We start from the raw sequence: 127,932 nt of genomic DNA, 5'->3' as shown, positions 1-127,932 counted from the left end.
ATAAGTTATTACTACCTATATTTTATGGTAATGCAGGTTTGAATGGAACAGGTCGGAAGCTAAAGTAGTCCTCCGTTATATATAAAGCCCATTAGGCAGAGGAACTTTTATAGGTCCACATAGACAATCCCAGACATGATCAGATGTAATTATTCCCTGTATCCCGCTGCTTGTATTTATTGTTTGTAGGGATTTTATGATGGACATTCAGGAGCCATGAGTTAGGTGCCAGTCTTTGCATGGCTCATCTCCGAGCCGGCCATACAGACTACTGATCCAGTGGCATAGAGCAGGGATGTGTATGGGCGCAGTATTTACTATCCCTTTATGATGGAGTCAGAGGCGCAGGATATGAAGCTAGGAGTGGATTCCTGTGATCTGGAAAGCTCTGGAGTTATGTATAATAAAGTATGTGAATGTAAATGAGAGCCACGTGCATCTTGGACTGTAATAAAAGCCGCCTGTGAATATAAAAATGCGTCGGCAGTGTTGTTACTGATCTTATTTTTTCTTCCACAACTTTCCTCAATATCGGTCATAAAATTCCATTGTATACAAGTCTTTATGGTGCAGATACAATTGGTTAGGAGGGTGTGTTTTTCCTGTTGTGATGATATTGTCACACTGCATCCATAATTTTCTGGTAGCGGAAAGAAACCAAGGCAGTCAAAGCTGAGAGGTAAGTGCATTTCTGAGTGATCCGCCACTGTTTTATTATGTATTTTCTTTATAAAAATAAATTTTATAGTTGCCTTCGTACTTACTCCCGGACCAACACGGCTCCTCCAATCATTGCTCCTATAAGATGATAAGCCTGATCACCTCTCTGTGCCATCTGCTGGCTATTGGTGGTAATTACAGCTGTATAATATCTGTTTGGGAAGGAATGTTATTAATTCTGACCAATAAGAGAATGTTTTATTTGTTAATTGTTACAAAGGTCCTGGTTGGATAACCCCTGAACTGACCATTCCCATGGTAAGTTTATATAAACCCTTGGGGTGGAAAGTTCTAGGGCCCTTTCTGTGATTGCTGAGGAACAGCGCACATCTCGGCACACGGCTTGCAGACTCCAGGCCTGTAGCTGCAGAACCCTGAGCTCTTCCAGGTCTTGCCTAAAACCCTACTGCAGAAGCAGCCACTTATCTCCATTCTGGAATAACAGTAAGTTTATGGATGACATCCCTTGTCTTTGTGTGATCCCTGCCGCAAGCTGCTAACATCAAGGGCGCCCCATTTACCATCTAGCCAGGGATCCTTACACCTACATCAGGAGTGCCCCATGGAGAACTACTATTTATCTGAAGCATCTCCCTCTCTTTTCTTGCAATCTACCTGCCGGATACCTGCCCGATGTGGATGAGGCCTGTTCACCGGGAACCAGTGACCATGGCCCCCGTCGAGTGCTAGGCCACGCTCAACCAGCCACTCGGGTACCAAACTGAATCCAGCTGCCCCCGAGCCTGAAAATGCCAGACCCCGGTCGGGGGTGTTGCATAAATATATAGGTTGGGACTTTTCCTGGCATATATGGTTGGAATATACATAAAACACATCACCACCACCCCCTTGGTCGTGTCCATGGGGCCAAAGGATACCAGGGACACAAATTTGGGGCTGGCTACCGGACAATAGGGAGTAGCTTGGTGAGAAGGCAACAACATTTGTCTTGTTAAGAAACACATGAAGACTGTTGAGCAGTCTGGGGCTCCAAGCAAGATCTCGCCTTGTGAGGATCATGCTGAGAAAGGTCTGGAATCAGCCCAGAACTACACAGAAGGACCTTGTCAATGCAGGTAACGCCAGCATACATCCAGGCCTGTTTGAAGTTCACAATTGACCATCTGGATGATCCAGAGAAGCTCATCCGGTCAGATAAGACCAAAATAGAATGCTTTAGTATCAACTCCACGTGTATGAAGAAGGATGATTACAACCCCAAAAATACAGTCTCAAAATACACTGTATCTAAAATCCATGTGTCATTTATCTATAATAGTAGAAGAGCAGCACTCCATATTCCTTCAAAATCCAGGGAGAAAAATTTATCTCAAAAGTGGCTACATTTTGGTGACCTTCACCTTTCTCAAGATCACTGAAACGTCACCTCTTTTGAAACAAATTTTCACCCTGGATTTTGACAGAATTTGGATAATTCCTGCTTTGTTACTATGATACTTGAAGAGGTTGATGTGCCAGAACCTGCAGACTCAACACCCTCCTCTATAGGAGAGAATACTGTGCAGCCTTGGACTTCCCATTTAATCTATCTGTCCATCATCTTCTCTCTCTATCTTTATATCTATCCCAAAGAGGAAAATTTAACAGCATAAACCAAAGAATCACAAGTGCAAGAAGCGATCATTAAGTGCAAGAAATAAATGTAGGGAAAAGGTGTTTCAGATTCTAAGCAGCCCTTGTCCAGCTAGGAAGTGGTGTATCATCTGTATACAACATCTATTAACAACTTTTTACAACTTTAAGGCCCCTTCCACACTTGCGCTGCAGATCACATCAGAGTCTGATCAGGGTGCGATCAGGGTTTGGTCAGTGAAAAACGCACATTTTGCATCAGAGTGCAATCAGTTTTCAGTCAGTTTGTTCAGTGTCTCAGTTTTTCACGCACGTTTTTGATGCATTTGCAAGTTCAATGGACTCAGGGCTGAGCTCTATCTTTTCTATGGCAATTGATGCGTGAAAAACGCATTGCACTTGCATGTGTCTCAGAGTGCAATGCGTTTTTGATGCGTCTCCATAGACTTGTATGGTGCGTTTTTCACGCGCGTGACTTGCAAAAGTAGAGCATGTCAAGATTTAAACGCATGTTAAAAAAACGCACGTGTGTGTGTGAAAAAAAATGCAAGTCTGAAAAGACCCATTGATTACAATGGGTCAGAGTGCAATGCATACCATATAATTTGAGAAAATCCTATCTATCTATTCCATCCATCCTCTCTCTGTATCTCATATCTATCTATCTTCTATCTATCTTTCTATCTATCTATCTCATATCTATCTATCTATCTATCTATCTATCTTCTATCTATCTATCTATCTATCTATCTATCTATCTATCTATCTATCTTCTATCTATCTTCTATCTATCTATCTCCTATCTATCTATCTATCTATCTATCTTCTATCTATCTATCTATCTATCTATCTATCTATCTATCTATCTTCTATCTATCTTCTATCTATCTATCTCCTATCTATCTATCTATCTATCTATCTTCTATCTATCTTTCTATCTATCTATCTCATATCTATGTATGTATCTATATACAGTAGGTTTCCAATCTCTTAATGTGTTTCCCCTTTATGAAGAATTCCAGGAAAACTAAAAAAAAAAGGTTACTTTTTTTATTTCTGTGGTATCAGGTGATGCTTTCGCAGAATGTGCTGGTCAAGAGACCACTATTGGTGCCATGGTACATGGTGAGTGAGGATGTGGTTGGCCACTTGTTTTTGTAAGAATTCTGAGAACATCTCATATGGGAAACAGATCTTTTCAGAAACTTCTCATAATATAACACAGGTGTAAGGCTACATTCACACGTTGTGTGCTCTACTGAGCAGTAGTAAGATTGGTTCTGGTACCATATCTATGCAGTAATCTTGATAACATTGCTGTATTTATATTAAAATATTGGTTTTGGTACTGTCCTCATGTAACACATTTAGCTAAGTTATAGTTTGTATGCAACAACTTTTAATGTTGCCTATTACTCCAGAATTCTGGTGAATTTTGCTTAATTTAGGTCCCCCCTGTTCTAAGAGGTCTGATAGGGAATGTATGATGTGACCTGTGAAATAATATGCTATACTGGAGAGCTGGTGAGTGCAGCAATTCTTGTACTCTCACCTGGCTGTATCTAATCGCCTGCCTACACCTGGTTGTATCTAATCGCATGCCTACACCTGGCTGTATCTAATCGCCTGCCTACACCTGGTTGTATCTAATCGCATGCCTACACCTGGCTGTATCTAATCGCCTGCCTACACCTGGTTGTATCTAATCGCATGCCTACACCTGGCTGTATCTAATCGCCTTCCTACACCTGGCTGTATCTAATCGCCTTCCTACACCTGGCTGTATCTAGTCTCATGCTTACACCTGGCTGTATCTAGTCTCATGCTTACACCTGGCTGTATCTAGTCTTGTGCCTACACCTGGTTGTATCTAGTCTTCTGTCTACACCTGGCTGTATCTAGTCTTCTGTCTACACCTGGCTGTATCTAGTCTTGTGCCTGCACCTGGCTGTATCTAATCTTGTGCTTACACCTGGTTGTTTCTAGTCTTGTGCCTACACCTGGTTGTATCTAGTCTTGTACCTACACCTGGCTGCATCTAGTCTTGTACCTACACCTGGCTGTATCTAGTCTTGTACCTACACCTGGCTGCATCTAGTCTTGTGCCTACACCTGGTTGTATCTAGTCTTCTACCTACACCTGGCTGTATCTAGTCTTGTGCCTGCACCTGGCTGTATCTAGTCTTGTGCCTACACCTGGTTGTATCTAGTCTTGTGCCTGCACCTGGATGTATCTAGTCTTGTAGCTACACCTGGTTGTATCTAGTCTTGTTCCTACACCTGGCTGTATCTAGTCTTGTGCCTACACCTGGTTGTATCTAGTCTTGTGCCTGCACCTGGTTGTATCTAGTCTTGTGCTTACACCTGGTTGTATCTAGTCTTGTGCCTACACCTGGTTGTATCTAGTCTTGTTCCTACACCTGGTTGTATCTAGTCTTGTGCCTACACCTGGTTGTATCTAGTCTTGTGCCTGCACCTGGTTGTATCTAGTCTTGTGCTTACACCTGGTTGTATCTAGTCTTGTGCCTACACCTGGCTGCATCTAGTCTTGTGCTTACACCTGGATGTATCTAGTCTTGTGCTTACACCTGGTTGTATCTAGTCTTGTGCCTACACCTGGTTGTATCTAGTCTTGTTCCTACACCTGGTTGTATCTAGTCTTGTGCCTACACCTGGCTGTAGCTAGTCTTGTGCCTGCACCTGGCTGTATCTAGTCTTGTGCTTACACCTGGTTGTATCTAGTCTTGTGCTTACACCTGGTTGTATCTAGTCTTGTGCCTACACCTGGCTGTATCTAGTCTTGTGCTTACACCTGGTTGTATCTAGTCTTGTGCTTACACCTGGTTGTATCTAGACTTGTGCTTACACCTGGTTGTATCTAGTCTTGTGCTTACACCTGGTTGTATCTAGTCTTGTGCCTACACCTGGCTGTATCTAGTCTTGTGCCTACACCTGGCTGTATCTAGTCTTGTGCCTACACCTGGCTGTATCTAGTCTTGTGCCTACACCTGGCTGCATCTAGTCTTGTGCTTACACCTGGTTGTATCTAGTCTTGTGCCTGCACCTGTTTGTATCTAGTCTTGTGCCTGCACCTGTTTGTATCTAGTCTTGTGCCTGCACCTGGTTGTTTCTAGTCTTGTGCCTACACCTGGTTGCATCTAGTCTTGTGCTTACACCTGGTTGTTTCTAGTCTTGTGCTTACACCTGGCTGTATCTAGTCTTGTGCCTGCACCTGGCTGTATCTAGTCTTGTGCCTACACCTGGTTGTATCTAGTCTTGTGCCTACACCTGGTTGCATCTAGTCTTGTGCCCACACCTGGCTGTATCTAGTCTTGTGCCTACACCTGGCTGTATCTAGTCTTGTGCCTGCACCTGGTTGTATCTAGTCTTGTACCTACACCTGGCTGTATCTAGTCTTGTGCCTGCACCTGGCTGTATCTAGTCTTGTGCCTACACCTGGTTGTATCTAGTCTTGTGCCTACACCTGGTTGTATCTAGTCTTGTGCCTGCACCTGTTTGTATCTAGTCTTGTGCTTACACCTGGCTGTATCTAGTCTTGTGCCTACACCTGGCTGTATCTAGTCTTGTGCCTACACCTGGCTGTATCTAGTCTTGTGCCTACACCTGGCTGTATCTAGTCTTGTGCCTACACCTGGCTGTATCTAGTCTTGTGCCTACACCTGGTTGTATCTAGTCTTGTGCTTACACCTGGTTGTATCTAGTCTTGTGCCTGCACCTGGTTGTATCTAGTCTTGTGCCTACACCTGGTTGTATCTCATTATTATTTATTAGATATATATTTGCTGGTCTCTATTGTGTTTTATCCTTTTCTTTTACAGCAGGAGGTGCTGGAAAGCCACAGTGAGTGTGAGTGAGCGTGCCAGAGCTGCGGTGCTGTATCTCCTCCCACCGGTTACATTACGTTCCTGACAATCTAACTTTCGCTATGAATGAAGTGATGGTGAAATACCCGCCACTACCTGGAGGATGAGGGAGGACATGGCGGGGCGGCTGGTTGCTCGGCTTCTGCTGCCTGTGATGCTCATTGTGGCAACCGAGACAAACGGTCAGTGAACGAATGGGAAGAGTCTTCTGCCCTGTGCCCTCTATATACTACTGACAGTCTCTTTAGCGCCCCCTGTGTCATATTTAGCATCCCCTTTAGCACATATCTCCCAACTTTTCTGATGGAGAAAGAGGGATAATGATATTTTTTTCCGTACTTAGTGGCATCCACGCGGTATAAAGTCCCCATCGCGACCATGGACCTCCTATAAAATACCCACTAATGTGACCCACCATCATATAATACTCCCTTCCACAAATCCGGCTACAGCTCCAAAACCAAATAGAGTTTTTGACTCACCAAGTCCCACCCCTGGCAATCCGCCCGCTGTCCCCAAACAATCTGCTTTTGTACATCATGGCGACAAGTCGTTTTTTTAGATTTAGGGTGGTGGGACACGTGCCTTTTTTAATCTGTTTTTTAGGGTAGTCCGGCATGCGTTTTTTAACTGACTGCTTAAAAACGGCCTAAAAACGGGTTCAAAACGCCACGTGTGCCACCACCCTGTTAGAGGTGGAGACCATAAGCTCCTCAGTCGAGAGACTTATTGGACCTTCTCTCTTAATAGTAGACAACCATTGGGTCCGAATCTACGCCATAATTTTATTTATCATTATTGTATTGAAATATGTAATTGGTTATTCTTGGTAATAATATTATTGTTACAGTAATGTTGAGATTTTGTATAAGATTTACATTGTATCTGCAAATTGTATTGTTGATGAGCAATATTCCTACCATGTAGTGTCTGTATTTAGACTTCATACAATTGCGTTTCTGGTTTTGGGTTTTAATCTCCTTTGCTTATTTGCATTGTGATGGTATTTCCGCACTTTGGTTTTATGTAATATTTATTGGTTTTAAGCATTTTATTTTATTCGGACTATAATAATAATTCCTTTATTTATATAGCGCACACAGATTCCGCAGCGCTGCACAGAACTTTCCAAATCAGTCCTTGTCCCCAATGGACTATGAGTAAGAGCTAGACATAAACAGACCCCTTTTATTTATTCCTGCTCCCCAATTATGCTCCCCTTTTATTATGCTACAGTGCCTACAAGTAGTATTCAACCCCCTGCAGATTTAGCAGGTTTGATTAGAAGCAAATAAGTTAGAGCCTTCAAACTTCAAACAAGAGCAGGATTTATTAACAGATGCATAAATCTTACAAACCAAAAAGTTATGTTGCTTAGTTATATTTTAATAAATTTTAAACATAAAAGTGTGGGTCAATTATTATTCAACCCCTAGGTTTAATATTTTGTGGAATAACCCTTTTTTTGCAATTACAGCTAATAATCGTCTTTTATAAGACCTGATCAGGCCGGCACAGGTCTCTGGAGTTATCTTGGCCCACTCCTCTATGCAGATCTTCTCCAAGTCTCATGTGGACTTTAATCTTGAGCTCCTTCCACAAGTTTTCAATTGGGTTAAGGTCAGGAGACTGACTAGGCCACTGCAACACCTTGATTTTTTCCCTCTTGAACCAGGCCTTGGTTTTCTTGGCTGTGTGCTTTGGGTCGTTGTCTTGTTGCCAGATGAAATGACGACACATCTTAAGATCCTTGATGGAGGAGCGGAGGTTCTTGGCCAAAATCTCCAAGTAGGCCGTGTTATCCATTTTCCATGGATGCGTACCAGATGGCCAGGCCCCTTGGCTGAGAAGCAGCCCCACAGCATGATGCTGTCACCACCATGCTTGACTGTAGGGATGGTATTCTTGGGGTCTTATATTGGTTGGCACCAAAGATCTCGATCTTGGTCTCATCAGACCAGAGAACCTTGAACCAGTCTGTTTCAGAGTCCTCCAAGTGATCATGAGCAAACTGTAAACGAGCCTTGACATGATGCATTGAAAGTAAAGGTACCTTATATGCTCGTCTGGAACGGAGACCATTGCGGTGGAGTACGTTACTTATGGTATTGACTGAAACCAATGTCCCCACTGCCATGAGATCTTCCCGGAGCTCCTTCCTTGTTGTCCTTGGGTTAGCCTTGACTCTTCGGACAAGCCTGGCCTCGGCACGAGAGGAAACTTTCAAAGGCTGTCCAGGCCGTGGAAGGCTAACAGTAGTTCCATAAGCCTTCCACTTCCAGGTGATGCTCCCAACAGTGGAGACAGGTAGGCCCAACTCCTTGGAAAGGGTTTTGTACCCCTTGCCAGCCTTCTGACCCTCCTCGATCTTGTCTCTAATGGCCTTGGAATGCTCCTTTGTCTTTCCCATGTTGACCATGTATGAGTGCTGTTCACAAGTTTGGAGAGGGTCTTAAATAGTCAGAAAAGGCTGGAAAAACAGATAATTAATCCAAACATGTGAAGCTCATTGTTCTTTGTGCCTGAACTACTTCTTAATACTTGAGGGGAACCAAACAGAATTCTGGTGGTTTGAGGGGTTGAATAATAAGTGACCCACACTTTTATGTTTAAAATTTATTAAAATTTAACTGAGCAACACAACTTTTTGGTTGTAAGATTTATGCATCTGTTAATAAATCCTGCTCTTGTTTGAAGTTTGAAGGCTCTAACTTTTTTGCTTCTTATCAAACCTGCTAAATCTGCAGGGGGTTGCATACTACTTGTAGGCACTGAACCTATGTGTACCCACCCCTCCCGCTCATAGTGTGCCCCCCCCCCCCCCCCCCCGCTCACATTGATCTCTATTCCCTTTATGTTGGGTCTCTGGTGCTTAAATAGTAACTAAACTTTGGAACAAATTTTTATTTTTTTAAAGTAGGAGCCGTGCTCTGATATCAGGGGAGATCCCATAGTAGCTTTGCCCAGGGAAATCATCTCTGAGGAGACGTCAGGCAGAGGAGCGGGAGGGAACCCTTTTAGTAAATGTGTAGGGCTGTCTGTCTGCAGGAACCACGTCATGGGGAAATACCTTTTATCTGTCCATATATGGTGTTTCTACACCTCTGAGGGCTTCCCCCTGACCCAAGATCTCTAAATTATATAATGTTATCCAAATAATAGATTTAGGGTTAGACGGGGCTTGAATTCACAATCTCCACTCTCTACCATACCATAGAGCTACAGTACAGTGCTCTTACCCGCTAGACTGTGGACTTAAAGGGGGTTTTCCCACCAAACAAGTTGGGCCCTATCCACAGGATATGACAGTGATGACTAGAGGTCACAAGAACGAGGGGTCCGAGGTGCCTCCATCAGACCCCTCGTTACTCCCTGAGATTAATGGAGCAGATGTCCACGCATGACCGTTCTTCTGCATTCATCACTATGGAGCTGACGGAGATCGCCGAGCGTGTTTGGTGGGAAAACCCCTGTAATGGCTGTCAAAGAGAGGATTTTATCTAAGAATTTTCCAAGATCTTCCATAGAGTTACACGGTTCCACAAGCTCAATGTACTGGTATTATAGGGAGGTATCTTCTCAGAGATCTATATATATATATATATATATATATATATATATATATAACACTTCATTATCTTTTTTAATTAATTAAAGATATTTATTTATTTAAAGATAATTCATTTTTTTCAATTAAAAAAAGCTAATGTAGTTCTATAGAGAGAAATCTGTGAGAAGATACATCTCTATATATCGGTGCATTGATCGTGTGGAACAGAGTAACTGTATGGAAGGTCAGTTAGTCAATAGTCTGGTGGATAAGTGACCTGGACTTTATCTCTATGGCATGGTAGTGAGAGGAGATTGTGAATTTAAGTCCCATCTGACCTCAAATGTATTATTTGGATAAAAGTATAAGCCTCTTGATGTATCCGGCTGTGCCGAAGGGGTGTAGGGCTATCATACGCCAGCACACGAGTAATAACATGAGTTGTGTTAGAGGAAGCCCTCAGAGATGTAGAAACACCATATATGGACAGATGGTGGTCTTTCCCCATCACGTGGTTCCTGCTTTGTAGACAGCTCAACAAATCTAATAAAAGGATTCCCTCCCTCTCCTCTGCCTGACGTCTCCTCAGAGAGGATAACCCTGCATACAGCTACTATGGGGTCCATCCTCGGCAGGGGAGAGAATGTCCTGCTTGATGTCAGAGCAGGCCTGGTCCTTAGCAGAACCCCTACTCTGTGACTAAGTAGTCGAACCAGTCAAGTAAGTCAACTTTCATTATACATACAGCAGAAATACTACAAAATAAAGTAATAAAGTATATTACATTTTTTTTTACTATTAGGACTAAATACTTAAAAGGAGAATTTAAAAGGTTAGTATAGAAAAAAGTTTCCAGGACACAAAAAAAGGGGGAGGGGCAGAGGGTGTTATTCCTGTCCAGCTCCTCTCCGAATAGGAAAGTGGTGGGAGGAAAAGTCTGTCTACAACACACCAACACCTCTCCAACACTTCAAAGAAGAGAGATCTATGTCCCTCAGGCTTTGCACTGATGTGTCAAATTGTATGAAAAATATATTTTTCAAAACTCGCCTGTGACAATGGTATGTGTCAGGGTGTGAGAGAAGTGACTCATTGAGACACTGGTTGACATTTGTATCTCGGGTGAGACAAACATAATGTCAATGTGTGTAGAGGTAATGGGATGCACAAGTCTATTATTGAAGGGTAGATTTCTCTCCAGGATGAAAAGGAGAAATAATTAGCAAATACCAAATAAAATTCAGTATTGCAGAGTATTATCATGAACAAGCAATCAGATGATTGCTTGTTCATGTCCCATGGTGGAAGTAGTAAAAAAAAAAATGTTTTTCAATAAAAAATAAAGTAATAAATCACTAAAAATGCCCATAAGCCCCATAACATATAAAGAGACATATAACGCTAAAAAAAGTCTAAATCATAACACAAACCCCACATATATAGTATCACCATGTCCGTAACAACCCGTAGAATAAAATTAAATATTGAACCCGCATGATGAGCGCCGTTAAAAAAAAACTGTTAAAAACCTGCCAAAAATTATAATTCTTACCTATTGAATCTCACCAAAAATGCAATAAAAAGTGTTCAAAAAAACATATGTACTCCAGAAGGATACTGGTGCAAAGTACAACATATCCCACAAAAAACAAGCTATCAACCAGCTCTGTAGCCAAAACGTAAAAATGTTATGCCACCTGGAAGACGGCAATGCAAAAATGATAGATTTTTCACACGTTAGGGTTTTATTTGGCAAATTTAGTAAAACGTAAGAAAAAAATATTCATGTCTGGTATCCCTGTAATCGTACTGACCCATAGAATAAAGATAACAGGATTATTAGGCTAAACGGTGAACACGAAAAAAAAAAAAGTAAAAAATCCAGTACAGAATTGATGCTTTTCTACTCATGACCTCAAAAAAAAGTTCTAAATTTTCAACAATAGGAGATACCAACCCCAAAATGGTAACACTGGAAAAAGCATCTCATCCGGCAAATAAAATGCCGTCACATGACCCAAATAACGGAGAAGCGAAAATTTTATAGCCCACAAAAGGGGCCAATGAGGAAACTAAAATCCTGGCAGCTGCAGGGTGCTCCTTCCCTTCTGCGCCTCGCTGTGCACCCATAAAACAATTCACTGCCACATGTGGGGGGTCTCTGTACTTGGGAGAAGTAACGGCCACATGTGGGGGGTCTCTGTACTTGGGAGAAGTAACGGCCACATGTGGGGGGTCTCTGCACTCGGGAGAAATTGCAGAACAAATTGTATGGTGGGTTTTATCTTTTTATCTTTTGGAAATGTGTAAATTTTAGGACTAAATGAACGTATAACCGACACAATTTGACCATTCTAAATTTCACCTCCATTTTGATTCAATTACTCAAGATCTCAAGGGGTTAACAATCTTCCTAAAGGTTGTTTCTGATAGTTTGAGGGGGGCAGATTTTAAAATGAGCTGATACATAGGGAGTTTTTGATGCTAAATATGTAAAATTTCACTCAAAACGGGATTTATCCCCAAAATAGTAAATTCTGAAAATACGGAAAATCGCTATTCGATTTGTAGGCTGCCGAACATCAAAATAAATTATCCAGACATTTCGAAAATGATGAAAGTAGACAAATGGGAAATGTTATTCAGCAACTTATTTAGGTGGTAAATCGATCTGCCTGAAAACGCAATGATTTCGAATTTCGACAATGGCAAGTTTTTCAAAAAATTCATCATTTTTTCTTTTTTGTAAATAAACGCAAAACTTATCAGCCAAAATTTACCACTAAAATGAAGTACAACATGTGGGGAAAAAACAGTCTCAGAATCGTTTAGATAAGTAACAGTGTTCAATAGTTATAGCCGTATAAAGAGGCGCAAGTCAGAATCCAAAACATCTGGCTGAGCCTTAAGCTACAAAATGGCTGCGTCCTTAAGGGGTTAAAATTGCTCCATCAAATACAAAACTTTTGTTTGTTGTGATTGTTGGGGGGAAAAAAAAAATCTGTGTAAAGGAAGGAGGGGATTTTTATCTTCCGTTAATAGATAAAACAAAGGGAATGAGAGCGACGTCACAGATGTATTTTACTGCTTCTCGCTGCTTTTTCCCCTGTACCGGTGCTGAGGTGTGGGGACCACAGTGACCACGCTCGCCTTCCTCTTCTCAAGCGAGTACATCACTTTTTTCCTGTGGTTTTTCTTTCATTTCAATGTGACCATTTTGTAGAGGAAACATATAACAACCAAAAACTTGATTTTATAATTTTTTTTATTCCTTTTTGTTTACACACACGTCAGCCATAACCTGCTCTGGTGCGAGCCATTTTGGGATCCTATGAGAGTCTTGCTGATATTCTGTAGAGATATAACTCCCCGAGCACTGAGCCTATTGCTTTTTGTGCTGTTGCTCACGTCCGGAGGATTTCACATTTGAACTGGGCAGATTCTCTAATTTTTCCCCAAAGTCCTCTCTGTGGGCTCATCCCCACTTCCCTCTCTCATGGTTTTTGGGATAGCTTTGTGCGGCACACCCGGAGTGCCATCTGAGCTTGGTGACCTGTTCTGGTTCCTGGACTGCTCTCCTATTTTCAGTTAGACCTCTCCCTGCCTTCCCCACTGGAGGTCTCCAACTTGGAGGACCTCCTTGGGGCCTTGGTCATCCCCCAGCTGCTCACACAGGCTTACGCTCTTCTCCAGTTTCAATAAAGTGCATATGGGGTGGTGCAAAGATTCCTCCGTCCTGACAACGATTAGTGGTAGATGGAGCTCTCCTTTTTTTGATACGGTAGTAGTTGCCAGGGTATAATTTCCTGATATAATCCTGGTGGGGGCGTATTTCTTCATTGTGTGTGAGATCTCCATGCATTTCTAAATCCACACATTGGTTTTCCCTAAATTCCTGGTATATTTGCTAGGGGTCATCATTGCGATTTAGAGCCACTACAACAAAATGGGGCACATTTACTAAGGGTCCGTGGACCGCATTTTCGACGGGTTTCCCAACTTTTTCAGTTTTGCGTTGCATTTAACTGGGGTTTTCGGCGCCCGCGATCGGATTTTGGCGCACAACCCGACTCATTTGGACTAAGCGCAGGATTTAACATTCAAAATTGTGTCGCAAGCCATGCACTTACATGCACCTGGAAGAAGATGGTGAACTCCGGCGGACCTGAGCGGGGAAGCGTCACCTGCAGGAAATTGGACCTGCATGATCTTAGTGAATCGCGGCAGCTCCGAATCCTCGTCGGACAACGCACCTCAGGGATCGCGACGGGACGGGTAAGTAAATGTGCCCCAATGTGTGGTCCTCCACGATCTTGTTGCAGAAGTGGTTACACCGAGTTAAGTTACATCCCCATTTCCCGATTCTGAATGCCAGTTGGAGCTGTCCGCACAAGTTTAAGAAGAGTTGGTCGAGGTGGTAGCCGAAAACCTCTAAGAGTGACTGTGTGTTTGTGTTTGGTCTGGGATGGTGGTGTTAAATCCTGGTTGTTGAAGTTCGCTATGCTGGACTATACATAATTAGATGATCCCGTATGGTGCCTTGTACAATAATTTACTGTCATATGTTCCTGTTTATTAAAAAGTCACCATGAGCTGTGACTGGTGCAATAAATACCGTAACAATGATCATCTGGTGGGATATCTTTGGCTGTGGCATTGTCTTTAGAGGGTCTAAGTTCAAGGCCAAAGCCAGCCAGCTGGATACTGACAGGGCTCTCCAGGCCATACCAGCCCAAGGAAGGGTTAGAAAAAAAAGCCACTAAAATAAATTGTGTCTTAATAATTTACGAGTAACATTTGAGTCTGTAGAACTTAATTTTTTTTCAGATCTGGAAACAATTGAAATTTTAATTGAAAAATCTCCGAATAGCGTTTCAGCATTCTGGGACTGGAATTACGAGTGTCCGGATGAGGTCACCTATACAGCTACGTATAAGAAGTAAGTTCTTCTGCTTTATGATATCTGTTGTGTAAGGATCCATTAGCCTAGTCTAATCATGGTGCATTGTGGGTGGGGCTTTATGAACAATGCATTGGCTTGAAGAATATTTTTCTCAATGCACTTTCGGTAAGCGTTGTAGAGTGCTCCGCTAGCGGAACCGGCAAATTTGAGAAAGCCTTATGTAATGCAGTGATATGGTAAGACACGTAAGAGGAGATTCTATATGCTTCACTTCATGACTTTTTACATTATTCTTTAGGTTAGGAGCCCCAGACAATGAATCACAGGAGTGTGTTACTACAGAACAATGCTCCTGTGAGATCCCCTATGGATTACTCGATCACAGTCATAACTACACCCTACTGATCAATGCTACCACTCCTGGCGGAAAAATCCTATTATACTCGAAAGACTTTGACCCGAACTGCAGTGAGTAGATTATATTCCACAACTACTTCTCTGTCTTTAACATAATGAATGATGTGATTTATACTGTACTTAAGTGATAAAGCAGAAGCTTGGAGTCTGGAGTGGCACCTTCTATAAGAACTATGATGAAACGTCTTCTCTGATTTCAAAATGGCCGTCTTTTGTCACATAGTCATTGAGCTTCTATACATGTTCACCTGGCGAACTTAGCTTTCAAGGTCCCTAGGTGGTCTATCAGTGATCAGACACTTAGGGGCTCATTTACTAAGGGTTGCGTTGCTCACTTTTGTTGTCTGTTCGCCTTTTTTGGGGATTGCACGGCTACGGCAGGTATTTAACAGGTGTCTGCGCTGAGATTTTTTGCACACGCGATCCTTTTTTGGCAAAGCTGCGCTGGCTTTCATGCGACACAAATTGGGGGGCGGGCTGTCGGATGATCCGACTGATTTGGACTGAGCGCGGGATTTAACTTTCAAATTGTGCCGCAATACAATGCACTTACAAGCACCAGGAATAAGAAGGTGAACTCCGGTGGACCTGAGCGGAGAAGAGACACCAGGTCAACTCCAGCGGCCGGGTAAGTAAATGTGCCCCTTTAGAGTTTCCATTAAATGTTTTTTTTAGTAATTACATCTGATTCCCTATCAACAGGAGAGGAGATTAAAGGGGGTTTTCAGTAGAATTAGAAAACCCTATAGAAACCAGGGCCAAAAGAATTAAGAAATGATACGTCTGGTTATTTGGTTAGATCCTGGGCCCACCGGAGGATCCTCTGATGCTCTGGTGGGACAGTCTGACAATGCCGTCAGCTGATGAAAAGGGCCATCCATTTTTTGGCTTTGCCTGGTTTTACAGCTTAGTCAATAAGTTTAATCCAAGGCAAATCATTTAAATCAATCTCCATTACAAAAATTCATGTTAAAATCACATAATTTTTATCCTGCTCATTTCACCAGAGATTAAACCTCCCACTGATGTCCATGTCAATACCAGCGATGCTTTGGTTATAGTTACATTTACGACCTCAAAACTATCATACATTGAAGAATATAACATAACTTTCAGAAGAAATGATTCCAAAAATGAGGTAGGTGGCTTTAAATGGGTTTTCTATGCCCCTATACTAATAATGACCTATCCTTAGCATAACCCCCTCCCCATTGATCGGCTATTAAACCCCACAGCTCTGCCTGTATTATATCAGCCATTCGTGTTATGCAATGCAGACAGGACTGATTGGAAGTGACCACCTCCTCGCCTTTAGCCAAATGCCTATGGCTACAAGCAATTTGTATAGCGCAGCAGTTGAGCAAACACGTGTCGATGGGGAGGATTGGGGTCCCCTATACTAGTTATTACAGCAGTTCCAGCTATTGACTTTCTGTGATCTCATAGTAACCAATCATAGCTTAACTTAAAGGGGTTGCCCACACTTTTATATAAGTTTCCCTTGTGCCTTTACTGCCTTAATAATAATTCCTGATATTTACTTTTGTACTGTGTGCAGAATCTTTGTGATTCTTTGTTTACATATCTGAGATCTGCTGGATAGGTGGAGCTGCAGAGGCAGAGTTATGACACATCCTGCTCCCTCGCCCCTCCCCTTTCTCTCAGTGAGAAGAGACACAATGGGTGATGCCATGAGGAGAGGACATGGAGCGGTGAGAGAGAGAAAGCTGTGTATACTTAGAGGGCAGCACGGTTAGAGCAGGGTAAAGGCTGAAGCTCTCAAAGGAGGCAAAGACACGAGTACATATACCAGCAGAGACCTATTTAATGGAAGGGATTTATTGAAAAGTGGCCAACCCCTTTAAATCCTTTAAACTGAGCTTTTAAAAATTTAGAGCTGAACTGTGATTGGGCAAAAAGACAATTTTAATGCTTTTGATAAATATTTCTTTTTTTAATTTAGAAATCTGCACTTGCCCAAAGTGGTATCTATATTATTCCACCCAATGAGCTGCTCCCTGAGCACACATACTGCCTGAAGGTTAATGTATACAACAAGCAGACTATGGAGTTGAGTGTATTCAGCCCAGAAGAATGTTTCATGGCGCCTGCTAGAGGTAAGATACTGGTAATGCATGTGTTATATACCAACTCCAGATCCCCTGCACAATTAATTCTTTAAATATGAAAATTATCCACCAAGCTTTGATTGACATTCATGTATTCACCAGAAACAGTATTGTTACTTTACAAGACTACCGATATTGGAAAAGTTTGTTGAAATGGCAGTCCTATCTAGCGCGGCCACCCTGCCAGGTAATGGTGGGGTGAGGTTACGTTTGCTCCCTGAACAGTGACCCAATACCATCACGGTCGGCTCCAGGTCTCAGTAGGCCCCTGGGTGACGGAGCCTCAGTAGGCCCCTGGGTGACGGAGCCTCAGTAGGCCCCTGGGTAACGGAGCCTCAGTAGGCCCCTTTGCAGTGAACTCACGTGAAAGCATTAAAAATTCAGAAACTAAAACTAGTCCCCTGTTCCCTAAAATATTTCCTAATTTATCATCCGAAACATCAGGGTTATTTTATATAAAGCCCCCTCATCCCCTATGGATTCATTAGATACAGCCCCCCTCACCCCATCAATACCTTATGTGGGGCCCCTCAGCAGCTCTTGGCCCCGGAACTTGCCTAAGTATGTCAAGCCCTGGCCCTGGGTACCATAAACCTCAATTGTGGCCGGCATCTGGTGCGACCACATAAAGGCCACAATGATGGTCGTGTGCATGTAGCTTCAAGGGATTTTTTTTTGTCTTTGGGTCAGTTCACAGATTCACTCTCCATTTCAAATCGATAGAAAAAAGAAGCGGCGTGACCTAATTGTGCATAGTATCTGGGTGATTGCCGGTAGGACTACCGGACACGCTGGTAAAAAAAAATCCATTTGAGAAAACCCAACAATGAATTTTGACTCAGTATTTGATTTTCTGATGGAAAATCTGTATCACATACCTCCATGTGAACTGACGCTTGCTCTTATCTAACAGGACCACCGGATAATCTGAGGATGGAGGCTCTAGACTCAACATACCTGCTGAATTGGGACTGGGACTTTGACCGGTCTCCAAATCCAACCTTTACAGTGGAAAAGTGGTGAGTGCACAAGGAACACAAACTGCAATCGCTCCAAGCTGCAGGTCATAAACGTACATGTGATTGAATGCAATGAGTGGAGCAAAAATCGCAATCCGAAGGCAGTGGGTGTGCAGCACAGGAGTAGTACCACACAATGAGATGGAAATATTGGGGCATATTTATCATACGCTGGCGCTCGGATCGTCCGGGGCCGATGCGACAAAATCCAATCGCGTGCAACAAAAATCGTCGGATATTACCATGTGCCCTGGGCTGTATGAATATTATAGCCCCTACAAGTCTGGGATCACTTCCTACATCTGGGACTAGATTCTGCTTTTTGGGGAATGGAGGATGTGTTTCTTCTCCCGCTTTCAATCTTCCGTTTAAGGACGTTTGGAGGACCTTCAAAGGTCCTGACATGGCTCTTGTGTACATGTGTAATGAGAGCAGGTACAGATGTATGAGGATTTAATGGGTGAAGGTCCTTCTCAGTATAAAATTTGGTGGGTGGTTTGGGTGGCCATAGTCCACCTAGAAGGCTTGGGCCCCAGGCTGCTGCCCAAACCACCGATATTATCATTCTCTATTGGAGATGGTACTGAAAGAAAAAACCTATCTGTCGATGTAGAGAGAGAAGAGTACAGGGCCAAAGGGAAGAGAAGACTAAAATTTGGCAATTGATACACTACATGTTAGATAGATGGGAAATAGTCTCAAGAGAAAGCCGTATCCTTTACCATCCGCGCCTGTGCACTGCCATCGCAGGGTGCTGATTCCTGACGTAGCTGCTGGGGGTCTCACATAGACTAAAACCATCCCCAGAAGAAGGCAACACTGAAACGTGTGGTCAGGAACCATATCCAGAGCAGTCCATCCACGAGCGTCGGCACCCATTTTCTTCCACATGTACACTTGGCTTCTTGAATGCATAGACTATACGCAGGGAGATTTTATAATGTGCTGGTGAGAGATATTAGGCTGCAATTATAGGGCAGGTCAGGAAATATGGCCTTGTTTACATTCTTATTGAAGATCAGGACATCTGGTCTAAGCAGGGAGTCCAGCCTCAAAGGCTTTCACACCTCGGATAGAATAGCTGGAAGTGACACACAGCCAAATGTCAAAGCTGTTTTATTACACCAGCTGGACCGTAACTTTATAAGGTAGTTATAAAGTTATAGAGTGTCCTAGCCAGTTATCTACTGCATTTATGGGACCTGGGTCGAGCACCTACCTGGTTGTCAGTCTGTCCTAGAACTCTGTGATGTTGGAAAAGCAGTATTCCTAATGGAAGCAAAATTGGTGGCTAGAGATCCGATGGCACCAGATCCGATCTTCAGTTTAGTTCTGACCCTTCCTAGGTTTTTAAAGGTGATTCGACCCATAGGAAGGAATCTTAGGCCCCACTGCCATGTTTTTGTGACTCCCATAGAGTTGTATGGAGAGTGGAGGTACATGCGCAGCTACAGCACACTCTCCATTGAGCTCGGCCAACAGCTTCCATTCCTGGGGCATGTGCGGGTTCCAGGGGTAGGACCTACCCTATCTATAGAAAATATCTATGATATTTTCATGGCATGTGGTGCACAGCACAAAAGTTTCAATAAATCAGTTGTGGTGACACTAGAGGAACCAGTGGACCGTCCTGACCAGCAAAGGGGCAGTCCAAGACGGTGAGATGTGTGTGCTGGGGCCTTGGTGGAGGCTTCTCCTATGCTGGCATATGATCGAAGCCCCACCACTCCAGCGTTTCTGGATACCTCAAGAAGCTTAGGCCTCCTGATGTATCAGGCAGGCGGCATCGCACAGAGTTGTGCCTAAAGACCATGTAAACGTTGAAGATGAAGATTTGCATCGTCTAGGTAGTGTGCAGGCCGAGCCTCCTTCATGCCTCCTCCACCTCCACTTGGAGAAACTTTAGTAATTGCTTTTATTTCAGGACTTCTACACCAGTTTTCTGGTGGAGAAGCCTTAGTAAATCCCCCCACCCGTTTTAACCACAACAACCCCCCCTCCTTTTAAACAATTACCATATATACTCGAGTATAAGCCTAGTTTTTCAGCATAAAAAATGTGCTGAAAACCCAAACTCGGCTTATACTTGAGTAAAAAAAAATATAGGTTTTACCAGGTTTTTGTGGTAAACTTGGGGGCCTCGGCTTATACTTGGGTCGGCTTATACTCGAGTATATACAGTAATTTACATATTGGATAAAAGCTCATTACCTCCAACCTGCACACAATCATGCTGCACACCTCTGATGCCCAGTGGAACTGGTGTGGTTAGTAATAGGACACCAAGTTCCCTTTTGCAAATTTGTCCCAGTAATTTGGGCCGGGGGCCAAGAAAAATACTTCCCTATGGAGTGGTGTAAGTACGGAAATTACTGGTTATGCAATCTCCCAAGATCTTTCATTTCAGTCTTACCCTACCTTCAAAACTTTTCTAGGATAAGGAAAAGAGCAATTCGCCCCCCCCCCCCAGGAAAGAGCACCCCCCTTGTCCCGAGTCTTTGTCTGGCATTGCAGCTCAACCACCTTCATATGCAATGTAATGTTTTTTGTTGCAGATCCTTGGTACAGAATTGTAATATTTTGATAAGTATCAGATAAAATAACTTACATTCTGCTACTGCATGGTGTGAACTCGGCCTTCTATCCCTAAACTTTAGATATTGCTTAATTGTTGAAGTGATGACAAACAAGTAACAACGATCCTCTTTGTTTTCAGCCATACATTTGACAGCTGTGCTAAAATAAAGGGATGTGAAAACATAACCACCACTCAGTGTGACTGCTCAGAATTGCTTTTCATTGGAAACCACATCCTCCGGGTCTCTGTGTATGACAGCCATAGACAAGAAAAAAGTGCTAATGTTATACAGTTTCATCCATCCCAAGATAGTAAGTACAAAAAAAAACACAACAAAACTGATATAAAAATTGGGAATTGCCCATAAAAACAATCCTCGTCCTGTAATGACTTTACTTCCTCTTTGCTTGATGCCTCAGCGCAGCATCACATGGGAAACTACAGACATCGCCATCTTTCCCTGCTGTGAAGAAAAGGCACCTACCACCACGATTCTACCTATAAAGGTAGAACGGGTGGTAGGTGGATGAATGGGACGTGAGGATAGCCCTTTTTTGGGCTAATCCTCACGTCCCGACTATCTTTAAGAAAAGTTTAAATTGGGGATATGTTAATTTTTTAAAGCGGCTACGGGGGCGTGGAGTAGCCGGACATGAGGCTACACGTCGCGGTTACTCTACGCCCCAGTAGCCTCTTTTCTCCGCCTAACATTGCATCTTCAGCGCGCAGCTCTTCGCTGAGTACCCGGCATCTGCGCATGCGCAGTAGCTCCGGCCTCGGAGCTGTGGCCGCGCACCCGCAGGCCTGCGTAGCCTCATGTCCTCATAGCCTCATGTCCGGCTACTCCACACCCCAGTAGCCACTTAAATTAAATTTACATATCCCCCCATTAAAGTTTTCTTAAAGATAGCCGGGACGTGAGGATTAGCCCAAAAAAGGGCTATCCTCACGTCCCATTCATCCACCTACCACCCCATCTACCTTTATAGGTAGGTGGTAGGTGCCCTTTAACCTTTTCACTCTATTTTCCTAAAATATGTAAAAGACCATAAGTACAAAGTCAGGGAAGCAGTACCGTCGTATTTTTCATTATAAGTGTGTGACAAGAGCCTGTGTTATCATCAGCAGTGGCTCGAATAGGAGTTTGTGTTCCTGTACTTCTTACACAGTCCTTTGTATTCTTCTTTATCCCTTTCTTCCTAGCTGCCTCAGTTTATGTAGTTGTAGTTTTTTTGAATCCAGTCACCTATACCAATAGCTTCGGATGAGGAGCTGTTAACACTGGACATCTAGTTTCCACACAGAAACTAGGTTATTATCATTTATAGTGAAAGTCAAGGGGGAGGGGTCAAGCTTCCCCACAGCTGTGGCTGTGACTTTATCCATTTAATAATCACTCTAATTTTAGCAGGATGTGAAAGCCTTTCATAGTGACATTTTAATGGTGACATTTTCAAAATTAAAGTGAATAATCCGGGTTAAGTTTTTAATATCTCATTTTTTTGGCAGCTGTGATTTCACCTCCGAAAGATCTGAAGATGGGAATTAAAGGCAATAAATTGTTCATTAATGTGAGCGCACCTGAAGGGTTCAACAATTCAAATATATATCATCTCTGTGATTGGCTGACCCACCTGGAATATTGGACCAAGTCCACACAGAATTCAGAGGTGAGAATACTGTATCAAGTCCTGTGATATATATAAATCTGCATTAAAGGGGTCTGGCTAGTTTTTCTAGCGAGCATAAACAATAGAAGCGTACTAACCAATCCTTGCTTTTCCAGTCCGTTTACACCCTGCACAGCCTATCACAGGCCTCAGTGAGCTCATGGAACAAACGGTGGCGGGGCACATGGCTGCAGGGGGGCCACATAAGTCTTTACATGAGGAAACTATGGGGATGAGGGGAGCTTTATATAAAATAACCCTGAGAAGACTGTTTGGGATAATAAACTAGGGAATATTTTAGGGAACAGGAGACTGTCTTAGTTTCTGAATTTTTAATGCCGCCATGAGAGTTCAATGGAAATGATTCCGAATTATTAGGGCTCTTGTATTAATACTTTTGTAAGTGGTTGAGTCCAAGTACAACAGTCACAGAAACTTGTAAGACTCTAGAAAGCAGAGGATCCTACACATGGGCCTACTGAGGCTCTGTCACCCAGGGACCTACTGAGGCTCTGTCACCCAGGGACCTACTGAGGTTCTGTCACCCAAGGGCCTACTGTGGATCTGTCACCCAGGGACCTACTGAGGCTCTGTCACCCAGGGACCTACTGAGGTTCTGTCACCCAAGGGCCTACTGAGGCTCTGTCACCCAGGGGCCTACTGAGGCTCTGTCACCCAGGGGCCTACTGAGGCTCTGTCACCCAGGGGCCTACTGAGGCTCTGTCACCCAGGGGCCTACTGAGGCTCTGTCACCCAGGGGCTTACTGAGGCTCTGTCACCCAGGGGCCTACTGAGGCTCTGTCACCCAGGGGCCTACTGAGGCTCTGTCACCCAGGGGCCTACTGAGGCTCTGTCACCCAGGGGCCTACTGAGGCTCTGTCACCCAGGGGCCTACTGAGGCTCTGTCACCCAGGGGCCTGCTGAGGCTCTGTCACCCAAGGAGCCTACTGAGACTCTGTCAGATTTTGGCGGAGTCCATCCTGCTATTATTTGTAGTTATACATTTTGGGCCATTCAAGGGGTCTTCTACCAAAGGCACTTGTGAAGTGTAAGATTGCCTGGGGTCTGACCACTCGTGACATAAAGGGCTGGTCATGGGTGAACCTAAACTCCCTGCTGCCTGAGGTGAGTTATAGAACAGCGCCCCCTCCGCCCCATCCAATTGCAATTTATCAAGTTATTTTTCTAGTAAGTGGGTTCTCCGTGCAGCGTCTAACATCTATGCTGACATCAGGTATGAAGAGACACTATTTTTAAGGGGCTTGTCCTGCTTTGCAGCAGGATGCTGCCCCCCATCTTGAGGCAGGTGGCGCTGCCTGAGGCAAGAAGCTCAACTCATACAATACATGTGTAACCAGTGCTCAATTCACTTAAATGAGGCTGCTGAGATATATATCACACATAATCCCCATCGTGCATGCTTACTCATAATTCATTTACAGAAAAACTGATCAATTTTTATCCTAACAAAGTGTGTTAAGCAGAAGCACAGAGGTCGCAGCAGGCAGAGGGGGTCGTCGGGTGTGCTTAAAGGAAACCTACCTTTTGATTTGATGCATTATGAAGCAAACATACCTTGACACTGCTGTAGCTACACTGATGCAGGATCATATCTTGGTTAATCCCTGAGCTGAGTGGTTTTGCTGAAAAAACAATTATAACATTCAGCTGGGTCGGGCTGGCTGACATAAATACGTTACACACTGGAGCTTGTAATTACAAATGGCTGCTAAGTAAAGCATGGCTAGTCAAGCATTAATCAACCTGAGCTGGATCACTCATACACAGCAGCCGGGGGATGGTGCAGCAATTGATTACTCTGTCTGGCAGGGAGAAAACTGATTGCATCATCATCATCTCCTGCAGAGAGAAACTCTCCTGCTATGAGAAGCGGGAAAGCAAGCGATGAAGTAGCCATAGAAGTGACAGAGCTTCATTATCATAATGTTATATCTGTTTTATCAGCAAACCGCTCAGCACAGGGATTAACCAAGATATGATCCTGCATCAGTGTAGCTACAGCATTCACAAGGTATGTTTGCTTCATACTGCATCAAATCAAATGGTAGGTTTCCTTTAAGTAGGGGACCGCCTGTAATTTCAATATTAATTTTACAGGACTGTTATTTGCATCTGTAAAGGCCGTCCTCATATCTCAGTCTTGTTTGCTGTCAGGTTATAAACTATGCTGAATTATGAATTTATATTGTTTTATAGTTTACCTTGTCTTTTAGGTAACGGTTCAAGAAAGTAACAAACCATTTTTTAGTATTGAGTCTATAGAGGCCTCAACAACTTACTGTGCAAAAGCAAAGATGACGTGTAATAACAACAGTAACAGGAGCAGCCTGTACGGCGAGGAACACTGCATCACATCAGGTGTGTACAATGAAATCAAGTCTATTTATGCTAATAACCTGTTGGGGGGGAGGGGGGTGAAGCCCTTTCCTAAATTATGTGCACGGCCTTGGCAGGTCCTGTTCCCATCTACACCAGCAGTGAACTGGCTTAGATCTCAGTGATTTGGCGTGAAAGATGATACTTCAATCAGAGATAATTGACTCCGCCTTTTTCCTCATCCTAGCCACGCCTCTTTTTTAAAGTTGGGAGGGTAGTAAAAAACATCCATTTGCGCAAAAAGATTTGGTCGGTAGAAAAGACACAGACCCAAGTGATTGTCCTTATCCTTCTGAAATAACTGTTTTGATCCCTTTTCTCTTAGGTTCCAGATCATATTTGGTTGCATGGATCTTTATGGCGATAGTTGTGATTTCGGTTGTTCTTTACATTTGCTTCTGCAACGTAAAGCGTTACATAAAGCATATTTTCTTCCCATCCAGCAATCTTCCACCAACCTTTCATAAGGTAAGCGATTGAAATCTCAATTGAAGGAAACACTGAGGCGCTAGAGCAAACTCTGCCAGACTAAGTTGCATGTGTCTCCTTATACATTACTTTCAATCTTTAAGCAGACTTTATGGCAGAAATTCAAAGCGGAACTTTTACCACCTCATACGTGTAGTGCTGAAAAGGGGCTGCTTTACAGATTCAGGGGCGCTTTGAATTATATTTCTAGCCCCCACGTTTGCTGAGATATTTGTCCCAGTATCTGATCTTAGCTAATAGCTCAGTGTCAGAGAAGATTATCATAAAACACGCCTCCTCCTGTGCTCCAGCACCTCCTCTCTGACAGTGGAGAGGATTACCTATAGAATTGTATGTTCATCTCCACAGGTGTGAGTAGGGAAAGGTCCTCTTTAAACTAAACCTTTTGAAGTTTTTTTTTTCAATAAATTTTTTTTTAAAGAAATTAATTGAGCAACTAATATATATAATATAATAATATAATATAGTATATAAGCTCTAATATATAGCTTCTCTGTGCTTTTTTTCTGCTATTTCTCCTGTATTGAGCAATATATCTGAAAGCATTTAGAGCTCTTTCCTCCTAAGACAGATAATAATTAACTCTTTCCATACCTAGAGAATATTACCCTTGATAATTCATCTCTCTGTGGAGATTAGATTAATCCAGGTCTGCCTGTAAAGTCATTTGGGCACATTTATTAAGGGTTTTGGATCACACTTTTGTCGGACTGTTCATGGTTTTTGTGATTTGCGCAGCTTTGAAAGGTATTTAACAAGTGTCTGCGCTGGGATTGTGTCGCACGTGATCGGATTGTGGCGAGGCTGCGCTGTCTGTCATGCAACAGAAATTCGGGGGCGGGCGGTCGGACAATCCAACTGATTCGGACTGAGCGCATGATTTAAGTTTCAAATTGTGTCGCAAGACAATGCACTTATATGCAAAAGGAAGAAGAAGGTGAATTCCGGCGGACCTGAGCGGGAAGCGACACATGCAGGATATCGGGCGCACGATCTTATTGAATCGCGGCAGAGTGCACGATCATCGGACAATGCACTTTCATGAACTCCTCGGACCGGGTAAGTAAATGTGCCCCATTAGGTTTCTCTATTAGTGGATACAGAACAGAAAGCTGATTTACACAAACTGCTTAATTAAAGGAAGAAAGGCAGGGGAAAAAGAAAGACACAGGAACAGATTTCTTTAATAAATTGTATTATAAAGTTTACAATCATTATATGTACTACTCATTCATAAGCATTTTGCCGAAAGTTTAGTGATGCTTTAAAAACTTTAGGCAATTGTTTTATAAAAATGAATTGGGAAGCTGAAATAAAATTCTGACTGTTGTAAATCTGACGAGTCAGGTTTTCATGCCCCTGCCCGCCTTCCGCCTGACCCACTACCACCCCAAAACTTCCAAAATGGCATGCAGGTAGCAGAAGCTCAAAAACTGGCGGACTTGGGAGTGATCCATGTCAGTCAGAAAGCAGTCATAAATATCCCCCATTGTTTTGATATTTGGATAAAATCTTAATTTTTGGACCCAGGGATACCTAATGTGTTAATGATTTTTTTATGATAATAATATTATACCCATGATATATTATAACATATTCTAAAAAAAAGTATAAAAGTTTTTTTTTTAACTTTGTAAAGTTTTTTTTTTTAATGCAATATCCAAATGATGATATTTTTTTTTCTCCAGGGTTTAGGGGAAACATCTTTGAATTGTAACCAAGAACAATTTTTATTGCCTAAAGAAGAGGCCACAGATCGGTGCTGCATTGACCTGAGATCGTCTACAGAAGATTTGGTGCCTATAAATGGTAGCGATAAGTCTCAGGGCAACAGTCAGGATTCTGGAAATTATTCAAATGAGGGTCACGGCACACAGTGATCTTTATGTATTAGGGAATCTGCTGTAACTGGGTTCCATTGTAATGTCATACTGTTGTTAAACTTAAAGGGAACCTGTCATCAGATTATTCCTTTTAAACTACCAGCCCCCTTAGGTAGGGAACGGAATGTCCTTTCTAGAATTCCATCTTTTATGTAAAATCTCACCCATTATGCTCCATGTGAAAATGAGCAGAACACTGTCAGCTTTGGCCAAAGATGAGTCAGGCTCAGAGGCTGGAGGGTGAGCGTCATTTTAGAAGCCTATATATTGGGTTCTAAAGAAGCTAGAGCCGTATGGTTTTATGATCTACAGAACTGGAGAACTGGGCAGTTACATTCAGAGTTGGGAAGATATGATTCCCACATTTTTGTATCATTCCCTGTGTGTCCGATTCTATAGCTCGCAAAACCACAAGCCTGATGTGATTTGAAAGATTAGATTCTCACCATTATTCTCCCCCATATTATGGAATTGGATATTTATCTGCAGCTTGCATTCCCAACCATGACTTCCCCTGCCGATATCTCTGTAGTTCTGTAGCTCACATGATGTGGTTTGAAAGATGAAATTCTCTTCTTTAATACAATACCAGAACCATGGTTCTATCTGCTGTTGAGCCCAATGTATAGGCCTGGGCCGTAACTGAGAGAGGCTGGGCCCCAGAGCAGACTTTTGAATGGGGGCCCCCTTCCCCTTAAAAAATATACATATCTGTACTCTCTAATAGGTTTATACCATCAAACACACATTTATACACTGATATATACAGTGCATACACATGTCATGCACACATACAGTATATAGACATCAAATACACACACATAGTAAAAATACATCATATTATTACACATACAGTGTATATACACCATATAATCATATGTACACAGTATTAACATACATACAGCATATACACAAAATATACACAGTTCCATAAGCACAGTGTATAATGGTGCATCCATTCTTTAGTGTTGCAGTTCTTATGGCTGGGCCCCTTGACACTGCGGGCCCCATAGCAGCTGCTATGGCTGCTACCCCTATAGTTACGCCCCTGGTATAGGCTCTACAGCCACTTAGCCGGATTAGAGTTTTCTGAAAATTTTTAAAGGACATCTATAAAAACAAACTCTTCCAAGGTCACTTAAAGGACATCTATCAGCAGATCAAGGATTGTAAGCCAAGCACACTGACATACGGGTGTGCGTCCCCTCTGGCAGGATCTGCTCTTTTAGCTTTTTATGACCTTGTTTTTAAGAAAAAGGGATTTAAACATTATGCAAATAAACCTGAGGGGCTCCAGGCTCTATTAACTTCTATGCCTTTTTTTTTTTTTTTAAAAACCTGGGCATAAAAAGCTAAAAGAATAGCAGATCCTACCAGAGGGGGCACACACCAGTATGTCAGTGTGCTTGGTTTACAATCCTTGATCTGGTGATAGATGTCGTTTAAGTGACCTTGGAAGAGATTTTTTTTTATAGGTAAAAGGGTGAGATTTCACAAAAAGAGGGAATTTATAGAAAGGACATTTCATGCCCGACCTGAGGAAGAGGTGAAAGTTTAGTGGGGTAAAAGTAGGTGAAAGGTTCCTTTTAAATAGATTTTCGAGATCTTTGTGATTGTCATTGCTTACTTTGGTGGTGTGACCATTGTGGCAGGTTATTTTATGCATAGTTTTTAAATTTAAGTTATTTTTTTCCAAAATACAGCAGCCAGTGTTTTGTATTTGTACTGAAATGTACCAATGTCTTTATACCCTCTGTTTTCTTTTTTTCCCCCCAATAAAAATGACTAATGTGACGTATTCTGTAATTTCTTTCTTTCCCTGCTATAAGGCTTCTAATGTGATGAGTTGAAATCTTGGATATTGTGAGTCTTCAATGATTTAGTACTACACCCATCAGTCTCCTGCAGCTCTACTCCAAGTCATTAATAACCCCTACACTCACATTATTCCATTGCTGTTCTGTCTGGATATCAGAGTTCTGGTTCCAATCCCCTGCCCCCGCGCGCTGGCCGTACAGTGCCCGCCTTCACAGAGTAAATAATTGCAATTCCTAGTGTTGCTCCATAAATTGCAATTATTTTGCACATGGCTGGTGTACAAGCCCTAAGGAACCTCCTTCTCTATATGTTTTGAAGTCTGATGCAATTTATTTCTGTTCCTCATTTATGATTTCACAACCTTTCACACTTACAAAATTTCATCTGACTCTATATACAGTATGCCCTTCTTTCTGTGGCCTCTCCACTGTAAAATATATCCTATTCCCTGTATAATGCCCCCTACAGTATTCCATCCATTATACGATGCCCCCTACAGTATTCCATCCATTATATGATGCCCCCTATAGTAGTCCATCCATTATATGAGGCCCTCTATTGTATTCCATCCATTATATGATGCCCCCTATTGTATTCCATCCATTATATGAGGCCCCCTATTGTATTCCATCCATTATATGAGGCCCTCTATTGCAGTCCATCCATTATATGATGCCCCCTATTTTAGTCCATCCATTTTATGAGGCCCCCTATAGTAGTCCATCCATTATATGAGGCCCCGTATTGTATTCCATCCATTATATGAGGCCCTCTATTGCAGTCCATCCATTATATGATGCCCCCTATTTTAGTCCATCCATTTTATGAGGCCCCCTATAGTAGTCCATCCATTTTACGATGCCCCCTATAGTAGTCCATCCATTATATGATGCCCCCTATAGTAGTCCATCCATTATATGATGCCCCCTATAGTAGTCCATCCATTATATGATGCCCCCTATAGTAGTCCATCCATTATATGAGCCCCCCTATAGTAGTCCATCCATTATATGATGCCCCCTATAGTAGTCCATCCATTATATGATGCCCCCTATAGTATTCCATTCATTATATGATGCCCCCTATTGTAGTCCATCCATCTGACTCTATATGCAGTATGTCCTTCTTTCTGTGGCCTCTCCACTGTACAATGTGTCATATTCCCTGTATAATGCCCCCTACAGTATTCATTATATGATGCCCCCTATTGTAGTCATCCCTTATATGACGCCCCCTATTTTAGTCGATCCATTTTATGAGGCCCCCTATAGTAGTCCTTCCATTATATGATGCCCCCTGTAGTAGTCCATCCATTATATGATGCCCCTGATTGTAGTCCATCCATTATATGATGCCCCCTATAGTAGTCCATCCATTATATGAGCCCCCCTATTGTAGTACATCCATTATATGAGACCCCCTATTGTAGTCCATCCATTATATGATGCCCCCTGTAGTAGTCCATCCATTATATGATGCCCCTGATTGTAGTCCATCCATTATATGATGCCCCCTATAGTAGTCCATCCATTATATGAGGCCCCCTATTGTAGTCCATCCATTATATGAGGCCCCCTATAGTATTCCATTCATTATATGATGCCCCCTATTGTAGTCCATCCATTATATGATGCCCCCTATTGTAGTCCATCCATTATATGATGGCCCCTATAGTATTCCATCCATTATGATGCCCCCTATAGTAGTCCATCCATTATATGAGGCCCCCTATTGTAGCCCATCCATTATCCATCTGACTCTATACAGTATGTTCTTCTTTCTGTGGCCTCTCCAGTGTAAAATGTATCTTAATCCCTGTATAATGCCCCCTACAGTATTCCATCCATTATATGATGCCCCCTATTGTAGTCCATCCATTATATGATGCCCCCTATTGTAGTCCATCCATTATATGATGCGCCCTATAGTAGTCCATCCATTATATGATGCCCCCTATTGTAGTCCATCCATTATATGATGCCCCCTATAGTAGTCCATCCATTATATGATGCCCCCTATTGTAGTCCATCCATTATATGATGCCCCCTATTGTAGGCCATCCATTATATGATGGCCCCTATAGTAGTCCATCCATTATCCATCTGACTCTATATACAGTATGTCCTTCTTTCTGTGGCCTCTCCACTGGAAAATGTGTCATATTCCCTGTATAATGCCCCCTACAGTATTCCATCCATTATATGATGCCCTCTATTGTAGTCCATCCTTTATATGATGCCCTCTATTGTAGTCCATCCATTATATGAGGCTCCCTATAGTATTCCATCCATTATATGATGCCCCCTATTGTAGGCCATCCATTATATGAGGCCCTCTATTGTAGTCCATCCATTATATGAGGCCCCCTATTGTAGCCCATCCATTATATGAGGCCCCCTATTGTAGCCCATCCATTATATGAGGCCCCCTATTGTAGCCCATCAATTATATGAGGCCCCCTATTGTAGTCCATCCATTATATGAGGCCCCCTATTGTAGTCCATCCATTATATGAGGCCCCCTATTGTAGTCCATCCATTATATGAGGCCCCCTATTGTAGTCCATCCATTATATGAGGCCCCCTATTGTAGTCCATCCATTATATGAGGCCCCCTATTGTAGTCCATCCATTATATGAGGCCCCCTATTGTAGTCCATCCAGTATATGAGGCCCCCTATTGTAGTCCATCCACTGTATAATGTGCCATATTGCAGCCCATCAATTCTATAATTCTTCCTATTTTAGTCCATTCATTATGTAATGCCCCAATTGTCTTCTAACCGCTGTATAATGCCCCATAGTGTGGTCCGCTGACTGTATTATAGCACCAGTTTTTTCTGGTGAACTCATCAGTTTAATGGCGTGCAGCACAATTATGTTGGGACTTTCCACATAGATGTGGTGCATGGTATGGAACCGCATCGGAACGACCCTTTAGGTGCAGTGTTGCGGCACACTTCATAAATACACAAGTAGTTTGATAAATGGACCTTGATTGGACCTTGATAAATCTTTTGGAATGTCTGTGAGGCTCCCGAACATTATAGTTGAGGGGTGAGGGAGTAAATAGGGAGGACCATTGTAAGTTGGTGGGTAAGATAATGGGGGGGTGGATTTAAAGTGGTTGATTCTATATGGGTAATGGGCATTATACAGTCTGGGGGGGGGTCACAGGAAGGGGGGTATTATGTAGGGTGAGTGTGCCAGACCTAAGGGGACATCATACAAGGTGGATTTTAAATGGACTGGGGCATTATACATTATGGAGGGCACTAAGAGAAGTATTGGAAGACATTGATGGGGATAACATACTATTCATGTACACAAGGTGCTGGGGTTTGAGGCACGCAGCGGATGTGGTTTTGGCAGTAGTGGATTATAAAACAGGCGGTAGCCCAGGGCCCAAGCCTTCTAGGAGCCCATGACCACCCAAACCACCCAACAAATTTTATACTGAGAAGGACCTTCACCCATGAAATCCTCCTACTTCTGTTTTTGCTCTCAATACACGTGTACACAAGAGCCATTTTAGGTCCTTCGAGGGTCCTGAAACCACAGATTGAAAGCAGCAGAAGGGGCACATCCCCCATTCCCCAAGAAGCTGATTCTAGTCCCATATGTAGGAAGTGATTCCAGACTTGTAGGGGCTATAATATTCATACATCCCAGGGCCCATAGTAGTCCTAATTTGCCCCTGGGCTTTGGGTCTCAACATTTTCAATATTGGGAATGGTATATTGTATTATCTTGATCAGCATGTGCAATGTTACCACACTGGGACCTGACAGCAGTGTGGAGGGCAACTGGATTCCCAGGGACCGGCTGTAGTGAGGCTTAGCGCAAGAATTGTCATTTTTTTATATTTTTCAAAATGGCAAAAAAATGCCATTTTCGACTTTGGACGCTATTTTCCGTTACAGGGTTAAATGTAGTGAAAAAACATCATCATATTTTGATAGATCGGGCATTTTCGGACGCGGCGATACCTAATATGTTTATGATTTTTACTGTTTATTTATTTTTATATCAGTTCTAGGGAAAGGGGGGTGATTTGAATTTTTAGGTTTTTTTATTATAATTTTTTTTTTTTTTGTTACTTTTACTATTTTTCAGACTCCCTAGGGTACTCTAACCCTAGGTAGTCTGATCGATCCTATCATATATTGCCATACCACTGTATATGTGGATTTTACTCCCCATGCATTACAATGTGCAATTAGCACATTGTAATGCATGGGTTAAAACGAAGTAGCCTCGGGTATTCGGAACACCCGAGGTTACCATGGCGACGGATCGCCGCTCCCCGTGACGTCATCGGGGAGCAGCGATCCACGACAAGATGGCGGCGCCCATGCGGCGCCATCTCCTTGAAGCCGCCGGCAGCATTGCCGGCGGCGATCGAGGTGAAAACACCCGCGATCGGTGCTAGCACCGATCGCGGGTGTTACCGGTAAGCCTTTGCTGCAATATGCAGCAAAGACTTACCGGCTATGGAGAGGGCTCGGCCGCGAGCCCTCTCCATGCACCGGGACCCGGCGCGCGCCGTACTAGTACGGCGCGCGTCGGGAAGGGGTTAATGGCACACAGTCCAACGAAGCAGCAGGTAACAGGCTGTATACATTCCTTCCTGCAGGCACATAGAAGGCGGTGTATTGGTTGGCTGTGGATCCGGAGACTTGTCGAGTATCTCAGCCCCAGTCCAATGGTTAGAGGGCTGGATAGTAGTAGCCAGATTGGCTCTGCTGCTTGGGCGGCATGGTTAAGGGGGATGCCTTTCAAGGTCGCAAAAGGAGGCATTGTTTTCCATTTAGCACCTTGGAAAATGTATTTGCATACTTCCCAGAATTCCCTAGTGGAGCATCTATGGCTTTTAGCCTCCATACTCCTTTAAAGCAAACCTACCACTTACAAGTGGTAGGTTTAGACACATATACATGGCACCAGCTCAGGGTGAGCTGGTGCCAGAGCATATTTTTGTTAGGGGAACAAAGCCCCTATCGCCGTTTTATAAGTTATATTAACTTATAACTCGGCGCACCGCACTTGGGCGCGGCGCACCATGCGCGTGCCCGTGCGTGCGCCGGATTCTAATGTGCTGGAGAGGCGGTGACGTTTATAAACTCTCAGTTCTGGGGATTTCCAGGGCACCAACCAATGTGACCAGCCTGGATTGTGCATGGAAAAATGACAAATGTTTTATCATAACAAAATATTACATGTAAACCCTTCAATACTAGGCATTGGCAGGAGGCGGGGGCACAGGATAACTATTGCAGATGTAAAGATGTAAACTAGAGGAACTACAGAATTAAAGAGGTAGACTTCCTAAATGTATTATGGGGAAGCTGGCTAAACTCCCTCCAGACGACCAGCAGACAAGCTGGAGTCATCTCTAGTAATGACCCGTCCAGCGGGACATTACACATTTTCGGTGCCCAACAAAAGGCATATATTAAACTCTAAAAAAGTTGCATCATTGAGGTGAAGGCAGAACGGTCACCCCAAAAATGTCTCTCCTCATATTGTTCTCCCTCATGGCACTGCTAGTTGCTTCTGTGCTTGGCACGGTTATGGGCACTGACTATACTATGCCACTGGTTTGGGTTTCACTGGTTCCGCATAAGTGATACTAGTTCAGATATAGGATAAACCTTTACTCTGAATACTGGCATCATTGTTTGGTCCACAAGTCTTTTGGGCTCTGTTTTGGTGCTCATATGGGCACAAATTTGGGCATATCCGCTACACTGGCACATTTCTAGAGGCAGTCACCACAGTGACGTATAAAAACAGATGTGTGTGAATTGTACCAAAACACGTGAGTCAGAACCATTCATAACGAATCAGAAACCCAGTATAAATAGACGACGTCATGGACAGCTTAATTCGTTGTTGTCCCCGTCTCTGCGGCCATTTTCCTGAAGCCTGCTCCATACACCACAATGAGGTTTTGACTTCAACAAGATGGCCGCTGACGTAGAATTCTGGAGACACCTCTCTGATAGGCAAGTGGATGACAGTTGCGATGGGAGGTCTGAGTATTTTTTAAGGCTAGCCACAACACAGAGCGGAGGAGTATGCGGGACGACATGGCAGGGTGGCTTGTCACAGTGCTGCTGCTTCCTGGTACCTGGATGGTCGTTATGACAGACACGTCAGAAGGTCAGTCACAGTGAGAGTAAATGTGAATCTGCTGCATTGTGCCCATCCCTTACAGCGCCCCCTGTGGCAGCTATACAGTAGTATTAATAGTAAACCACTAAACCTGCAATCTGTATTAACCATTCAAGAGGCTCCTTACATTCTTCAATCGGCCGTGGACAAATGTAAGCTACGATCTGATTGGTTGCTATATGGCTTGTGTCAAGCTTCTATATCACAGGGGTTTTTAATAGGGAACTTTTGTGAGGTGAAATAACATTATAATATTTCTATGCATCTAAAAACACCTCATTGCACTAATCTTCATAGTGTTAGTATTTTTGTGGATGTATATATTGAAAAAGACTAATAAATTATATGGCTGAATGAGTCATATGGAATATTTTACCGTATACGCATTATGGGTCCTTAGGTGACCCCCTCTGAACCTGGACTCTATGTGGGGCTTGTATTGGGTCCTCTTTGGAGTAGAAAAAGGCTCAGACCCCTAGTTTGTGCCTTTCTCCTCCACCCATAAAGAAGGCTGTGTTGACAGGATCATCCGCCACCTTTCACCCCTGAAAACTAGTCATAGGATCAGGGATAACTTGCAGATCGGTAGGGGTCCCAGTGGTGGGACCCCTATGAATCATAAGTAAGGGGGTCCTTTGTACACCAAATGAATGTGAGCATATCTCAGACATGTGCGGTTCCGATCCGTTTTACTGTCTATCGCATAGACAATCTAGTGCCATAATGATGAGTATGCGACCAGTTACTCCATTCATTTGGGAATACAACGACCCCTGTTCCCGTGATCCGGGTGTGGGGTGGTTGTCCCACCACTGAAAACCCACCAAAGAGTACGTTATCCCCTATCATGCAGATGGGAAAATACTTGATGTGTCTGGACAACCCCTTTAACTGTTGTGAGGTTGTTGCATAATATATATCTTGATACATGCCTGCCCGTGTGTGTTTTATTTTCCCCTTATATTTTCTATTTTTGTATTTATGAAATTTCATGATACATTTTTCTGTAATGTTTACAAATAAAGGTGCCAAAAATTATACAAATGTATAATTGTAAACAGAGAGTCGCGTTAATGCCTGTACAAGCATCATAGACGATTGTACAGGCAGATATTCTTCAAAAGATGCGGATCTATTATCGCCTTTCCCTCTTTCGGGCCACAAGCTGCAGCCTCTTCCCTTCTTTTTGCTGCTGTCGCTTACAGGCTGATGGAAGCTCCCGTGACCCGATCACAGACCTGTGGTCACATGACCTTCTGTAGCTCTGCTGGTCCATATGGCAGTGTGCGCTTCTGTACACAGTGTATGAAGGACTGTATGCAAATGAGCCTGACGGGCTCCAGGCTACATAGGTGTTAATGGAGCCTGGAGCCCCTCAGGCTCATTTGCATACAGTCTTGGTGGTGAATGTCCTTTAAGCATAGAAAACAAGGGTGTAATGATTTCCTTGCATAAATATCTGTCTATCAACACTATATATACATCTAGGAGTTATTTGTATTACTGAAAATTTCACAATCTCAAAAATGGTGAGAGGAGGATTATTACTTTTCTTAGTGCGACCTCTGACAGTAAAGTTGGTGGTCGTGTGCAGTTTCGTCAGCACATCATCCCCTGCACTGGAGAGAGCTGTGAGAAAACACAGACGCACAGATTTTCCATAGTAAGGAGGATGTAGGCCGCCGTGTGGGCGAGGTGTGAATACTAACCAATATTTGATGACAAACATTTCCAGTTTTTAGCAGGACCTTTTCGGGGTACATGGGACTTTACATGGTTTAATTACTGAATTATTTTCATTGGGGTTGTTAAGGTCATGCATGCCATGGCCTCCTGCCTTCTAAAATCTGTAACGCTGTAGCTTTACAGACTGTTACTGTCTCTCCCCTCCCCCACCCACCTGCTGTAATCTAACACAGGGTAGCAGCCTGTGAAGCTACAGCATGAAAGGGCTTTGGTAACTTCCCCAAAGGCTCATTGGCATAATTATAAAAGTTGATTTTAGAAAGAAGGAGGCCATGGATAGCAAATATAAGAAGTTTACCACAGTGCCCCTGGTTTATCATGATGGACTTTGATGGTAGCTTTCCTTTTAAGGATTCCTGTGATATCCTTAATGTTCAATTTTGGTCATCCCTGTTTTGCATTGGTGTCGGGTGCCCAGGAATTTAATATTTCATACCAAATATGAATTGGCCGCGCCCAATGTATTTATTCTGGTCTACCGCACCGCTATCTACTATTGCAGGTTTACTAAATTTTCCTACTTCGTTATCATCCACATACAGTACAGAGACTGCGCCCAAGCCAAAAAGCCACGTCAGGAAATAAATCCAAAACTAAAGTAGAATCTTGGTTGTCGGCTACGGTAAAGTTTACGCCATGCGTTACACAATGTACACATACATGACATCGCTATGTACCAGAGGATTACACAATGTAATTTTGGGTTAAATATTATCCATTGAAGAAAACACCTTAAAGCAAAGGGGAAAAACGCAAATCCCCCCCCTCTACTTTACAGTGGACAAAACAATAAAAATATTTTAGTTTTCTAAATGAAGCAAAAAAAACCAAAACCCTGAGTTCATGAAAAGCTTAACGTTGAGTTAAATGAACCTGTCGGGGGGACACCTTATGGACTGTTGGTTTACTGTCCCAAATCACCCTGTATCATCTTTATCCAGGGGTGTAATATAAATAATCCAAACATTTTATACTTGCCTAGAGATGGGGCAGATGAGCCGCGCTTGGATGGTGCTTTTCGATGAAGCCGATGTAGTACCTCTCAGATTTTTTGCACCAGACTAGTGCAGGATGCGCGATGAAAGCCAGGATGTACTACGTTGGCTTCGCTGAATGAAACCGAGCAGTGGTGCATAAGTGTGACCACCTCTCAATCCACTTCCGCTGTACTGCCAGAGATCACCATTGTGAGGCACATATGGGCGCCCAATATTGAGTTCTCTATGGGTCCTAGCAGTTGTAAAGGACCCCTTCAAGGTATTTTTATGTAATAAATTTAAAAAAATTTGCATTGTTTTTATTTATTTTTTTTGTATTCCCCTTTATAAAGTTCCCAGAATACTTGATACATAATACATGAGGTGCCCCTTTAAGGCGTCTCTGGTCTTTGAGTCATAGCTCTGGCACAGATCTGTTTGGTGTGAGTTTCCCTCCTGTAAGTTTCCGTTTTCTTCACCACTTTTGCTGCGTAGACAGAACAGTTGTTGTATTCTTCTTCTGAAAACAAAAAAAAACTAGTTTTTGTTGTTTTCAAAGTACATTTTCCTTGGCTGCAGTGTCTGGTCATACCCTTAAAGGGGGATTCCTCCCACGAAGACTAGTTTCTTAACCCTTTCAGGACCTGGCCCTTTTTTGTTTTTTCATTTTCATTTTTCACTCCCCATGATCAAAAATCCATAACTTTTTTTATTTTTCCATGTACAGAGCTGTGTGACGGCTTATTTTCTGCGTAACAAATTGCACTTCATAGAGATGGTATTGAATATTCCATGCCGTGTACTGGGAAGCGGGAAAAAAAATTCCAAATGCAGTGAAATTGGTAAAAAAAAACGCATTTGTGCCGATTTTCCGTTCCGGGATTAAAAGCAGTGAAAAACCGTTATCATATTTTGATAGATCGGGCATTTTCGGACGCGGCGATACCTAAAAGATGGGGGCCTTTTGATGCCGCCGGAAACTTTGCCGGCAGCGATCAGCGGGAAAACACCCATGTATTACAAAGAGTGACAGGTTCTTTGGATTTCGTGTTATAGAATAAGAAAAATGACACAGTCAACAATATTTAAAAGGTTTATTGTAATACAAAAGTATATAAAGAGGTAAATATCCAAATATTATGCTCACAACACTGTCAACTTTCATTGATGAGCTCCGGCACACAAAATTTTCACGGGCTTATCAACTTACAACTCTGTCCAGCATCATTGATGACCTTCCGGCAGGTCGGGGTCTTCACGGACTATCACCAAGCAGTAGAATGACAGGTAATGACGGGTAGACTCGGGTCTTGAGGCGTCCCACAAGTACCCAAGCAGTATAGCATCAGGCAATAGCTAGCTCTCAATTCTCTCAAATCCCACCGCTAGGTGATAGTACAGAAGTTTTATACCCCAAGTCTGTGCGTCACCAAACTATATGGAAAAACATATGTATGCACATGTCTTCTCTCATTATTCTCCTAATGGTATAGTTTCCTATGAAAGTGACCAGTTTTCATTGGAAAGCATCCCAGGAGATAGGCGCATCCCGGCAGGTGTGTAATGCCTGTGCCAAATAAGGATAAGAACATGTCAAACTTAATGAGAATAAAAATGTCAAATATAATGAGGATCAAAATATGTTGATTTGGGCTCATTCACAGTTGAAATCAGGTTACATGAACTGTCTTTTATCTCAAGAGCAGACGTGTTGTATCTTCAACTCCATTTTGGTTTTCCATTACAAGACAAAAAAAAAAAAAGACACGCAATGATTGGCAGTTTGATATTCAGTCTGTGGATGGGACCTTCAGGGACTAGTTAGGTGGGGTGGGGGTGGGGGTGGGGGGCTTAGGTTACCTACGGGGTGAAAAGCCTGATCGCAGTGGGGAAGAATGACTTCTGATATCGCTCCCTCTCACATTTGGGGTGAAGCACTATCTACTATTGCAGGTTTCCAAAATTTTTGTACTTGATGATTATCGCCCACATACAGTACAGAGACTGTGCCTTAAGACAAAAAGCCGCGAAAACGTATAAATTTAAGACTAAAGTAGAATCTTTGGTAAAGCAATGTCATACGTTACACAATGCACACATACATGACATCGCTATGTACCAGGGGATTACACTGTGTTTGTTTTTAGGAAAATGGAGTAAAAACATGTTTTCTTCAATGGATAATATTTAACCCAAAAATGTACAATCAAACCAAAGAAAACCCTCAATATTCCAGAGTTCTAAATAGACCGTGTCCGGTGCCCCTTGTGAACGCAATTTACAAAACAATAAAAATATTGTAGTTTTCTAAATGTAGAAGGTGTTTACCCGTTCAATGTATATTTTATCTAACAAATTAGAATAATTAGCACTGTTTTTATTATTATTATTATTATTATTTTTTTTTTTTTTTGCATCGCCTTTATCAAGCCTCCATAAACAGGCACTTTGCATTTGAATACAGGAGGTGCCCCTTTAAGGAGTCTGTGCCAGAGCAATGACTCAATTTCATGTGAGTGGAGTTTCCCTCCTGTAAGTTTCCGTTTTTTCCTCTTTTGCTGTGTAGACAGAACAGTTGTTGTATTCTTCTTCTTCTTAAAAAAAAAAACCCCAAAACAGGTTTTTGTTGTTTTGGAAGTACATTTTCTTTGTCTGCGTTTGCGGCAGTGTCTGGCCCCACCCTTTATATGATCAGCCATAAAAATTTTTTGGGTGCACATGAACTCTTGTGTTGTGTTTGAAAGCAAAATGACAGGAAACTGGACTTCTGTACCTCGACCCGGCGACCAAGCAGTGTCCAGAACCTCCTGCTTCTTATTCCATGCTCCGTATTGTTCTGGTGCTGACGCCTGCTGGGAGCAGCTCATTGGCGGGGGTGCCGCAGGTTATGTTGATAATATGTACAGTCCCTATTTTTCTGAAGCCTTCCCAGCAATTTTGGAAAGGTTTTTCAGTTCGAAAATATAAAGTCTATTTCATGAAAAAACGCACACAAAAGTGGGCAGACGTGTCCAATTTAGGGCTGGGATATGGAAGTCGATTGGTCCAGGTGCACAGCTGCAACAAGTGTTTGGGCATCCCACATCAGCAGATAACTTGCTTGATTACATTTCATATTTAATAACAAAATATTATAATTCATACGCTACACAGAGTAAAAACCCATGGAAAAGAGGGGTTGTGCAGGGATGACGCAGGCTGGTCTGTATGGGGCTGGGCTGTGGCGTTGCAGCGGTGGGGCTGGGCTGTGGCGTTGCAGCGGTGGGGCTGGGCTGTGGCGTTGCAGCGGTGGGGCTGGGCTGTGGCGTTGCAGCGGTGGGGCTGGGCTGTGGCGTTGCAGCGGTGGGGCTGGGCTGTGGCGTTGCAGCGGTGGGGCTGGGCTGTGGCGTTGCAGCGGTGGGGCTGGGCTGTGGCGTTGCAGCGGTGGGGCTGGGCTGTGGCGTTGCAGCGGTGGGGCTGGGCTGTGGCGTTGCAGCGGTGGGGCTGGGCTGTGGCGTTGCAGCGGTGGGGCTGGGCTGTGGCGTTGCAGCGGTGGGGCTGGGCTGTGGCGTTGCAGCGGTGGGGCTGGGCTGTGGCGTTGCAGCGGTGGGGCTGGGCTGTGGCGTTGCAGCGGTGGGGCTGGGCTGTGGCGTTGCAGCGGTGGGGCTGGGCTGTGGCGTTGCAGCGGTGGGGCTGGGCTGTGGCGTTGCAGCGGTGGGGCTGGGCTGTGGCGTTGCAGCGGTGGGGCTGGGCTGTGGCGTTGCAGCGGTGGGGCTGGGCTGTGGCGGTGCTGCGGTGGGGCTGGGCTGTGGCGTTGCAGCGGTGGGGCTGGGCTGTGGCGGTGCTGCGGTGGGGCTGGGCTGTGGCGGTGCTGCGGTGGGGCTGGGCTGTGGCGTTGCTGCGGTGGGGCTGGGCTGTGGCGTTGCTGCGGTGGGGCTGGGCTGTGGCGTTGCTGCGGTGGGGCTGGGCTGTGGCGTTGCTGCGGTGGGGCTGGGCTGTGGCGTTGCTGCGGTGGGGCTGGGCTGTGGCGTTGCAGCGGTGGGGCTGGGCTGTGGCGTTGCAGCGGTGGGGCTGGGCTGTGGCGTTGCAGCGGTGGGGCTGGGCTGTGGCGTTGCAGCGGTGGGGCTGGGCTGTGGCGGTGCAGCGGTGGGGCTGGGCTGTGGCGGTGCAGCGGTGGGGCTGGGCTGTGGCGGTGCTGCGGTGGGGCTGGGCTGTCTGAGCTGGGATGTAATGGCCCGTTCAGGTAACCTCATTGGTGAGCGCTAATATTCAATGGTAGCCCAACGTATAGCGCATCTACCGGACCAGCTGGAGTGTGTGGAGTGAAATCTGTTTTGTATCCAATATATATATTTTTTTATATTTATTTTGTGGGACTTTCTTCTGACCCCTGGGACCTTCCCAGTGATGATACTAAGGTGTTGTACCGCGCTATAGCACTGGTCTGCACGTACTATAATCTGACCTCTCGTGTTGTATCTTATTCCATCAGAGACGGAGTCTCCGCCCGATGTCCGTGTCCGGTTCAGCGATGGATTGGTGATGGTGCAGATCACATCCTCCGAGCAAATGCATAAAGTCGTTCTTCGAAAAAATGGCTCCGCTGAGGAGGTAAGTGGCGCAGTGCATAACCTGTACTGAAGTATGGAATATTATTAGCACGTCCAATACTTCATTTTTAAGTTCTTAATGAAGACCTGACCCAGCGCTGACCCCCTGGGCTATTGCAGAATTCCTGAAAGATCCCTAATATTATAACTACAGGCAGCGGTGACATTTTACGTAAATGTTGTGGCTCTCGTTTTCTCTAACTCTCATTCACCTCTAGGGAAATTTTGGGAACCGCGTGGCCCAGCCCAGACCTGGCCACCCCTGACAGTCTGGATTGGACCATGTTCTATATGATGATACGATGTGTTGTTTAACTCTTTCTTTGTTCATGCAGGTATCTGAAGTGATGTGGTCGACCAATTATATAATTCCCCCCCTCGAGCTCCTTCCCGGTGAGACGTATTGTGTGAAGGTCGGTGTATACGACACTATGATGGTGAAACCATTCAGCCCAGAACAGTGCTTCACAGCGCCCCCTAAAGGTAATCCCCTGCCACACCATGTACTGGGGAAATTGTGTAACTGCACAGAGGCAAATTCTTACATACTGGATTTTTAGGTGTTAAAATATGTTAACCTGTCAAGGCACCTGAACGTCATGGATAGTCTTACATTAAACGAAATCTACCATCACAATCCATCATGATAAACATTACTCATAGACCCCGGCACTGTGACTGTGATATCTTCTTATATGTGTTATCCATGGCCTCCTTCCTTCCAAAAATCAACTTTAAATTAAGCTAATGAGCCAGAAGGGCTCCTCCACGTTGTTGCCTCACAGGCTGTTACACTGTCTACTCTCCCCCTGCTCCCTCAGCACTTCCCCTCTCCCTCTGTCTGCTATAATTTCACACAGTGGGAGGGGAAATTGCACAGTGTAACAACCTGTAAAACAAAAGCATGGAGGAGCTCTGGTAACACCACACAGAGCTATTCTGGCTCATTAGGATAATTTAATAAATTTTTTAAAATTTTATATTAATAGGCTTTTTAGAAGGAAGGAGGCCATGGATAACAGATATAAGAAGCACCACAGTCCCAGTGCCTGGATCTATGAGTAATGTCCCTGGTTTATCAGGATGGATTTTGACTGTAAATTTCTTTTTGATGCGCCCCAGCGAAAATGTGTTTTGTTTTTCTAAAAATTCTACCACGTGTCAATAATAACGGATATTAAACCCCAGCACTAGGCACAGTAGTGGATTATAATATAGGCGGTTAGGATGGACACCTGGGGCCCCAGCCTTCTAGGGGGCTCTTGACCACCTGACCCAATCACCACGTTCGATACTGCCCTGTAGAGACAAAGAGCAGGACCTCCAGGTATGGGTTTTGAAAGGACGGTAACAGAAAACTAAAACGCAAAATGAAAAGAGGTCCTTGGCGGCGAGGGGTTAATAAGTAGTTGTATACAAAGTTGTCTTTCTGATGTTTTTCAGCACCCCCGTATAATGTGCGGATGGACGCACTGGACCTGATGTACCTGCTGAGGTGGGACTGGGACTTTGAGCGCTCTCCAGATGCAACGTTTTCTGTGGATAGCTGGTAAGTGCTCGTAAGACTTATCTCATCGGCGAGGATCCGCCATGGTCACGTGTTAGGGCCCCTGCACATGACATAGAATTTTTTTATTCCACCGCTATCAGACGCTCTAATTCACTGCTGTAAGCTCATGCACATGGCCATGCGTGAGCCGACTGCCTGAGACGCCAAAGATGGAGCAGGTCCTGTTCCTGCCTCTACTTGAGTCATTGGTGCGTAAGTGGAGCTCACCTGCGGATAACACATACCTGTCCACAGGACCATTGCCTGCATCCCCTATAACTGCTCTCCTTAGAAGAACACTCCGATTTCCTAGTAATAGAGAGGTGGGCCCTGCGCTGCCTGACCTGGTCTAATCGACGCTCGCAGTGTAAGGCCGCATTCAGACGAACGTATGGGGGACATATGTACGGCTGCAAGCTTGTGGACACATCCTGTCTTTCCCCGTATGCCGTGCATTTCTATGTAGAGGGGTCACCCCTCCTTCTCTCCATGGCGCTGGACGTATGCCCGCCCGGCTATAGCCGGTAATACATAAGAGGTTATACATGTGAACCTACAACCCATATCCACCGGATCAATTAGAAGGGAAACCCAGTATAGACTGTAAACCCAAAACTGATCACTGACTAAACATTTCTGTGCATGAAAACCCTGCAAAACAGATAAATACATAAATACAGGTGGTCCCCTACTTAAGAACACCTGACTTACAGACGACCCCTAGTTACAAACGGACCTCTGGATATTGGTAATTTATTGTACTTTAGTCCTAGGCTACAATAATCAGCTGTAACAGTTATCACAGGCGTCTGTAATGAAGATTTAGTGTTACTCCTGGTTCTTATGGCAATCCAACATTTTTAAAATCCAATTGTCACAGAGACCAAAAATTTTTTGACTGGGGTTACAATGATAAAATATACAGTTCCGACTTGCATACAAACTCAATTTAAGAACAAACCTGCAGAACCTATCTTGTATGTAACCCGGGGACTGCCTGTATAGGAAGGGGAAAATCTGCCACCGGGCTTCCTACGAATATAAGACGAGGTCCTATATTTAATTTTTGCTCCTAATGAGGCGCCAGGTCAATAAACGTAAATTCTTCTCTACTTCCATGTACAACAATTTCTGGTGCATTTACCAATCCTTGGATTTATGAAAGTTTTATTTTCAGGGGAGGCCTTGGATATTTCTAAGCTTGAAAAAAAAATTGCTCTGTCTTATTTTCGGGAGGTTTCCTAATTTCAGTGGTAGTATAAAAAGGTGGGCTGTGATTCACACACAGAGCACTAGATGGCAGCACAGGGATGTTGTATGAAAATGTGTTTGCTACCAGGCTTGGCACCAGAGGGCATCAGAGAATATTTAATAGTTAACCTCTTAATGACTGGGCCCCTTTTAGTTTTTGTTTCCATTTTTCATTCTCCGACTTCAAAAATCTCTAACTTAATTTTTCCATGTAAAGAGCCGCGTTAAGTCTTGTTTTCTGTGTAACAAATGACACTTCCTGCTGACCGTATATAATATTTCATGCTGTGTACGGGGAAGTGGGCAAAAAAAATCCAAATGTTGCAAAATTGTTAAAAAAAAAAAAAAAAATGCATAAAGGCTACATGCACACTGACGTGTGCCCCCATGGCTATGGCTGGGCGGGCACACTTCGCCACGATGGAGAGGAGGAGGGGTGACCCAATCCCCTCTCCATAGCGATCCATTGCGCACGGCGCCGCAACACTGGGAGGGTAAGAGCATGTCCTATCTTTTCCCTGTGTACGGAGCGGTGCTGAAACGTATCGCTCAGTGCGCCCATTGCTGTTTACAGGGGAAATACCAAAAGTGGTTCTAGGCCATCCACAGGATAGGGCCTAAGTTGCTGATCAGAAAACCGGACCCCTCGCGGCTCCGTTAGACTAATGGAGCAGACTGCTGCTCATGACCGTTGCTCTATGGAGCTGACGGAGATCAGTGAGCGCAGCGCTCACCAATTTCCATCAGCTCCATTATTGGAGCAGAACGGTCACGCACGGCCGTCTGCTCCATTAGTCTGATGGAGCGACGAGGGTCCGTAGGACCCCTTGTTTTCGCGATCTGTGAGGGTCTCAGCACTGAGACCCCCACTGATCAGCAAGTTAGGCCCTATCCCATGGATAGGGCCTAAATTCAGTTAGTGGGAAAACCCCTTAAAAGAACAGTAGCCAAATTTTATCCCCTTAAATTACCAGCCCCCTGCTAGGGAATGAGATATCCTTTCTAGAATTCCCTGTAAAGATGAGCTGACAATAGTAATATATAATTTTTAATTTTTTTTTTTTAATCTGAGATGAGCAAATTTTAGAGGAGGAGAGTCACTTCAAACACCCTTACCTTGGGTTCTGTAGTATCTAAAAACAATGGGGCACATTTACTTACCTGGTCCTGTTGCGATCCCCGCTGTGCGTTGTCCGGCGCGATTCTCTAAGATTGTGCGCCCGATATCCTGCATGTGTGGCTTCCCCGCTGAGTTCACCTTCTTCTTCCCGGTGCATGTAAGCGCTTTGTTTCACGACACAATTTGTATATTAAATTCTGCGCTCAGTCCAAATCAGTCTGGTTGTCCGACGGCCACACCCCACGACTTCTGTGTGTTTGGTTTATCTTCTCATTATCACATAACTTTGGAGGAGATTTTATATTTTTGTTATAGGTAAACAGTTGAGATTTCACATAAGAGGGAATTTTAGAAAGTAAGACGCCTCTTTCATTCCCTCTTTGAGTAAGAGCAGCTCTGTGTGAGTAATGATGAACGGCTAATACCAGACCTGTTTGTTTTCAGCCATAATTTGCACAGCAAGACACAATGCACCAGAATACCGGGATGTGAAAATATAACAACTCCTCAGTGTGACAGCTCGGGATTGTCTTTTAGAGGAAAGCACATCCTCCGCGTCTCTGTGTATGACGGCCGAAGAGAGGAGAAGAAGAAGAGCTCCAGTGCTATACAGTTCAGCCCATTCCAAGATAGTAAGTGACCGTCCTCCCCCTTGTATACAGGACATGGATGGTGAATGTCGGGTGCCTGTGACATGCAGGGCGCAGAACGCAGCCTCTCATGAGGGTTAGACGTCCTCCTACCCACGGAATGGCGTAAATAGCGTCTGCTACATGTGATCTCGGACACTTGCAGTAACTTCCTGCAGGTTGTGATTTCTATTGAAATATTGTAATCTGCAGAGTCGGCCATCACCGGATCTAGCACGATGATAAAGTCTGACTTTACACTGTAAAAAAAACAAACAAAAAAAACCGGATGACTGATTTATGATTGGTAATAATTTAATAAAAGTGGTCGACTTGCATTATTCATATTTAATTTTTTTTGTTTATTTCTACAGCTATTATTTCTCCTCCTAAAGATGTGAAGATGCGTTTAGAAAGCAATGAATTGTTCGTCAATGTGAGCGCTCCCGAATGGTTCAAGTATCCCGATCTATATGACGGATGTGTTTGGGTGACCCATCTGGAATATTGGGTCAATTCAACGCACGATGCAGAGGTTAGTAGATGCATTTACCTTATGTACTGTATTAGAATGCGACCTGAGCATAAGCCCGAGGTACCTAATTTTACCACAAATTTACTGTGAAAAAACATTATTAAAATCTACAGTAGCAGAGCCCCCTTAATGATTGAATATCCAGCAGCAGAGGCCCCATTTCCCCCTCCTTAACGATTGTCGAGCAACAAAGTCTCCCCCCCCCCCCCCCCCCTCTTCCATGAAGCTCCTGTTCCGCTTCCGGAGACGCGCAGGCTTGACTTTCTGTTTCTCGTCCTGTAAGAGCTCAGTAACTGCATCTAATGTGCAGTACGAGGCCGGAGAAGGATTTCTTAGGTTTGTTAGGAGAAGTGGATGCAGGACATGTAAGTTCTGTACGGGGCTTGTTGAATGTCTGACCGGTGCTTTATATTTTCTCTTGTATTATAGGTAATGGTCCAAGAAGAAATTCAACCATTTTTTAGGATCGAGTCCCTGGAAGACTCAACAACTTATTGTGCAAAAGCAAAGATGAAGTGTAGGGACAGTAACAGGAGCAGCCTGTACGGCGAGGAATACTGCATCACATCAGGTGTGTACATGTAAGATTATGGTCTGTGCACATACAGATACATACATGGATGGGAAGATGGATAACAGGCAGGCGGTTAGATAATGGATTGGGCCAGAGGATTGGAAAGACACCAGGGCTTGAGGTCAGCGGTCTGGAGACCCCATAGAGAGTAGTACATACAAAATTTGCACAGGGTCCCGGATCGTCACCAGGTTGGACCGGTTTAGACAAGGTCTGACAATGCAGAGATTTTACTGATCCTTCCAACAGAGACTATCGGAAATTTGGCTGGCCGTGCATGCCCAGCTCTCCGTCACACGGGACAGAAAAAAGCCAGAGAATTGGTGGGGATTGGGTCTATTATAAATGCCTCCATTATGTCTGTCGTTCCCGGATTTCCTACCACCTCCCGCTTTTTCATTCTAGATCCCAGGTCCTATCTGGTGGCGTGGATAATAGGATTCTCCTTTTTGGCGATAGTTGTGATATCGGTCGTTCTTTACATTTGCCTCTGCCCCTTAAAGCGTTACATAAAGCATATCTTCTTCCCATCCAGCAAATTGCCTTCAAGCATTGAGAAGGTAAGTAACTGAATAAGGCGCTTTCAGAAGGTCGTGTGCTCGCCCCGACCGGATCCCAAGCGAGCACAGGGCCGGGAGGAGGTGTCCTCCACAGGGCATCACCGAACCATGACCGGGAGCCATAAAGGTCTATAAGGGCCATGGTCTGGTCTCGAATCATGCGACCAGATCACTGCAACTCCCCCACCCCCCTCGAACCACCTTGTGACTTATCCCTCAGAAGTCACTGCACCGCTGTTGTAGGAGCACGGCTTGTTACAAAAGGGACATACTGTAACAAACTGTGATTCTAGATTTAATGGTTTTAATAAGAAAATTGCTTCAAGAACAACATATGATGTGTAGCCCCAACGCAGGGGCTCGGGGGACCCCCAATCATAGATCTTTTATAGGTGAGGCCTGTTAATCTTGGTCCATGCAATGGAAAACCATAAATGTATATGGTGATTATGGTGATGTTGATGCCCCTTTAAAATGTGGTAAAAATGTTCTTTTTTTCTTTGTTGCAGGGTTTCAGAGACTCTTCCTTGGATTGTATCCAGCATTCCTTTTTGGTACGGGAAGAAGAGCCCACGGACCACTGTTACATTGTGTATGGTGAAGATTCGGGGCAAATTAGTTACAATAATGCATCTCAGGGCAACAGCCAGGATTCTGGGAACTATTCTAATGAGGGTCCAAACACAGGGGAGGTGGTTACATAAACCTAGTAATATCCTCGTATTGGGTTAGTCACAACCCTTGTGGCCTTCCCTAGGGATGGATGGCACTGGTCGGGTTCTGGCCGTGATGCATAGGATGGAGTCCCTTAGGGTTGGGCCCTCTCTGGCTGTGGACCACATACCAGCACCATGTGCTACCCCTGAGGATACAAGCATAGACTGCACGTGCCAACATGTCCGTCACGTACACGGGCACAGTGGGGCAAATGACCACAGATACGCTGACAGTGCAGATTGCCCATCAGGATACTGTGCTGCGAGAGGTCTATATGCAGCTGTCACTGACCAAGAAACAAGCCCTGGATTCATTGCCGAGCGTATCCCATGAACAATCGTCCTCTATCATGTTGTATATTGTTTCAAAATTCAATGCTGATTTAGTTTTATAATATATTTTATAACTTTTTAAAAAAAATTTTAAGCATTTTCTGTTACGCAGCTGCAACTAGTGTTAAAAGGCTTATTCCTGCCACCACTAGAGGGAGCTGTACAGTACAGATGCTTATGCCATAATCATAGGATAGGAGAGAAGTGTCTGATCTCTGGGGGTCGGTGGATATGCCGTCATTATCCAAATCTTGGACACCCTTTAAAGGATATCAAGTCATAAATCCATCCTGATAAACCGGGATCACTTACTTACTCATAGATTCAGGCACTGTTACTGTGTTATCTTCTTATATTTGTCCTCCTGCCTTCTAAAATCAACATTTAATATTCTGATAATAAGCCAGAAGGGCATGTTACCAGAGCCCCTCTGTGCTGTCTCTTCATAAGCTGTTACACTGTGCAAGAACACTTTTCTCCTCCCACTATATGAGATAACAGCATGCATAGGGGGAAGGGAAGTCAGTGTAACAGTTTGTGAAGCTACAACACAGGGGGGTTCTGGTAATAAGCCCTTCTAGCATAATTTTAAAAGTTGATATTAGAAGGAAGGAGAACATGGATAACCAATATAAGAAGATCCCACAGTCCCGGTGCCTGGATCTAGGAGTAATGTCCCGGGCTTATCAGGATGGATAGTGATGGTAGATTTCCTATAACGTTTGCTCTTGCATTGGTGTAAAAGGATGGAATTTCACTTTACCAGAGGAGTCTTCTCTGTATTACACTGTTCAGTGTCACCCGGTTACTCTTTATAAGAGTGTGTTAAATATATTTATTATACTTTTATTGATATTATGTGTTGCTTAAATTGGCTTCATGTTATTGCTGGGGGTCTAAAGCCCCCACAATGGTTTTTTAATAAAAGGAGGAAGGCAGCAATATTGCATGGTGAAAGCTGCTGACAGATTCCCTTTTAAATGGGGTTGTTGCTGTTGCACTATTGGTCCAGACTAGCAGTCTTCTGCGAAGCCATAAATGGTGGAAGTCGCCTTTCACGTAGAACAGAATATAATGTAATGTGCAGGGCTATAGGATAAATGACAATAAACCACTCAGTACATAGGAATTATTTCATTCTGTAAGTCGTGGTGGCCTAGTGGTCACTTACCTCCTGTATCAGGTGACCACTATCCAGTGATGGAGAGATAGAAAGCGCAGTCAGTGTTTTATGTAGAAAAGATCTAAACATGTTGCTGAATTTTGGCAGAGGATTGTAGCCAATCTCTGGCCTCGGCTATGTAGTAGTTTCCGGCTGCCTCCTGCTTGTAATGAGTTTCTCCCTGTCAGCTCTTAAAAGCAGGAGGCAGAAGCTTCATCTCGTAGGATGATAGTAAATGTGTCGCTGTATTGCTGTTTCTCATTAACCCCTTAATGCTGCATCTCTTTATTCCCTTCCCACTTTCAGATCGCCAATTTTTTTTTTTTTTTTGGCCTCCCAAGAGCCATTTTTTAAATACATTTTTAATTACACTTATTTATTTTCAGTTTTATAGGGCTTGTTTTCTGTGGGATACATTGTACTAAATTATTACATGGTGCCACTAGGAAAGGCAATCTATAAAGAATCCTGAAAAAAAAAAAAAATCTAAATGCAGTGGAATTTAAGGGATGATGCAGTTTGCACCATTTTGTTAAAAACTTCCTTCTTTTTTTCACAGCCGTGCGTTCCACACGACTCCTCCCTGATGTCATTTAGCGCAATAAGTTCACGGGGATACCAATTGTATACAGATATTGTTTTATTATATCATTGCCTCAAAAAAAAATCCTTTTTGAAAATAAAATTTCTTTACCATGTTTTCTGTATTTCTGAAATATTAAGGGATATATATAAAATTATATATAATATAATTTTTTTTTTTTTTTTTTTGCAGGACGAGCTTTCATCTCTAATTAGATTTCATTTTTATGGGGGGCAAAAAAAGGGCTATTCCTCAGAGTATTCTGGGGGGGGGGGGGGAGGAGTGGACAATTGCGGCATCTAACTTGTAAACGCAGTGTAAGGGCTCATGCACACAATCCGGGTGGGAGGAGGAATGAGCACTCCTCACCCCTCCCTTCTCCATAGAAATGCAAGCAGCCGCCAAAGCTATGGGGTATGTCCTATATTCGGCACGGCGGCCGCCTAGCTCGGTCATGACCACATGGTGACTGAGTACCAAAGACCTCAATGGGGGCTGTGATGTGGCAGCAAATTGTGCTGCCATATCACCGGTCCCCATACGGTCATGTGCACGTGGCCTAAGAGTAAGTAACCCAATAATGGTCAGCGTGGTAAAATACACTGGACGCTAAGCACTAGAGATGAGAGAATTGGTCTTGATGAACTGGGATTCGTTACGAGCCTTTGGAAAAGTTTGACCAAGTGGAAGATTTTACTTCTGTCCCATCATCTACCGGTCCTGATGAAGGTGATTGCTTGCACCCATCCAACAGCTCATAAGCTGAACGTGTAGCGAGTGGCCAAGTTGCTGGACCTGCAGTCCCTTCTTTTATATGGACAGTGGGGGCTCATGTTTGCCATTACTGATCCTCAAAGACTAAATGGGGGGAGCCCATGAACTCATGCACTACTGCCACGACTGCTCACGGAGGGTGGTGGTGGTGGTGGTGGGGGTGGGGGTTCTGGATCACCTCTATATCCTTTAATAGCAGCTTGAGCCTCCAGTCACTGATCAGCAGAGTGACATGGAGCACAACCTGAACCAGGTGGCCTACCTGGTGTGTACCATCTGACCCAAGATCCCATGGACTTCTGGGAAGCCACAATGGAGCTGTGCTTCCAAGTGGGTGACTTTGCCCTATGCTAGATGTCCTGCCCTGCCAGTAATGTGGCATCAAAGTGGACATTTGGGGGGGAAGGAGGGTGCGCAAGGTTACACCAAGAACAACACAACTTTACACACAAAATGTGGAATGATGTAACATTTGTCTAGATTCATCGGGCATGGATTCTGTAGGATTTTTAACATATTTGTACCTGGTGCCATCAGTAATTCTGCCAGTACAAGAGGCCCATTATTCTTCCATTCCTCCATGGCCACTGTGGTCACTCCACATGTTGTCAGCACCCTGTACACTTTTGCTATACATGTCTGTGTTACACAGGGGAATGTCGGATGACCAAAGTGTCCCAAAAATATAAACCATATCTTTCTGTGTTATAATGTGCACTTTTTTTTATTAGAATGTATATTATGTATTGTCTTCTGTGTCTGATCTTTATGAAGTACCAAAGATTTGTGAATAACTTTATACATTTTTTGCTGTACCAGTTTTTTTCAATTTTAAATAAAAATAACATCTGGATACATTGCATTTTGCTATTTGTTTTTTTTGTAGGTCACAGGGTCGGGCGAAGAGGTGAAGGGGAACCTGTAGGTAGATTCAGAGGCACCGACCATGGAATAAAGAAATCAAGATTGGCTCTTAATTATAATTTGGTGGAAACCGTATTTCATAGAAAACAAACATTTTATAGTGGCTGAACCTGTGAAGAAGAATCAGTGGTGTAGGTGGAGGAGAGTCTGCGGCCCAGCTTCTCCCGGCCAGGCCCTGCATGCTTGTTTAGTACCCCGAGCACCCCCATTGCCCCTCTAACCTACTTGGGCAAGGCATCCCCGAATGGGACCCAAGCATGGGCTGTTGTGCGAGTTGCTCTGCCTGAAGATCTGTTAGAAGGAGAGGGAGGTGCCAGGCCCAGTGCCAAAGCCTGAAGCAGCCCCTGAGGTCCAGCGGTCCCCATCCGGCAGCCGACAAGAGGAAGAGGCTAAGAAAATCCTCCAGAAGGAGGCTGGCAGCTTTTGCAACATCCCTGCAAATGTAAAGGGTTAACGGGTGTTGCGAAAGTCAAATCCTCCTCCATACAAAGGGTTCATCTGTGAGAGTGAACAACTCACTGAGGGCCTCCAGTGTGGAATCATGGTAATGCAGCTGTAAGTCTGTTAACCAATCTGTGTTTATGTTACTATTGTAATGTCAGGAGCAAGCTGGTTTGATAATCCCCTGAGCTGGACACTTCCCAAGGTTATATAAACCTTAGGCTATATTTATAGCACGCCGTACCATAGCACGGCCGCTATGGTACTATGGTAACAAGGGGCAGGGTGTCGTATTCTGGGCAAAAAGATAGGACATGTCCTATCTTTTCACGGCTACTGTGCTGCACTGTACCGCTTCATACGGTGCCAAGCTCCCATTGCCGGCCTATGGGGGACGTATATCCGACATATATACGTCCCCCAACGGCCGTGTGATTGTGGCCTTAGTTGTGGAAGGTTCTGGTCTCTTTCCCCTGAGGTCACTCCAGGGAGAGCCCAGAGAGTGCTTTTTTATTTTGCACCTATCCTCCATCATCAGGGATCCCTATCTACAAATGGGGGTAGCCCCAGGGAGAAACCTATTCTATCAGTCGCTCCCACCATTTTCTTGCACACACAACCTGCTGGATACCTGCCAGCCTCTGGAAAAGACCTCTTTTCCCGTATACCAAGCACCGTGACCATAGTGGGCCCAAGGCCCCAACAGTCAGCCACTCAAGACCCCGGGTTCATCCAGGCTGCGAGAAAAGCTAGGCCTCAGTAGGGGATGTTGCAGTTCCTCTGTGGTGAGTCCATGGTTGGGTGTTGGGCTCCGGTGAACAGAACCTACAGTGTCATGTTGATACAGGAGATGACGACCTCCCTTGAAGAGCCGAGGCCCTTTATGGTTGTTTGATCATGTTATTCTAAATCTCATTTGGGCTGAGCCCTAATCCCCACAGTTTTCGAGCCACAGATGCTTCTGGACTCCTTACTGTTCATAAGTCAAGAGACTATCCATGAACTTTTTCCCAGTGGTGCCTAAAAGCACCCCTCTCTGCTGAAAGCAGAATGCAACCAACTGGAATGTGAAGGACTGAGCGAATGTTCCAACTCTGGTAGCCCGTGGCCTGCTCCTCAGGCCATGGTGAATTGAAAGAGACTCCGCCCATTCTGCAATATATTTAAAACCGCTGGCACAGTAATAAAATATGGTCTGTGTGCTCTGTGCTGTGCCCATAGACCAAGTTAGTTAGGTTAGTTAGGTGGCTTGTGGCTGTTATCCAGCCCTTGGACCTAGGCGTAGGAAAGCTATTGATACTTCCATTGCCATTATGTGTATTACCTTCCTTTTCAGGTAAAAGGACTCTTATCGCTGTTGCGGCTACGAGTAGCACTTATATCGTAATGTTATGTAACATTTTGAGATGAGTACCCATTGGGCTGCTATATGCCAATGCGAGTTTTGCACTGAGAAAGTAATGTCAATACGTCTGTAATATGTGTTGAATCCCGACCGCAGGCTTACGCCTCCCAAGTGGAGCTTTGTGTCCAAGTAGCTCCCCCAAACCTAATGCCCAGGGGTTCATCAACCATAGAGAATCTGGGATTTAGTGATTCTAGAAGCCAGTCCCAACAGGATTTGTGGATTTGTAGGGATATTAGATCCAGGTAAAGAACCATGTGATGTGTTAATGTGCAGCAAGGATAACCTATACTACCTTACACAATTGCTAAGTTCTCTGAAAGGTTAAACCCACCAGCTTTGTAATTAGAGATTGAACAATATCTCTGGAAATTGTAATTTCTGTCAATGTATGTGACTGTGTAAAAAGTTGTACGAGGACTTGCTGCATTTTAAAGTAAGAGGGAATGTAGCAATGGCAATGTACTGTGTATGTACCTTTTAATTGTTGTATGTTTAATAAAGAAAGGGGCCGGCCTACCAAGGTGAGAGAGCAGGACAAGAGGATTATGGGAAGAAGAAAGGAGGAGTTAATCAGTAGAAGGAAGATGTAGGAGGAGCCAGGCCGAAGCGGAGGCAAAGTGCAGTTCATGTGACAAGCACTTTGAGGAGGGTAACTCACCAAGAGTTAAACATCACGCCGACCCGCAACACCTATCTCCCAGGGGCCCAAGTCGGTGATCAACCCAACTGGTGTCACAAACTATTCCCCTATAAGTCCGCTCCCCCCTCTTTAGTGTGCACTGCATGTAGTGGCCCCTAGTGCCCCATAACAGGAGAGAGCCTGGGCCTAGGGGAAGGGACGCTACAATCGCCTCCCTCCATTTCTGCCCTGCATATACACTACATTCCCCTAAAGACTTTTAACCTGTTACTAGTTTTCTATATAAAATGTACTCCCTGGGCCTCCATACACACAGTCAGGCAAGGCAGGGAAGAATTAAAAAAACAAATTTATATATTTTTTTTATTTCAAAAGCTACATTTTTGCGGATGTCTTCTCCTCCATAGGAAACCCTAGGTAGAAGACCCCCAGTGTCTAATGAAAAATACCATATATACTAGAGTATAAGCCTAGTTTTTCAGCACAAAAAAAATGTGCTGAAAACCCAAACTCTGCTTATACTCGAGTAAAAGAAAATAGGTTTTACCAGGTTTTTGTGGTAAAATTAGGGGCCTCGGCTTATACTTGGGTCGGCTTATACTCGAGTATACTTCAGGATAGAAATGAACTGAATAAAGAGACGGACCCTCATATAAGTTTCATCTGCTTTATTATATTAGGGCAGAACTAAGAATAATTAGGCATTTTGGTGTCAGGAAACATTGGAAGCTGTCACCAGGTCACGTTCCTCTTCACGTTCCTCTTCACGTTCCTCTTCTTCTCCTCTTTTCCTGTGATAGGAGACAATGGAGATTTCATGAAACATTTTCCTATGAATAATATATTGTCATTTCTCTTCTTCCTATTCTTCCTATACAGAGATCTCTGAGGTCCTGATCTGCTGCCGGTATAGATCAGTCACTGGGGGAGACGTCACCAAACACTGCAAAGAGAACTTCATGGAGGAGTCCAGGAGGAGATGGGAAGGAGCCTATAAGGCCAAAGTGATGTAATGATGGGTCAGTGTTATCTATATAGAGGTCATTGTACAGGGAGGGGGAGGGGATAAGCTGTGACATCATCTATTGCCAGTAGTGATGTAATGATGGGTCAGTGTTATCTATATAGAGGTCATTGTACAGGGAGGGGGAGGGGATAAGCTGTGACATCATCTATTGCCAGTAGTGATGTAATGATGGGTCAGTGTTATCTATATAGAGGTCATTGTACAGGGAGGAGGAGGAGATAAGCTGTGACATCATCTATTGTCAGTAGTGATGTAATGATGGGTCAGTGTTATCTATATAGAGGTCATTGTACAGGGAGGGGGAGGAGATAAGCTGTGACATCATCTATTGTCAGTAGTGATGTAATGATGGGTCAGTGTTATCTATATAGAGGTCATTGTACAGGGAGGGAAAGGAGATAAGCTGTGACATCATCTATTGTCAGTAGTGATGTAATGATGGGTCAGTGTTATTTATATAGAGGTCATTGTATAGGGAGGAGGAGATAAGCTGTGACATCATCTATTGTCAGTAGTGATGTAATGATGGGTCAGTGTTATCTATATAGAGGACATTGTACAGGGAGGGGGAGGAGATAAGCTGTGACACCATCTATTGTCAGTAGTGATGTAATGATGGGTCAGTGTTATCTATATAGAGGTCATTGTACAGGGAGGGGAAGGAGATGAGCTGTGACATCATCTATTGTCAGTAGTGATGTAATGATGGGTCAGTGTTATCTATGTAGAGGTCATTGTACAGGAGGAGGAGGAGATAAGCTGTGACATCATCTATTGTCAGTAGTGATGTAATGATGGGTAAGTGTTATCTATATCGAAGCCATTGTACAGGGAGGGAGGAGGAGATAAGCTGTGACATCATCTATTGTCAGTAGTGATGTAATGATGGGTCAGTGTTATCTATATAGAGGACATTGTACAGGGAGGGGGAGGAGATAAGCTGTGACACCATCTATTGTCAGTAGTGATGTAATGATGGGTCAGTGTTATCTATATAGAGGTCATTGTACAGGGAGGGGAAGGAGATAAGCTGTGACATCATCTATTGTCAGTAGTGATGTAATGATGGGTCAGTGTTATCTATGTAGAGGTCATTGTACAGGAGGAGGAGGAGATAAGCTGTGACATCATCTATTGTCAGTAGTGATGTAATGATGGGTCAGTGTTATCTATATCGAAGCCATTGTACAGGGAGGGAGGAGGAGATAAGCTGTGACATCATCTATTGTCAGTAGTGATGTAATGATGGGTCAGTGTTATCAATATAGAGGTCATTGTACTGGGAGGGGGAGGAGATAAGCTGTGACATCATCTATTGTCAGAAGTGATGTAATGATGGGTCAGTGATATCTCTATACAGGTCATTGTACAGGGAGGGGGAGGAGATAAGCTGTGACGTCATCTATTGTCAGTAGTGATGTAATGATGGGTCAGTGATATCTCTATACAGGTCATTGTACAGGGAGGGGGAGGAGATAAGCTGTGACATCATCTATTGTCAGTAGTGATGTAATGATGGGTCAGTGTTATCTATATAGAGGTCATTGTACAGGGAGGCGGAGGAGATAAGCTGTGACATCATCTATTGTCAGTAGTGATGTAATGATGGGTCAGAGAAGCCCTATCTTGATAGAGGAGATGGGGCCCAGTAACACTGAGAGCAGAGATACCTTCAGGTTGGCTTATACAGATTTACCAGTAACATGTTGTAGGCATCAAATACAGTTTGTTAAGAAGGCTGATTTACCGAGTACCACTACACGTTTGTTGGATCCCACCTCCGCACAGCTTCTCTAGCGGATTCCTGAAACCTGCAATTAGATTTAATGAAACATTAGGGGGCATCTGTACCATTGTACGGCAGGGGCATTTTGTGGGAATACTGAAAGGCTTTGTCCCATTCTGCGTCAGTGAGTTCAGTGGACATTTCTGCCTCTGAGGTGGCCACAAAACCTGGTCTACCCCGAGAAGACTCCTCCAGTAGAATATTATAAAGTCGAGATAATGTGTGGGCAGGAGGGGATGAGGGCCAAAGGAGAGCCTCTAATACACAGAGACATGAGCCAAATATTGGAGTCTGAGCTAATGTAGGAAGCCAATTGTTGACGTTCCAACCAGGACAAATCAGTCCAGATTAGAGGCTCACAATTCCAAGAAGACAAAAAGAAGATAAGGAAGATCCATTTACCACCTGTCTTATGCGGATGTCTGTGGACGTTTCCCAGCATAGAAATCTGTGCCTTCTCGTTCCCAGACGGAAAATGGGGTTATTAACAAAGTAAGAGGTCCCCCAGCATCACCAAGGAATCCCCAGAGACCAATCAGTCTCACTTGTGAAAAACGGGGTAGAAAATAAAAGGAAGTGTACAAACCCATGAGGTCACTGAGCCGGTTGAAGCCATGGGTTACTGTATAGTTGTGGGTGAGTCAGACACCCCCGTTGCTTAGATATGGCCTGGTATTGTCAGTCAATAAGGCGTAAGAGCCCTCCCATGAAGAAAGCCCACTTGCTCTTTGTGAATAACTGAGGGGAGGTCTACTCATAACAGTTGGTCAGGAGTTTTGAGTATAATTTAATATCCATGTTGATGAAGAATATGGAAAGGTAATTGGTGCACACAGTAAGGTCTTTTTTAGTTTTAGGTATAACAGATATGGACATTTTAAGAGACTGACGGTGAAAGGGAATGGACAGGGAGAGCCTGTTAAAGACCCTGGTAGGGAAGGGGGCCAATTCCTGTGTTTAAAGATTTCATAGAAGCTGGGCATGAACTCATCCTCCACTGTGGTCCACTTGATTACTTGTGAGAGAACTTGTTCACTGACTTGCTCCTCAAGGGTCACCCTCTCTCCTTAACTCAAGCTTGGGTAGAGCCGTCTCTATATACAGAAATTAGGGCACAGCACTGAAGCAATCATAGACAGAGGTTACTAGGACAGGGCATGATGGCTCATCCAGAACTTATCAATGGCTATGGAAGTGGTATAGGAGTAGTCACGACCTTGGGCTTTAAGGATATGACAGACGTCCACAAGTTGTGATTCATGTAAGGAGTGCTGTAAAGAGAGCATTTGTGAGGGGCCCAGATAAGCCATAGGGGATGAGCAGTCTACGGTCAGGTCCATGGGGAAATTAAAGTTGCCCTCCGCAAAGTCACATGAGCTAGCAAGGACAGAACGACCAGTTTGCCAGGTGCCCCCAAAGATTCACTTTAGGAAAGACATATTGTCCCTCTGGGTCAGTCTTAGTCTCCAGTACCTTTTGAGCCTGGATTCTTCGGACAATGGTGCAGATGCCCCCGATTCCCGTGCAGAAGCGGATCTCCTGTAGGAAGAGAACGTTGGCTTTTAATTTATGCATGCAATATCTGGAGGATATTCAAAGGAGGATTAGGAGGGGGCGGGCAAGATACGAAAGGAGAAAATGTGAAAGGGAAAGAATATGGGAAAAACCATTAAATCAAGACAAGGTGTGAATACGCATAACAGCCAGGGATAAGATACCCCGGGTTAGCAATAGCACAATGGGGAAAAAGACCAGAGAAATTTAATGGCCACAAGCTCTAATTAGCAGAGCCACAAGCACCCTGATGGGAAACAGATTTTCCATGGAGGGGCTCCCCAACGATCCCTGTCCACACGGCCATTTAAAGTTAGACATAAATTTGAACAGGTAATTGAATTGAAAGCATCGGAATAACTGCATCCCATGGATGTCATCACCTGATATATTCTCAGATACCAGTACAATGTTCAGTAGCTAAATGAACGTGTAGATAAACCCTGTATCCTGATAATCTAAGCACATTGTCAGCACATGGCATCTCACAGCACTAGAGGGATCATAAAGTGTCTGCTTAGAGTCCCCGCCCACACTCTTACACTGACCATCACTGAGATATAGGAGCTAAATCAGCAATAAAACTGAGTAAAATTAAAAGTAAGGGGTTAAAAATCAAGTTGGGCGCTATGTTTTTTTTTCATAGGGGCAGGGCTGGATCCATCAGAGCTACAATTTTCGACTTATGATCCTGCCAGATCTTCAGCTGTCGGTGGCTGAAACTGTCCCTAATGCACACAAACTACACCATATAGGCAGCTGTATTATCCCATTCACCCACTAAGCCCTTGCACCTAGTATCTACCACCTAGCCCCCAGTCACCTCCGCATCACATGATACCTTCCTCTCCGACTGCCCAATTCAGTAACTTACTGCAATACCCCTCTGCCCCTTTTCTCATGCCATTCCCCTATTCCTATGCCGCCAAAAGAGCCTGGCCATTTTATTTGACCCTTCCCACCACTAAAATCATGTGCTAATAGGGGCCCTGTGGCTATTTGCTACTGCAGGTTAGGCACTGTGACTTGGGCACTAAGGGAGGACCCATTACTATATTGGCTATGGTAGAACCATTGTTATTATATTGGCTACTATGGTGGTGGTGGTGGTGGGGGGGGGGGTTATGACTATATTGGTTTTGGCATTGTTATCATGTTGGCTAATGTGGTGTCATTGTTTATTACATGGGCTACTGTGGGGGCACTGTAACTATATTGGCTACTGTGGAGTCATAAGAGTGATATCTGGTGGTGCAAGATAACCGTATAAAGTCTCTGAAGGTGGAAGAGATAATGAAGTGAGAAACCTAAGAATTCGGTGTCATGTTTGGTGGTGGGTGGTGACCTCCACCAGATTTTTCGATCACAGGCTTCCACCAACCTTAATCTAGTGCTACATAGAAGCCATATAGTAGCAATGCAAGTCTATAACAAAAGCAATCTCATGAGAACGAATTTAAGCTCTCTAGGGCAGGTGTGAGCCGATAATAAAAAGTTTAAAAAGAAAAGTAAAAAATACTAAATTATTTGATGCTTCTGCTATTTGTAAAAAAAAAAAACCCAAACAATGTGATATATAGTTATATCCAGGCAATAGGAATAACCCTGTAATTTCTCCTATCACTATATAACAGCAGGACTTACTCGCTCTCATCTTCACAGATGGAAAGGGAAACCAATCCCAGGAAAAGGACAAGGAAAAGAGTTTTCTTCAGGAAAGCCATGTCTGCTCTGTAAAAAAAATCATAAATATATATATTTTATTGATTAATAAAAGGACATCTACCACCAGGATGAAGGATTTTAAACCAAGCACACCGACATACTGGTGTGCACCCGCACTGGCAGGATCTTGTATAGGATTTAAAGGGTTTGAGTCAAGATTAACATTTATCTCCTACTCACATGATAAGGGATGAATGTATGATCCCTTTAAGGCTTATAAAAGTGATAAAGATATTTACGATATTAATAATATAAAACATCACATATTGTAGTAGATAAGTAACACTACTTACCTGCGCCTCAGAAGATGCTGAATAGATGAAGACTGAAGCCACAGGATAGATCCCTTCATGGGCCGCACATACAGGTTCTTATACCAGAAACTTGGGGGAGGATTCATGGGGATGAAACTTTCTCCAGAACCTTCTGTTTGTTCTCCTCCTGCCTGTAGATATGTGATGGGTCTCATGCTTTCAAATGCCCTATGGATATTGGTTATATCATTATTGTATCTTCATATTGACATTTGGCAGATCATGACATTTATCATGTGTCACTTATGCGAAAATACTGAATACATCAGACAGCAAAGGTAGAAAAGGACTATATGTAACTCTCCCCTTCTGTCCATCTCTTCTCAGCTTCTCCCCATATACAGAGCAGCCGGTAACCGGACGGGTAAGAGAAGCCGCACACAATGTGGAACTTCATGCAGCAAGAAGTTGTTACAGATTTTCCATGCAGAATTCTTGAAAAACTTAATCCACATTTTCAGAATCATATTTCACTTAAAGGGGTTTCTATCAATTTTTAACAATTTTGTTTGCCCCTTGATAAGACTGTAAAGTTTCTGACTATGGTCAGATTCTTCTCATGAATAGCTTCTCATGTCTGCACACCGCAGTGCTCTCTGCATCCTGCCTCTCCCCTCTGCATTACAAGACCAGCTCAGACACGGGCACTTCCTGCCGGCAAACAGCAGCGTGCTGAGACTTACTCTACAAGCTACAGACAAGAAAAGCAGAGCTGACTGTGTATTTTATTGATTAGGTGAGGGAGCAGAGCTGAGAGTGTCATTTTCGTCTCATGGAACTCATCATCTCTCATCTCTGATCTGTATCATCTCTCTTTTTCTATGTGTCAAATGCAAGTAGAATGTTCAGAAGCAAAATGAAAGTGTAAATAAACCCTGTACTATGACAATCTAAGCACATTGTCAGCGCACAGAATCTCTTAGCACAGAGGAATAATTTAGTCCTCGCCCACATTCTGGATTCTTACACTGACCTGTCTAAGGAGTTATTTGGACCAAAAACAGCAATAACACTGACTAAAATTGCAGAAGGAACAGATTCCCAACTGTAGACAGTGCTGTTTTAACGTGGTTGCGTCTCTTCAGTACAGTGTAGGAAACTGGTTTAGCTGAGTGAGAGGCTTTTGACTTGAGGTCAGGAAGTGAAAGTTCTCCTTACAGACACTTTGCCAATTAAGACCACCTTAATTGATATTTAATCCCACATCATGTCATTAGACTTCTTGAAAGTCATGCTTGATGTTAAGGGAAGGCTGCATTTCAAGGTAGTTAAATGAGGCATTGTTTCCTTTGTTCCATCCTGGAAAATATATTTGCATATTTCCCAGAATCCCCTAGTGGAGCATCAATGGCTATAAGTCTTCACACCTTAATTGGCAATGTCTCCATAAGAGATCTCTTACTTAGTGAAAAGCCTCTCACTCAGCTAAACCAGTTCCCTACACTGTACTGAAGATACGCAACTAAGCCAAAACTGTGCTTTATAGAATTGGGAACATGTCCCTTCTGGAATGGATATACTGGTTTGGCTTTAATCCCACATGATGTCACTAGGCTTCTTGAAAGTCATGTTTGATGGTAAGGGAGCTGCCTTATGGTAAAGAACCAGATCTTACTTTTGGGACAATAAAACCATGCAAGTACCCAAGTGCTACATTTTCTGCCAGCTGTATCTTGGAAGGCCGATTGGCGCCCCCTGTGACATCATCGGAGGGCACCTATTAGTTGCCACGACAGTCTACAGCCAGTCATGAATACTGATCTCTAAATAGCTGATTGCAAGCTATTAGAGATCAACTGTAAAATCACAATTTACTGCAATATAGTAGTATTGCAGTAAACTGTATGAGCAATCAGACCCCCCAGGGTTAAAGTATAACAAATATAAAACTTGAAATCACGCCTTTTCCTAGAACACATATAAACATAAACAGTAAAAAGCATCAAAATGTTAGGTATCTCCATGTCCCAAAATGCCCTTGTCAAAATGTAAAAAAGATTATTCCTGGCCATGAACACTGCAATGGAAAATAGTGCCCAAATCTCTAACAGTAGTGACAGGCGGACAATGCTACACCGCCGTGTAACTTTGACGTCAAGTATTGACGAAAAACTTGCCGTTTGCCGTGTCACTTTGAAGACGCTACTTTATTTGTCAGTGGCCAGGACTACAGGATGAACAATGCCATTTCTCTCCTAGATGCCCTGGAGGTGGAGACGATACATCCGGCCCGGAGGACACAGGACATGGCGCCATAGTCAACTGCACTGCTACAGGAGGAAGGTAAGGACTATGTTGGAGGACTTGAAAACCTAAGGTTTTGAGGCCTAATTGGGAGTTTTATCAACTCAAGAAATTGAAGAGGAGCAGGAGTTGGAAGAGATGGAAGCGGATGACAAGGACCAGACACAAGACCCAAACCATGTCAGTATGTTAGACCATTGCTACCATGGGAGGAGAAATTAAATTTGATACCAAGACATCCTTTGTAGGTAGTTGGTGGCTGCCTATGTTCGCCGTTTGGGTTATACTGGTCCAGCAAGTCCAGGAGAGATGTTATTGTATCACATAATCAAGTTTTCCTTCATCTGCCCCACATTGTACAGCAGATACAATCAGAAGTAGATCGCCTTTACTGTTCACTACACTCTCAATCTCAGCCTTGTGCCTCAGACTCGAGGTGCGTTCACATGTGGCAGTAACACATGTGTTTACAAGCGCACCAAAACAGCTGAGAAGAGGAGATTTGCTTGAATACATAGCTGTTAACACTGTGTTTACACGTGGCAGTAACGCGTGTTTTGTTAACGCACGCTCAAGCAATTCCTGTGGAAACAATTCATTTGTCACATTGAGCAATTGTCTTTTCACAAATGATTCTCACCCTCCCCCCTATGGTGGTGACAGCAGTACAGATCAGCCGGCAGGGTCGTATTGTTGACCGACATCGGCGCCTCCATGTTCTTGCACTATGTTTTTGCATTTTTCTCCTCCTCTCTAAAAGTTTGAGAAATTTTACGTGAAATTTTGGAGTTCCTGTACAGATGTAACACCTTACCATGACTTTCTTTGCTTTCTATCATGAGATGACCTGGACCTCCTCCATGTAACTCATAGACAAGCTGTGAGGAAAGATCTCAGCAGTGCAACACCCTCGCCGATGCAAGGCAGAGCTGTGTTTGCGAATACGTCCCACCATGTAGCTTGCAGCCTGTGTAGGGTCTAGTCAGCCCCACAGCATGTCACTACATCACACAGGGGACGTTGCAGTGGTAGATCCTGCCTGGTAAGTCAGGAGTTAATTGTTTTATGTGATGTCATATGTGTCAGCCAATCACATGTATTGCATCCTGTCTCTGTGAGCTGAGAGGTAATTGGAGGAGCAGCCACCACCTGACCAAGGGGAGATAATAAAACCCCTGGCCAGGAATGTTCTAGAGAAGACTCTTAGAGGAGTTCCAGACAGACCAGAGAGTCTGAACAAGTTAGACAGAGAGAGAGAGGAAAGGGGTATCATCCTACCTTCAAGGGTGATACCTGAAGCACTCCAGGATAAAGCTGAAGCATCCTTCCAGGACACAGCTACCTCCCAGCCTGCCCTCTGCATCCAGGCTGGCGATCTACCTCCTGTGGCTTCCTCCAAATACCTCTCCAGTACTCCACCATTCTGTTAAAGGCACGTTGCTGATGTTCCTGCCGGTTCCAATAAAGAACTGTAAGTGTTTCTGTTCAACCTCTGCCTCCGTCTGGTTCCTGCTACTCCGGCTGTCACCATCACGGGCACCCTGTCCACCACACAGAGACTCATACTCTAGACACCAAAGGGTTGCCCCAGGGAGATCCGCTATAGCAGCCTCTCCCTCATCATTTCTTGCCAACACCACCCTGCTGGAGACCTGCCAGGCTGTAGGACAGCCCTCCGGTTCCCCATACCAAGCACCGTGACACAAGCGTGCTTAGGCCGCAACCGTCAGCCACTCAGGTACTGCGGGCCCAGGCTGTCTCCAGGCCCCGAGAAAAGGCTAGGCCCCGGTGGGGGATGTTGCAAGTGGCGTCACGAACAGGATATATACTTCTGTGCCTTATCCTGGCACTAAAGACTGTACTTTATTAAGAAACGATTGTACTGCCTAACCCTGCTGCCATTCGGGGATAGGCCCAAGTGACTTTGTGTGTTTCACATTGAACTGTATTACTGCTGCCACGTGCTGTCGAGCTCCGCTCCAGCACTCAAGAGGGTAAACCCTGCAAAGAACTTTGTCAGCTCTGCTACATCCGGCGCTGCCGCGCCTGAAGTATTTTACCTCAGAGACTGTGGCGCAGCAAGTAATTCCAGCCCGCCAAAACCTTCACTGGCGGGAAAACCCAGAGACATCGCTAAGCTTCGCCCCCTGCGTGTATGGCGCGAATCCTGCCTCAGCGCGCTGTGGCGCAGCAGAAAATTCAGCCCGCCACAGCTCCTGGCGGGAAAGACTCAAGCTCCGCCCTCTGGCGCGATACTCTCCCGCGCTGCAACGCCAGTGAGATCCCACGAGGTACCTCAGAGTCAGCGCAGCCGCCATCCAGCATCAGAGAGGTTAATCGGCCATCTTGGATTTCTCCACGTGCTGTCTCCAGTCCTGCCGACATGCCGCACAGCCTCCGAAATGAATAACCAAGTGTCGCATGGCCTGCCCACGAGCCTCGGGCACCTTCATCTGCTGCACCGCTTACTGCTGTCTCCCGTACGCAGTCTTCAATGGTGGATTCTCCACAGCGGCCTCCTCCTCCGATTCCGGACCTCCTGAGGACCACCGTGGATGTGAGTACCATGGCCCCCAGGGCCTATATCACAGTGACTGTTACTATATCTCCCTTAGCCCCGGCTGGGGGACAGTCCGGCCTCCCTGCAGAGGGCCAACATCTCCCCATGGGAGGCCCGACTACAAAAGGGACTCTCTTAAAGGGGCCTGACCCCTTATCTAATGCTGCTGACCGTCCTGCGGAGTATCCAGGACCACCTGCTAAGAGGCCCAGGCTGCCCGGTGAGAACGCCCTGCCAGCTACAGAGGTTATCACCGCCAGCGCAACAGCGCCCCCAAGAGCTACAGGTCAGTCCAGGAACAACAATCCTTCCGCTGTCAGCAATGGAGAAGTTACAGCTCCTGTGGTCATCATCATGCGCTCCACAGCGCCCCCAGCTACAGAAGGTCAGCCAGAGAAGTGCCTGCTTTCTTCCTTTGCTGAGATGCCTGCCACCGCAGATGACCTCCCTGCTGTTCCAGCTCCAGCTTCTGGGTGCCCCATGTCAGCAGTTCCAGTTTCTACCACCAGATGTCTTCAGGTGACAGATCTCAACACTGCTTTCTTCACCCAGGCTGATGATGTCCATGCTGCAGTTCCTGCTCTCATGTCTGCAGCCATTGCTCTTGAGCAGCAAGACTAATCCCTGAAAGGCTGTAGCCCTCTCCAGGTACTGTGTCCATTGTAAATATTTATTTCTGCCCTACCCTATAGAGCCAGAAACTGTCCTGAGACTCTCACCCTTATTTATTTCAGTCAAGAGACATACCTTGAACTGCCCACTGTCATGTGCTATGATAGCACCCCTTCCTCTGCCACAGCAGAGATTTCTTCAAAGGACTCTGTCCCTCTCCACCTAGAGGAGACCCTTTGCATCTTTATTGCACTTTTCCCACCTCAAGGGCTGTACCCAGAAGATGGACTTTGATCTTAAAGACCTTCTGTGAGACTTTTGCCAACCTCAAGGAAAAGTTGCTGCTTTATTTATTTTTATATTGCACTAACCTTTGATAGGCTTTTCAGATTGTAGTGTGGCTGTGTCGGACCGTCTCTATGTAGTATAATGTTTAATTGTGTCACATATGCTAATGTAATGCATATACACCCTATATATTTGTCGCTAGGGAAGAAGTGTTATTATAACAAATATACAGGCCCTGGTGCAAGGAGTGGATTACAGTACATGACACCACACCTTTCCTACTGTACAGTTTGGTTTAATGGCGTTAGCGACCAACTGTCATACTTAGCATTTGCATATCTGTGTCTTAGTCCGACACCAACCCAGGTGCCTGTCTCCAGGACCATGGGCGGTTTGTCCCTACATATCATGTAGCCTGCACTTCATAGAAGTGCCCCTATCTACCTCTGCGCCCCAAACCATCTGTAGTCGAGCCGAGGGCGGCTCTTTCAATTGCCCCGGGGGTATGCAACACCCTCGCCGATGCAAGGCAGAGCTGTGTTTGCGAATACGTCCCACCATGTAGCTTGCAGCCTGTGTAGGGTCTAGTCAGCCCCACAGCATGTCACTACATCACACAGGGGACGTTGCAGTGGTAGATCCTGCCTGGTAAGTCAGGAGTTAATTGTTTTATGTGATGTCATATGTGTCAGCCAATCACATGTATTGCATCCTGTCTCTGTGAGCTGAGAGGTAATTGGAGGAGCAGCCACCACCTGACCAAGGGGAGATAATAAAACCCCTGGCCAGGAATGTTCTAGAGAAGACTCTTAGAGGAGTTCCAGACAGACCAGAGAGTCTGAACAAGTTAGACAGAGAAAGAGAGGAAAGGGGTATCATCCTACCTTCAAGGGTGATACCTGAAGCACTCCAGGATAAAGCTGAAGCATCCTTCCAGGACACAGCTACCTCCCAGCCTGCCCTCTGCATCCAGGCTGGCGATCTACCTCCTGTGGCTTCCTCCAAATACCTCTCCAGTACTCCACCATTCTGTTAAAGGCACGTTGCTGATGTTCCTGCCGGTTCCAATAAAGAACTGTAAGTGTTTCTGTTCAACCTCTGCCTCCGTCTGGTTCCTGCTACTCCGGCTGTCACCATCACGGGCACCCTGTCCACCACACAGAGACTCATACTCTAGACACCAAAGGGTTGCCCCAGGGAGATCCGCTATAGCAGCCTCTCCCTCATCATTTCTTGCCAACACCACCCTGCTGGAGACCTGCCAGGCTGTAGGACAACCCTCCGGTTCCCCATACCAAGCACCGTGACACAAGCGTGCTTAGGCCGCAACCGCCAGCCACTCAGGTACTGAGGGCCCAGGCTGTCTCCAGGCCCCGAGAAAAGGCTAGGCCCCGGTGGGGGATGTTGCAGCAGCCTCCTCATAGCTGCTGGGTTTCTTCTTCTGTTGAGCGGCTGAGTACGACGAGTGCGGTCAGAGTTGTCTTGGAAAGGTCCAGGCTGCTCTTCCTCCTCAGCTGTTTGATATAAATTGTCATTGGGGGAGATTTATCATCAAGTGTCTGAGGTAAAACTGGTCTAGTTGCCCAAGGAAACCAATCACAGCTCAGCTTTCATTTTATAAACAGCTGTGGGAAAATGAAAGCTGAGCTTTGATTGGTTGCCATAGGCAACTAGAAAAGTTCTGCTCTAAGAGACCTATGATAAATGTGTTTTCAATAACGTTGCAGTTTGTGAATCAAAAAGCGGGTGTGGGGAGAACATATAATGGCGAGGCGCTACCCCTCCTCATTTTTCACTTTACTCCTGGTTTGGACATCAAAATCTGCACATGAAAAACTGAACGTGGCAACAGGGCCTTAGGATAAATGAACGACCCGTGATAAATGTCATAAGATCTGTCAGGTGTCAATACAACCCTGTATTTGTGTGTGTGCTCCAGGTATTTACATGTCTGTGACTCAGAAAACATCTCGGGGTATGAGAACAAAAAATACAGTCATCTGATGTAGATATTAACTTAGCTCATTATCCTCTTAGTGATCGCCCTGTTTTGGGCCTTGACTAAATCTAGAAATTTTTCCCTTGTTGCATGCTAAGAGAAAAAAAAAAATATATTTTTTTGTAATTTTCTGTACATACTCAAGTATAAGCCGATCTGAGTACAAGCTGAGGTACTTAATTTTAACACAAACTGGGAAAACCTATTGACTCGAGTATAAGCCTTGGGTGGGAAATACATTGGTCGCAGCCTACAGCCAGTATAAAGCTCAGCAGTCCCCTCCCCCCTAGTATATAGCCGGCCAGCCCATCCCCCCAGTATATAGCAGCCAGTGGCTGTCCCCTCAGCATACAGCCAGCCCCTGCCCCCCAGGATACAGCCAGCCCCTGCCCCCCAGTATAAAACTTTAACAAATAAGACAATAATGTAGCAGCCTAAAAAGCAGCTAAAATCTAGGGTCAGACACTGTCATTGGTGACAGTGATGATCCTATTGGGGTCAAGTTGTACCACGAGCAGACCAGCTGGTTGTGGGGGTCCAGTAAGAAGGGCGCTGTCTGTGCAGGGTGCCCTTGGGGCCAGGGACCAGCAAAGAGAAGGTAGGTATGTATCCAGGCCTAAAGAAGAAATGCAAACAGTACAGGAGTGCAACTATATCAACAATTCAACATCGTATAAATGTAATGAAGTAACCAACTATGAGCCACTGTAAAGGATACTGCAGGGATCGACTGAAATACCAGTCAGAGGAAGGACAAGTAGGGAAGAATTAAGCCCGGGTAATCCAAAAATGGAGCACAAAGTCCAAGTGGGGACATGAGGTGTTCATCTCGGGTGGGGGAGCCTGGGCGCCTTCATCTTGCCTGTTAGGTGAGCGTCTTCTGGCTTTCTGTTGAGAAAACCTCTGCGGTCTCAGCGTTTGAAAAGGAAGGTTGGTCGTGAGGAAGGACGGCCATTCTGCGATGGTCATATCTGGCAGGTTGAGAACAGCAAGGAACCCTGAGAGGTCCCCCAGATGACGGAGCACTGTCAAGTGGTCGTCACGCCTAACTTAAAGGTGAAACGGAAATCCCCAGGAGTAAGGTATTGTCCCTGCGTTTCTGTAGTGTCAAGTGGGACAAGTCGGGCAGCAGCTGGACATCCGAATCCTGGAATCACACTCTGCCAACCTCCCGCGCTTTGGGCATGATTTGCTCCTTGAGCTGGTATATGTAGATTCTGCAGATGATGTCTCTAGGCCGAGTAGGATCAGTTGTCCAGCTCTCTTGGAGATTCTCCAGGGGCCCCGAGAATATTATTTAATATGGTTCTGAGAGTACCATCAATCTGTTGGACTCTAATATTGTTTCTGCGGCCTCTGTTCTCAGCATCATCCATCTGTTTGTAAGGGCCAATAATTGCTGTGTATAGAGTGATGTCTGGATATCGTGGACCGCAAGCCTATCTGTAACAGTACGATGGGAAGACTCAGTATTAGTGATCCTTTGTTCAAGCTGAGGCACCTCGTCACGCAAAGTGGACAGCTCTGCTCTGTACGATTGTTTGAGATGGGCCACATAGCTCTCCATGTCCATCTCTGGTTGGAATAGCTCTGATATGATTACGGGCACGTAGGTCTGCCAGGATACCCGGCTTTATTGGATTTCTTTGGTAACTTGGAGTATACTGCAGAGAAACTTGAATTTCCATCTTGGGTGACTGACCAAAGGTGTGACCAGGAGTGCTATCCTGTGTATTCATAAGTATGGGCTCTGTGACTGAGAGAGCTGAGGTGGATCAGGAGACTTCCATTCTGGCATATCTTGGGGCCAGGTATTGGGAGAATCAGGATGGGCTCGGCAGGGCGAGTGCGCTGATGTAAGGGAGGGGGAATCCACCTGAGACAGGGTGGCCTTCTGGACAGGGTATACCATGGCCGACCTGGAAGAGTAACTTCGTGGGGGCCCTCTGCTACTGTGGGACCGGGACAGGGTCAAAGTCCAGAACCACTTTGGAAGAGATGCAGTCGCTTCATTAATCAGCAGCAGTGGTTCCCCGATGTGCTGCGCTCCAGCTCCGGGACCGGGAGCTGTGCTGTGTTGAATCGGAACTGGGTCTCCTCGTGACGTGGTGGCAGCTTTGGAGATGTAGGGTCCCGAGCCGGAAGAAGAAGAGGAGCCGCGCCGTCTGCCATATTTACTCCTCCATGCTCCGCATGCAGGACTGGGATCCCAGGACCCACACAGCCCAATGAACGGGAGCCGTGATCCAGTGAGCAGGGAGAGGTTCCAGAGGTGAAATCTGTGGTGGGATGGCCGGGTGTGACAGGTCAATAAAAGTCACTTGCCTCTTCTGGGGAAGGCCGCACGTCCTGGGATGCCTCAGGTTATTAGATACTGGCAAAAACCTCTTGTTGAGCACCGCATCGGGTAGGGGCAGCTGACCCAGTACCCCTCTCCTTTCTGGCAGGATGGAGGTTGATTTTGCGACGGTATTCCTGGCTGGCCCGGGAGCTGAGCAAGGTTGCCTCCTCACTCCTACATAGCCAGGCCACGCGCCCTTACTGTGCCTATTTAATGCCCATTCTTATTCTTTGTGTACAGCGCCACCTATTCAACTATTTTATACAAAATGTACTTATAAATGTATTACCATGTGCTCATTTTTGTTATACATATAATCCCCTTCAAATTATTAATATGCATATAACACTTCCTAAATTGTACATTGTGACTCCTATTTATTAATTTACACATAGTTCCCTCAAATTTTTTGATTCCATCATATTAAGCCCCCCAAATTGTCAGCAAAGACTACCCCAGTAAACCAGCAGCGTGTAATCTGCTTTCCTTATAACCACTTGCTGTTTGCTGTTCCAGCGTGCAAAAAAATGTACTTTTAATCCATGTAATAAGGAGCCTCACATAGGGAGGCAGTAGTTGCCAAAAGTCAAGGGCAGCTCGTCCCTCCATTGCGATTGACGTCTCTACCTTCAAACTGCCCTGAATTTTTGTAGTGTTTAATTCTGTCCGGATATCCTGATGTTTCATGCGTGTGACATGTGCTGAGTTCCATTGGGTGTCATACATTCTGATTGCGTCCATGCTCAGGAATCCAGTGCACACAACGCATGCGCAACACGTCAGAAAAGCAAGGCAGTTTGAAGGTAGAGAACTCAATCAGCTGAGCAGCTCCCACCTCTTTGACACACAGGGGCAGATTTACCTACCCGGCCCATTCGCAATCCAGCGGCGCGTTCTCTGCGGTGGATTCGTGTCCGGCCGGGATTCACTAAGGCAGTTCCTCCGACGTCCACCAGGTGTCGCTGCTGCGCTGAAGTTCCCCGGAACGCACTGGAATACACCGAGCCGGGCTGAGTGAAGGTAAGTGCAAGCACCGTGACACATTTTTGTTTTTTAAATGCGGCGTTTTTTCAGAATCCGTCGGGTTTTCGTTCGGCCACGCCCCCCGATTTCCGTCGCGTGCATGCCAGCGCCAATGCGCCCCAATCCGATCGCGTGCGCCAAAATCGGGGAAATCGGCGCAAATCGGAAATATTCGGGTAACACGTCGGGAAATGCGAATCGGGCCCTTAGTAAATGACCCCCACAGAGTAAAAGTAAATTTTGTGCAACAGAACTTGGATATGAGTATAGCAAATAACATGCTGCACAAGACACTGGTTTACTGGGAAACTTTCTTTCTTCTGTCAGACTCTGCATAATAAATGTGGTGCACGGTCCGACCGAGCACCGGAACGCCTCTTTATGTGCAGAAATTCGTGTTGCGTCGGTTATAGTGCAGTGGTGACACAAATCAGCCGCGTGTGACACATTTGTGGTGCTGACACTTCTTAAATACTTGTACAAGCAGTTTGCACATAAAAGAACAGGCAAAGTCCGACAGCATTTTCCAATCTAGGCCCCCCTCATTAAATATATACAATGGGCCCCCTTTATTAAATAAATAGAATGGGACCTATTAGTTCTTGATTCTGCACCCCTTATTAAACACAGAGGGACACATTTACTTACCCGGTCCGCGGAGTTCACCGAAAGTGCATTGTCCGGTGATAATGCACTGTGCCGCGATTCACTAAGATCGTGCGCCCGATATCCTGCATGTGTCGCTTCCCCGCTCAGGTCCGACAGAGTTCACCTTCTTCTTCCTGGTGCATGTAAGTGCTTGATCTTGCGACACATTTTGAAAGTTACCCCGCGCTCAGTCCGAATCAGTCTGATCGTCCGACGGCCCGCCCCCGATTTCCGTTGCATGAAAGCCGGCGCAGCTGTGCCAAAATCCAATCTTGTTCGACACAATCCCAGCGTAAACCCCTGTTAAATACCTGACAAAGCCGTGCAAAGTCTGATGAAAGTAAGCAGTGCGACTCTTAGTAAATAAGCCCAAATGAAATTTACACCCCCTGTAATTTACAAAATGTGTACTCACCTTTATCTCTATTTGTCCTCCCACGTCCGCTTCTTGCTGCTGCAGCTGACCCAGGGGTGGATGCGCGGCCGTGTCTGGGGTCAAAGTGCGTCATGAGCCAGAGATGGCTCCCGGCCGCATCACACATCAATAACATTGGCGTCTTAACCTGTTCACGACCCGTGACGTAATAGCACGTCACGGGTCGGCCGCGGGTGCATGGAGAGGGCTCACGCGCTGAGCCCTCTCCATAGCCGGTAAGTCTGTGCTGCCTATTGCAGCAAAGGCTTACCGGTAACACCCGCGATCGGTGTCAGCACCGATCGCGGGTGTTTTCCCGCTGATCGCCGCCGGCAAAGCTACCAGCGGCTTCTAAAAGATGGCGGCGCATGGGCGCCGCCATCTTTTCGAGGATCGCCGCTCCCCGTGACGTCATCGGGGAGCGGCGATCCGTCGCCATGGTAGCGTCGGGTCTCACGAAGACCCGACGCTACTTCGGGTTAACTCATGCATTACAATGTGCTATCAGCACATTGTAATGTATGAGGAGTAAAATCCCCATATACTGCCATACTGTAGTATGGCAGTATGTGATAGGATCTTACAGACAACCTAGGGTTAAAGTACCCTAGGGAGTCTGAAAAATAGTAAAAATAAAAATAAAAAAAGTGTAAAAAAAAAAATTATAATAAAAACCCCTAAAAACTCAAATCACCCCCCTTTCCGTAGAACTGATATAAATATAAATAAACAGTAAAAATCATAAACACATTAGGTATCGCTGCGTCCGAAAATGCCCGATCTATCAAAATATGATAATGTTTTTTCACTGCGTTTAATCCCGTAACGGAAAATTGCGCCCAAAGTTGAAAATGGCACTTTTTTGTCATTTAAATTTTTTTTTTAAATTCTATAAAAATTGATCACAAGGTCGTACAGTCCTAAAATTGATAACATTGTAAACGTCATCAAAATCCGCAAAAAACAACACCACCCACAGCTCCGTACACCAAAGTATAAAAAAGTTATTAGCGCAAGAAGATGGCAAAATCCCCCAAAAAAATTTTGTACAGGAGGTTTTAATTTTTTTAAATGTATGAAAACATAAAACCTATATAAATTTGGTATCCCCGTAATCGCACCGACCCAAAGAATAAAGTAGACATGTCATTTGGGGTGCACAGTGAAATCCGTAAGATCCAAGCCCACAAGAATACGGCACAAATGCGTTTTTCTTACCAATTTCACTGCATTTGGAATTTTTTTCCCGCTTCCGAGTACACGGCATGGAATAATAAATACCATCACTATGAAGTGTAATTTGTTACGCAGAAAACAAGTTGTCACACAGCTCTTGACATGGAAAAATAAAAAAGTTATGGATTTTTGATCATGGGGAGTGAAAAATGAAAATGAAAAAACAAAAAAGGTCGAGGTCCTGAAAGGGTTAAAGATACTGACATCATCTATTGTCAGTAGTGATGTAATGATGGGTCATTGTTATCTATATAGAGGTAATTGTACAGGGAGGGGGAGGAGATAAGCTGTGACATCATCTATTGTCAGTTGTGATGTAATTATTGGTCATTGTTATCTATATAGAGGTCATTGTACAGGGAGGGGGAGGAGATAAGCTGTGACAATATCTATTGTTAGTAGTGATGTAATGACGGGTCACTGTTATCTATATAGAGGTAATTGTACAGGGAGGGGGAGGAGATAAGCTGTGACATCATCTATTGTCAGCAGTGATGTAATGACGGGTCAGTGTTATCTATATAGAGGTCATTGTAAAGAAGGGGGAGGAGATAAGCTGTGACATCATCTATTGTCAGTAGTGATGTAATGATGGGTCAGTGTTATCTATATAGAGGTCATTGTACAGGGAGGGGGAGGAGATAAGCTGTGACACCATCTATTGTCAGTAGTGATGTAATGAAGGGTCAGTGTTATCTATATAGAGGTCATTGTACAGGGAGGGGGAGGAGATAAGCTGTGACACCATCTATTGTCAGTAGTTATGTAATGATGGGTCAGTGTTATCTATATAGAGGTCATTGTACAGGGAGGGGAGGAGATAAGCTGTGACATCATCTATTGTCATTAGTGATGTAATGATGGGTCAGTTTTATCTTTATAGAGGTCATTGTACAGGGAGGGGGAGGAGATAAGCTGTGACATAATCTATTGTCAGTAGTGATGTAATGATGGGTCAGTGTTATCTATATATAGGTCATTGTACAGGGAGGAGGAGGAGATAATCTGTGACATCATCTATTGTCAGTAGAGATGTAATGATGGGTCAGTGTTATCTATATAGAGGTCATTGTACGGGGAGGAGGAGGAGATAAGCTGTGACATCATCTATTGTGAGTAGTGATGTAATGATGGGTCAGTGTTATCTATATAGAGGTAATTGTACAGGGAGGGGGAGGAGATAAGCTGTGACATCATCTATTGTCAGTAGTGATGTAATGATGGGTCAGTGTTATCTATATAGAGGTCATTGTACAGGGAGGGGGAGGAGATAAGCTGTGACATCATCTATTGTCAGTAGTGATGTAATGATGGGTCATTGTTATATATATAGAGGTCAGGATTTGAGGTAGTGGATCCTCTGTACCACTGTGAGTGATGGTGTAAGCCGACACCTGGGAGCGGAGTTTAAGTGGCACCTGTTTTTCACCAGAGCCCGCTGCAGAGTGCAATGGACTCGCTGCAGCAGGGTACCACCAGGTCTCTCCACAGCGCAACTTTGCCCGCAGTGGTGGCCATGGCATGGTACAAAGTCGTGAGGCAGAATCGTGGTCGGGGACAGGCAGAAGGTCGAGACAAGCAGCACGGGATCAACGTCAGGAATAAAACTGGAGGTCAGGAAAGGCAGCATGGAGTCAAAGTCAGGAACGGAACTGGGTCACAACGGAAAATCAGCAGACAGGCACTAGGCAATGAAATAAGCTTTTTCTGAGGCGATTAGCACAAAGATCTGGCGGGGAGTGGCCCGATTTTATTAACCGGTTAAGGACCAGGCCCTTTCCTGTTTTTTCATTTCCATTTTTCACTTCCCACCTTCAAAAATCTATAACTTTTTTATTTGTACACGTAAAGAGCTGTGTGATGGTTTGTTTTCTGTGTAACAAATTACACTTCATTGTGATGGTATTGAATATCCCATGCCATGTACTGGGAAGCAGGAAAAAAAAATCGAACTGCAGTGAAAATGGTGAAAAAAACGCATTTGCTCCGATTTCTTGTGGGCTTGGATTTTAGGGCTTTCACTGTGCGCCCCAAATGACATGTCTACGGGGATAACAAATTTATATAGGTTTTATAATATTTTCATACATTTACAAAATTTAAAAGCTCCTGTACAAACTTCTGGCGCTAACATTCGTTTTACGGGGCTGTGGGTGGTGTAATTCTTTTAAATGGCAAAAAGTAGCATTTTCAACTGGGTTTTTTAATTATAATTTTTTTATTTTCTTTTTTTCTATTTTACTATTTTTCAGACTCCCTAGGGTACTTTAACCCTAGGTTGTCTGATCAATCCTATCATATGCTGCCATACTACGATATGGCAGTATATGGGGATTTTCCTCCTCATTCATTACAATGTGCTGATAGCACATTGTAATGAAAGGGTTAAAACGAGGCAGCCACGGGTCTTTGTAACACCCGAGGCTGTCATGGCGACGGATCGCCGCTCCCTGATGACGTCATGGGGAGCGACTATCCTCGGCAAGATGGCGGCACCCGTGCGCCACCATCTTTTTGAAGCCATCGGCACCTTTGCCAGCGGCGATTACAATATGCAGCAAAGACTATGGAGAGGGCTCAGCCCGTGCATACACGGCATACACGGTGGGCGGTCGTGAACCGGTTAAATTCCTGGAAATGGCCAGCACCAATCAGTGATGCACTGGCCCTTTAAATCTTCGAGCGTGCACGCCCTGCGAGGGTGGGACATCACCTGTTGTCAGTAGTTCTCAATGTCAGATCATCATTTGGACGTTTTGTGCAGTCACCCAGAGGCTCTCAGACGGCCCATATGAAGACCTGCCATGGAGAGATGTGCAGGTGCTGCTGCCCGCTCTGCTCCATGATCTGTATAAATCCCTGGCCTCCCCTCCCATCAGCTCTGTCCTTCGTCTACTACTCCCTCTTACTGATACTCCTGCAGTTGCTGAGCAGAGTACAGCTACAGCTGCAGTTGTCGGGCATTGATGCTAGAGCAGCAAAATGTGAAAGCAGCTCCGCTGGAAGGGGTAGGGGGCACAGCTGCTTCGTTTGCAGGCAGCATGTAAAACAACATAACTTTAACATAACTATAAGTGTATTACTTTGCCCAGTCCTTATAAGGATGTTGGATACTCCCCACACCCACTTGACCCTATGTTATCCCTACCAAATACAGCCCCCATATATATTACATGCTGCATTAGATGTACTTTCTAAGCTGACACGTACTTATAAAGAAGAATATGACTGTGTGTGTATGTAAGTGGCCAGGATATGAGGTAATTTACCAATGTACATCTAGTAATAGTTCTGCTCCGCTTTCTTGATATGTAAAGTGGGTGTGGGGATGGAAGTATGGAGGTGCAGGTAGATGGGGCAGATGGTTGTGGGGATGGAAGGATGAAGGTGCAGGTAGATGGGGCAGATGGTTGTGGGGATGGAAGTATGGAGGTGCAGGTTGATGGGGCAGATGGTTGTGGGGATGGAAGGATGAAGGTGCAGGTTGATGGGGCAGATGGTTGTGGGGATGGAAGTATGAAGGTGCAGGGTGAGGGGCCAGCTAGTTGGGTTACATGTAGAAGGATGAGTTGCAGGAAGTCTAGTCCTGATCTGGGGCACTGCCAGGCTGGCGGATGAGGGGGGTATCAGCTCTGGGGTAGCAATGCTGCAGCAAGACGTGGCCTCTATTAACCAGGGGACTGTCTGCTGCAGTAAGAAAGGGAAGGGGAGCACAGGCAAGGTCAGACAGGTGCTGGTAGAGGCAGATTCCATTACTAGGGGAACAGACAGGGCAATACTGTATGAAACAAAGACTGCGCACAGTGTGTTGTTTGCCGGGTGCTTGGGTTGTGGATTGGGTTTACCGGTTAATGGGAAGCGCTGGTCAGGATAGAGTGGTCATGGTCCACATTGGCAAGGACCTCAAAGGAAGTTTTCTAAATTTAACAACCCGGCTGTCTCTAGTATATACAGGAGAGGATACAAGCCATGTGAGGGGTTATATACAGGAGAGGATACAAGCCATGTGAGGGGGTTATATACAGGAGAGTACACAAAGCCTTGTGAGGGGGTTATCTACAGGAGAGGATACAAGCCATGTAAGGGGTTATATACAGGAGAGGGCACAAGCCATGTGAAGGGGTTATATACAGGAGAGGACACAAGACATGTGAGGGGGTTATATACAGGAGAGGACACAAGCCATGTGAGGGGGTTATATACAGTAGAGGATACAAGCCATGTGGGGGGGGGGGGGGGTTATATACAAGAGAGGATACAAGCCATGTAAGGGGTTATATACAGGAGAGGATACAAGCCATGTGAGGGGGTTATATACAGGAGAGGACACAAGCAATGTGAGGGCGTTATATACAGGAGAGGACACAAGCAATGTGAGGGGTTATATGCAGGAGAGGATACCAGCCCTGTGAGGGGTTATATACAGGAGAGGATACAAGCCATGTAAGGGGTTATATACAGGAGAGGATACAAGCCATGTGAGGAGGTTATATACAGGAGAGGACACAAGCAATGTGAGGGCGTTATATACAGGAGAGGACACAAGCAATGTGAGGGGTTATATGCAGGAGAGGATACAAGCCCTGTGAGGGGTTATATACAGGAGAGGACACAAGCCATGTGAGGGGGTTATATACAGGAGAGGATACAAGCCATGTGAGGGGTTATATACAGGAGAGGACACAAGCCATGTGAGGGGGTTATATACAGGAGAGGATACAAGCCATGTGAGTAGGTTATATACAGAAGAGGACACAAGCTATGTGAGGGGTTATATACAGGAGAGGATACAATCCATGTGACGGGTTATATACAAAAGAGGACACAAGCCATGTGAGGGGCTATATACAAGAGAGGACACAAGTCATGTGAGGGGTTATATACAGGAGAGGATACAAGCCATGTGAGGCGTTATATACAGGAGAGGACACAAGCCATGTGAGGGGGTTATATACAGGAGAGGGCACAAGCCATGTAAGGGGTTATATACAACAGAGGATACAGGCCATGTTAAGGGATTATATACAGGAGAAGACACAAGCCGTGTGAGGGTTTATATACAGTAGAGGACACAAGCCTTGTGAGTGGTTATATACAGGAGATGATACAAGCCACGTGAGGGGTTATATACAGGAGATGATACAAGCCACGTGAGGGGGTTATATACCGGAGATGATATAAGCCATGTGAGGGGTTATATACCGGATAGGACACAAGCCATGTGAGGGGGTTATATACCGGATAGGACACAAGCCATGTGTGGGGTTATACACAGGAGAGGCTACAAGCCATGTAAGGGGTTATATACAGGACATGATACAAGCCATGTGAGGGGTTATATACAGGAGAGGATACAAGCCATGTGAGGGGTTTTATACAGGAGAGGATACAAGCCATGTGAAGGGTTATATACAGGAGAGGATACAAACCATGTGAGGGGGTTATATACAGGAGAGGATACAAGCCATGTGAGGGGTTATATACAGGAAAGGATACAAGCCATGTAAGGGGTTATATACAGAAGAGGATACAAGGCATGTGAGGGGTTATATACAGGAGAGGATACAAGCCATGTGAGGGGTTATATACAGGAGAGGGTACAAGCCATGTGAGGGGTTATATACAGTAGAGCAGGGGTAGGGAACCTATGGCTCGGGAGCCAGATATGGCTCTCTTGTTGGCTGCATCTGGCTCTCAGACAAATCTTTAATAAATAGTGATGGCTGCTGCTGCTGTGTCTCTTAGACTAATCACTGGACACAGGCAACGATGTTACCCCGGCCCACGTCCTTTGTACGACCCAGGTGCCATCACCGCCATCGCCCCCATTAGTATGGCTACCTATATACTGGGGTGTGTGCTGTGGCTACCTATATACTGGGGGACATGTGCTATGGCTACCAGTCTAATAGCTGCCAGTCTTTATAGGAACCCGGGAAGTGGGTGGCACCAATCAGCGCACTGGCCCTTTAAATCCGCGAGTGCAGGAGCGCGTGCTGGCCAACCGGGACAGAAGCCGGAAAGTGGTGGGATGAGTGAGCACGGAAAGCGGCGCCGCCACGGAGAGGGGCACGGGTGTGCTTGCAATCCGCTAGCAATCTACTGTGGGGCATGTGCATATGCTACGGCTCTTATGGAATAACATTTTAAAATATGCGGCGTTCATGGCTCTCTCAGCCAAAAAGGTTCCTGACCCCTGCAGTAGAGGATACAAGCCATGTGAGCGTTTATATACAGGAGAGGACACAAGCCATGTGAGGGGTTATATACAGGAGAGGACACAAGCTATGTGAGGGGTTATATACAGGAGAGGATACAAGCTATGTGAGGTGTTATATACAGGAGAGGATAGAAGCCATGTGAGGGGGTTATATACAGGAGAGGATACAAGCCATGTGAGGGGTTATATACAGGAGAGGACACAAGCCATGTGAGGGGTTATATACAGGAGAGGATAGAAGCCATGTGAGGGGGTTGTATACAGGAGAGGATAGAAGCCATGTGAGGGGGTTGTATACAGGGGAGGATACAAGCCATGTGAGGGGTTATATACAGGAGGGGATACAAGCCATGTGAGGGGTTATATACAGGAGAGGATACAAGCCATGTGAGCGTTTTTATACAGGAGAGGATACAAGCCACGTGAGGTGTTATATACAGGAGAGGATACAAGCTATGTGAGGTGTTATATACAGGAAAGGATACAAGCCATGTGAGAGGTTATATACAGGAGAGGATACAAGCCATGTGAGGGGATTATATACAGGAGAGGATTCAAGCCATGTGATGGGTTATATACAGGAGAGGACACAAGCCATGTGAGCGTTTATATACAAGAGAGGATACAAGCCATGTGAGCGTTTATATACAGGAGAGGATACAAGCCATGTGATGGGTTATATACAGGAGAGGACACAAGCTATGTGAGGGGTTATATACAGGAGAGGATACAATCCATGTGACGGGTTATATACAAAAGAGGACACAAGCCATGTGAGGGGCTATATACAAGAGAGGACACAAGTCATGTGAGGGGTTATATACAGGAGAGGATACAAGCCATGTGAGGCGTTATATACAGGAGAGGACACAAGCCATGTGAGGGGGTTATATACAGGAGAAGGCACAAGCCATGTAAGGGGTTATATACAACAGAGGATACAGGCCATGTTAAGGGATTATATACAGGAGAAGACACAAGCCGTGTGAGGGTTTATATACAGGAGATGATACAAGCCATGTGAGGGGGTTATATACCGGAGATGATATAAGCCATGTGAGGGGGTTAAATACCGGAAATGATACAAGCCATGTGAGGGGTTATATACCGGATAGGACACAAGCCATGTGTGGGGTTATACACAGGAGAGGCTACAAGCCATGTAAGGGGTTATATACAGGACAAGACACAAGCTATGTGAGGGGTTTTATACAGGAGAGGATACAAGCCATGTGAAGGGTTATATACAGGAGAGGATACAAGCCATGTGAGGGGGTTATATACAGGAGAGGATACAAGCCATGTAAGGGGTTATATACAGAAGAGGATACAAGGCATGTGAGGGGTTATATACAGGAGAGGATACAAGCCATGTGAGGGGTTATATACAGGAGAGGGTACAAGCCATGTGAGGGGTTATATACAGTAGAGGATACAAGCCATGTGAGCGTTTATATACAGGAGAGGACACAAGCCATGTGAGGGGTTATATACAGGAGAGGATAGAAGCCATGTGAGGGGTTATATACAGGAGAGGATACAAGCCATGTGAGGGGTTATATACAGGAGGGGATACAAGCCATGTGAGGGGTTATATACAGGAGTGGATACAAGCCATGTGAGCGTTTTTATACAGGAGAGGATACAAGCCATGTGAGGTGTTATATACAGGAGAGGATACAAGCTATGTGAGGTGTTATATACAGGAAAGGATACAAGCCATTTAAAAGTATATATATAGGAGAGGATACAAGCCATGTGAGGGGATTATATACAGGAGAGGATTCAAGCCATGTGATGGGTTATATACAGGAGAGGACACAAGCCATGTGAGCGTTTATATACAGGAGAGGATACAAGCCATGTGAGGGGGTTATATACCGGAGATGATATAAGCCATGTGAGGGGGTTAAATACAGGAAAGGATACAAGCCATTTAAAAGTATATATATAGGAGAGGATACAAGCCATGTGAGGGGATTATATACAGGAGAGGATTCAAGCCATGTGATGGGTTATATACAGGAGAGGACACAAGCCATGTGAGCGTTTATATACAGGAGAGGATACAAGCCATGTGAGGGGGTTATATACCGGAGATGATATAAGCCATGTGAGGGGGTTAAATACCGGAAATGATACAAGCCATGTGAGGGGTTATATACCGGATAGGACACAAGCCATGTGAGGGGGTTATATACCGGATAGGACACAAGCCATGTGTGGGGTTATACACAGGAGAGGCTACAAGCCATGTAAGGGGTTATATACAGGACATGACACAAGCTATGTGAGGGGTTTTATACAGGAGAGGATACAAGCCATGTGAAGGGTTATATACAGGAGAGGATACAAGCCATGTGAGGGGGTTATATACAGGAGAGGATACAAGCCACGTGAGGGGTTATATACAGGAGAGGATACAAGCCATGTAAGGGGTTATATACAGAAGAGGATACAAGGCATGTGAGGGGTTATATACAGGAGAGGGTACAAGCCATGTGAGGGGTTATATACAGGAGAGGGTACAAGCCATGTGAGGGGTTATATACAGTAGAGGATACAAGCCATGTGAGCGTTTATATACAGGAGAGGACACAAGCCATGTGAGGGGTTATATACAGGAGAGGATAGAAGCCATGTGAGGGGGTTGTATACAGGAGAGGATACAAGCCATGTGAGGGGTTATATACAGGAGAGGATACAAGCCATGTGAGGGGTTATATACAGGAGGGGATACAAGCCATGTGAGGGGTTATATACAGGAGAGGATACAAGCCATGTGAGCGTTTTTATACAGGAGAGGATACAAGCCATGTGAGGTGTTATATACAGGAGAGGATACAAGCTATGTGAGGTGTTATGTACAGGAAAGGATACAAGCCATGTGAGAGGTTATATACAGGAGAGGATACAAGCCATGTGAGGGGATTATATACAGGAGAGGATTCAAGCCATGTGATGGGTTATATACAGGAGAGGACACAAGCCATGTGACCGTTTATATACAGGAGAGGATACAAGCCATGTGAGCGTTTATATACAGGAGAGGATACAAGCCATGTGATGGGTTATATACAGGAGAGGACACAAGCCATGTGAGGGGTTATATACAGGAGAGGATACAAGCCATGTGAGGAGGTTATATACAGGAGAGGACACAAGCCATGTGAGGTGTTATATACAGGAGAGGATACAAGCCATGTGAGGGGGTTATATACAGGCGAGGATACAAGCCATGTGAGGGGGTTATATACAGGAGAGGATACAATCCATGTGACGGGTTATATACAAAAGAGGACACAAGCCATGTGAGGGGCTATATACAAGAGAGGACACAAGTCATGTGAGGGGTTATATACAGGAGAGGATACAAGCCATGTGAGGCGTTATATACAGGAGAGGACACAAGCCATGTGAGGGGGTTATATACAGGAGAGGGCACAAGCCATGTAAGGGATTATATACAACAGAGGATACAGGCCATGTTAAGGGATTATATACAGGAGAAGACACAAGCCGTGTGAGGGTTTATATACAGTAGAGGACACAAGCCTTTTGAGTGGTTATATACAGGAGAGGATACAAGCCATGTGTGCGGTTATACACAGGAGAGGCTACAAGCCATATAAGGGGTTATATACAGGACATGACACAAGCTATGTGAGGGGTTTTATACAGGAGAGGATACAAGCCATGTGAAGGGTTATATATAGGAGAGGATACAAGCCATGTGAGGGCGTTATAAACAGGAGAGGATACAAGCCACGTGAGGGGTTATATACAGGAGAGGATACAAGCCATGTAAGGGGTTATATACAGAAGAGGATACAAGGCATGTGAGGGGTTATATACAGGAGAGGATACAAGCCATGTGAGGGGTTATATACAGGAGAGGGTACAAGCCATGTGAGGGGTTATATACAGTAGAGGATACAAGCTTTGTGAGCGTTTATATACAGGAGAGGACACAAGCCATGTGAGGGGTTATATACAGGAGAGGACACAAGCTATGTGAGGGGTTATATACAGGAGAGGATACAAGCCATGTGAGGGGTTATATACAGGAGAGGATAGAAGCCATGTGAGGGGGTTGTATACAGGAGAGGATAGAAGCCATGTGAGGGGGTTGTATACAGGGGAGGATACAAGCCATGTGAGGGGTTATATACAGGAGGGGATACAAGCCATGTAAGGGGTTATATACAGGAGAGGATACAAGCCATGTGAGCGTTTTTATACAGGAGAGGATACAAGCCATGTGAGGTGTTATATACAGGAGAGGATACAAGCTATGTGAGGTGTTATATACAGGAAAGGATACAAGCCATGTGAGAGGTTATATACAGGAGAGGATACAAGCCATGTGAGGGGATTATTTACAGGAGAGGATTCAAGCCATGTGAGCGTTTATATACAGGAGAGGATACAAGCCATGTGAGCGTTTATATACAGGAGAGGATACAAGCCATGTGATGGGCTATATACAGGAGAGGACACAAGCTATGTGAGGGGTTATATACAGGAGAGGATACAATCCATGTGACGGGTTATATACAAAAGAGGACACAAGCCATGTGAGGGGCTATATACAAGAGAGGACACAAGTCATGTGAGGGGTTATATACAGGAGAGGATACAAGCCATGTGAGGCGTTATATACAGGAGAGGACACAAGCCATGTGAGGGGGTTATATACAGGAGAGGGCACAAGCCATGTAAGGGGTTATATACAGGAGAAGACACAAGCCTTGTGAGGGGTTATAAACAGGAGATGATACAAGCCATGTGAGAGGGTTAAATACCGGAAATGATACAAGCCATGTGAGGGGTTATATACCGGATAGGACACAAGCCATGTGAGGGGGTTATATACCGGATAGGACACAAGCCATGTGTGGGGTTATACACAGGAGAGGCTACAAGCCATGTAAGGGGTTATATACAGGACATGACACAAGCTATGTGAGGGGTTTTATACAGGAGAGGATACAAACCATGTGAAGGGTTATATACAGGAGAGGATACAAGCCATGTGAGGGGGTTATATACAGGAGAGGATACAAGCCATGTAAGGGGTTATATACAGAAGAGGATACAAGGCATGTGAGGGGTTATATACAGGAGAGTATACAAGCCATGTGAGCGTTTATATACAGGAGAGGACACAAGCCATGTGAGGGGTTATATACAGGAGAGGATAGAAGCCATGTGAGGGGGTTGTATACAGGAGAGGATACAAGCCATGTGAGGGGTTATATACAGGAGAGGATACAAGCCATGTGAGGGGTTATATACAGGAGGGGATACAAGCCATGTGAGGGGTTATATACAGGGAGATACAAGCCATGTGAGCGTTTTTATACAGGAGAGGATACAAGCCATGTGAGGGGTTATATACAGGAGAGGATACAAGCTATGTGAGGTGTTATATACAGGAAAGGATACAAGCCATTTAAAAGTATATATATAAGAGAGGATACAAGCCATGTGAGGGGATTATATACAGGAGAGGATTCAAGCCATGTGATGGGTTATATACAGGAGAGGACACAAGCCATGTGAGCGTTTATATACAGGAGAGGATACAAGCCATGTGAGGGGGTTATATACCGGAGATGATATAAGCCATGTGAGGGGGTTAAATACCGGAAATGATACAAGCCATGTGAGGGGTTATATACCGGATAGGACACAAGCCATGTGAGGGGGTTATATACCGGATAGGACACAAGCCATGTGTGGGGTTATACACAGGAGAGGCTACAAGCCATGTAAGGGGTTATATACAGGAGAGGATACAAGCCATGTAAGGGGTTATATACAGGACATGACACAAGCTATGTGAGGGGTTTTATACAGGAGAGGATACAAGCCATGTGAAGGGTTATATACAGGAGAGGATACAAGCCATGTGAGGGGGTTATATACAGGAGAGGATACAAGCCACGTGAGGGGTTATATACAGGAGAGGATACAAGCCATGTAAGGGGTTATATACAGAAGAGGATACAAGGCATGTGAGGGGTTATATACAGGAGAGGATACAAGCCATGTGAGGGGTTATATACAGGAGAGGGTACAAGCCATGTGAGGGGTTATATACAGGAGAGGGTACAAGCCATGTGAGGGGTTATATACAGTAGAGGATACAAGCCATGTGAGCGTTTATATACAGGAGAGGACACAAGCCATGTGAGGGGTTATATACAGGAGAAGATAGAAGCCATGTGAGGGGTTATATACAGGAGAGGATACAAGCCATGTGAGGGGTTATATACAGGAGGGGATACAAGCCATGTGAGGGGTTATATACAGGAGAGGATACAAGCCATGTGAGCGTTTTTATACTGGAGAGGATACAAGCCATGTGAGGTGTTATATACAGGAGAGGATACAAGCTATGTGAAGTGTTATGTACAGGAAAGGATACAAGCCATGTGAGAGGTTATATACAGGAGAGGATACAAGCCATGTGAGGGGATTATATACAGGAGAGGATTCAAGCCATGTGATGGGTTATATACAGGAGAGGACACAAGCCATGTGAGCGTTTATATACAGGAGAGGATACAAGCCATGTGAGCGTTTATATACAGGAGAGGATACAAGCCATGTGATGGGTTATATACAGGAGAGGACACAAGCCATGTGAGGGGTTATATACAGGAGAGGATACAAGCCATGTGAGGAGGTTATATACAGGAGAGGACACAAGCCATGTGAGGTGTTATATACAGGAGAGGATACAAGCCATGTGAGGGGGTTATATACAGGCGAGGATACAAGCCATGTGAGGGGGTTATATACAGGAGAGGATACAATCCATGTGACGGGTTATATACAAAAGAGGACACAAGCCATGTGAGGGGCTATATACAAGAGAGGACACAAGTCATGTGAGGGGTTATATACAGGAGAGGATACAAGCCATGTGAGGCGTTATATACAGGAGAGGACACAAGCCATGTGAGGGGGTTATATACAGGAGAGGGCACAAGCCATGTAAGGGGTTATATACAACAGAGGATACAGGCCATGTTAAGGGATTATATACAGGAGAAGACACAAGCCGTGTGAGGGTTTATATACAGTAGAGGACACAAGCCTTTTGAGTGGTTATATACAGGAGAGGATACAAGCCATGTGTGCGGTTATACACAGGAGAGGCTACAAGCCATATAAGGGGTTATATACAGGACATGACACAAGCTATGTGAGGGGTTTTATACAGGAGAGGATACAAGCCATGTGAAGGGTTATATACAGGAGAGGATACAAGCCATGTGAGGGGGTTATATACAGGAGAGGATACAAGCCACGTGAGGGGTTATATACAGGAGAGGATACAAGCCATGTAAGGGGTTATATACAGAAGAGGATACAAGGCATGTGAGGGGTTATATACAGGAGAGGATACAAGCCATGTGAGGGGTTATATACAGGAGAGGGTACAAGCCATGTGAGGGGTTATATACAGTAGAGGATACAAGCTTTGTGAGCGTTTATATACAGGAGAGGACACAAGCCATGTGAGGGGTTATATACAGGAGAGGACACAAGCTATGTGAGGGGTTATATACAGGAGAGGATACAAGCCATGTGAGGGGTTATATACAGGAGAGGATAGAAGCCATGTGAGGGGGTTGTATACAGGAGAGGATAGAAGCCATGTGAGGCGGTTGTATACAGGGGAGGATACAAGCCATGTGAGGGGTTATATACAGGAGGGGATACAAGCCATGTGAGGGGTTATATACAGGAGAGGATACAAGCCATGTGAGCGTTTTTATACAGGAGAGGATACAAGCCATGTGAGGTGTTATATACAGGAGAGGATACAAGCTATGTGAGGTGTTATATACAGGAAAGGATACAAGCCATGTGAGAGGTTATATACAGGAGAGGATACAAGCCATGTGAGGGGATTATATACAGGAGAGGATTCAAGCCATGTGATGGGTTATATACAGGAGAGGACACAAGCCATGTGAGCGTTTATATACAGGAGAGGATACAAGCCATGTGAGCGTTTATATACAGGAGAGGATACAAGCCATGTGATGGGTTATATACAGGAGAGGACACAAGCTATGTGAGGGGTTATATACAGGAGAGGATACAATCCATGTGACGGGTTATATACAAAAGAGGACACAAGCCATGTGAGGGGCTATATACAAGAGAGGACACAAGTCATGTGAGGGGTTATATACAGGAGAGGATACAAGCCATGTGAGGCGTTATATACAGGAGAAGACACAAGCCTTGTGAGGGGTTATATACAGGAGATGATACAAGCCATGTGAGGGGGTTAAATACCGGAAATGATACAAGCCATGTGAGGGGTTATATACCGGATAGGACACAAGCCATGTGAGGGGTTATACACAGGAGAGGCTACAAGCCATGTAAGGGGTTATATACAGGACATGACACAAGCTATGTGAGGGGTTTTATACAGGAGAGGATACAAGCCATGTGAAGGGTTATATACAGGAGAGGATACAAGCCATGTGAGGGGGTTATATACAGGAGAGGATACAAGCCATGTAAGGGGTTATATACAGAAGAGGATACAAGGCATGTGAGTGGTTATATACAGGAGAGGATACAAGCCATGTGAGCGTTTATATACAGGAGAGGACACAAGCCATGTGAGGGGTTATATACAGGAGAGGATAGAAGCCATGTGAGGGGGTTGTATACAGGAGAGGATACAAGCCATGTGAGGGGTTATATACAGGAGAGGATACAAGCCATGTGAGGGGTTATAAACAGGAGGGGATACAAGCCATGTGAGGGGTTATATACAGGGAGATACAAGCCATGTGAGCGTTTTTATACAGGAGAGGATACAAGCCATGTGAGGGGTTATATACAGGAGAGGATACAAGCTATGTGAGGTGTTATATACAGGAAAGGATACAAGCCATTTAAAAGTATATATATAGAAGAGGATACAAGCCATGTGAGGGGATTATATACAGGAGAGGATTCAAGCCATGTGATGGGTTATATACAGGAGAGGACACAAGCCATGTGAGCGTTTATATACAGGAGAGGATACAAGCCATGTGAGGGGGTTATATACCGGAGATGATATAAGCCATGTGAGGGGGTTAAATACCGGAAATGATACAAGCCATGTGAGGGGTTATATACCGGATAGGACACAAGCCATGTGAGGGGGTTATATACCGGATAGGACACAAGCCATGTGTGGGGTTATACACAGGAGAGGCTACAAGCCATGTAAGGGGTTATATACAGGAGAGGATACAAGCCATGTAAGGGGTTATATACAGGACATGACACAAGCTATGTGAGGGGTTTTATACAGGAGAGGATACAAGCCATGTGAAGGGTTATATACAGGAGAGGATACAAGCCATGTGAGGGGGTTATATACAGGAGAGGATACAAGCCACGTGAGGGGTTATATACAGGAGAGGATACAAGCCATGTAAGGGGTTATATACAGAAGAGGATACAAGGCATGTGAGGGGTTATATACAGGAGAGGATACAAGCCATGTGAGGGGTTATATACAGGAGAGGGTACAAGCCATGTGAGGGGTTATATACAGGAGAGGGTACAAGCCATGTGAGGGGTTATATACAGTAGAGGATACAAGCCATGTGAGCGTTTATATACAGGAGAGGACACAAGCCATGTGAGGGGTTATATACAGGAGTGGATACAAGCCATGTGAGGGGTTATATACAGGAGAGGATACAAGACATGTGAGGTGTTATATACAGGAGAGGATACAAGCCATGTGAGGGGTTATATACAGGAGAAGATAGAAGCCATGTGAGGGGGTTGTATACAGGAGAGGATACAAGCCATGTGAGGGGTTATATACAGGAGAGGATACAAGCCATGTGAGGGGTTATATACAGGAGGGGATACAAGCCATGTGAGGGGTTATATACAGGAGAGGATACAAGCCATGTGAGCGTTTTTATACAGGAGAGGATACAAGCCATGTGAGGTGTTATATACAGGAGAGGATACAAGCTATGTGAGGTGTTATATACAGGAAAGGATACAAGCCATGTGAGAGGTTATATACAGGAGAGGATACAAGCCATGTGAGGGGATTATATACAGGAGAGGATTCAAGCCATGTGATGGGTTATATACAGGAGAGGACACAAGCCATGTGAGCGTTTATATACAGGAGAGGATACAAGCCATGTGAGCGTTTATATACAGGAGAGGATACAAGCCATGTGAGGGGTTATATACAGGAGAGGATACAAGCCATGTAAGGGGTTATATACAGGAGAGGATACAAGCCATGTGAGGGGTTATATACAGGAGATGATACAAGCCATGTGAGGGGTTATATACAGGAGAGGATACAAGCCATGTGATGGGTTATATACAGGAGAGGACACAAGCCATGTGAGGGGTTATATACAGGAGGGGATACAAGCCATGTGAGGGGTTATATACAGGAGAGGATACAAGCCATGTGAGCGTTTTTATACAGGAGAGGATACAAGCCATGTGAGGTGTTATATACAGGAGAGGATACAAGCTATGTGAGGTGTTATATACAGGAAAGGATACAAGCCATGTGAGAGGTTATATACAGGAGAGGATACAAGCCATGTGAGGGGATTATATACAGGAGAGGATACAAGCCATGTGATGGGTTATATACAGGAGAGGACACAAGCCATGTGAGCATTTATATACAGGAGAGGATACAAGCCATGTGAGCGTTTATATACAGGAGAGGATACAAGGCATGTGAGGGGTTATATACAGGAGAGGATACAAGCCATGTAAGGGGTTATATACAGGAGAGGATACAAGCCATGTGAGGGGTTATATACAGGAGATGATACAAGCCATGTGAGGGGTTATATACAGGAGAGTATACAAGCCATGTGATGGGTTATATACAGGAGAGGACACAAGCCATGTGAGGGGTTATATACAGGAGAGGATACAAGCCATGTGAGGGGGTTATATAGAGGAGAGGATACAAGCCATGTGAGGGGTTATATACAGGAGAGGACACCAGCCATGTGAGGGGTTATATACAGGAGAGGATACAAGCTATGTGAGGTGTTATATACAGGAAAGGAGAGTTGGTAATCCCCATGTTAACAGCAATGTAATTAGGCAAATCTGCTCTTCTCAACTCCTGTGATGTGTTTGAAAACGCATGTGTTAACGCCACATGTGACCACACCCTTAGAAGTAATCAATGAATTTAAATAAAATGTGAATGCAAAAATTTATGAATTAAAAAAAAAAAGAGCCCAAACTTTTAATGCCCAAAAGATTTATGTGCAAAATTTTAAACATTTAAAGCATGTGAAATAATTCCAATTTACATGTTAAAACAGGGTCCATGAAAGAAATCCTCCCTTTGCACCTGCCCTTGACCAGGTGCAGATTTGCGTCTACAAAAGGCGCAAAAAAGTGATACATAAGTGAAAAGTCGCACAGAAAATCTGGGAAACAATGATACATAAGGCACAAGGTGCAGACGAAGGCATAGTTGAAAGACGACAGCAAAAATCACAGTGAAAAGTCGTAAAAACGGCAAAATGAAAAATTAAACTGTCAGATAAAACTATACGTTTTCCCTTGTGTCATTTATTTGGAAAAAAAACAAACAAAAATAAACAAGGTAAAAGAAGTCCCTAATCCCCACAGATACTTTCATACCTTATTGATTCACCAACGTCAGTCATGGTAAATTTACTCCCAAATATGTAAATGCAAAACACCCCCCTACACTTTCTCCTGGCCCATTCTATACCTAAACTCCCCAGTAAGACTTCCTTAAAAACTTCCATAATAAGATGGAGGTCCTTGCTGTGTGAAGCAAGGTAGGAGACCATTACGACTCCTTTAGACCTACCTATAGCAGTGTCCGCGTACATTTATCTACACCTTCTACTAAAGAGGTCCACAGATCTAGTTATACATAATGGGGCTCATTTACTTAGGGTCCTGGTGCGCACTTTTGTCAGACTGTGCACCTTTTTCGGGGGCTAAATGTCTTGCGCAGGAATTTAATAAGTGTCTGTGCTGGGATTGTGGCACACGTGACCCTTTTGTGGCGCAGCTGCTCTGCTTCAATGTGACACAAATTAGGGGCCGTCCTGCCGCTCGATTGACTGATTCAGACTGGGCGCCGTATTTAACTTCGAAATTGTGTTGCACGCCCTTTGTTTAAAATGCACCATAAAAAAGATGGTGAACTCTGTCGGACCTGAGCGGGGAAGCGACACATTCATGATATCGGGCGCACAATTTTAGTGAATCGCCGCACGCTGCATTATGGACGGACCGGTGACCCGGTAAGTAAATGTGCCCCATGGTGTCAAAACTGGTAGACCAGAAAACCATCATGCCTATTCCATATCCCTTCTTGCCTAATCTTGTTGCCAAATGCCAAATTGATGCTAGCAAGACAAAAGAAGCCCTGGAGGCTGTCATGGCAACCAATCGCCACCCCCGGATGACGTTCGGGGGAGCGACGATCGGAATAAAGATGTCAGCGCCCAAGAGCCGCCGTCTTTTAAATGCTGCCGGCGACTTTGCCGGCGGCAACTGGCGGGTTATTAGCGGTGGGGGTTTGCTGCAATATCGTTGAATGAAGAGGACTCAGCCCGTGAGCCCTCTTCATACATTCCCTGCACCTCTGCGCCGTAGAGCTAAATTAAGGGGTTAAAGCTTTAGCCTGGGATTTTGTGGTCACGTGGTCAATCAACCTTCATATAGAAAATCTACATTAGGAAACTGCAGCAATAATCGAGCCCCAACATAAATCATTTTATAAATATAAGTTTCCATCCGCTGACCTGTGACTGCGACTACTCTGCTGCTATAATATAATATATTCTTAACTTTACCTTCTCAAAATTTTTACAGAGCAGACATGGTTTTCTCAAAGAAATCTCTTTCCCTTATATTTTTCCTGGGATTGGTTTCCATTTCCATCTGTGAAGATGAGAGAGAGTAAGTCCTGCTGTTATATAGGAAATTATGAATTATAAGGTTATTCCTACTGCTACGATTTTCCACTTTGTTGATTATTTTAAAATGTATCTACATATTTAAAAAAAAATCAGGATGTATAGATTTCTTTTTAATATTTAACATTTTTTAAACTTTTAATTGCCCATCCCCCACTACCTACCCAGCCAAAGTAATGCATCCTGCTTATTTTATTCTCTACTGACAATAGATGATGTCACAGCTTATCTCCTCCCCCTCCCTGTACAATGACCTCTATATAGATAATACTGACCCATCATTACATCACTACTGACAATAGATGATGTCACAGCTTATCTCCTCCCCCTCCCTGTACAATGTCCTCTATATAGATAACACTGACCCATCATTACATCACTACTGACAATAGATGATGTCACAGCTTATCTCCTCCCCCTCCCTGTACAATGACCTCTATATAGATAACACTGACCCATCATTACATCACTACGGACAATAGATGATGTCACAGCTCTCCTCCCCCTCCCTGTACAATGACCTCTATATAGATAACACTGACCCATCATTACATCACTACGGACAATAGATGATGTCACAGCTCTCCTCCCCCTCCCTGTACAATGATCTCTATATAGATAACACTGACCCATCATTACATCACTACTGACAATAGAAGATGTCACAGCTTATCTCCTCCCCCTCCCTGTACAATGTCCTCTATATAGATAACACTGACCCATCATTACATCACTACTGACAATAGATGATGTCACAGCGTATCTCCTCCCCCTCACTGTACAATAACCTCTATATAGATAACACTGACCTATCATTACATCACTACTGACAATAGAAGATGTCACAGCTTATCTCCTCCCCCTCCCTGTACAATGTCCTCTATATAGATAACACTGACCCATCATTACATCACTACTGACAATAGATGATGTCACAGCTTATCTCCTCCCCCTCCCTGTACAATGTCCTCTATATAGATAACACTGACCCATCATTACATCACTATTGACAATAGATGATGTCACAGCTTATCTCCTCTTCCTCTCTGTACAAGGATCTCTGTATAGATAACACTGACCCATCATTACATCACTACTGACAATAGATGATGTCACAGCTTATCTCCTCCCCCTCCCTGTACAATGACCTCTATATAGATAACACTGACGCATCATTACATCACTACTGACAATAGATGATGTCACAGCTTATCTCCTCCTCCTCCCTGTACAATGACCTCTATATAGATAACACTGACCCATAATTACATCACTACTGACAATAGATGATGTCACAGCTTATCTCCTCCTCCTCCCTGTACAATGACCTCTATATAGATAACACTGACCCATCATTACATCACTACTGACAATAGATGATGTCACAGCTTATCTCCTCCCCCTCCCTGTACAATGACCTCTATATAGATAACACTGACCCATCATTACATCACTACTGACAATAGATGATGTCACAGCTTATCTCCTCCCCCTCCCTGTACAATGACCTCTTTATAGATAACACTGACCCATCATTACATCACTACTGACAATATATGATGTCACAGCTTATCTCCTCCTGCTCCCTGTACAATGACCTCTATATAGATAACACTGACCCATCATTACATCACTACTCACAATATATGATGTCACAGCTTATCTCCTCCCCCTCCCTGTAATGACCTCTATATAGATAACACTGACCCATCATTACATCACTACTGACAATAGAAGATGTCACAGCTTATCTCCTCCCCCTCCCTGTACAATGTCCTCTATATAGATAACACTGACCCATCATTACATCACTACTGACAATAGATGATGTCACAGCTTATCTCCTCCCCCTCCCTGTACAATGTCCTCTATATAGATAACACTGACCCATCATTACATCACTATTGACAATAGATGATGATACAGCTTATCCCCTCCCCCTCCCTGTACAATGATCTCTATATAGATAACACTGACCCATCATTACATCACTACTGACAATAGATGATGTCACAGCTTATCTCCTCCTCCTCCCTGTACAATGACCTCTATATAGATAACACTGACCCATCATTACATCACTACTGACAATAGATGATGTCACAGCTTATCTCCTCCCCCTCCCTGTACAATGACCTCTATATAGATAACACTGACCCATCATTACATCACTACTGACATTAGATGATGTCACAGCTTATCTCCTCCCCCTCCCTGTACAATGGCCACTATATAGATAGCACTGACCCATCATTACATCACTACTGACAATAGATGATGTCACAGCTTATCTCCTCCTGCTCCCTGTACAATGACCTCTATATAGATAACACTGACCCATCATTACATCACTACTGACAATATATGATGTCACAGCTTATCTCCTCCCCCTCCCTGTAATGACCTCTCTATAGATAACACTGACCCATCATTACATCACTACTGACAATAGATGATGTCACAGCTTATCCCCTCCCTGTACAATGACCTCTCTATAGATAACACTGACCCATCACTACATCACTACTGACAATAGATGATGTCACAGCTTATCTCCTCCCCCTCCCTGTACAATGACCTCTATATAGATAACACTGACCCATCATTACATCACTACTGACAATAGATGATGATACAGCTTATCCCCTCCCCCTCCCTGTACAATGATCTCTATATAGATAACACTGACCCATCATTACATCACTACTAACAATAGATGATGTCACAGCTTATCTCCTCCTCCTTCCCTGTACAATGACCTCTGTATAGATAACACTGACCCATCATTACATCACTACTGACAATAGATGATATCACGGCTTATCTCCCCCTCCCTCCCTGTACAATGATCTCTATATAGATAACTGTGACCTATCATTAAATCACTACTGACAATAGATGATGTCACAGCTTATCTCCTCCCCCTCCCTGTACAATGACCTCTATATAGATAACACTGACCCATCATTACATCACTACTGACAATATATGATGTCACAGCTTATCTCCTCCCTCCCTGTACAATTACCTCTATATAGATAACACTGACCCATCATTACATCACTACTGACAATAGATGATGTCACAGCTTATCTCCTCCCCCTCCCTGTACAATGACCTCTATATAGATAACACTGACCCATCATTACATCACTACTGACATTAGATGATGTCACAGCTTATCTCCTTCCCCTCCCTGTACAATGGCCACTATATAGATAGCACTGACCCATGATTACTTCACTACTGACAATATATGATGTCACAGCTTATCTCCTCCTGCTCCCTGTACAATGACCTCTATATAGATAACACTGACCCATCATTACATCACTACTGACAATATATGATGTCACAGCTTATCTCCTCCTGCTCCCTGTACAATGACCTCTATATAGATAACACTGACCCATCATTACATCACTACTGACAATATATGATGTCACAGCTTATCTCCTCCCCCTCCCTGTAATGACCTCTATATAGATAACACTGACCCATCATTACATCACTACTGACAATAGATGATGATACAGCTTATCCCCTCCCCCTCCCTGTACAATGATCTCTATATAGATAACACTGACCCATCATTACATCACTACTGACAATAGATGATGTCACAGCTTATCTCCTCCCCTCCCTGTACAATGACCTCTATATAGATAACACTGACACATCATCACATCACTACTGACAATAGATGATGTCACAGCTTATCCCCTCCCCCTCCCTGTACAATGATCTCTATATAGATAACTGTGACCTATCATTACATCACTACTGACAATAGATGTCACAGCTTATCTCCTCCCCCTCCCTGTACAATGACCTCTATATAGATAACACTGACCCATCATTACATCACTACTGACAATAGATGATGTCACAGCTTATCTCTTCCCCCTCCCTGTACAATTACCTCTATATAGATAACACTGACGCATCATTACATCACTACTGACAATAGATGATGTCACAGCTTATCTCCTCCTCCTCCCTGTACAATGACCTCTATATAGATAACACTGACCCATCATTACATCACTACTGACAATAGATGATGTCACAGCTTATCCCCTCCCTGTACAATGACCTCTATATAGATAACACTGACCCATCATTACATCACTACTGACAATAGATGATGATACAGCTTATCCCCTCCCCCTCCCTGTACAATGATCTCTATATAGATAACACTGACCCATCATTACATCACTACTGACAATAGATGATGTCACAGCTTATCTCCTCCTCCTCCCTGTACAATGACCTCTATATAGATAACACTGACCCATCATTACATCACTACTGACAATAGATGATGTCACAGCTTATCTCCTCCCCCTCCCCGTACAATGACCTCTATATAGATAACACTGACCCATCATTACATCACTACTGACATTAGATGATGTCACAGCTTATCTCCTCCCCCTCCCTGTACAATGGCCACTATATAGATAGCACTGACCCATCATTACATCACTACTGACAATAGATGATGTCACAGCTTATCTCCTCCTGCTCCCTGTACAATGACCTCTATATAGATAACACTGACCCATCATTACATCACTACTGACAATATATGATGTCACAGCTTATCTCCTCCCCCTCCCTGTAATGACCTCTCTATAGATAACACTGACCCATCATTACATCACTACTGACAATAGATGATGTCACAGCTTATCCCCTCCCTGTACAATGACCTCTCTATAGATAACACTGACCCATCACTACATCACTACTGACAATAGATGATGTCACAGCTTATCTCCTCCCCCTCCCTGTACAATGACCTCTATATAGATAACACTGACCCATCATTACATCACTACTGACAATAGATGATGATACAGCTTATCCCCTCCCCCTCCCTGTATAATGATCTCTATATAGATAACACTGACCCATCATTACATCACTACTAACAATAGATGATGTCACAGCTTATCTCCTCCTCCTTCCCTGTACAATGACCTCTGTATAGATAACACTGACCCATCATTACATCACTACTGACAATAGATGATATCACGGCTTATCTCCCCCTCCCTCCCTGTACAATGATCTCTATATAGATAACTGTGACCTATCATTACATCACTACTGACAATAGATGATGTCACAGCTTATCTCCTCCCCCTCCCTGTACAATGACCTCTATATAGATAACACTGACCCATCATTACATCACTACTGACAATATATGATGTCACAGCTTATCTCCTCCCTCCCTGTACAATTACCTCTATATAGATAACACTGACCCATCATTACATCACTACTGACAATAGATGATGTCACAGCTTATCTCCTCCGCCTCCCTGTACAATGACCTCTATATAGATAACACTGACCCATCATTACATCACTTTGGCCTTATAGACTCCTCCATGAAGTTCTCTTTGCAGTGTTTGGTGACGTCTCCCCCAGTGACTGATCTATACCGGCAGCAGATCAGGACCTCAGAGATCTCTGTATAGGAAGAATAGGAGTGTAGATTTGTACCGTGTTAGCCATGGAGAGCAGAAGAAGAGTGAAGAAATCAGGCGATACCTTTTTGAGGCTAACTGAGTATATTTGATGGTGAGCTTTCGAGAAGACTAGTTCTCTTCGTCAGACATGATGTTATGCATGAAACAGAAAATTCACAGCATTTTATACACACTAAACAGTGATCATCAAAGGATATTAAAAAAACCTCTAAAACAACAGATTAATAAAAACAGGGACATCTTATTTACAACAGGATGGCAATAAAAACATTAAAAACAGTGATCCAACAGAGGCCTACAAGAAGCAACTTATTGATATGACCAAGAAGTTTTCAACTGAGATGCAACACAAGGTCAACCTTCTTATCCCAGAGGATCCCAGGCCAGGCTGTTTCTATATGCTCCCCAAGATACACAAAGATGGTAATCCAGGAAGGCCTATTATTTCTGGCATTGGCACCTTGACGGAAAGTATCTCAGGTTGGGTGGAAAATCTCCTTAAACCCCTGGTCAGAAGTACTCCTAGCTACATCCAGGACACTACTGACCTTTTAAACAAGCTCAAGACTGTAGGCCCACTTCCTGATGGTACAATTCTGGCCACCATGGATGTGGAATCCCTATACACTAACATCCCCCATAAAGATGGAATAGCAGCATGCCGGGCACATATGGAGAAGCACAACTTACCAACAGAACTGGTCTCAGATCTCATACAATTTGTGCTCACCCACAACTATTTTTCATTTGGAGAGGATCTGTACCTACAGTGTATGGGAACATCGATGGGTTCAAGGTGTGCACCACAGTATGCCAATCTTTTTATGGCTGAACTGGAAGGTGCTTAGTTATCCACATGCACCACAAAACCTATGATCTACCTCCGTTATATTGATGATATTCTGATCATCTGGACTGCAGGTGAGGAGGCCCTAATTCAATTCCATGAGGGCTACAACAACTTTCACCCCACCATCAATCTGAAACTAAGCTATTCAGATAAGGAGATACACTTTCTGGATACCACCATACAGATTAAAGACAGCCACTTAACCACAACCATATTCCATAAACCAACAGACAGAACGGCCTTCCTGAGAAATAACAGCTTCCACCCCAAACACACAAGACAGTCTATCATATACAGCCAAGCAATACGCTACAACCGTATCTGTTCAGACAAGAAAGACCTGGAAAAACACCTCCTGGAGCTCAGGTCTGAATTTCTCCAGTTGGGCTACATGCCAAAAGTGACTGATAACCAAATAGGTAAAGCAGCAGCCATCAACAGAGATGATTTACTCAAATATAAGGAGACCCAACAGGAGGCCAGAGTACCCCTAGTAGTCACTTATAGCCCACAACTGGAGATCCTGCGTCACATTGCCAAGGAACTCCAACAGATTCTGCATAAAGATACAAGACTAAAAGAAATATTTCCAGTCCCTCCTCTCCTGTCCTTCCGGCAACCACCAAACCTGAAACAACTGGTTGTCCGGAGTGCCCTGAGACCTCCATCAGAAAATGGTACCTCACCCTGCCTGCAAAGCAGATGAAAAACGTGCCATCACATTCGCACAGGTGACCAGGTACCTGTACCCCAATCACAGCAGGTACATCAGATCAAGGGGACCTTTTCCTGCAGGTCCTCTAATGTGGTCTACCTTATCATGTGTCAGCAGTGTCCAACCACAGGCCTTTATGTTGGGGAAACAGGTCAGAGACTCCATCAACGTATGAATTCACACAGATCTGACATTAAAAATGAAAGAAAAGATCTCCCAGTGGCTGCACATTTCTCCAGAGAGGACCACACTATGGAGGATTTGCAGATTACTATTTTAATGGGACATTTTAAGACACAGAGGGAAAGGAAAGAATGGGAGTATAAATTAATGAGGAGATTCAACACCTTGCAAAGTGGTCTTAACATTCATGCCAGCTTCATGACCTCCTACCTCTGACCTGGAGGCCACAAGCAGATAAGAGCCAGGGCTCTTGTGTCTCGCCTCATAGGTTTTTAATGTTTTTATTGCCATCCTGTTGTAAATAAGATGTCCCTGTTTTTATTAATCTGTTGTTTTAGAGGTTTTTTTAATATCCTTTGATGATCACTGTTTAGTGTGTATAAAATGCTGTGAATTTTCTGTTTCATGCATAACATCATGTCTGACGAAGAGAACTAGTCTTCTCGAAAGCTCACCATCAAATATACTCAGTTAGCCTCAAAAAGGTATCGCCTGATTTCTAGGAAGAATAGGAAGAAGAGAAATGACAATATATTATTCATAGGAAAATGTTTCATGAAATCTCCATTGTCTCCTATCACAGGAAAAGAGGAGAAGAAGAGGAACAAGAAGAGGAACATGACCTGGAAGCTGCAGATAATGGAAGGACACCATATGCCCCTATGCTTTTCTTTCCTGGTAAATAGGAGTCTTATTGACATCTGGTGAGAACATCCAATGTCTCCTGACTCCAGAAACAGAATTATTCTTAGTTCTGCCCTAAATATAATAAAGCCGATGTAACTGATATAAGGATCTGTCTCTTTTATTGAATTCTCTAGAAAACGTTTATCATTATTATTAATTTCTATCCGGAGAGTCTACATTAACCCTTTCGTGACCAGGGGTCATTGGATCCTGAATGTCCTGGTCTGTTTTGCTCTCCTTTTTGGTGACAATGGGACAGATTTACTTACCCGGTCCATTCACGATCCAGCAGTGCGTTCTCTGCGGAGGATTTGGGTCTGGCCGGGAATAAAATGTAGAAAATAGTTGCCTGGGGTTGTGAGATAAAGAAGATTGATGAAGTAATCCTGTTTGGCAAATGCAAGTGCGGATTTGTAGGTAAAGAGTGGCTGCTTGTATGATAGAAGGTCTTCCTTAGAGTGGGATTTCTTCCAATGCCGTTCAGCACCCCTGGCACTCTGCCTCAGATGTTATGTTGGTGTGCCAGGGTTGCCGGTTCGGTTGTCTAGGTGTAGTGAGAGTGAGGGGGGCTACAGAGTTTAGGGCTGAAGAAGCTGTAGCTGTGGCAGCAGTTTCCACCTCCTTGCATGAGGATATGGAAGAAAGAGGTAGGAGAGTCTCTGAGAGTTTGCAGGTATCCAGATGTTTGAGATTCCTACGTGGGTGTATAGGCCTGTGGACTGCAGGAGAGATTGAAACCAGATTGAGAAAGTGAGTTGTGATCGGATTGGACGAGAGTAGAGTTTAACAGATTGGATAGGGAACAGAGGCGGGTGAAGATGAGGTCAAGCGTTTGACCCTCTTTGTGACTGGTTGTGGAGAACCACTGTGAGAGGCTGAATGAGGTGGTAAGCGAGAGGAGTTTAGAGGCAGCAGAATGAGCTATATCAATGGGAATGTTAAAGCTCCCCATGATGATAGAAGGGATGTCAGAGGAGAGATAATGAAGAAGCCAGGTATTAAAGTGATCAATAAAAGTAGTGGCAGGACCATGGGATCGGTAGACGACAGCCACTTGGAAATTAGAGGGAGTGTAGATGTGGATGAAGTGGACTTCGAAAGACATGAGGATAGCAACTCCTCCACCAGATTTATTGCAGGATCACGGAGTGTGGGTAAAGCGGTGTCCACCATAACAGAGTGCAGCAGGGAAATCAGTCACCGAAGAATATAGCCATGTTTCTATCAGGCCCAGGAAAGACAGTTTCCGAGAAGGAAAGAGGTCATGAATATCAATGACTTTGTTGCATATGGAACGTGAGGGTGGAGGAGGTTGTGGAGAGCGGGTCAGGTGCATAGGCTGTAGATTAGAGTGGTTACAAGATTTGCATGAGAGAGGTCTGTGACGGAAGGCTGGAGGAACGGTTGGGATATATTTGAAAGTCCCTGGATTGGGGGAAATGTCACCAGCAGCAAGGAGTATCAGAGATAGTGATAGCAGGTGAAAGAAGGATAGAGAATGCGGTGGTTGCTCCTGTTTGCAAAGCCGGAGTGTAGCACTCAGGTAAGCATCAGCAGAAACCATTAGATGAGATGGCAGAAGAGATGGTGATATAGAAAATTCGTTAGTAGGTGGTGGAATATTGGGATAATGGTGGAGATGTGAAACCTAGGTCAGAAGACCTCTAGACCTAAATGTATACAACCGAGATTAATTAGTGACTACTATTAGGTATGAGATGGATGGATGAAAAAAGGAAGGAAGGAAATAGTCTCCAGAGAACAGCATAGAATTAGGTCTACATTCACACATACCAATACACATATGTGAGAAAGGTGAAGATGAAGACACTAATGCAAAAGATTCCTGGGATCAGTGGTGGCAGATAATGCAGGATGAGAGAAATGGATGGTGATGAGATCAGGTGGAAGTCATGGCAGAGGTTGAAGATGATGGTAGTGGCAGGATCATATTTTCTAATGCTACATTATAATGCTACATTCTGGAATAATTGCAATGATTTCAATGAAGACCTGATAAATGTGGCCCACAGTTTTCATGTAATTTTGTTTTTAAATAAGCATTAAAATGTTATAAACCTTTAGCAAAATAACAGATAACTATGTTCAGTGTTAATATGTCACCCTGCTCAGGGCTCAGAAGCTGAAAACTTCTGGTTTTTAATCCGTCCTGGTGGCAGATATTGCAGTGATTCCACGTCACATGTCACCAGAAAAGTGTCTTGAATGTTATACAATTTAAAAAATAAATTGGATAAATCCAAAGTATGATGGGAGTAATTCCACTAGAGGTTTCAGCTGGAAGTCAATAAACTTGCAAACACTGTCCGTCAGGTTTTCACGGCCAGAAATTATAGGCCTTGCAGTTGGATTAGACCTTTTTATGCACTTTTGGTAATGAAAGTATAAGGCCGAGATTTTAGGTTCATTAAATCCACAAGGTCTCTGCTGTGTTTTTGGAAATGAGGACAAAGGGTTGTATGTAAGTTTCCAAGTAACCAAGTAAGTTACAAAGGATAGGCAAGCATATAAAGCCAAATATCAGAAACTAAAACTACAAAGATAGCCAAAAAGAGCATGGGTGGTAGAGCAATCCAAAAATTTTTAGAGGATAGCACATAAGGTTTTATCAGAGTATGATGTAGGTGGCATGTGAGAGGCGCAGAACTCTGGGACAGGGCCGTCATCATAGGGGGGGTCTAGTGGGACAGTGTTACTAAGTGGGCACATGCTGGGGTTATGTATATATTGAGTGGGCACATGCTGGGGCTACCTATATACTGAGTGGCACATGCAGGGGCTACCTATACACTGAGTGGGCACGTGCAAGAGCTATCTTTATACTGAGTGGGTACGTGCAGGGGCTATCTATATACTGAGTGGGCATGTGCAGGGGCTATCTATAAACTGAATGAGTATGTGCTGGGGCTATCTATATACTCAGTGGGCACGTGCAGGGGCTGTCTATATACTGAGTGGGCAGGTGCAGGGGCTATCTATATACTGTGTGGGCACTGCAGGGGCTGTCTATATACTGAGTGGGCAGGTGCAGGCGCTATCTATATACTCAGTGTGCACGTGCAGGGGCTGTCTATATACTGAGTGGGCAGGTGCAGGAGCTATTTATATACTGAGTGGGCACGTGCAGGGGATGTCTATATACTGAGTGGGAACATGCAGGGGCTATCTATATACTGAGTGGGCACGTGCAGGGGCTATCTATATACTGTGTGGGCACGTGCAGGGGCTGTCTATATACTGAGTGGGCAGGTGCAGGGGCTATCTATATACTGAGTGGGCAAGTGCAGGGGCTATCTATATACTGAGTGGGCACGTGCAGGGGCTATCTATATACTGAGTGGGCACGTGCAGGCTCTATCTATATACTGAGTGGGCAAGTGCAGGGGCTATCTATATACTGAGTGGGCACGTGCAGGGGCTATCTATATACTGAGTGGGCACGTGCAGGCTCTATCTATATACTGAGTGGGCACGTGCAGGCTCTATCTATATACTTAGTGGGCAAGTGCAGGGGCTATCTATATACTGAGTGGGCACGTGCAGGGGCTGTCTATATATTACATTACAAAGAACAAACAGTCATATGGAACAATAGGAGGGAGGGCCCTGATCACAAGAGCTTACAGTCTATGAGGATGAGGGGGTGACACAAGAGCTTACAGTCTATGAGGATGAGGGGGTGACACAAGAGGTTGTATAATGGTCCAGCCATTCTTTATAAGGGAACAATATAAAATAATTTAATAAATAATTTACTAAACAACGATGTTGCTGCTTGAACCAGCCATCAGCCGCCATCTTATTTACAGGGTCATAGGTGAAAACGACTGCAGAGAATCCTGGAGCTTGGTGCATATCTGCTGTTTGCCGGATAACAGATGGGAGGAGGACATAGGATGGATTAGTAAAGGGAGAGTTGACATTTCATGCAGTTAGCGAGTGTGATAGGCTGTCTAAAGAGATGGGTTTCAAGAGCACGTTTGAAGCTTTGGAGGGTGGGGATTAGTCTGAGAGTCTGGGGAAGGGCATTCCAGAGAATTGGAGCAACTCGGGAGAAGCCCTGGATACGTGCATGGGAGGTTCGAATTAAGGGAGAGATTAATCTAATGTCTATATACTGAGTGGGCACCTGCAGGGGCTATCTATATACTGATTGGGAATGTGCAGGGGCTATCTATATACTGAGTGGGCACGTGCAGGGGCTATCTATTTACTGAGTGGGGACGTGCAGAGGCTATCTATATACTGAGTGGGCACGTGCAGGGGCTATCTATATACTTAGTGGGGACGTGCAGGGGCTATCTATATAATGAGTGGACACGTGCAGGGGCTATCTATATACTGAGTGAGCATGAGCAGGGGCTATCTATATACTGAGTGGGCACGTGCAGGGGCTATCTATATACTTAGTGGGGACGTGCAGGGGCTATCTATATAATGAGTGGACACGTGCAGGGGCTATCTATATAATGAGTGGACACGTGCTGGGGCTATCTATATAATGAGTGGACACGTGCAGGGGCTATCTATATACTGAGTGAGCATGAGCAGGGGCTATGTATATACTGAGTGGACACGTGCAGGGGCTATCTATATACTGAGTGGGCACGTGCAGGGTCTATCTATATACTGAGTGGGGACGTGCAGGGGCTATCTATATACTGAGTGGGGACGTGCAGGGGCTATCTATATACTGAGAGGGGATGTGCAGGGGCTATCTATATACTTAGTGGGGACGTGCAGGGGCTATCTACATACTGAGTGGGCATGTGCAGCGGCTATCTATATACTGAGTGGGCATGTGCAGGGGCTATCTATATACTGAGTGGGCACGTGCAGGGGCTATCTATGAACTGAGTCGGCACGTGCAGGGGCTATCTACATACTGAGTGGGTACATGCAGGGGCTATCTATATACTGAGTGGGCACGTGCAGGCTCTATCTATAAACTGAGTGAGCAGGTGCAGGGGCTATCTATATACTGAGTGGGCATGTGCAGGGGCTATCTATATACTGAGTGGGCACATGCAGGGGCTATCTATATACTGAGTGGGTACATGCAGGGGCTATCTATATACTGAGTGGGCATATGCAAGGGCTATCTATATACTGAGTGGGCACATGCAGGGGCTATCTATATACTGAGTGGGCACGTGCAGGGGCTATCTGTATACTGAGTGGGCACGTGAAGGGGCTATCTATATACTGAGTGGGCACGTGAAAGGGCTATCTATATACTGAGTGGGAATGTGCAGGGGCTATCTATATACTTAGTGGGGACGTGCAGTAGAGTAGGGTCCTGTCTAGCTTGTCATGGCTTAAAAATGTTTTGGTAAAAAATAAATGTGTACTGTGTATTCAATGTTATGTAGCCCACAAAAATCTTACAGTCAGGGGCCCCAAAAATTCCTAGTGTCGGCCCTTCTCTGAAAGTGTGAGCATATTAACCATTTTTGTTTCAAAGCATTATCAGAAAGCCCGCGAGGTAGTTTCAATCAGCAGAGCAGCCATAGAGCACTGTTCACACTGCTGACTGAAAGGCACCAGAAAAAATTCATTGTCTTCTCAACCTGACAGTAAAATCTACAGAAGACCCAGACACAGATGGGCCACTGTCACTGCCAACCAAGTATAAGAAATTACCATTTTATTTACAATTATTTAAATTTTTGAGGGATTTTGTTTAAAAAATTATTCAGTTGCTAAGAATTTGAGCAATCATTTTTGTCATCCCAACGAATTAAAGCTGAAAGTATTTTAGGCTAAGTGAACTGACACAAATGTCATAAGATCTGTCAACTGTCAGTACGAGAGACACAATATTTGTAAATGTTCCCAAAATATATTTAAAAAAATTACTATTCTAAATCATGAGACTCATAAAACATCTACGGAAAAACAAACAGAACAATGTTAGTAATGAATCCTCCCCCAAGTTTCGGGTATAAGAACCTGTATGTGCGGCCCATGAAGGGATCTATCCTGTGGCTTCAGTCTTCATCTATTCAGCATCTTCTGAGGCGCAGGTAAGTATTGTTACTTATCTACTACATTATTTATAGTTGAAAGGGTTAACAGGTTTTCATAAACAGTTTTTTATAGTTGTAGTGTGTGAAATTTATGGGGTTTTTCTTTTATATTGGCCTCATTTGGACCCACAATAGTTTTTATGGTTTATCTGAAAAAATTGTTGTAAGCTGGCTCGCAGCCTAAAAGAGAAAAAGGATGATTAAAATGATTTCAACATAAAGCAAATATATGTTAAATGATATATATGGTATATAATGGTATATACTCGAGTATAAGCTGAGTTTTTCTGCACAAAAACTGTGCTGAAAAACCCAAACATGGCTTATGCTCAAGTCAAAAATAAAAGTAAGTGAATACTCACCTGTCCAATGCCCCGGCAGTTACTCTTCTTTTACGTGCTGCAACCGGGCGCACACTCTGATGTCTTTTTTATGTGCTGGGCATACTGAGGGCAGCCTATATACTGGGGAAAAGCTGGTGGGCTGGATACTGGGGGCAGGCTGTCTCATTATTTACTGGCAGTAGGTTGGCTGGCTGTATACTGGGGGCAGGGCCTGGCTGGCTACATACTGGGGCAGGCTGGCTGGCTTTTTACTGTGGGCAGGGGGCTGGCTAGCTATATACTGGGGCAGGGGGCTGGCTTGCTATATGCTGGGGGCAGGCTGGTTGGATTTTTACTGGGGGAAGGCTGGCTGGCTATATACTGGGGGAAGGGGGCTGGCTTGCTATATACTGGGGGTAGGAAGGCTGGTTGGCTATATACTGGGGGCATACTGGCTGACTATATACTGAGGGCAGGGAGGCTGGTTGGCCATATACTGGGGGCAGGGAGGCTGGTTGGCTATATACTGGGGAAGATGGACTGGCTATATACGATGGGCCTGACTGGCTATATACTACAGGGATGGCTAACTATATACTGTGGGCTGGCTGGCTATATACTTCAATGGGGTTAGCTAGCTGTATACAGGGGGCTGGCTATATACTACTGGGGGCTGACTGCTTATATACAGGGGACTTAATGGCTATATACACGGGGCTGGCAGGCTATATACTGGGGAAGGCTGGCTGTATACTGGGGCAGGCTGGCTGGCTACATACTGGGGTCAGACTGGCTTGCTATATACAGGGGGTTGGATGCCTATATACAGGGATCTGGTTGTGTATATAAAGGAGGCCGGCTGGCTATATACAAAGGCAGGCTGGCTATATACAGTAGGCAGGCTGGCTATATACCGTGGCAGGCTGGCTATATACAGGGTCAGGCCGGCTATATACAGTGGGCAGGGTGGTTGGCAGTATACTGGGGGGCAGACTGGCTTTATACTGAGGGCTTTTTATATAATTGATGCTGTCTGGCTATATAATGGGGCAGGGACTGGCTGTATACTGGGGGCTAGCTGGCTATATACTGTGGATAAGGGGGCTGTCTAGCAATATACTAGGGGGCAAGTGGCTGGCTATATACTGGTGCATATGGGGGCTGGCTAGCCATGTGACCAATGCTTTTCTCACCCTAGGCTTGGGTCAAAAGGTTTTATCAGATTTTTGGGGTAAAATTAGGAGCCGCGGCTTATATTCGGGTGGGCTATTACTCGAGTATATATGGTAAGTAATTTGTATCGTATGGTTATCTTTCTAAATATTATACATTTTGAATTTTGTAAATGGTGTTTTTTAATAAATAAATGCAAAACATATCACCAAAAGTTCATGAAGTCTCATGTGTCATGGAAATCATTACTCATATTAAAGTGTTCCTAAGACAAAGTGACACATCAGGAGGCTGAGAAATGACACATCTTTAAAGGGTTAAGCAGGAGCGAAAGATGTATATCTGACTGTTCTGCCTCATTATGTCTTACAGAGCAGACATGGCTTTCCTGAGGAAATCTCTTCTCCTTGTCCTTTTCCTTGGATTGGTTTCCCTTTCCATCTGTGAAGATGAGAGAGAGTAAGTCCTGCTGTTATATAGTGATAAGACGGAAAAAAAACCCCTCCCCCTCCCTGTACAATGACCTCTATAGATAAAACACTGACCCATCATTACATCACTACTGACTATAGATGATGTCACAGCTTATCTCCTCCCCCTCCCTGTACAATGTCCTCTATATAGATAACACTGACCCATCATTACATCACTATTGACAATAGATGATGATACAGCTTATCCCCTCCCCCTCCCTGTACAATGATCTCTATATAGATAACACTGACCCATCATTACATCACTACTGACAATAGATGATGTCACAGCTTATCTCCTCCTCCCTCCCTGTACAATGACCTCTATATAGATAACATTGACCCATCATTACATCACTACTGACAATAGATAATGTCACAGCTTATTTCCTCCCCCTCCTGTACACTGACCTCTATATAGATAACACTAACCCATCATTACATCACTACTGACAATAGATGATGTCACAGCTCATCTCCTCCCCCTCCCTGTAAAATGACCTCTATATAGATAACACTGACCCATCATTACATCACTACTGACAATAGATGATGTCACAGCTTATCTCCTCCCCCTCCCTGTACAATGACCTCTATATAGATAACACAGACCCATCATTATATCACTACTGACAGTAGATGATGTCACAGTTTATCTCCTCCCCCTCCCTGTACAATGACCTCTATATACATAACACTGACCCATCATTACATCACTACTGACAATAGATGATGTCACAGCTTATCTCCTCCCCCTCCCTGTACAATGACCTCTATATAGATAACACTGACCCATCATTACATCACTACTGACAATAGATGATGTCACAGCTTATCTCCTCCCCCTCCCTGTACAATGACCTCTATATAGATAACACTGACCCCTCATTACATCACTACTGACAATAGATGATGTCACAGCTTATCTCCCCCCCCCTGTACAGTGACCTCTACATAGATAACACTGACCAATCATTACATCACTACTGACAATAGATGATGTCACAGCTTATCTCCTCCTCCTCATTGTACAATGACCTCTATATAGATAACACTGACCCATCATTACATCACGACTGACAATAGATGATGTCACAGCTTATCTCCTCCCCCTCCCTGTACAATGACCTCGACCTCTATATAGATAACACTGACCCATCATTACATCACTACTGACAATAGATGATGTCACAGCTCATCTCCTCCCCCTCCCTGTACAATGACCTCTATATAGATAACACTGACCCATCATTACATCAATACTGACAATAGATGATGTCACAGCTTATCTCCTCCCCCTCCCTGTACAATGACCTCTATATAGATAACACTGACCCATCATTACATCACTACTGACAATAGATGATGTCACAGCTTATCTCCTCCCCCTCCCTGTACAATGACCTCTATATAGATAACACTGACCCCTCATTACATCACTACTGACAATAGATGATGTCACAGCTTATCTCCTCCCCCTCCCTGTACAATGACCTCTATATAGATAACACTGACCCATCATTACATCACGACTAACAATAGATGATGTCACAGCTTATCTCCTCCCCCTCCCTGTACAATGACCTCTATATAGATAACACAGACCCATCATTATATCACTACTGACAGTAGATGATGTCACAGCTTATCTCCTCCCCCTCCCTGTACAATGACCTCTATATACATTACACTGACCCATCATTACATCACTACTGACAATAGATGATGTCACAGCTTATCTCCTCCTCCCTGTACAATGACCTTTATATAGATAACACTGACCCATCATTACATCACTACTGACAATAGATGATGTCACAGCTTATCTCCTCCCCCTCCCTGTACAATGACCTCTATATAGATAACACTGACCCATCATTACATTACTACTGACAATAGATGATGTCACAGCTTATATCCTCCCCCTCCCTGTACAATGACCTCTATATAGATAACACTGACCCATCATTACATCACTACGGACAATAGATGATGTCACAGCTCATCTCCTCCCCCTCCCTGTACAATGACCTCTATATAGATAACACTGACCCATCATTACATCACTACTGACAATAGATGATGTCACAGCTTATCTCCTCCCCCTCCCTGTACAATGACCTCTATATAGATAACACTGACCCTTCATTACATCACTACTGACAATAGATGATGTCACAGCTTATCTCCCCCCCCCTGTACAGTGACCTCTACATAGATAACACTGACCAATCATTACATCACTACTGACAATAGATGATGTCACAGCTTATCTCCTCCTCCTCATTGTACAATGACCTCTATATAGATAACACTGACCCATCATTACATCACGACTGACAATAGATGATGTCACAGCTTATCTCCTCCCCCTCCCTGTACAATGACCTCTATATAGATAACACTGACCCATCATTACATCACTACTGACAATAGATGATGTCACAGCTCATCTCCTCCCCCTCCCTGTACAATGACCTCTATATAGATAACACTGACCCATCATTACATCAATACTGACAATAGATGATGTCACAGCTTATCTCCTCCCCCTCCCTGTACAATGACCTCTATATAGATAACACTGACCCATCATTACATCACTACTGACAATAGTTTATGTCACAGCTTATCTCCTCCCCCTCCCTGTACAATGACCTCTATATAGATAACACTGACCCCTCATTACATCACTACTGACAATAGATGATGTCACAGCTTATCTCCCCCCCCCTGTACAGTGACCTCTACATAGATAACACTGACCAATCATTACATCACTACTGACAATAGATGATGTCACAGCTTATCTCCTCCTCCTCATTGTACAATGACCTCTATATAGATAACACTGACCCATCATTACATCACGACTAACAATAGATGATGTCACAGCTTATCTTCTCCCCCTCCCTGTACAATGACCTCTATATAGATAACACAGACCCATCATTATATCACTACTGACAGTAGATGATGTCACAGCTTATCTCCTCCCCCTCCCTGTACAATGACCTCTATATACATAACACTGACCCATCATTACATCACTACTGACAATAGATGATGTCACAGCTTATCTCCTCCCCCTCCCTGTACAATGACCTCTATATAGATAACACTGACCCATCATTACATCACTACTGACAATAGATGATGTCACAGCTTATCTCCTCCCCCTCCCTGTACAATGACCTCTATATAGATAACACTGACCCATCATTACATCACTACTAACAATAGATGATGTCACAGCTTATATCCTCCCCCTCCCTGTACAATGACCTCTATATAGATAACACTGACCCATCATTACATCACTACGGACAATAGATGATGTCACAGCTCATCTCCTCCCCCTCCCTGTACAATGACCTCTATATAGATAACACTGACCCATCATTACATCACTACTGACAATAGATGATGTCACAGCTTATCTCCTCCCCCTCCCTGTACAATGACCTCTATATAGATAACACTGACCCATCATTACATCACTACTGACAATAGATGATGTCACAGCTTATCTCCTCCCCCTCCCTGTACAATGACCTCTATATAGATAACACTGACCCCTCATTACATCACTACTGACAATAGATGATGTCACAGCTTATCTCCACCCACTCCCTGTACAATGACCTCTATATAGATAACACTGACCCATCATTACATCACTACTGACAATAGATGATGTCACAGCTTATCTCCTCCTCCCCTGTACAATAACCTCTATATAGATAACACTGACCCATCTTTACATCACTACTGACAATAGATGATGTCACAGCTTATCTCCTCCCCCTTCCTGTACAATGACCTCTATATAGATAACACCGACCCATCATTACATCACTACTGACAATAGATGATGTCACAGCTTATCTCCTCCCCCTCCCTGTACAATGACCTCTATATAGATAACACTGACCCTTCATTACATCACTACTGACAATAGATGATGTCATAACTTATCTCCCCCCTCCCTGTACAATGACCTCTATATAGATAACACTGACCCATCATTACATCACTACTGACAATAGATGATGTCACAGCTTATCCCCTCCCCCTCCCTGTACAATGACCTCTATATAGATAACACTGACCCATCATTACATCACTTTGGCCTTATAGGCTCCTTCCCATCTCCTCCTGGACTCCTCCATGAAGTTCTCTTTGCAGTGTTTGGTGACGTCTCCCCCAGTGACTGATCTATACCGGCAGCAGATCAGGACCTCAGAGATCTCTGTATAGGAAGAATAGGAAGAAGAGAAATGACAATATATTATTCATAGGAAAATGTTTCATGAAATCTCCATTGTCTCCTATCACAGGAAAAGAGGAGAAGAAGAGGAACGTAAAGAGGAACATGAAGAGGAACGTGACCTGGAAGCTGATGAGACAAGTGAAGATAATGGAAGGAGACCCTGGTACCCTTTCCCCTTCCGGCCTGGTAAATAGGAGTCTTATTAAAAATGACATCTGGTGACAACATCCAATGTCTCCTGACTCCAGAAAGCAGAATTATTCTTAGTTCTGCCCTAAATATAATAAAGCCGATGTAACTGATATAAGGGTCTGTCTCTTTTATCCAGTTCTATAGGAAACATTTATCATTATTAATAATTTCTATTCGGAGGGTCACATTAACCCTTTCGTGACCAGGGATCATGGGACCTCGAGTGTCCAGGTCAGTTTTTGCTCTTCTGTTTTGTTCTCCTTTTGGTGATGATATCTCTGGAACCACTTTTCATAGCAATTGTTCATGACAAGTTGAAGTTTAGCTTGGTAGAATCATTTTATTAATTACACAGTTTTTGGTTTATAGAGTAGCAGACAACCATTTAAAATTGTGAAAAAATAACAAAATTTTTTAATTGTTTTACAATGCATTTTTTTCAAATATAGAAAAAAAAACATGTTATGGAACTTTAGCAAAATAACAGATAATATGTAAAGTGTTAATATGTCAGAGGCAGATACAGACTTTTGTACTGTCTTCCGCAGCTACTTCTGCCTTCAGGCTCTCACTTCACTTGAAGGGTTGTATCTAGAGATGAGCGAGCACTAAAATGCTCGGGTACTCGTTATTCGAGACGAACTTTTCCCGATGCTCGAGTGCTCGTCTCGAATAACGAGCCCCATTGAAGTCAATGGGAGACTCAAGCATTTTTCAAGGGGACCAAGGCTCTGCACAGGGAAGCTTGGCCAAACACCTGGAAACCTCAGAAAAGGATGGAAACACCATGGAAATGGACAGGAAACAGCAGGGGCAGCATGCATGGATGCCTCTGAGGCTGCTTAATCGCACCATTATGCCAAAATTATGGGCAACAGCATGGCCATGACAGAGTGACCGAATAAGGCTAGATAGCATCTAAAACATCCAATAATTGACCCTGACACTATAGGGGACGGCATGCAGAGGCAGCGGCAGCAGCGGCAGGCTAGAGAGTGTCATGGCGACATACCCCAAATGGACTCAGGCTTCAAACCAATGGGTGGCAGAGAGGAACCAAAGGAGGTGAGCAAGAAGCGCTGAAATTATTTCCTCTGTGAACAAAAGGTTGACGGTATATTTAGTCGATAACACAGCATGGTGGCAACATAGTGACCAAGTTCCATAACGTATCTGGTGAAACACCCGAAAAATTAGCCTGACACAGCTCGTTTGATAAGGGGACGACATTTGGAGGCAGCCATGGAGAGGACTTCCATGATTAAGAGCGACAGTATGGGGCATCCATATTGCGCTTCTATGATTGCAACTGCAGGTCTCCAGCATGGCGGCGACAGATGCGCCGAGTTCCACTATGTATCTGGTGAAACACCTGAAAATTCTGCCTGACACAGCTCGTTTGATAAGGGGACCATGTATGGAGGCAGTGAACTAGTAGTAGATTAAAGGTGCTACAGTTAAAACTATGTTAGTTGGATCTTGGGATGGAGCTGGCGCTCCGCTGCCAGGCGAGCTTTCGCCAATCCAAGCCCCTGTCTCTAGGCTACTCCCCAAACAGCACTTCTAAGAACCTTTTGTATAAGATCAAGTGTAGTAGCGTTCTTATAAGTTTGTTATATGGCGGGTGAGGGGAATGTAAACAGATGCGCAAGAAGCGCTGAAATAATATCGGTAAATGATAAAAGTTTTCCAGTATATTTTGTGGATTACACAGCAGGGTGGCGACAAAGTTAACAAGTTTGATTTGGAATGCCCTGTAATAGCTCTTGGACGGTGTGCCTTTTATCGCCTAGGCTCAGCAGTTTGAGCACCGCCTGCTGTCGCTTAGCGACGGCACTGCTGCTGTGCCTAGAGCTACCGACTGATGGCGCCATGCCCACGGATGGTAATTCGGAGGAGGAGGAGGTGGAGGAGGGGTGGGAGGAGGAGGAGGTATAGTAGGCCTTTGAGACCTGGACCGAGGTAGGCCCCGCAATCCTCGGCGTCGGCAGTATATGACCAGCCCCAGGGTCAGACTCGGTCCCAGCCTCCACCAAGTTAAGTGTAGTAGCGTTCTTATAAGTTTGGGATATGGCGGGTGAGGGGAATGTAAACAGATGCGCAAGAAGCGCTGAAATAATATCTGTAAATGGTAAAAGTTTGGCAGTATATTTTGTGGATTACACAGCAGTGTAATCAACAGATGCGCAAGAAGCGCTGAAATAATATCGGTTAATCATAAAAGTTTGCCAGTATATTTTGTGGATAACACAGCAGGGTGGCGACAAAGTTAACAACTTTGATGTGGAATCCATGAAAACAACCCAAATTTCTACTTGACACACCTCGTTTGATAAGGGGACGATGTATGGAGGCAGCGATATGGACGACTTTTGGAGGTAGCAATGGAGACAACGTGTGGAGGCTGCTATGGAGACAATTTAATTTGGATAGTGCCTGTATGTGGCAGTCCAAAAAAGTTTTCAAACCAGAGGAGCAGGTAGGTGGCCCTCCAGAAAAATGAAATAGATTGAGTGCCTGTATGTGGCAGTCCAAAAGAGTTTTCAAACCAGAGGAGCAGGTAGGTGGCCCTCCAGAAAAATGAAATAGATTGAGTGCCTGTATGTGGCAGTCCAAAAAAGTTTTCAAACCAGAGGAGCAGGTAGGTGGCCCTCCAGAAAAATTGAATAGATTGAGTGCCTGTATGTGGCAGTCCCAAAAATTGTTTAAAACAGAGGACCGGGTAGATGGCCCTCCAGAAAAATTAAATGCATAAAGTACTATAGCTAGAGCCAGTGGGCCCTGTCAAAAAATAGCCAGTTTCCTCTGCTTTAGTGTACAAAGAGGAGGAGAAGGAGGAAAATGAGGAGGAGGAGTGCATACATTATTCAGGTTGAGCTTCCTTCACCTGGTGGAGATTGGAAATTATGAGAAATCCAGGCTTTATTCATCTTGATAAGCGTCAGCCTGTCAGCGCTGTCAGTCGACAGGCGTGTGCGCTTATCGGTGATGATGCCACCAGCTGCACTGAAAACCCGCTCGGACAACACGCTAGCGGCAGGGCAGGCAAGAACCTCCAAGGCGTACAGCGCCAGTTCATGCCACATGTCCAGCTTTGAAACCCAGTAGTTGTAGGGAGCTGTGTGATCATTTAGGACAATGGTATGGTCAGCTACGTACTCCCTCACCATCTTTCTGTAAAGATCAGCCCTACTCTGCCGAGACTGGGGACAGGTGACAGTGCCTTGCTGGGGTGACATAAAGCTGGCAAAAGCCTTGTAAAGCGTACCCTTGCCAGTGCTGGACAAGCTGCCTGCTCGCCTACTCTCCCTCGCTACTTGTCCCGCAGAACTACGCACTCTGCCGCTAGCGCTGTCAGAAGGGAAATACTGTTTCAGCTTGCGCACCAGGGCCTGCTGGTATTCATGCATTCTCACACTCCTTTCCTCTCCAGGGTGAGAGTGGAAAGATTTTGCTTGTACCGTGGGTCCAGGAGAGTGAATACCCAGTAATCGGTGCTGGAATAAATTCTTTGAACACGAGGGTCACGGGATAGGCAGCCTAGCATGAAATCTGCCATATGCGCCAGAGTACCAACGCGCAAGAATTCACTCCCCTCACTGGCCTGACTGTCCATTTCCTCCTCCTCCAACTCCTCTTCTTCTGCCCATACACGCTGAACAGTGAAGGACTGAACAATGGTCCCCTCTTGTGTCTCGCCAACATTCTCCTCCTCTTCCTCCTCATTCTCCTCCACCTCCTCCGATATGCGCTGAGAAACAGACCTGAGGGTGCTTTGGCTATCAACAAGGGAATCTTCTTCCCCCGTCTCTTGTGACGAGCGCAAAGCTTCCGACTTCATGCTCATCAGAGAGTTTTTCAACAGGCCAAGCAGCGGGATGGTGAGGCTGATGATGGCGGCATCGCCACTGACCATCTGTGTTGACTCCTCGAAGTTACTCAGCACCTGACAGATATCAGACATCCACGTCCACTCCTCATTGTAGACTTGAGGAAGCTGACTGACCTGACTACCAGTTCTGGTGGAAGTTGACATCTGGCAGTCTACAATCGCTCTGCGCTGCTGGTAAACTCTGGATAACATGGTTAATGTTGAATTCCACCTCGTGGGCACGTCGCACAACAGTCAGTGAGCGGGCAGTTGGAGGCGGCGCTGCGCTGCCCTGAGAGTGGCAGCATCTGTGCTGGACTTCCTGAAATGCGCACAGATGCGGCGCACCTTCGTGAGCAAATCAGACAGATTGGGGTATGTCTTGAGGAAACGCTGAACTATCAGATTTAACACATGGGCCAGGCATGGCACATGTGTCAGTCTGACGAGTTGCAGAGCCGCCACCAGGTTACGGCCGTTGTCACACACAACCATGCCTGGCTTCAGGTTCAGCGTTGCCAGCCACAGATCAGTCTGCGCCGTGATGCCCTGTAATAGTTCTTGGGCGGTGTGCCTTTTATCGCCTAGGCTCAGCAGTTTGAGCACCACCTGCTGTCGCTTAGCGACGGCACTGCTGCTGTGCCTAGAGCTAGCGACTGATGGCGCCATGCCCACGGATGGTAGTTCGGAGGAGGAGGTGGAGGAGGGGTGGGAGGAGGAGGAGGCATAGTAGGCCTGAAAGACCTGGACCGAGGTAGGCCCCGCAATCCTCGGCGTCGGCAGTATATGACCAGCCGCAGGGTCAGACTCGGTCCCAGCCTCCACCAAGTTAACCCAATGTGCCGTCAGCGATATATAGTGGCCCTGCCCGGCAGCACTCGTCCACGTGTCCGTGGTTAGGTGGACCTTGTCAGAAACGGCGTTGGTCAGGGCACGGATGATGTTGTCTGACACGTGCTGGTGCAGGGCTGGGATGGCACATCGGGAAAAGTAGTGTCGGCTGGGGACCGAATACCGAGGGGCGGCCGCCGCCATGAGGTTGCGAAAGGCCTCGGTCTCTACTAGCCTATAGGGCAGCATCTCCAGGCTAAGCAATCTGGAGATGTGGACATTAAGGGCTTGGGCGTGCGGGTGGGTTGCACTATATTTCCTTTTCTGCTCCAGCGTCTGGGGTATGGAGAGCTGAACGCTGGTGGATGCTGTGGAGGATCGTGGAGGCGACGATGGGGTTTTTGTGCCAGGGTCCTGGGCAGGGGGCTGACTATCAGCTGACACAGGGGAAGGAGCAGTGGTGTGCACGGCCGGAGGTGAACGGGCTTGGTGCCACTGAGTGGGGTGTTTAGCATTCATATGCCTGCGCATACTGGTGGTAGTTAAGCTAGTAGTGGTGGAACCCCTGCTGATCCTAGTTTGGCAAAGGTTGCACACCACAGTCCGTCGGTCATCCGGTGTTTCCTTAAAGAACCTCCAGACTTCTGAAAATCTAGCCCTCGCCGCGGGAGCCCTCGCCACGGGAGCTTCACTACGTGACACATTTGGCGCTGATGCACCAGCTCTGGCCCTGCCTCTCCGTCTGGCCCCACCACTGCCTCTTCCAACCTGTTCTGGTCGAGGACTCTCCTCCGTCTCAGAAGCACTGTGTTCACCCGGCCTCTCAACCCAGCTTGGGTCTGTCACCTCATCATCCTCCGATCCCTCAGTCTGCTCCCCCCTCGGACTTCCTGCCCTGACAACAACTTCACCACTGTCTGACAACCGTGTCTCCTCATCGTCAGACACCTCTTTACACACTTCTTCCACTATGTCAAGAAGGTCATCATCACCCACAGACTGCGACTGGTGGAAAACCTGGGCATTGGAAAATTGCTCAGCAGCAACCGGACAAGTGGTTTGTGACTGTGGGAAGGGTCCAGAAAACAGTTCCTCAGAGTATGCCGGTTCAAATGCCAAATTTTTCTGGGAGGGGGCAGACTGGGGGGGAGGAGGCTGAGGTGCAGGAGCTGGAGGAGTGCCGATTTCGGTGACATGGGTGGACTGCGTGGAAGACTGGTGGACAAATTGCTCGAAGCATTGTCGGCAATCCACGACATCACCTGTTCGCACTGCTCTGGCCTCAACAGTGCTCTACCACGAGTCCCAGTAACTTCAGACATGAACCTAGGGAGTGTAGCTCTGCGGCGTTCCCCTGCTCCCTCATCAGCAGGTGGTGTCTCACCCCGCCCAGGACCACGGCCTCTGACCCCTGCAGTAGTTGGACGCCCACGTCCCCGCCCTCGTCCTCTACCCCTAACCCTCGGGTTCAACATTTTGAAAATGAAAGTTATAACTTTAATTTTTTTTTTTTGTTTTTTTGTGTTTTTTAGTTTTTAAAACCAAACAATGCTATCCTATTGCTATGGCTATTTTCTAGCCAAGTATGAAAGCACACTACTATGCCAGATGAGATGACGCTGAGTTATGAAAAAATAAACGTAAAATAAAATGTAAATGGCAGACTGTGCCTAATTGAAATCAAACCCCTAATAAATTGTCCCACTTTGGTGTTTGAGGTGGATATGTGTGTCACTAAGAGCTAAACACAATGGTAGCAAGTCCCCCTGCAAATTCCTCACAATATGGTACTAGCTGCAAATAAAAAAAAAAAAAGTATAACGTTATTGTAGCCCTAAGAAGGGCTGTTGGGTTCTTGTAGAATCACTCCTGCCTAACACTATTCTAATAGAACAGCCTAACGCTTTTCCTGACCAGCAGCAGCTCTCTCCCTAGCGGCATCCAGACACAGAATGATCCGAGCAGCGCGGGCAGCGGCTAGTCTATTCCAGGGTCACCTGATCTGGCCAGCCAACCACTGCTATCGACGTGTAAGGGTACCACGTCATGCTGGGTGGAGTGCAGAGTCTCCTGGCTTGTGATTGGCTCTGTTTCTGGCCGTCAAAAAGCAAAACGGCGGGAGATGCCATTTTCTCGAGCGGGCGAAGTATTCGTCCGAGCGACGAGCAGTTTCGAGTACGCTAATGCTCGAACGAGCATCAAGCTCGGACGAGTATGTTCGCTCATCTCTAGTTGTATCTCTTGAGCTGTGTTACCTAAACACACACCTAGAATCCCCTCTTTAATGTTATATCAAGATTGTGTTTCTAGGTTACACAGAACCAGAACCACTCTTAAAATAACAGATGTAAATTAGCTTAAGGCTTAGCCCCATTTTTTGGATTCTGACTTTATATGGTTATAACTAGAGATGAGCAGGCACTAAAATGCTCGGGTGCTCGTTATTCGGGACAAACTTTTCCCGATGCTCAAGTGCTAGTCTCGAATATCGAACCCCATTGAAGTCAATGGGAGACTCGAGCATTTTTCAAGGGGACCAAGGGTCTGCACAGGGAAGCTTGGCCAAACACCTGGGAACCTCAGAAAAGGATGGAAACACCACGGAGATGGACAGGAAACAGCAGGGGCAGCATGCATGGATGCCTCTGAGGCTGCTTAATCGCACCATTATGCCAAAATTTTGGGCAACAGCATGGCCATGACAGAGTGACCGAATGAGGCTAGATAGCATCTAAAACATCCAATAATTGACCCTGACACTATAGAAGACGGCATGCAGAGGCAGCGGCAGCAGCGGCAGGCTAGAGAGTGTCATGGCGACATACCCTAAATGGACTCAGGTTTCACCAAAGGAGGTGAGCAAGAAGCGCTGAAATGATTTCCTATGTGAACAAAAGGTTGACGGTATATTTAGTCGATAACACAGCATGGTGGCGACATAGTGACCAAGTTCCATAACGTATCTGGTGAAACACCCGAAAAATGAGCCTGACACAGCTCGTTTGATAAGGGGACGACATGGGGAGGCAGCCATGGAGACGACTTCCATGATTAAGAGCGACAGTATGGGGCATCCATATTGCGCTGCTATGATTGAAACTTCAGGTCTCCAGCATGGTGGCGACAGATGCGCCGAGTTCCACTATGTATCTGGTGAAACACCTAAAAATTCTGCCTGACACAGCTCGTTTGATAAGGGGGTGATGTGCTGTATATCCTCTCACGCTCCAGCGTCTGGAGTATAGACAGTTGAAAGTTGCGCATGGAGACATTGGTGGACGCTGTGGAGGATCGTGGAGGCGAAATGGACAGGAAACAGCAGGGGCAGTATGCATGGATGCCTCTGAGGCTGCCTAATCTTGGGATGGAGCTGGTGGTCCGCTGCCAGGCGCGCTTTCACCTGTCCAAGCCTCTGTCTCTCGGGTCCTCCCCACCCAAAATGGGCCGGGGGGCCAGAAGCGTTTACTACAAACAGCGTTTGCTACAAACAGCACTTCTAAGAACCTTTTGTATAAGATCAAGTGTAGTACTGTTCTTATAAGTAATTGGCTTGGTTATTGTGGGTGAGGGGAATGTAAACAGATGCGCAAGAAGCGCTGAAATAATATAATAATATTATAATAATATAAATGATAAAAGTTTGCCAGTATATTTTGTGGATAACACAGCAGGGTGGCGACAAAGTTAACAAGTTTGATGTGGAAGCCATGAAAACAACCCAAAATTCTGCCTGACACAGCTCGTTTGCTAAGAGGACGATGTATGGAGGCAGCTATATGGACGACTTTGGGAGGCAGCTATGGAGATGATGTGTGGAGGTATCAATGGAGACAACGTGTGGAGGCAGCTATAAAGACGGTGTGTGGAGGCTGCTATGGAGACAATTAAATTTGGATAGTGCCTGTATGTGGCAGTCCAAAAAAGTTTTCAAACCAGAGGAGCAGGTAGGTGGTCCTCCAAAAAAATTAAATAGATTGAGTGCCTGTATGTGGCACTCCCAAAATTTGTTTAAAACAGAGGACCGGGTAGGTGGCTCTCCAGAAAAATTAAATACATAGAGTACTATAGCTAGAGCCAGTTGGCCCTGTCAAAAAATAGCCAGTTTCCTCTGCTTTAGTGTACAAAGAGGAGGAGAAGGAGGAAAATGAGGAGGAGGAGTGCATACATTATTCAGGTTGAGCTTCTTTCACCTGGTGGAGAATGGAAATCCTGAGAAATCCAGGCTTTATTCATTTTGATAAGCGTCAGCCCGTCAGCGCTGTCAGTCGACAGGCGTGTACGCTTATCGGTGATGATGCCACCAGCTGCACTGAAAACCCGCTCAGACAACACACAAGCGGCAGGGCAGGCAAGAACCTTAAAGGCGTACAGCGCCAGTTCGTGCCACATGTCCAGCTTTGAAACCCAGTAGTTGTAGGGAGCTGTGTGATCATTTAGGACGATGGTATGGTCAGCTACGTACTCCCTCACCATCTGTCTGTAAAGATCAGCCCTACTCTGCCGAGACTGGGGGACAGGTGACAGTGTCTTGCCGGTGTGACATAAAACTGGCAAAGTCCTTGTAAAGCGTACCCTTGCCAGTGCTGGACAAGCTGCCTGCTCGCCTACTCTCCCTCGCTACTTGTCCCGCAGAAGTACGCCCTCTGCCGCTAGCGCTGTCAGAAGGGAAATACTGTTTCAGCTTGTGCACCAGGGCCTGCTGGTATTCATGCATTCTCACACTCCTTTCCTCTCCAGGGATGAGAGTGGAAAGATTTTGCTTGTACCGTGGGTCCAGGAGAGTGAATACCCAGTAATCTGTGCTGGAATAAATTCTTTGAACGCGAGGGTCACGGGATAGGCAGCCTACCATGAAATCTGCCATATGCACCAGAGTCCGAACTCGCAAGAATTCACTCCCCTCACTGGCCTGACTGTCCATTTCCTCCTCCTCCAACTCCTCTTCTTCTGCCCATACACGCTGAACAGTGAAGGACTGAGCAATGCTCCCCTCTTCTGTCTTGCCAACATTCTCCTCCTCTTCCTCCTCATCCTCCTCCACCACCTCCGATATGCGCTGAGAAACAGACCTGAGGGTGCTTTGGCTATCAACAAGGGAATCTTCTTCCCCCGTCTCTTGTGACGAGCGCAAAGCTTCTGACTTCATGCTGACCAGAGAGTTTTTCAACAGGCCAAGCAGCGGGATGGTGAGGCTGATGATGGCGGCATCGCCACCTACCATCTGTGTTGACTCCTCAAAGTTACTCAGCACCTGAAAGATATCAGACATCCACGTCCACTCCTCATTGTAGACTTGAGGAAGCTGACTGACCTGACTACCAGTTCTGGTGGAAGTTGACATCTGGCAGTCTACAATTGCTCTGCGCTGCTGGTAAACTCTGGATAACATGGTTAATGTTGAATTCCACCTCGTGGGCACGTCACACAACAGTCAGTGAGCGGGCAGTTGGAGGCGGCGCTGCGCTGCCCTGAGAGTGGCAGCATCTGTGCTGGACTTCCTGAAATGCGCACAGATGCGGCGCACCTTCGTGAGCATATCAGACAGATTGGGGTATGTCTTGAGGAACCGCTGAACTATCAGACTTAACACATGGGCCAGGCATGGCACATGTGTCAGTCTGCCGAGTTGCAGAGCCGCCACCAGGTTACGGCCGTTGTCACACACAACCATGCCTGGCTTCAGGTTCATTCATGCCAGCCACAGATCAGTCTGCGCCGTGATGCCCTGTAATAGCTCTTGGGCGGTGTGCCTTTTATCGCCTAGGCTCAGCAGTTTGAGCACCGCCTGCTGTCGCTTAGCGATGGCACTGCTGCTGTGCCTAGAGCTACCGACTGATGGCGCCATACCCACGGATGGTAATTCGGAGGAGGAGGTGGAGGAGGGGTGGGAGGAGGAGGCATAGTAGGCCTGAGAGACCTGGACCGAGGTAGGCCCCGCAATTCTCGGCGTCGGCAGTATATGACCAGCCCCAGGGTCAGAGTCGGTCCCAGCCTCCAGCAAATTAACCCAATGTGCCGTCAGCGATATATAGTGGCCCTGCCCGGCAGCACTCGTCCACGTGTCCGTGGTCAGGTGAACCTTGTCAGAAACGGCGTTGGTCAGGGCACGGATGATGTTGTCTGACACGTGCTGGTGCAGGGCTGGGACGGCACATCGGGAAAAGTAGTGGCGGCTGGGGACCGAATACCGAGGCTCAGCAGCAACCGGACAAGTGGTTTGTGACTCTTGGAAGGGTCCAGAAAACAGTTCCTCAGAGTATGCCGGTTCAAATGCCAAATTTTCATGGGAGGGGGCAGACTGGGCGGAAGGAGGCTGAGGTGGAGGAGCTGGAGGAGTGCTGATTTCGGTGACACGGGTGGACTGCGTGGAAACTGACTGGTGGACAAATGGCTCGAAGCATTGTCCGCAATCCACGACATCACCTGTTCGCACTGTTCTGGCCTCAACAGTGATCTACCACGAGTCCCAGTAACTTCAGACATGAACCTAGGGAGTGTAGCTCTGCGGCGTTCCCCTGCTCCCTCATCAGCAGGTGATGTCTCACCCCACCCAGGACCATGGCCTCTGACCCCTGCAGTAGTTGGACGCCCACGCCCTCGTCCTCTACCCCTAGCCCTCGGGTTCAACATTTTTAAAATTAAAGTGTAAACTGTTAATTTTTTGTGTGTTTTTTTTGTGTTTTTTTGTGTTTTTGTTTTTTTTTTTAAACTCCTTTTATTAAAGAATAAAATTTACATATCACACATGTCATAAGTGGTGAAGATAAGCCAATCTTACATATAGGATTATAGACATGCAGTGAGATAAGATCAGTGTCGGACTGGAGTACCTTGGGCCCACCAGAGAAAGTCTTTTTTGGGGCCCCACCTTTCATGTAAATAGAAAGAATACTACAGAACCCAAAACACGTTGGGGAAGATTTATCAGAAGCATTCAACATTAGACAGCGTAAACGGAGACGGACAGATTTATACTGCAGCGGAAATCATCCAGCATCGCAATGTACAAATCTGGATGATAAATATGTTGTAGTATTAGTCTTTTTAGTATAAATTTTAACCTTCTATTAGTTGGTTTAGATTACATCAAAAAATAAGCCTGATTTTTGGGCTCTTTTGAACCTGGTGCTAAGGCACAGCCCCTTTACTCATATTAGTTGAAAAACTGTCTAAAAACTGCACTGCCAAGCTCAGTACACAAATACAGAACCAGAACCATATAAAATACAACATTTGTACATTGCCAACGACAACCTTGGTCATAGCAACACAGGTGACATTACTGTACTGCAAGCCCCAGGCAGGGAAGATCTGGTTACTTTATCCACCAACCTTTAGATGAGAGACAGAGCTAAGAGCGAAATCTAGAGAGTGCTAAAAAATGTCTATTGTGACTAACAGTGACTATGTAGTAGTCAGATACAAGGTATACACAGGGGCTCTGCAATACTCTCATTCTCCATGAAATAACAATTCTAAGACACATTTTTCTCCAAATCCTGGATTGAGCATCTGTTATTTCTCCGTATATGTATGCATAATGTGACAACTGGGTGTTCCCATTACTTCTGTTAGAGGCCAATGCTTAATATACACTACAACAGTATCCTGTCATCGCCGGGAACACATCCTATTTGGATTCACTTAATGAGACTTTATGTAGTGCTTCATAACTATAGAGTGACAGCTGCAACTCTCAAGCTTCAATGATGTTCCATGCTGTGTACTGCGGCTGTAGCTCCATGTACGGCTGTGTACTGCGGCTGTAGCTCCATGTATAGCTGTGTCCTGTGGCTATAGCTCCATGTATGGCTGTGTACTGATGCTGTAGCTCCATGTATGGCTGTGTACTGATGCTGTAGCTCCATGTATAGCTGTGTACTGCGGCTGTAGCTCCATGTATGGCTGTGTACTGCGGCTGTAGCTCCATGTATGGCTGTGCACTGCGGCTGTAGCTCCATGTATGGCTGTGCACTGTGGCTGTAGCTCCATGTATGGCCGTGTACTGCGGCTTTAGCTCCATGTATGGCTGTGTACTGCGGCTGTAGCTCCATGTATGGCTGTG

The 127,932-nt window shown here is 44.8% G+C and overlaps 2 protein-coding genes and 2 long non-coding RNA genes across 4 annotated transcripts; 3 read left to right on the top strand and 1 right to left on the bottom strand.

The window, feature by feature from the left end:
• Nucleotides 1–6,242: 6,242 nt before the first annotated feature.
• Nucleotides 6,243–28,383, top strand: LOC140119536 (interferon alpha/beta receptor 1-like). Its single transcript, XM_072138681.1, has 11 exons — nt 6,243–6,379; nt 14,575–14,686; nt 14,949–15,118; nt 16,075–16,205; nt 17,031–17,184; nt 18,110–18,215; nt 20,932–21,104; nt 22,303–22,463; nt 24,698–24,842; nt 25,186–25,328; nt 27,038–28,383. The coding sequence occupies exons 1-11, from the start codon at nt 6,301–6,303 to the stop codon at nt 27,227–27,229; spliced, it is 1,566 nt and encodes a 521-aa protein (XP_071994782.1). The 5' UTR covers nt 6,243–6,300; the 3' UTR covers nt 27,230–28,383.
• A 6,688-nt stretch (nt 28,384–35,071) lies between these two features.
• On the top strand, nt 35,072–51,665 carry LOC140119535 (interferon alpha/beta receptor 1-like). Its single transcript, XM_072138680.1, has 9 exons — nt 35,072–35,214; nt 42,421–42,539; nt 42,874–43,021; nt 43,982–44,087; nt 46,903–47,090; nt 47,462–47,622; nt 48,052–48,193; nt 48,602–48,756; nt 49,266–51,665. The coding sequence occupies exons 1-9, from the start codon at nt 35,130–35,132 to the stop codon at nt 49,458–49,460; spliced, it is 1,299 nt and encodes a 432-aa protein (XP_071994781.1). The 5' UTR covers nt 35,072–35,129; the 3' UTR covers nt 49,461–51,665.
• Nucleotides 51,666–62,437: 10,772 nt separating this feature from the next.
• LOC140119534 (uncharacterized) lies at nt 62,438–102,765 on the top strand. Its single transcript, XR_011853386.1, has 4 exons — nt 62,438–62,507; nt 64,343–64,426; nt 94,636–94,722; nt 102,578–102,765. It is a non-coding gene; the product is annotated as an uncharacterized lncRNA (long non-coding RNA).
• Nucleotides 94,613–103,394, bottom strand: LOC140119533 (uncharacterized). The gene is made up of 3 exons (XR_011853385.1): nt 102,951–103,394; nt 100,109–100,226; nt 94,613–94,704 (listed from the first exon to the last, which is right to left on the bottom strand). It is a non-coding gene; the product is annotated as an uncharacterized lncRNA (long non-coding RNA).
• Nucleotides 103,395–127,932: the final 24,538 nt, after the last annotated feature.

This window comes from Engystomops pustulosus, chromosome 2 (assembly GCF_040894005.1).
Source record: "Engystomops pustulosus chromosome 2, aEngPut4.maternal, whole genome shotgun sequence".
NCBI classification, from domain to species: Eukaryota; Metazoa; Chordata; class Amphibia; order Anura; family Leptodactylidae; genus Engystomops; species Engystomops pustulosus.
The sequence above is the reverse complement of the archived record's forward strand: the minus strand, read 5'-3'. Positions and strand labels throughout refer to the sequence as shown.

Excerpts from the sequence above, each read along its gene's own strand:
- LOC140119536 (XM_072138681.1), top strand. The coding sequence starts at position 6,301 with ATGAGGGAGGACATGGCGGGGCGGCTGGTTGCTCGGCTTCTGCTGCCT. Across the intron at positions 14,687-14,948 it reads TATACAGCTACGTATAAGAA|GTTAGGAGCCCCAGACAATG; the intron begins GTAAGTTCTTCT and ends ATTATTCTTTAG. Across the intron at positions 24,843-25,185 it reads GGAACACTGCATCACATCAG|GTTCCAGATCATATTTGGTT; the intron begins GTGTGTACAATG and ends CTTTTCTCTTAG.
- LOC140119535 (XM_072138680.1), top strand. The coding sequence starts at position 35,130 with ATGCGGGACGACATGGCAGGGTGGCTTGTCACAGTGCTGCTGCTTCCT. Across the intron at positions 42,540-42,873 it reads AAAATGGCTCCGCTGAGGAG|GTATCTGAAGTGATGTGGTC; the intron begins GTAAGTGGCGCA and ends TTGTTCATGCAG. Across the intron at positions 44,088-46,902 it reads ACGTTTTCTGTGGATAGCTG|CCATAATTTGCACAGCAAGA; the intron begins GTAAGTGCTCGT and ends GTTTGTTTTCAG.